At 36.8% G+C, this 121,896-nt stretch overlaps 4 protein-coding genes across 14 annotated transcripts; 2 read left to right on the forward strand and 2 right to left on the reverse strand.

Moving 5' to 3' along the window:
* The first annotated feature begins 12,388 nt into the window (after window positions 1-12,388).
* On the forward strand, window positions 12,389-39,180 carry VPS26C (VPS26 endosomal protein sorting factor C). Of its 3 annotated transcripts, XM_067298785.1 has the most exons (8): window positions 12,390-12,537; window positions 20,588-20,731; window positions 22,428-22,577; window positions 27,227-27,307; window positions 29,914-29,988; window positions 35,199-35,349; window positions 35,698-35,850; window positions 37,553-39,180. In XM_067298785.1, the coding sequence occupies exons 1-8, from the start codon at window positions 12,481-12,483 to the stop codon at window positions 37,633-37,635; spliced, it is 894 nt and encodes a 297-aa protein (XP_067154886.1). In that variant the 5' UTR covers window positions 12,390-12,480; the 3' UTR covers window positions 37,636-39,180. The 3 variants fall into 3 exon arrangements, with proteins under 3 accessions (XP_067154896.1, XP_067154886.1, XP_067154904.1); XM_067298795.1 differs by lacking the exon at window positions 27,227-27,307 and having other exon boundaries at window positions 12,389-12,537; XM_067298803.1 differs by lacking the exon at window positions 22,428-22,577.
* A 1,439-nt stretch (window positions 39,181-40,619) lies between these two features.
* On the reverse strand, window positions 40,620-102,878 carry TTC3 (tetratricopeptide repeat domain 3). 7 transcript variants are annotated; one of them, XM_067298752.1, is made up of 46 exons: window positions 102,861-102,878; window positions 102,083-102,168; window positions 99,508-99,553; window positions 98,152-98,284; window positions 97,655-97,739; window positions 96,326-96,379; window positions 94,942-95,065; window positions 93,925-94,010; window positions 93,108-93,202; window positions 91,036-91,098; window positions 90,659-90,713; window positions 89,781-89,943; window positions 89,621-89,669; window positions 88,379-88,502; window positions 84,325-84,379; window positions 79,818-79,878; window positions 75,751-75,817; window positions 72,763-72,900; window positions 71,665-71,745; window positions 71,123-71,235; window positions 69,779-69,905; window positions 67,998-68,120; window positions 67,730-67,831; window positions 66,938-67,030; window positions 66,139-66,203; window positions 64,934-65,070; window positions 63,740-64,054; window positions 62,645-62,908; window positions 62,145-62,191; window positions 60,434-60,490; window positions 58,839-58,915; window positions 57,945-58,097; window positions 55,925-56,834; window positions 53,964-54,029; window positions 53,206-53,355; window positions 51,810-51,949; window positions 50,269-50,337; window positions 49,504-49,600; window positions 48,565-48,665; window positions 47,791-47,884; window positions 47,100-47,198; window positions 43,804-44,225; window positions 43,246-43,366; window positions 42,874-43,101; window positions 42,590-42,679; window positions 40,620-41,928 (listed from the first exon to the last, which is right to left on the reverse strand). In XM_067298752.1, the coding sequence occupies exons 2-46, from the start codon at window positions 102,155-102,157 to the stop codon at window positions 41,818-41,820; spliced, it is 5,925 nt and encodes a 1,974-aa protein (XP_067154853.1). In that variant the 5' UTR covers window positions 102,158-102,168; window positions 102,861-102,878; the 3' UTR covers window positions 40,620-41,817. The 7 variants fall into 7 exon arrangements, with proteins under 7 accessions (XP_067154853.1, XP_067154844.1, XP_067154822.1 ...); XM_067298743.1 differs by having other exon boundaries at window positions 47,791-47,881; window positions 97,655-97,742; XM_067298721.1 differs by having other exon boundaries at window positions 97,655-97,742.
* A 180-nt stretch (window positions 102,879-103,058) lies between these two features.
* On the forward strand, window positions 103,059-107,815 carry PIGP (phosphatidylinositol glycan anchor biosynthesis class P). Of its 3 annotated transcripts, none has more exons than XM_067298678.1 (5): window positions 103,059-103,177; window positions 103,642-103,742; window positions 104,969-105,041; window positions 105,585-105,703; window positions 106,695-107,159. In XM_067298678.1, exons 2-5 carry the CDS (start codon window positions 103,661-103,663, stop codon window positions 106,748-106,750), a joined length of 330 nt encoding a protein of 109 aa, XP_067154779.1. In that variant the 5' UTR covers window positions 103,059-103,177; window positions 103,642-103,660; the 3' UTR covers window positions 106,751-107,159. The 3 variants fall into 3 exon arrangements, with proteins under 3 accessions (XP_067154779.1, XP_067154768.1, XP_013810708.1); XM_067298667.1 differs by lacking the exon at window positions 106,695-107,159 and adding an exon at window positions 107,166-107,815 and having other exon boundaries at window positions 103,074-103,177; XM_013955254.2 differs by lacking the exons at window positions 103,059-103,177; window positions 106,695-107,159 and adding exons at window positions 103,447-103,521; window positions 107,166-107,815.
* Window positions 107,816-112,859: 5,044 nt separating this feature from the next.
* Window positions 112,860-121,695, reverse strand: RIPPLY3 (ripply transcriptional repressor 3). Its single transcript, XM_013955267.2, has 4 exons — window positions 121,586-121,695; window positions 120,416-120,485; window positions 117,391-117,458; window positions 112,860-116,154 (listed from the first exon to the last, which is right to left on the reverse strand). The coding sequence occupies exons 1-4, from the start codon at window positions 121,693-121,695 to the stop codon at window positions 116,007-116,009; spliced, it is 396 nt and encodes a 131-aa protein (XP_013810721.1). The 3' UTR covers window positions 112,860-116,006.
* Window positions 121,696-121,896: the final 201 nt, after the last annotated feature.

Raw genomic sequence — 121,896 nt, forward strand, 5'->3', positions numbered from 1 at the left:
AAAGAACTTTTCATTGTCTTGTTCATGTTGTTTTTCAGGGAAGTGGGAACAGTGTATAGTAAGTTATGGTAAATATCCCAATTCTGTGTATGTCTTAATTTTTACCCAAACCTCAGATGACTCTAAGTGTCATCTACTTCTCTAGCCAAAGAGACAACAATATTCAACTCTTTTACACCCAAAAGACAAGTGTCTCTGTATGTGTTCCATAGAAGGAAAAAAAAAGCATAAAAGTTACTTCTGAGTTAGGAATAGGGAAGTTTCTCAAGCATTTGTTGTTCTTTTTCCCAACAGAGTATCATAAACTACAGAAAACAGGGCTTTCTGAAACAGCTTCCAGTTGTATTGTGAAATTCTGTCAGTGACTTTACCACAGCTAGTTCTGAGAGGTATTAAATCACTGCTTCTTCAGAGCCAACAGAAGTGCCTTATAGTTTTGATATGACCCACAAAATACAATATTTTCTTTTACTGTTTCATTTGGTGTTTAATAGTGAGAATAAACATATTACTTTAAATACAGTTAAGCTATCATAAATTAATCATATTTCTATTCATGTGTCAAGCCTTGTTGTCTGATGCAGATTTTACATACCTGTGACACAAAGATCATAGTTAAGCCCCAGAGCTTATGTACTACTGATGGAACTATCAGCCCTTCTTAGCAGCCTCAGCTTCTAAATCCTGTCACCTTTCTAGTCTTCCGTTTGGATAGAAGAGATGTGGCAGGGGGCAGACCTATCGCCTCCTAAATGGCTCAGCACTTGCAACAAAATTTTCAATAGCAGTAGACTAGTTTATGAATAGTGAGTACCAAAAGTCCTTTATTTAAGGCCATTGCTAAGAGCGCAAGGAAGCTTTGTGATGAGGGTACTTCAGTACAAAAGCAGCTTGATATTCATATAGCACTATAGACAACTTCAGCTATATGTCACCTAGAAAGAATAGTGTGTTTTACTGCATCAATATAGATATTTCAGTTTTAAATATTTGTACCATCAAAAATATTGATTTGATTTGCTTCAGACTTAGAATGTTTTCTTTTCCTTAATGGCCCCACATGCCACTCTTCATCTTTTGCATTATGATTGTGTGACATTTCAATTGGAGATGAATGGAAAATATATTTTCCTTCATGATATATATGTAAAAAATAACTGATTTTGCTTAAGTTACCAATAATTCCTGAGTTGAAACAAAGCACACAAAGTTCCTGTGCAAAAGGATTTTTTAAATAACAAAAGGGGTTTAAATAACAAAACAGAAAAGATACCCAGCTACAACCTTAGCTAATACAGTTCAGTGCAGCAAGCCTTATAATATGGTGAATGTGCAAACAGCTGAGGTAAAATGAGCATTTTCTTTCTGTACAGTCTGTTTTCAGGTTACCTTTATGCAACTGAATGGAAAGGTTCAATTCAGACTGCATTGTAGTATTATGCTATGTTCTACCATACACCTGAAGAACAGGAGAGAGAGAAGTTCTGAGTATACAAAGGGAGGAAATTACACTTTCTTTTTCTCATCTGACAGTCATGCTCCGTCTGGCATTTCTACTGCCCTTGGTTGCACTCTTGTGTTCTGTTTCTCACAATGGCAGCACACTACAGTACCCACCTAAAACCAAAATGTTTTGAACAATTAATGGAAATTTTCCTTTTCTTTTTGGAGAAGAATTTTGATACTGAAGTCCCTGCAGTAGTCTTTCTTCTACCATGGGGCCTTTCTTTCTTATTCTTGCCTCCTAAGTTAAGTCTCTCCATCTGCTAAGTCATACGCCTGTGCAGATAACAGCTGTCCCAGTGATCACCAGCAGAATCTTCAACTATCAGCATTCCTTCCTTGCAGAGGGCCAGTGTGAGGTATTTACACACGGGTGACCTACTTCACTGCTTAACTGTTTTTGACACTATTTTCCAGCTATATGGATTAAGAACTTTCTTCCTGAAGACATCGGTGTCTCTGCTAGCTTTTCATGACTCTGAATCATTTCATAACCTTAAACATTTTGTAACTTACAAGTATTTATGAACTTTGCTTCCATGGCCTCTGAATCTTCTCTTCTCTATAATACATGTATGAAGAACTGTCATACTGTAAATTTAAAAATCATCTAGTTTGATATCTGGTTTCCAGTAACAGCCAGTAGAGGATGCCCTGTGAAGAGCAGTAGAACAAAGTAAGCATGTTGTCCCCAAGCATTCCCAGTGTCTAGTAATCTGTGGTTTGGAGGCTTCTGCAATGTGGCTGGCAGGTGATGTTTTCCTATTGAACAGCCCTTATATTTAATGGACTTTTCCTCTGTTAATTTGTCCAGTCAGGTTTTAACTCTTAAAGCTTTAGCATCTTGCAGCATCTTAACAGTATCTTGCAGCAAAGAGTTCCACAGCTTAACATTATTCGAAGAACCCTTCTTTTTATTTTCAACATGCCTCCTACTAGCTTCATTCATCACCTTAGTACTTGTATTTGAAAAAGACAGTAAAGTACTGTTAGTGTCAGTAGCACTGCTAGTGCATAAATGCTCTCTGCCATCTGTAGTTTGGTAGACCTCCATCGTATCTCCCCTCAGTCATCTGTTTGCCAGACTATAGAGTCATTAGGTATACCTCATACAGAACCATTCTGTTTCTTCAGTTATCCTCATCAGCCTTCTCTGAATGATTTCCAGTTCTGTTATGCCCTTTTTGAGACGTGGGGAAAAGGACTGCACATAATACCCAATATGAAGTGAACAACGGATTGATACCGGGGCGGAAGCATTACAGTGTTCTCTCTTTTGTTCCCTGTTCCACTCTTAATAATTCCAAATACTTGATTTACTTTTCTGAGTAAAAGGGGACACAGAGCTGACGTTTTCAGAGAACTATTCATCAGAACCCAAAGATCTCATTTGTGAGTGGAAAGCCAGCTTATAGCTCATCACTGTATAATTTTTTTTCCCATGTGCACCACTTTACACTTAACTACATCAAATTTCATCTGCCATTTTATTATCCAGTCACTCAGTCTCGTAAGACTTTCTTCAGTTCTTCACTTCAGTTCTTCATAGTCAGCCCTTTAACTTCTTCACAATTTGTCCTCTAACTTTCCTTTACCTGAATAGCTTAATATCATTAGCAAACTGAGATATCTCCCTGCTCACCTGCTTTCTCCAGATCATTTATATGTTAAGCAGCACAAGTCACAGCACAGGTCCCTGCAGACTCCTCTTATGATCTCCCTCTTCTGTAAGAATGAACCTTTTATTTCTGTTTTGTTTCCTGTCTTTTAATCATTTTTTGATACATCCTCTTGCTTCTTATTGCAAAAAGGCTTATTTTTTTTAATGAAGCTTTGCCTAGGGACTCCATTGCCACTGGAAATCCAGGTGGACCTTACACGAGATATCCTTTGTCCACACATATGTTAATTCAACCAAAGATTATAGATATGCAAAATATGATGCAATGTAATAAATGCTGTGTCGTGTCTTCCTCAATATGTAATATTTATCCATGTGCCATTGATTCTTTTCAGTAGGATAGATTTTACTTATTTGGCTAGTATAGACAACAGGCTTATTAGTGCATAGTTGCCTGGATCTCCACTAGAGTAATTTTTGAAAACTGTTGGCACATGCGCTTTCCTCATCTGGTTAGCAGAGGAAGGGGTTCTAAAACTAAGGTTACACATTGCAGTTAGTACCTCAGCTATTTGACTCCTGAGTTCTCTTAGAACCTCTTGGATGAATGCCTTCTGGTCCCCATAATTTTTTTTTTTTTTGGGGGGGGGGTGTCTGTTCTGTAACCTCTTCTGCCCAACACTTCAGTTTGAGATAGATCTGTTGAATCCCCCATTAATGGAAAGTGCTGTCATGGATTTCTCTGAGTTCCTGCACTATGAACACAGACATGAAAACATGAATGTAGTCTTTTCTTCTATGGTCTTACTTTCTTTGAGTGTTCCTTTTACACCTTTATGTTCTATTGGCCCTACCCACTCTGTGGCAAGCCTCCTGTTTCTGATACTGATGGAAGAGGATTTGGCGGGGGAGTTTCTCATGCACTTGCATATCATTCCTCAAACTCATTTTTGATTTGCCTTACTGTATTTTATATTAATGTACGAGAATTTGTAAACCCATCTGTTTTCTTCATCTCCAACACAGTTTCCAAAGGATACCTTCTCATTTCTAATAACCTTCTTTATCTTGCTCTTTAGCCATGCTGGCTTCCAGTTCTTCTATGTCTTTCTTAATAATCTTCTAGAAGCTCGAGTGACCCATTATCCACTTATTCAATTACCCTGTTCCATGAGGATGAAAACTAGGTTTCTCTTAAATACTAGACAATAGGCGTAAAGGCTGGAATTTACCTTTGAGAAGAGTTACTTTTGCATCTTTCTGGCAATACAAAAGTTTTCTTCTCAACCATTAAAGGATTCTTTCTCCACTGACATTCTCAGTCATGCCAAGTCCTGCTCAGTTAGCAGCTGAGGATCTGTCTACAATGCTGAAAGAGACATAAAACTGAACAACAGCATAACTTTTAATAAGAATCTTATATGTGAATGTGCCTTATTCTCTTTGAAAAAGAGTAGGTGACTTTATTTTGTAGGTGCGTGTATGTATCTGTATGGAAGCTAGGAATAATTTCCATATTATCCCTTACCCCCTTTTAAAATATTGCCATCCCAACATAAAGAAAAGCATGTCAGTAAAAATGGGTAGTGTCACTCAAAATTTTGTGATGATATCTCATTGCCAACTTGCAATGTAACTACAGTACGCCACAGGAAAAAACTATTTTAGGGACCATGTTACAGTTTTATTTTTATGGTACAAGAAGAAAACTAAAAAAGATATATGTGCTATCTCAGCTAGCTCTACAGCCCACCAATCAGAAGAGTATGGCTGTAAATATCCAGTCATTCACATACCTTAAATTGCATGCCCATTTACATACTTCCTACAACTAGCAGAAAGAAACATCAGTGGATAAAAAGTAATCCATAAATTTAATTTTAGACTTAGTGTTTAAAAAACTATTTATATCACATTAAAAATGTAAACAACTGAGTGTATTGATATCAATTACTGAAATTTTTGTTTCTTTATCCAGTCCCAAATCAATATTTTAAAAAATTACATTTTAAAAAGTTCTATTACATATAAGTCTCTTTTGAGGCCACTATAAAACTTAGTTATGCAAAGCTTTTTGTTTATAGGAGCTGATGTAAAATATGAGGTTTATATTGTATTATTAGCAAGTACACATGCTTCCTTGCATCCTGGGAGAACATGCTAATTTCTGCTCCTCTAACCTGGGCTTAATGACCAAAGGAATAAAAAAAAATGATCAAGTCAGATCAAACTAGTGAGCTGACTGATCCAGGATTTTGCTATCTTTAAAAAGCACCAACATGAGACTTGTCAGAGGAGGAGAAAAAAAAAAAAAAGGATCATGGAAAATTATGGAATTGTCAGCTCTCAGGGAAATTTATTCTAAATATATGGAATTTTAGCCTTTCTTTGGGCAACATTTTTATTCTGTTTAACATGATTATGAATGTTTTCAATATCCATATGAATACCAAATAATTTTTCAAGTGCTGTTAGCACTCACACAGTTAAACAGATAGTCAGTTTTACACATTAATTTTGGGTTATGTTAAACAAAACCTTTTTTTAAACATTGTCTATTTCAATTTATTTATGTTTGCAGAATATGAAAGTTTCAATAGGAGTATGCAATTTACCTTCTACTTTTTTATTCCATATACTCATATCATGCCACATGCTATCTGGCAGCTTAACAAAGAGTTCCTCTATACTGATCAGTTCTCACACAGAAGACTGCAAATGTTACTGTTTCATTAAGAATTTATTTTTCCATATCATTTTTAAGGATATTAATTTACATATCATATAGAATTGTACAACATCCAGTATCAACCTTTTGTCACTATGAAAAATTATCATTTATTTCTACAGTTTGTATTCTGATTCTAAAGTGCTTCCTTATTCAGGATAGGACCTTGCCTGTCACTATTTTCTTTTCCTACCAGATTCTTTCAAGAATTTTTGACTGTCTAAATGAGATATATAAACTTGTTTGTTTTAATTGACTGTTAGTTGTCACCCTCTACATATCTCATAATGTTAATTTTAATTTCCATATTTGCTAATTCTTCTGACAGGAAAGTAAAGCTCAATGCAATTCTCAGTCAGTTCTAGTCCTTTTTAAACTACCTAATGAAATTTGTTTTCCTCTGATGTAGGCAATTTGGTTAAAAATTGTGGATTTTTGCTAGAAAATTAGTCACTTCATTCTTAAATGCCTTCAGAATTCCTAGGCAAATATTATCTAATTTATGGGATTAACTGCATTTAGTTTGTGCATTTCTATGACTGCTTCCTTCTTTTTCGGCACCTCAGGTTCTCACATTACTTTGTCTCCTGACAGAAGTTCTCTACAACCTCTGTAACATTTCCTGTGACTGATCAGTTTGCAGTGTTCCTACCCTCTTTAGAGCCCTGATCTTGTTCCCACTGAGTTAACCCAGAAAAACTCTATAGATTTCAATAGCACAGAATCTCGTCCTCATTCTTTTTGCCTCCTGGTAGTTGAATCTGGTCCTCTAACTAATTTATGCAACGTATATACGTGCACATTCTTTTACTTTATTTATGTCTCTTCTTTTCAAGTCCTTGAGCATTTACTTTTCTCTAACTCTATTAATTTTAACTTTACATACTATCTGGCTTTGTTTAGAACCTTCTATATGGACTTTTCTTCAGCTGAGTTTCATCTTGACTAGCTTTCTCAAACCTGACATTTAAAAAAACAAATTGGTATATTGTTGTCTTCTATAGCCTTTTCTTGTTTGTATATACGCATAGCTCTTTTAAGTCTGCTATACTTTAAAGGATAAAGAGAAAGCTTTAATAAGAAATTTCTATGCAAATGGAAACATTTTTTAAAAAAATTGGTAAGCTTTAATATGTTTGTAGTTCCTATATGCAGTATGAAGATTTTAATTTCTTCATCTTTGACTTTTTGATTAACTTCCTCGTTTCTGAGGCATTCAGAAACACTACTGAACACCTAAGTGTTACAATGCTGGGATTTGGTATGATGTCTCCACCAAAGACACTGAATTTAAATATGCGTCCTGTTGTTTAGTGGATCTGTTACAGTTAGTTCTTCAGCTAAATCCTTCACGTTACTTAGGAGTAAAGAAGAGCCTTTCCAATTATGAGCTTTCAAAATACTATTTTAAAAAGCAGTCATTTCAGTTTATCAAGCATATGCTTACATAAACCATGTTTTGTTCTAAAAATTGTCCAATAAATGAACTGTATTTTAAATTACTGTTTTATTAGACTATATCATCTCTCTGATCTCTCTCAATAGTATGCACCCTGTATTCTTCTATCACAAGACAAGTAATGAACTTTCAAGTATATTTCTATTCTCATGACTACAAGTATTACCTGTACAAGTTATCCCACTGAATTTCTTAAGTTACTGCTGTTCTGTAGGCAAATATTTCAAAGCTATTAAAAAAGCAGAAAAAAAAATGTTTCAGCTCCCCTATGGACATTTACTCAATTTGTGCAGACTAGATATTGCAAGTTATGAATGCTATAATTATATACTAATTAATACATACATTTCAGCTTTGTGTTGAGGCAAATATAAAAGTCTGATCATTCTAAACAATAAGCAGATTTGTTAAAACAGTATCTTGAAGGAGATTAGTTAAATCCAGAAAACAAATGCATGTCACATTCTACTGAAGTTAACAGAATTTTTCCATTTGGTTTCAGTTTAAGTTCATCTGTGGTAACAGTTGTTCTAGTTCAGTGCTGGTTCAGCCTTAGCAAAACTTGAAAACAATGATTGAAGTTCACAGTCAAGTTTGGGTTTGGTTCAATTCCACAAATAGCACTACATCCAGGATGAATTGAAGCATCACATTTTCTCACAACATATGTGCACTTTTAGTCTAGATCTTTGTGATGAAGTCAAGAATAAGCAGAATATATCTATTCAATTTTATTCTTGTAGCTGAATGCAGCACTGCATGAACCAACAACAATAATAATTATATAAATTAAATAGGTAACAAAGAGCTGTCATATCAAACAGCAACTATGTTTCTAAATCAATTCATATCTTCAAAATAAAATTATGTTCAAAAAAGAGAAAAAAGGAGAAAGAAGAAAACTCCTTTAATGGGAAGAAATGCCCAGTATGATTTTGTCATTAAAATGCATACGCAGAGAGAGCATCTAAAGATTATAGAGTAACCTTAATATCATAAATTCCTAACCTGTGACTCTCTAACTCTGCAGTCTTAATGACATCTACAAATTCCTAGAAGTTGAAGAAAGCTACCAAAAAAACCCCTCTCAAATTCTACTATATGGAACAGTTGTGATTCCCAAACACTTCATCCATTGGATGAAAATCTCTTTATCCAGAGCACAGACCACTGCTACTTAAACTGACTCATAGCAATTACAGACTATCATTATTTGTCTGGGTCTGCCCTCGGAGGGAGATAAGCCATGCATTTTGCCATGTACGCATGTACACACAGGTATTTGCTGACAGCCAAGGAATGGTGATAGGTAGGCTGCGTTCTGGCCTAGAGTCTGTGGAGAGCAATGTTCCCTTGAATAGCCCATTACTCCTTTTTCCCTTTTGTTGCTTCTACACGTTCAGCTTGGAATATTGTCAGTGCAAACAGAAGAACGTAGCTGCTAGTCTCTGAAGGACTTCCTGTTGGCCCAATGCTGCCTAAAATCTTTACTCTCATCATTTGTCCAAATTTGGGGTGGATTTTTCAAGTGGACAGAAGAAGCATACTCCTGACAATGAGAGGACTCACTGCCAAATTGCAAGCCTTTGCTCCAAAGCTCGAACTGTTGAACTGGTTTTGCTGAAATCTTTCAAAATAATTCCGTATGAGGTGGATATTCAGCCTGGAAAATTTATGAGTTTCATCAATCAGATGAAACCAGGTCCTATGAAGGGTTATAGTTATGCCTGTAACTAGTAACATGTCCAAAACAAATAATGTAAGTGATGATCACCTGTTGATTCATGATCTTGCTCTCAAGTAGTATTTAACTGTGATAAACCCCTTTTAAAATCTTGGGATAAAAGTGGTTAAAAGCAGAAAGGAAAATCACACTAAAATAATCGTCAAAATCACAGTGTCAGATTTTGGAAAGCTGAATCAAAGACATGAGGTTGATGTTTAGCTCTGAATTGGCTAAAGCATCTCTAATGGTTGTAACTTGTATCAGCTCAGTCCAGACATTTAGAAACACTAATGACCACATGTACAAGTCTCATTATTTTAGCCAACAGCCTCATCAGTCCAACAGAACATACACTGGATCAGAGGTCACAGTCATGAAAGAGGTACCTAATGCCGGGAAAAAGAATTGCACGAAGAGGGCTGAGCTATCAATACAGAGACTGTATTTGGACTCAGTGTTCGTTGGGAGTCAGGGTGCTCCATAATGATTTGTTTGTGATGATCTGTGTTGCTAGGCAGATGGGCGGCTGCAGCTTGTACCAGCTGGAGCTTTTTCTGGACATGGGACTTCAGTTCCTAGAAATAAGTAACTGAAGTACCTTTAGAAAAGTTTCCTAAGAGTGATAAACACTTGATTGTGAAAGTGATGGCAGAAGAGCTACATACTCAGAAGACAACTACACAGGCTAGCAAGTATTTGCTTTCCTTTTAAATTCTTCTTTGTTGGGTTAAAATATAAAAAATTATTTCCCCTTTTACCTGCCTCACAAAACTAGTAACAGTAACCAGCTATATGAGGCATAGGACTAGCATTCAGTAGTCCAAGTTAAATGCTCTTTTTTTCTTTGCACTTAGCACTTTCATTCTGTCTTTAAAATAAATATTCTCTATAGAATGTGGAATGACTTAGATCTCTTAACTTCTTTTCCCAAAACAATAGATGCTGCTAATTACAGGAGTGTGTACTGTATTTTGCTAAGCTTTCCATAAGCGATTAAGTTGCAAGGGGGCACAGTGATGAGGTGGTCTTCTTCCTTACAGTATCAGTTTTAGTATTAAAACATGTCTATGGGTGAGGAGAAATAGGACAGAACCATATTCTTGGCTTCACATAGCTGAGAGGACTGGACACAGACTTGGAGCTTTGCACACAGCTTCATGTAACTTGTAAGTGCTTCCCTATCATTTCTGGAGTTCATTCTTGCTTAAGAATGATCTCTCTGCAAGTTGTTACTAGGTCATGTTACCTCCAGCATTGATAGGAGCTGTATTTATTTTTTTTAACTATGTGAAGCTAAAAAATATATATATCTTTAGATTATTATTTCTAAATACCAATCTCTAAAAAAGGACAATTGTTTATACTAGGCAATAAAATTAAAACACACAGACTTCAGAGTTCTTGAAAGGTTTATTCATTCTCTGAAGTCTTCAAGACTCATATGTGTTATCTGTTTTCACTGAGAAGAGTAATAAAAAATGCTAAGACTAGTCTTCAATCTCAAGTCAAGAAAATCAGCTCTAGCATTGAGGCTTTAAAGATCCATAACACTATCAATTAACAGATCCATGAGTGTGTATCTTGGGCCACCTAAAGATTTCTTGGAAGACAGAATTTCAGAGACGAATTTGACTTTACCCCTAAGCTGCCTTTATGCACATTTGTTACAGCAGAGTGAGCTTACAGTAGCTTCACAGTCCACTTCCAGATTTTTTGTTCAGGCTTTGGATGGTTCTGTTATTTTTGGCTGATAGTACTTGAAAGACAGAAACATACCACAACCCACTCCACAAACTACAATTTCTTTAGGAGTGAATGGAAGAACTCTCACCATTTCAAATGAGAGGAATATGCTGTTGCAAGTCTCTTAAGCTGTTAAGACTTGTGCTTTTAACATTCCAGTTAAATGGTTGCCCTTACTTTTTAAGATGGTAAGAATAACGGCTTTATAGTTTAGATACAGCATTCAAATTCAGAACAATGCTGTATAGATTTCCTTTGTGACTTGAGATACCACTGATGGACAAATTCAGTCCCACTGAAATCACAGGAATTGTCTACAGTCCACATCTGTAAGACTGATCTACTTCCCTCAGTGCTAAAACATGACCACACACATTAGCTGTTCACCTGTAACATTTTCCAGACCAGGTATTTCTTTGCTCCAGTTTTTTAAGCGTAAGACAGGTTAACTCACTGCATATTTTATAAGGCATTGCCTTTTTAATTCCTCAAAGTTGCAATTTTGAGACCAGATTCTGGAATGTGTTATGAAACACAATATGCTGAATCATATGTGTAATTATGATGGAAACAAATTCAGTCCTCATATACATACTCTTTTTACGTTCTTATGACTGTAGTTAATCCACTTCAATGTAGCCAGGAGTATACATTTACAGACTGCCGTTGTTGATGCTCAGCCTTTCCTTCTCCTCCACTGTTACGGTAGTAGTTAATACAGAAATGTTTACGACCTCTTGGTTTTACCACAGCACAGAAACGGAGGGGCCGAAGAGGAAGCGCCAACCTGCAGCGTCGCAGCGAGGCCAGGCACGGGCGGGAGGCGAGCTGCCACCTCCAGGGGGTCCCGGCCAAGCCGCGGAACGGGGGGGACCGCCATCCGCCACAAACACCACCACCGTTAAAAACGCGGAAGACACGCCCGGCTAGGTGGTCCCTCCGCTATCAACGCACGGTGACCGTCCGTCCATCCGTCTGTTCCCGAGATTCACCAGGCCCGCCCACACTATCCCAACAGGCGGGCGGCCGCTCTCCACCCGGGGTAACCCCCGCTTCCACCAACGGCCGCCGCGCGCCACCCCGGAGCAACGGCTGCGCACGCGCAAAGCCCTCGCGCGTCCAGCGCGGCCGTTACGGCTGAGCGGGCCTGCGCATGCGCAGCAAAGCAGAGAAACCACCACCTTGCCGCGGCCGCCTCCTACAAATCCCAGCATGCCAGGCGACTTCTCCCTCCCTGGCAGCAAGCCCGGCGGATTCCTGCAGGCCGTGCTCCAGCATGCTGGGACCTGTAGTCCTCAGAGTGTGTTTCGCGTCACCGGCTTCTCGGCTCCACCCCCTCTCGGCCGCGATGCGACGGAAAGGCTCCGACGTGCCTAACGGGAAGAGCGCCACAGTTGTGGCCACAACCCCCTCCTGTTGCTACGACTACCGGGGAGCGGGCGGAGCAGAGCTATAAACGGCGTCACCAGCTGAGAAATGGCGCTGCGGGTGACCCGGATGTTCATGGGACAGAATCCCCCCTCTTCCCTCCATCCCCCCCCCCTTCCCTCCATCCCCCCCCCCTTCCCTGCCTGGGCGCGGGCGGAAGCAGACGACCAGGGCGGAATTCCTCCCGACGGGCGAGAGCATGTGACCGGGAAGAGAGGCGGTGCGGGGGGGGGGAGGGCTTCGCGGCCACGTGACAGCGTGCGGCCGCCGCGATGGGCACTGCGCTGGACATCAAGATCAAGCGGGCCAACAAGGTCTATCACTGCGGGGTGAGTGCGGCCGCGCGCGCGCGCGTGCGGGGCTGCCCCGCCCCAGCGCCCCCTGCCCCTGCCTAACGGTCCCAACCGAAGCCTCTCACCCAACAGTTCTTGCGTTCCTGCTGCGGCGGCCGTTACCAGGCCGGAGCTTCCCCCCGGCCTCCCCGCGGCAGGCGGGGGGGGGGCCTCGGAGCCCCTCTTGGTTCCTCGGCTCCTGACCCGGAGCGGGAAGGGTGCCGCGGAGCCGGGCGCGGCCGCAGAGGTGGCTGCGGGTCCCGGTGGTTGCCGTCGGCTCGGCCGGGGGCGTGGCGGGGCTGGGTCTGTCCGCCGGCGGCTGGAGGCTGTGTCCCGGCTCCTGGCTTTCCGCTGGGGCTTGCCGGCAGGGTGTATTGGTATCATGCTTTTGAACCTCCCGGCTGCTCTGAAGCACGGGGATGCTTCCTTGGCGGGCGAAATTGTTCACCTTTTTCTGTCTCTTTCTTTGTAATGAAAGTTTTCTATTTCGCGTCGGTTCTCTTCCATTGTCAAGTGCGCTGGTTCGTACCTGGAGACTGCACTGTCCTGATTACGTGATGATAGAGCTTTTAGGGGGCTTGTGACTTACCTGGGCTGTTACTTTTTATATCGTATTAGGGGAAAGTTTTATTCCTGCTCCTGTACAAAGCTTTCTCAGATTGATTTGTTGTTCTCCTGTTTCAGTGAGTCATTGTTTCGATAATACATGTGGACCTTCAGTGTAACACTATTAATAGGCAAATGTTATCTGAATATCAAGTACTGTCGTGCTGCTTAGCTGAGATATTTTGCTGGGCTGAGAGAGTCCTGAAGAGCTTTGTGTGGGGGCTCTTTGTGAGAGAAAAGGTGGCTCTGTACCTTTGCTAACTGCTCCCTAGCTGACTTGATATTGCAGAGGACCACGGTTTGTGGGGAACTTTCCTTCTCCCCCCAGCCCTTTTCAGTCCAGTTTTTCTTCCTTCCACTCCTTCTGCATGATTCCCCTGTAGGTTCCTCCTCAGGACAGTTCTCACTGACCTCATGTAGCACAGTTGTGTTCTGCTCTGGCACTTCTTTGAGAGTAAGGCCTGGTTTTGGTCCTTCTCTTTCCCATAGCTAGAGTGGCAATACCATGTAAGTACCACTAACATGCCTTTGGGGAGGACAGCAAAGCTTCAGGAAGGAAGGAGTGAGGCCCTCTGAAATGTGACAGTTTGGAGCTAACCTATGGGCTAATGTAGCATCAACTGTGGGTATTTCTGTACTGCAGCAGTAATGATGCTTGATATAGCATACAGATACTACCAGTTGCTGTTACAAACTCCTGTAATAATGTTGTAACTGTTCTCATGCTCTGTAAGAATTGTGAAAATATCTTGGGCTGTTGTTTGTACCTGATGGGACATCTCCTCTTAGATACAGTATTTAGGCAAGAGCAGACCTAATTTTTTCACTTGGGAGGAGATGGAACTCTTGGGCTTGGGCTGTGGCTTTCTTTCATTGTGGAAAAATTCAACGAGAGCAGTTCTTAAGGAATCACTTGGTTCTGTTTTCAAGATTTATTTTCTATTGCTGTTTTTTTCCAGAAAATGTAATATTGTTCAATCAGAAGTTTTCAGGTCCAATTTTGCAGGTATCTATTCAGCCGTGTACTTCCACCATACCTGGAATCATTTTCACATAGCTTTTTCCATACATTAGTAGTTTGGCTGTTACAGTGTATAAAGCATGTTTCAATCTCTTGAATGTTTTTAATCATTAAAAACTGCTTTAAACAAATTTTAATGGAAGTTATTGAGCATCTGTTTTGCTATTGTCAAATTATCTAGAAAATGATTCTGAAGCTAAATTACCATTTTGTGAATAACATATCCCTTTAGGTGTGGTGTCAAAGTGGTAAAGGCTATTTTCTGCATCTCTTTGGCATTGTTTTATTAATACGTGGTTTTAGATGGTCTTAGTTATTTCAGTATTATAATGCTGTGCCTGTCTTCAGTTTTTCCACTTGACTTACTTTAACTCACTGTGAACTGGGTATGTTTTAATACATGGAAGGGCTATGTCTGCTGTCTTTAAGTCAAAATTAAATAAGACTTTATAGTAAGTATATCTGTCAGTATTGTTTGCTTGCTTCTATTTTAAATCCAAGTGAAAAGGTTTATAATTTTGGTTCATTGACTAGATCTGAAATTTGGAGATAGGAGTGATGTGAAAACACAATGATGAAAGAGCTGTGCATTAGAAATACAACATGAATTATTGATAGAAATTCCCTAGGCACAGACAAGGAGTTACAGATTTCTTTTTAATTAAGCAGGGAATGTATTCAGCTTTTCTTTTTGTAGGAATTTTGTGATTGCTGTACACTTCAGTAACATCAGCTATGCTAATAATAGCTTCAGTACTTTCATTAATGGTACTTGAAAATGAAGGGATTCCTTTAAAAAAAAAAAAATCGTAGTTCACCCCAGTGTGTCTGTCTAGCTATTCATCTGAAGGCAATAAGGCTACTTATTGTGAGTTATTTTTGTTTTCCTAATTTATTTAAAACTACATTTGGATATGAAGGAAGGTGATGTCTAAATTTATGCACTGGTATTGTAGTCCCTTTGTTATGCCTATAACAGCTTAATACAATAGCACAAAAAAACTGCAAAAACATATTGAGCTTTCTGTGTCATAACTTAAACATCGAATGCCTTGATTAATGTTGCTTGAAACCATGATTAATCCAGCATAACTCCATAATGTCACTCTTTCCTAATCGTTCAATTTCTTCTGGATCTCCTTTGCTGACATTATTGACTATACAGTAAGGCAGATCAGGGACCTGGACTGTACATGGCTGGATGGATACTCAAAAAACCAAAAAAGTAACAAAAAACAGCACACCTACACACGCACCACCCCCCTGCAACCCCCCCCCCCCCCCCGAAATCTGTTCAATCAGTTCTGTAGCTGTGTGAGGATTGTGCTAGCACAAAAAAGGTGGTAAGACTGCACTTTTTAGTGGCAGTTTGAATTTTTGCTAGATTAAAGCGACTGCAGTCATAGCCTAAATTCTCGAGACCAGGTATTCCTGTGTATCTGTTGCAACAGGCCTATTCACTATCGCATAGGAATGTGACAGCCAAACTGAGTTTCAAATATAACAAAAGATACCCTTTTCCTCTTGGGAATCTCTTCTCAAGTAGGGTAGACCAAGGAATATTTGATCTGGTCAGTGTCAGAATGGACTTGTGCTGGATGTGGAGGAAAAAGTAACAGTAGAGAGATGGAAATCTTAGTATTGTGTCAAACTAGCAAATGATAATTCAGTGGGACTTTGATTATTTAGCATGAAGCAAGATTAAACAAGAGCTTCAAACTGCAACTTGTACAAATGGCTGAAGTAAACTTGTGGTATGTGTAGCTGGTTTCCATCAAAAGCAGTCTAAACGTGCAGACTCTTGATTGTAGTGTTTCATAACCTATTTAAAAGTTTAATGAATAGTTTAAAGATGTTTCTGCAATGTAACTTGGATCACATTCTGTAATAAATATAAAGAAAAATCATTTTAAGTGAATTGTTACAACTTAAGTATGCAGCTTCTTTCTTATGCTACCAAGAGAAAACTAATTCTCCTAATTTTGAGCTTGAGGCTTGATCATAGACTTCAGTGCATCCCTCTAAATTTGACTTGGAAGATACGAAAAGTCGGGTTTGCTTGATTCTTGCAAAATATTCCATGCAAAAGTTGGGTTATTGACATGAATTAATTCTACTGCACTTATTTTTGTTTTAGACCAGTAATAGTTTTCAGCAGAAGATAAATACAAGCAAAAGCTAGATGATAATTATACAAGTCTTACCACCATCGTACATTTTTGTGGTTGACCAGCATTTAGTAAAAGTACAAGTTACAAGAGCAGAAACAAGATATAGTCAGTTAAGCTTCTTCATGAAAGGGTGGAAAAGAGTGATATGAGTTATACAAATATCTTTAGAGGATGCATCTTATAATTAGCTGCTGTCTGTTCATTTCTACAAAAACAGTTGTTTTCGGTTAACCATCTGCTCTGTTAAATCCAGCTGAATTCAAGTGTCTTCATTGTTTGAAACAATCTCCTGTGCTAAGCTGAAGTCCCTTCGCTTCCTAAAAATTTTTTGCTACTAGGTACTGAGTAACTAACAACTTTATTATTTGTAGTTGCTCTTTGCTTCTATATTAATTGGTCTTTTTTAATTGGGAAAAGTTAAACATAAATTTAATAAAATAGTTATGTATTATGCAAGTCTGTGGTTGTTGCTGCTTTTTAAAAGGAAGTTGATTAAAATAACACTGTAATAAACAGGAATTTCTATATTGTTTATAAGCTTTACAAACTGGAGAAACTAAAGGCCAACTCAGCAAACAGAAGAGCTTTATTTTGTCTAGACTTTATTTGAGAAAACATGGTTTAAACAAATTAAATTGTGGGTCTAAACCAAGTTTGTTAATTCTTGGACCAGAGTAACAAGATTTAGAGATAAAGATAGGGTGCTTTTCCTTCATGATTGGGATTTAAAAATGAAAAAGGCAATAAAGTGGCTTCAAATATAACAGCTCTGTAATATCAAAATAAAACTTACTACAGCAAAACTGTGTTTAAGTTTGTAGGAACAGAAAATCTGCATTCAAGAGTATGTGTTTGTTTGAAGTTGGATGTAGAGTTCTGAGGCTCATTTAATAAACTCTGGAATGCTGGGGAATGAGAGGGGACTGGCACAACCAGTGATGTGCTTTATTTAGAAAACCTAAACAGGATAACTAGAGTAACTGTGGCAGTTAGTCTAAGACTGATAATTAAAAGACATATAGGCTGAAAGGGCTGAAAAATGCAGTGTACAGAGAATGGCGCCATAGTTAATGTCAGTTAAGGCTTTTTATGACAAGTGAGTGTGAAATACACTTAAGTCAGAATTGGCCCAGAAGAAACCCCTTTTCTTTTTTTTAAAAAAAAGGAAAAAAGCAGATTTTCTAGTAAATCTGAGCATTACAGTTTTATAGCATCTAATGACTAGTTAGTTGTGTCTAACAGGCTTTTTTTCTATTGAATGTGATCAGTTTCTTTGTCAATAATCAAGAATATATAGTTAAAATTTGCAGGTGGCTCAAATGGGTAGAGTAGCAGAAGTGGCAGAAAACAATCAGGAATATTTAGTAAACATGACTTACGTGAACTTAATGTGAATCTTAACACTGCCAAATGTATGCACTTACTTCTAAAAGTAAGGGCCTGTGATGTGGAAAATGGAATCTGAGAGGAAACCAAGGCATCTAGTTGGGTAACCAACTGAACATGGACTCACACTCTACCAAAATAGTGAAAAGCTTAAAACTGTGGGTGTTTAGTGGATATTGAACTACAGAAATATTAGAGAACTAGACTAGAGAAATATTAAGCCTTTCTAAATGGCATTAGACTGTTCTGAGCATTACTCTCTGAAAACTGTATAGCACAATTCAAACATTCTGTAGATATCAACTTGCCCAGTTTAATATACCTTTCAATTTTCCTAGCGGCTCAGCACAGTTTCACATTGTTGATTGTTCCAGTCCTCAGCCACCAGACTCTGACAACTCTGCCCAGAAACTAGAGAAACAAGGGATTGTGCTGTTGAATCAGATGATGCACATGGTCATTTTAATTGAGACTTAAGTGTCCATCTTTTTGGTGACTTCATGTGCATGTTTAAATATTAAGGAACTGACAACAGAAGGCTAAACAGCTTATTTGGGGTCATGAAACCAAGGTAATATTCTCACAAGAATGTTACTGGTTGCAGTTTAGCATATGCACCTCACTTCTCTATCCACATTTCACATAATACACTGGCCTTTCACTAAGTGGATATTTTTTTTTAGATGAACAATTCTTAGTAGAACTCTACTAGCTTAGTTCCATCTTGTGATGTTTTATCATCACGCAATGAAGCCATGTGGAGCCCCTAGTAAATGTGGAGGTAAAAGATATGTGAAAGCAATTGATTGTAAATTATTCCATTGTCATAACTGAGATTTAATTCCAGTGGTGACTTTTCCTGCTCCTCTAATTTTGTGGTATTAAAGATAAAAATGAACTCCTTTTGATACGGACTGAAAACTGTACTAGTTAATATTAAGTGATATCATGTAACGTTTGCAAATACAAGACAAAGCTTTGTCATAAGTTTCATGCTGGCTATGATGTTCGTAAGTATTTGAACATCTTAGTAAGCTTATTTTAGTTCTTTGATTTGTAATTCTTGGAAGTACAAGTATGCTGACAGCTTTGTATTTAGAGAGGACCCAGTTTTCACACAAAAAGAGACAAGGGAGCTCCTCTTCAGAAGAGATATAGCAGGCTTCCCCACACACATTAACTCGAAATATAACCTGATCTCATAGTATGTAATATAAACAGTTTAAGTAAAAAATAGAGCATCTTTTATTGAAACTTCCCTCTGTCCAAAGCTAGTGATTTTTAAAGAGTTTGTGTTAGAAAGTGTTTTTGAGTTGTCCTTTAATTCTTAGGAGATGTTGAATGTTGAAAGAAAAATTGATACTTAACTTCAAGCCATTCTTCTCCCATTTGCCCCAAATACACACAACCTTTCTGTGTGAAACTGTGTAGGTGATAGCTTGGGAATAGGTTGTTGCTGTATGGTAGGAGATTGGCCTTACTAAATGAAGGAGTTCATATGTTCAGGGTCGTCCTTGCTGCTTATAGTTCAGCTGTGCTCATTTTTGATGCAATAACCTAATTGCTTGTACTAATTAAAGCCTGTTAGCAAAGCAATACAGTATTTAGGTCAGCTTTTCTTCACTGTCCTTTTGTGCTTGTGCCTCCTGTTCTTGGCATTTCCTAATTGCTGCAGGTCCTCTTTTCAGACTCGCAGTATGTCAGCCTTCTCTGTGATGCTTCATGTTCTACTGCTGTCTTGTTTTGCTTCGAACAGCCAGACCCATTTGCTATATTGTCATGCTGTACCACTTGTAAAATTCAAATAGCATTTGTCAGATGTACATAACTAGATTGGTTTTAACTAGTCAAATGTGGAGAAAATAGTCTGAGTAGATGATTGGAGTGATCTGTAGTTTGGTATCTAGTTTGCAAGTTTTGTGAAGGTGCAAAGAGTATAACTCATCCAGCAGAAGAAAGGGCTAGCCCAAAGAAACTTCAAGTCCTCAAATTACTTGCTGCTGCTTCCAGATGTGTATGAATGTTTGGCATGCAACACCGAATTGGACTAGACTCTATATTGTAGGAGAGGGGAAGGATAAACGTATAGGGTATGTAACTGTAGAAAAGCAACACAGTTCATTTTAATTTTGTGTGTGTGTGCGTGTGTGTTAGCACTTCTAGATTGGTACTTGCAAGATGCAGTGTTCTTGTGCAAATGCAATTTTGTAGGCAAAGCATATTTAATGGGAAGAGTGACATATCTCTTGAGTCATAAGTCTTTGTCTCTTAGATTCAGATAGACTTTTAAATCATTTCCCATGTAGCCTGGAATTGGGTGTATCCTATTTCATTTTTTCTGTAGCAGAATTACTTTTTCTGATCTTTTCTGCTTCGCTCCTGATGCTGGCCTTATGCTCAGCTTGGCCATGTTTTCTACGGCTGTGCCTTCTCTTGCATTTCCCATGTCTGACTGTCCCTCTCTTCATCTAAAATTCTCTTGGAATTTCACCCTAACATGTGAAATGGAACTTGTCTACTACCAACTGAACTGATAGTTGTTTGTGAGGTTATTCTTCCTTTTTTGGAAAGGAAGATCTCAAAGCTTTGAAAAGCATATTGAAGCTCAGACTTGTGAAAGGAAGAGGAGAATAGCTAAGGAGTTAATGTTAAAGAAAACAATTTGGAAATACAGAGGTCTTTTGCTGATATTGCTTTCCTCATCAATATTTGTCCTTTCTGACAAGGTTAAACTGTTTTCTGGGAACAGTTTCCTTGAGTTGTCTGAAAATCAGCACACTGCGTATGCCACTGCAGGCTGAGTAACAGCAATAGAAGAAACTGATTTAAATGCATGTTTTCTTGTTGTCTTTTCTCCTATTAGGAAATTCTTTCTGGAGTTGTGATCATAACAAGTAAAGACACAGTCCAGCACCAAGGTATCTCATTAACAATGGAAGGATTGGTAAATCTGCAGCTTAGTGCCAAAAGTGTGGGTGTGTTTGAAGCTTTCTATAACTCTGTCAAGGTAAGACCTGTGCAGGTTAATATCTTTAGCAGAAAATTTTTGTCTGTGTTCTTAAATCTTTCCTTAATAGTTTTCAGGTAGTTATAACACTTTGCTGTATATGAATGATAGAAAGCGGAGAAAACTCAGCGTTCTGTCACTATACTGTGAGATTTCGGGGGAGGAGCATGCACTAGATGCAGAGTTTTCTTTAGGGCTGAAATGTAGTAACATAAATAGTATGGTTACTGGAGGATACTGGAAGAAGCAGGATTTTAGGGAGGAAAAAAAAAAAAGAGAGAGAGACAAAAGGTACGATTTTTAAAACAACCGAGTTTAGTGGGACTTGTGTGCCAAATCGTCATCCCATTGGTATCTGCAGAGCCCTTGAGAGTGTGTGGTGTTCGGCATAATACAGGACCTGAACTGGTTCTTCCATGCAGCGTGACACTGCACACAAATTGCTTGCCTGCAGAGCTCCTCGAAGGCCTTTGTACTGCTTTTCTGGTTTTGGAAGTGTGATCTAGACTCTTGACTTGACTCTGCACTTGAATTTTGGAATCTATCAGGGCAAATAATCTGGGGCTCTACACAAACGTGGCTATACTGATTAAAGGCAAGGCTGGCTATGTTTAGAGGCAGTATAGCTGTATTTGCAAAGTAGCTTGCCTGAGTTGGCACAGCCTCAGTGCAGAGCCTTTTGAAGCAGTCTTCATTTGTATCCTAGTTAATTTGTTCACAGTCTGAATAATCAGCCCATGAATGACTGAAAAACAGTAGAAGCAAAACTTTTTTTATTCTCATCTAGCAGAGGGAAAAGACTGGGTGCAGGGGGGGGTGTAATCTTAAGGCAAAGCTGCACTGAGCATGCCTCTTTGTAACAGTGTTGCATCCCTTTTCCAAGTGTGAGGTCTGTATTTGTTGATTAGCTTTCTTCTAAGAAAGAAATAAAAACTTTTTTGAGATAAGAAGAACTTCCTTTATGATGTTTCATAAGATGGGCTAAAATCATCTAAGCCACTGTCTTCAGTCAGCACTGCTTCTACTGCTTTGGTTTTGCTCATTCTGGCTGATTCATTTTACTAGACTAGTGGAAAGGGAGGGGGCACTTTCAATTTTTGCTTTGGTATTGGGTTTTGTTTTGTTTTTCTCTTCCTGATAAACCAATTCATTGGTTTACCTTACTGACAGGTCAGATGATTGTCCAGTTTGGCACAAAAGTATAGCGACGTGGAAGAACAAATGAGGATTAGCAGGCTTCCCCAGTAAAAAGCCAAATCATAGTTAACTTGTTACAGTGAGAGACTAGTGCTAACTATAGGTCTTTAGGGCTGGAAAAAGGGAGGAAGCAAACAGCTAACTGCTCAGCTGGCACGTACATACACTTGTCAATTCCTGCTGCTGCTATTAAGAGTCATAACTTGGAAAATGTAACTCTGCTTTCCAAAGTGCTTGAGACTCTGCTCTTTAGCTCTTTAAATATATCCAGCCATTAATTTGACACAACTGTGAAATAGATCACAAATAGTTCTCTTGAGGAGAAACATTCTTAATATTTCTTTCATTGTAAGACTAGAGAACTGCATATCAGAAAGAAATGCTTGAATTTTTGGAAATTCAGGAAGTCTGTTAGTTTAGTGGATGTTTTTGGTTCTTTTTGAAATCATGGAGCTACTGCTGTGCTTCAACTTAAACCTTTTAATATTTATCTTTGCAGCCTATTCAAATTATTAACAGCACTATTGAAATGGTAAAACCAGGAAAACTGCCCAGTGGCAAAACAGAAATTCCTTTTGAGTTTCCCTTGCATATGAAAGGCAACAAAGTTCTGTATGAGACATATCATGGCGTCTTTGTTAATATTCAGGTAAGGCAGTCATATCTGTAAATAAAATCTGAACTTTTATTATCCGCTGAATGTATTCTAAAGCATCTCTTATTCTGTGGAAGTAGAGGAAATTACAGCAGATAAAGTTCTCTTTTTCATAGTGCATGTCTTAAAATATTTTTTGCTTTTGTCAGTTTGGAGAATGAGCAGAAAGTTAGAGATCCTTTAAAGTAAGTAGCTTTTAAGCATTTCTTTATTAATATAGTATTCTTCCGATGTGTACTGTATTTTCTATATATAACTTAACATAAGACTAAAAAACATGATACACATTAACCTACAGGTACCAGTCTATGGGTAGTCTCTTACTACCTTTTTTCAGTTCCTAGGAGTCAACATTTCCTGCAGTTAACACAACACTCCCTAACTGTAGCCATCAGGATCTCAGAGTCCCGTTGATATATTGCTGGGTTTTAAGATTGTTGCAATATCGGTTTCCTTTTCTTTTCCAGGGACCGTAAGCTTTTTCTTTGCAATAGTTGATGTTAATGAAAATGATCAGCTGTAACATGGGAAGTGCAGGAAAGAATTAAGAACACAGTTGGAAAAGGAGGGTTTAGATTGAGAAAGGACAAAATATTTGCCACACTGGTTAAAGCTCATACAGTTCTTATGCAGTATGAAACTGAAATCTTACTTACATGTTTAGCGTGATATTTTCATCTAGTTGTGATTTTATGGTGAAAGAAGTTGCATTTCACATGTTGTAGACACTCTGTAGTGCATAGCCAAAAATAAATGTACTGTTAATCTAGTTTCAGTGAGATCTTGTTAGCATAGTAAATTAACTGGTTACTGCTAATAATACTTTAAAATACTAAAAATGAAGTGGACTGACTTCCAGATCCATCTTAGACATAGGCACAAATCCTACTGGAACATAGCTGCCTTGTGTTTGGAGTCTGTTTTCCTGTGTTCATTTGTCAGAAGCATCCTCTAACTAGAGGAAATCTTTCCATCGCTTTTTGTTTCAGGCCTTCCATATTGAGTAAATCTCCTAGGAAAGATGGCATAAGTAGAACAGTAACAAGATGTCTTGCCTGAAATACCTGAAGTCAGAACTATTGTAACGTATCTGACCACTCCTTATGCAGTAGTCACATTACAGCCATTATTCAGCTAAATCTATTCCTTTCATGAATAAAAGCTGCACCACTGTTTACTTTTATTCAAAACAAATATATGGCTATGTAATTTTATAATGAAGACTCAAATCAAAGTGATGAGAGCTCATAGCATCTTCAAAAACGTAGATTGTTTCCTTCTTGCAGAGATGGGGAGTAAAATTTTCTGCCTGAACCTATGTATACAGCATGGTCGTAACAGAGTCTGTGGAAACAGAGTTTTGAGATTTTACTTTTTTTGGTTAAAGATCATCTTACCAAAGGGTGGTTGGTTTTTTTTTTGTTTCTTGGTTGGGGGGAGTCTTCCCAGCTCTCGAATGTACGCATTATGTTAGCTCATCCTTCTTACTGAGGAGTATTTTTGTGTTTTCAAGAAAAAGTTGAGGCAGCCACTAATGAAAAGCTTTCAGACCAATGCTAATAAAATATCACTAGGTTGTTAAAAATATATAAATATATATATATATACATATATATATATATAGTCTTTCCTTGTAGCTCACTGAGACAATTAGCTTTGACACTATATAAAACTGTTGGTTATTTAGCTGAACTGAAAGTTTTATAGTAAACAGTCTTGGATTTAAAAAAAAAAAAAAAACCAACCTATTAGCTTATCAGAAGTAACTAAAAGAATAAAGAGTGTAAAATGCAGGAGGGCTAGGCCTGTAAAATAAGGCATTCATTTCTTGTTAAACTCCTTAGACCTGACCTTGTTTTCATGGGATACAAAGTGGCACTGGTAGAAAAGTCTCAGATGAAACACTTTTATCCAATTCTTAGATATGCAGTCTGTCTAGACCTTGATTTCCATGTGTTTTTCAAAATAATGTTTTAGTGAGGTGATGTTTTAGGTTTTACCTGCTTACCGGGCATCTTTTTAGTTACTTAGTTTATTATTGTGCTTGAAGATGTTATTGAAATTTTAGATTGTAAGTATACTTTCTGAGTATTAATGTTGTTATAGACTTATACAGTTGGCTTCCAATCCAGCAATATTAGCTGCATCTAGATAGTACACTACTTTGCAACAGTGGGAAGGATTTACATGCCAAAGAAAGAGCTGTGTGTTATATGCCCATATGGGAGCTTTGTATGTTGAACAAATGATCATTATCACTTTAATAAAACTCCTTCTAGTCTTGTCTGAATGTGTCTTGCCTGTTGTGGTGTTTTCGTTGCGACTTTTTTTGTTTTTGTTATTGTTTTCATTGTTACAGAGAAAATCATGATCCTGTTTTTCATGCTTTTCGGCATAGTCAAGTAGATGATATTTTCTCAGCCCTTACAAGAAAACCCTGTCTGAAGATCTGGCACTCAGCTTTCAAAATTCTAATTTACCACTCTATATCTAGTTTTGCCTTCAGGTTACTGGCAAACTCCAAATTACGTTTGACATTCTTCAAGGTCCATTAGAATTTTCCAATTTTTCAGTACAGAGTTTTAGTTAATTCTGAAGCAAGTTGAATGCATGTTGAATGCATTTCTAAATGCAGGCCCTCAAAGCCATTTGTTTATCTTCCCTTCCTGTCGTTTGCTCTCTTCCCTTCCTGTCGTTTGCTCTCTTCCCTTCCCGTTACCTTTCCTCCCACAGGATATTACTTAAACTGTGTATTTTATATATGACTGCCTTTAACTTCATATACTGCTGACAGCACCCAGGATGAAGAAATTCCCTTGTTTTTTGCCTACGTTCAGATGTTTTTTTCAAATACTTCCCATATCTTTTTTTCAGTCTTGGCTTTCTTCCTAATGTAGCATTTGTTGTTTGTGGTAGGTGTGTCAAAAATGGTGCCAAACAGGTTGAGTTGCTTTCCATATTCCAGATAGCTTGCTTGTGATCGATATCAGTTGTTTTAAGTTATGCTTTAATGGTAAATGTTTGTTCTGTTTTTTTCGTCATTCTCTCTCAGCTACACAGCTTCTTTTTACAACCTGAGGATAAACTGTAATTAAAAGGTTAATGATTAGGTTTTAGCCAGCCTTTGTGATTTTTTTTTTTTTCTTCCCTATGTACCCTAAAGATGAAAATATAGTCTCTCCCAAGGCTATTTAAGGTACACTGATAACTGATAAAACAGATACATAGATGAATTTGGGGAACTTTAAAGTCTGGCATTTTTTAGAAGTCAGGCTTCAATTGCTTAAAAATGTTTCTCAGGTTTTAAATAAATCAAAGGAAAGAGTTTGTTTGCTTTCTAACTTGTTTATATTTGTTACCCGTTCAAACCAAGAAATGGAAGAATAGACCACAAGCAGTACACCGCCTATTTATCTTTTGACATTTGAGTAACTAAAGGTGCTGTTTAAGAGCAGCTTCAGAGACATCTAAGTCCTGTGCAGTTGAAAAGCAAGCCTCTTTCTTGATCTAGTGATTAATATACTAGCTGGGGGTTGAATATCAAGATTCAAGTCTCTGTTCTCATGCAGAGACCTTCTAATTAGATCCTGATGGGGAGGCTGTGGGCCAGACTGCAAGGGAGCTGTTTTTCCTGCTGTCCTGGTACCCCCTTATTTCAGACCGGGGAACTCGGTGTAATGCAGTGCAGCTTCAGATGGTTTGCACACCAGGGGATAGTCTGATGGGGAAGGAGGTGTGCTCCTAGGTCTCGTTCTTTCAGACATATTCAGGTTATAAGTGGTGAGAACGCCTGGACTAGAAATTAGGAAGCTTGAGTCCGTTAGTTTGAGCATACCTGTGTTTGTCAATTCCTCATCTATAAAGAGGGAATATAGAAAAAATTCTCTAAGGACATTGAAAGAATATATTATAGATGGTGAGGTGCATGGTTACTGTGCTAACAAAAATCATACTATTTCTCAGCCACTGGTTTATGGCTCCCTTCTGGGAGGGAAGAGGGGGGGAAGAGGGAGGAAATGGGCAGCAAGCTATTGAGTAGTTACCAGCAAAATTAACCTTGTTCCCTGACTTGCTGTACCTTGTTGCTTTTAAGTTCAGCTTCTATAGTTAAAGACAGATTCTTATTAAATATGCTTATAACTGTTACCACCATTACGTTTACTGTAAAATTAAATTTAAAGTTAAAAGGGCTGTGAATATATCTTACCTGCTGATAATCACTTATCCAATGTATGGTGAGCAGTGCCATTATTGATCTCAACTGAAAGTAACTTGGGTGCTCAGGCCCCACAAAAATATTACTCTGTCAGTGAATTAGTCCCTCAGTCTCATAGGCTGTTATTGTGTGTTACTATAATACACAAGAGATGAAAAGCATTTGCAAGTGATGATGGGACTGTAAATGCAAACACTTTTTCATTTGGGAGCATCTAAAATCATTGTATATCTTTTATCTCCTCCCCTTATGCCCCCCTCCCCCTATCACTGGTATATGTTGCCTGTTAACCTGTTGTAAATGAAGTGTTAGATATAAATAACCAGTAACCTTCTGCACATATACAACAAAAAGAAGAAAAACTAATAGAGATAGAGGAAATCTTAATTAAGGCTCCTCTTTTTCTCCCCTATCTCGTTCTTACCAGTATACTCTACGGTGTGATATGCGACGTTCTCTGTTGGCAAAAGACCTGACTAAAACTTGTGAATTCATTGTCCACTCACTGGTAAGAATGGTTCATGTTAACTATATGAAGTGAACTTTTTTTCTCATTTAAAGTGAGCTTCAGCAGTGTTGTTCATAAAAACAAGTAACAGTACTGTAACTTGTAAAACATGTCTGATGTGCATGAGTAAAAGAAGCTAGCCTCAAAACAAAAACATTCACTAGAACAAGGGTGTCCTGTCTACTGAGAGTTTCTTCTAAATAGAATGACACCTCTCTTTTTCTTCATTTAGAGAAGTCTTATTTGGTACAAGTATGATTTAGATAATAAGATGCTTGTATTCATTTTATTTTCTTACTCATTCTTTTCACTTCTGAGACAGTGGTGGCATTAGAAGACGAATATTAGAGTGTTCTTCTAAACAGTTTCCAATTATCTGAACATTTCTTAGCCAAAGGTTCCAGGCATCCTCAATGCCTATTGTAGAAACGGGAGTGCATTGGTAAAGAAAAAACACCTAACTTCTGTTCTTGCAATGATTAACTGTGATTTAGAGCATTAACTCGAAGTGTCAAAGTTAGGAGTGCAACAAGTTGGAAATAAGTTTGTCAGCTTAATATTACTAAGCAAGCCCACAGTTGGCAATACGCTCAGATATCCAGGGTAACTAATGTTCAAATCCTGCAGTTAGCAATACAGAGACAGCCTTCCTCCTGTGGCAATATCATTGTGGGATGAGATTTGTCTGTCTCACAAGAAATGCTTTGCCGCTTGTTATTTGGAGGTTCCTATCTCAGCTTGTTGTTTTTAGTTTATGTTGGCTTATGCACATGCCCAGAGCATCTGATATCAGTACAGACTGTGCAGGCCTAATTAGATACCTCTTTTTTTCCATCCAGAACTTGCTAGAACATACTGTTTGCATCATTCCTTTGAACTCTGTAACAGGACACTACATCATTAGATTATTTTTGTCTTACTTATAAATAATGGTGGAAGTGCATTCTTTTAGTTCTATGGTACTTTTTTCAAAGATTTAGCTAGGTGTTACATAGAGGCCTCCTGTTGGTAAGATTTCATTATTTTCTAAAATATATTATGCTACTTTATATTGGGCCATTATTATATTGTAAGTAAGCCACAGTTGTCAAAATAGTGAATAAATTATATATTATGCAGTTTCCTGGTTTTATTTCTTGTTCCAAGTATAGCACTTGTTAGATCATGAGTCAGTAAATCATGCTGAATCTCTCAGTCAGGGTGAATTAATGAGGTTTTACTGAACATATAATTCTCACTGTCAGTGCTCAACATACCATTTCCTTTAACCTTATTCTTTGCCAGAATTTGTCAGTTACAAGAAAATACAGTCAATCTTTCTGCTAGTATCTTCCATCTTGCAGCTGGGCAGCAGAAGCTATTTTGAATTCTTAAGTAGTGAAAGTAAATTCTAACTAAGGGTTCAAGTTAAGCCCATTGGTATTAGAGCTCTACCAGCTCTCAGTCGTGCACAGCTGGGGATCTTATAATTGAATGGTGCACTGGTCACTTACTTTACATGTGGGGGGAGTGAGGGGAAAACAATGCACCTCACCGAGATAAGGATCCAGTTGGTGAATAAGTGAAATGTGTGACTTGTCTTGCTGATACAACGTATGGGCAGCCATCTCTGCAGAGCTCTGAGCCCATTCAGCCACTTTTGTACAAACTAACTTTTTGTTCTTGTGATAAATGGTGTAAATAGATACTAAAAAATTATCATAATGTGCCCTCAGAATGGCTCATCTAGTGTGGAAAACTAGCCTGGAGTATTTTCCAGGCCTAGTTTTGTTTGCTTTATATAGTTAAAGAAGCTAAAACTATAACACTGTAAAATCAGCACTATAGTAGATTCTGTCAACTGAGGATCTCCTAATAATTTAAAGATGGCCTAAGAGACATGAACTGGGTTTTTTTTGTTTGTTTTTTTTTGAAAGGGCAGCAGGTAAAATGGAAGAGTAAGGGAGTTCAGAGTGCTCACAGATAACAAAAGGAAGAGGGAGAATTTACAGAACATATTCAGAGTAATGGACCAAGCTTATTTACAATTTTCCCCCCTTGAATAAATTTGCTAAATACTAATAGTGAAAGGAAACATTACAAGTGACAAATGAGTTGTAGTTGTTTGTAAATACTGAAATGTAAAATCGAGCTTTGTTCTACAGCATTCCAGGATATGCTTCAGAAGATTAGCAGTGTTTGAGGGGGGGGGGTGTGGGGGTGTGTGGGGGTGTGTGGGGGTGTGCTGGCTGCTTTTTTTTTTTTTTTTTCCTCCAGGTAGTTTGCAGGTGTCAACCATTTGTCTTCCAATGTAGGTAGGGCTTATGCCAGTGATTTATGAATGGAGCTCTTACTGTGGTTTATTGCAATGGCAAACACAAATCACCAAAACTTGATGTGGTCCATTTTCTGCACATTCAGAATTGTGACTTGAATTTAGACAATATCATTAATAATGAAGGCAGGAAATGTCAATTCTTTTATTATGTAGATGCATACTTTCAGCATTAACAGTTCTAAAAATCAGCCTCGCCAACATTGCTTGACTTCATTGACTTTTTTTTAGTAGTCAGCATGTGTTTTGTAAATCATATAGTTTACAGTTTAACTTTTTCATTACTCTGTAGTCACAGAAAGGGAAGCTGATGCCAAGCCCAGTAGACTTTACAATTACCCCTGAAACCTTGCAGAATGTTAAAGAGGTAAGTTTCTTGTTTTATATATAATGCTCAAGTAATTCTGAATGAGAGCAAGAAAATTATGATTAAATGCATTCCTGTAGGTAATCAGTTCTTTTCCTTTCCTTTCTTTTTTCTTCTCTCTTAATTTTGTAAGCAATAAAGTAATCTTGCATGTTGTCTTCTGGTTGTGTGACTAATGTAAAGTGGAACTTTCTTCAGTAATGGTTAAGCAGTTTTTTCATCTTTGAGCGCAAGATGGCAGCAAAACAAGGAAAAACATTCTGTACCATATGCAGCAAGATCCTTTAAAAATGTATTTTTCGACTTCTTGGTTATGCTGTCTTTACAGGGCCTGCATTGGCTTTGGGAAGCCCGTATGAACAGTATTCGCTCATGGCTTTTTGGTCAGTCAATTAGCTTTCTGAACACTGGTTTGTGTGTGCCCCCTGCAACCTGTTTTCTGCTTTTCCAGATATTCCAGTTGAGCACTTTTTTTGTTAATAAGACAGCTTTCCTGCTTTAATTCTCCCTTCTGCATCACCAGTTTAAGTCTTCCAATTCACTTAATTCTAGACTTCTGAAGTTGGACCAGCTCTTCCATGGTTTCTCAAAGCTTCAGTTCAAACATCTTGATCAGCCATTGGATTGTTTCATGCCATTGTTGACCTTATTCTGCATATTCACAAAATCACAGAATCATTGAGGTTGCAAGGGACCTGGAGATTTAGTCCAGCCCCCCTTGCTTAGAAGCAGGACCGTCTAGAGCAGGTGGCTCAGGACCATGTTGAGTCAAGTTTTGATACCTCCAAGGATGGAGACTCCACAACCTCTCTGGGCAACCTGTTCCAGCATTCAATCACCCTCACAGTGGAAAAAAAAGTTGTGGGGGTTTTTTTGTTTTTCTTTTTATGTTCAGTGGAACTTCCTGTATTTCAATTTGTGCCCTTTGCCTCTTGTCCTGTCACTGGGCGCCACTGAAAAGAGTCTTGCTCCATCTTTACTCCCTCCCATACACATTGGTAAGATCCCTCCTGAGCCCTCTCTTCTTGAGGCTGAACAGTCCCACCTCTCTCAGCCTCTCCTCCTATGTCAGATACTCCAAGCCCATAAGCATTTTCATGGCCCTTCACTGGACTTCCTCCAGTATGTCCATATCCTTCTTGTACTGGGGAACCCAGAGTTGGACACACTAACCCAGAGGTGGTCTCACCAGTGCTGAGCAGAGGGGAAGAATCACCTCCCTCAGCCTGCTGGCCACACTCTTCCTAACGCAGCCCAGGATGCTTGTTGGCCACCTTTGCTGCAAGAGCACATTGCTGGCTTATATGCAAATTTTGTCCCCTAGGACTCCTGGAAAAAGCTGCTTTCCAGTTGGTCAGCTTCCAGCCTGAACTGGTGCATGGGGTTATTCCTCCCCAAGTGTAGGACTTCGTATTTCCCTTTGTTGAACTTCACGAGGTTCCTGTTTGTCCATTTATCCAGCCAGTCAGAGGTCCCTCAGAAGGGCAGCACAACCATCTGCTCTACAAACCACTCCTCCCAATTTTGTATTGTCTGCAAACTTGCTGAGAGTTCACTCTATCCCATCATCCAGGTCATTAATTAAGATATTAAGCAATACTGGCCCCAGTTTTGACCCCTGGGGTATACCACTGGTGAGTGGTCTCCAGCTGGACCTCATGCCACTGATCACAATGCTTTGAGCCCAGCAGTTCAGCCTGTTTTCAGTCCTCCTCACTGTCCATTTATGTAGTCTGTACTTCTAGTTTGTACTTCATCAGTTTGGCAGTGAGGATGTTAGGGGAGATGCTGTCAAAAACCTTGCTAAAGTCAAGATAAACGGCATCCACTGCTCTCTTCTCATCCACCAAGCTAGTCATTTTGTCGTAGAAAACTCCCAGGTTGATCAGGGGTGATTTCTCCCTTGTAAACCTGTGCTGACTACTCCCAATCACCTTCTTATCCTTTATGTTTGGAAATGGTTTTCAGGGTTATTTGCTCAATCACCTTCCCAGGTATTGTCGCAAGGCTGACCAGCCTGTAGTTCCCCAGATCCTCCTTTTTAAAGATAGGAGTGTCTTCCTTCCATTCCTCAGGAACCTCCCCTGATAATCATGACCTGTCAAAGATAATCAAGAGTGGCCTTGCAGTGACATTGCCCAGCTCCCTCAGTACTCATGCCTGCATTCTGTCAGGCCCCATGGACTTGTGTGTCCACTCTGTTTAAATGTTCCTTAACCTGATCCTCCTCTACTGAGGGTAAGTCTTCCTTGTTCTAGACTTTTCCACTGGTCTTAAGGGCCTGGGATTCCTGAAGGCAAATCTTACCAGTAAAGACCAAGGGGAAGAAGGCAGTAAGTACCTCAGCCTTTTCCATGTCTCTTGTCACCAGGTCTCCCACTATATTTAGCAGTGAACCCATGTTTTTCATCGTCTTCCTTTTGCAGCTGGTATACTTGTAGAAAGAAGCCTTTCTTGTTGCCCTTCATGTTCCTTGACAGATTCAGCTCCAGGCGGGCTTTGATTTTTCCTAACCCCATCCTTGCGCACTTGGATAGTGTTTCCGTATTCCTCCTGGGTCACCTGTCCCTGCTTCCTACTCTTGCCAATTTTTTGTTTTTGTTTTTGGTCTGTATTTGTCAGGAGCTCCATATTCGTCCATGCAGGCCTCCTGCCACCTTTGCTTGACTTCTTGCATGTCAGGATAGACCACTCTTGAGCTTGGAGGAGGTAATCCTTGAAAATCAACCATTTCTCCTGGCTGAACTAGTGTTCTGCAGCCTTTGATGTCTCTAGAGGCTGATGGACACTGGAAGCATACATTTTCAAGTATAAGGATGTAATAGCTATTGATGGTAAAATAACTTTTGAAATGGCTGCTAAATACTAAGCTGTCAGCAGTCTGCTCTTTCCCAGTGAACCGTATTTCCACCTAAATTATTTTGTCTTCTAATAGTCTACCCTTTTGCTTAGCAAAGACTCAATGATGTGCATCTTGAGAAAGTCCTGTCCATTGCAAGCTCTTTCTTAGGTTTAATAGCAGACCCTGTTCCTTTCTTTATTTCAAGTACATAACCACAAAAACTAGGTTTTAAAACTTCTGCTCAATGGTATTGGACTGTGCATTAGTACAAGCAGTGGCATTGCATTTTTTTGCTCTGCCTATCTCAGAAAAATGCATGGGTGTGAAGTGACTATCTGGTGGACAAAGGTCTATAGGTAAAAATAAAAAAGTAATTGTTTTTGGATATTTTAAAATTTCAGTTCTCTGCTTTTCTGTAATTTGTAGTAGACCACTGGAAAACTAACTGGGAGATTTGCATTAGCAAAGCACAAAGAGATTAGATGGAAAAAAACAAAATAGATTTACTGGTGTGTTCTTGATTCTCATTTTTCAGGATTATGTAATGGAGTGTAAAAGATGGATCCCATGAGAGAAGACCTAGTTAGGATAAAATACCTAGAGCACTGACAAGAGTAGTAAGGTTCTAGGGGAAATATGCCTTTAAAAACAAAAAAAAATCTTGTAGACTAGGTTTGAAGAAAATGGCTTTGAGTTCTGGTTCTGAAAGTTCCTTTTATGTCTGTCCCTTAGGCCCTGAGCACGACAGTTCAGGGGGTAGTGATACAATGTCTCTGTGTAGCAGGGAAGTAAGCCTACATTCACTAATATTGCTGATGAGAAGAACCTGCTAGAGATCATACAATAAAAGAGCATTTTACTAATGTATCATAGGATTCATAGGACAGATTTTGTCAGGGATGTAACTTTTGTTATTTCCATTAGGAGAAAATACCCAAATGAGGTCAAGCCTACTAAGCATGTGAAGATACCTCTTTATTTCCCCCAAAGACTTATTTTGAGTAAAATGCTACATTCTGCAGAGGTGTTGGGGATCTGTGTGAAACAGTCTAAACAATAGCTGAGGAGAACTTTTCTGCCATTGCTTCTGGCAGCCAGGCCTAGAAAGTAGAACAAACGGATTGGGAGAAAAAAGTTTGTAAGAGAGTTGGTTTGGAAGAAGGGAAAATTGGATACATGGGCAAGGAAACTAGAAGCCACAAGCAAGTATGAAAGAGGTGCTTAGAAGGTAGGGGCTAATATCAACATGTCAATAAGGTGTCAGTACCTAAAAACCTGAGGAGAAAGAACAATAAGATTTACAAAAGAGGAGAAAGGTTGGAGCACGAGGCTGGAAGACTTTGAAGAAAGTTGAATGGTGAAGAAATGAGCTGAAGATGTGGTTAGAAAACTTGATTGTTTCAGTATGCTTCCTGCCAGAACTGGAAATGTAACTGGAGCTTCTGGCATAGGAGTTTCTCTGCTGGCAGAAAATATCTGTGATGCCTGTTGGCCTAAAAAAAAAAGGGGGGCTGATGAAGCAAGAACCCCACTGCATTCTCTTACAGAAACTGATTATAGACTTACAGAAACTTTGACTGTCATCCTCATTCAGTTATTCTTACTGCTTGGTTGTCTCCTGCTGCAACTAGTTAGTAAGTCTGTAGCATCCAGCCATGCTGACCTGAGTGTCAGGAGCATTGTGGTTTGCTTTTTTTATTATGTAGGAAATGTGCTTGTTGTTAAGATTGTTAAAGTATGATCCTGCATTCAAATTAGATCTTTATTGATTGTCCAGCGCTTTAACTGGTGTCTTGCACCAGTATGCAGTACAATACATCTTGAATTAAATGAGCATGTTAAATGTCCTTTTCCTCCCTCCCAATAGTGGCCATGAGAGATAAGTTTAAAATGCTGGGAAAATCACTGAAATGATAACCTTTATTGTAATCTGTGACAAAACAAGGCCAAAATGCAGTTCTTCAGAGCACTGGTCAACCTGACCGTCTTTTCCATTCCTGCCAGCCTGTCTCCTTCACCATGCAGTTCCCAACTTCTGGATAAACTGTAGCATCCAAGTCATGTCAGATCATCCCAGGATGGATAGCTCCTGTGTATGGAGTGAGTTGGAGAGATGCATTTCAGAAGCATAGTAAGAGATAATATCCTAATGCATCTGCATAAGGATGCCTATTTAAAAACATGCATTAAGTTACTTGAGACATTTCTGAACCAAGTTCTTGATTTTGTAAGTTTTCTACATATTTTGATAACTTTTCATCTTTTTCTCTGTAAGGTTGCTCTCTTCCCCCCCCCCCTTAGTCAGCATTCTGCTGTTATAGTTATGGTTTGTTTTTGTTCCCCTCCGTTCCCCTTCCCCTCTTTTTAGAGAGCCTCACTTCCGAAATTTCTCATCAGAGGTCATCTCAGTTCTACAAACTGTATCATTACACAGCCACTAACAGGAGAACTGGTAGTGGAGAATGCAGAAGCTGCAGTCAAAAGTATTGAACTGCAGTTAGTACGTGTGGAAACCTGTGGTAAGTTGTTCTGTAAATATAATGTGTATAGACTGCAATAATTAACAGAATGCTTGTACTCTTTGAGCTTACATATGCAAGACTGTCAAAAGTCATACAATTCAAAAGACCTGTTTAGAGAGAGAGAAAAAAAAAGTTTTGCACCTCAGGTAGAACAGTCAAAGCATTAATTTAAATAATCTCTATGATCCTTAACTCAGGAGCTCTAATATGTAAAGTTATGGTCAAAGGGCAAAATTTTTTGGGATTGTTCTCTGGTAAATCTTTGTGTGTTTGAATTTTGGCCATTGCTTTCCCTTTTCCCTTTCCCTTCCTCTCCTCTTCCTCTGAATTTCCTGCTTTCACCAGGCTGCGCAGAGGGTTATGCCAGAGATGCCACAGAGATTCAGAATATTCAGATTGCTGATGGGGATGTCTGCAGGGGCCTACCTGTTCCTATATACATGGTGTTTCCGAGGTTGTTCACTTGCCCTACACTGGAAACAACAAACTTCAAAGTTGGTAAGTATACAGGTTTTTATGCTGTACTGGCATCTTCCACTTGAAATAAGTTTCTAGTTTCACTTTAGCTTCTGGCAGATAATGGGAAAAATCACTGTCAACATTGCAAAAAAAAATGAAGGAAATACTTTTTCCTGTAGAGGTTCCTTGAACAGTATTGTAGTATGCTGTATTTCTTACAGATTGAGAAAACAGAGCCCAACACTCTTAACTAAAACAGTTATGAAATTACTAAGTTAGTTCTGACTAATAGAATTATATGATAGAGGGACTGGAGCAGTAGTGTAGTGGCAGGTAATTATTTTTCCTGCCAAAAAAATTCAGTGTGATTAAACACTTCAAGCATTTAAGTAGTAGCTCTAGAAGAAAATGCCAAGATGATCACTTCCTTCTTTTTTATCACTGAGATCTCCTTTTTCTATTCCTTCTCCTTTTTGTTTCCCATTCTCCTGCTGCACAGACTCAAAAGTACAACTATATGTAACTTTGCTTTCTTGAACTTCACAGGCCACTTCTTCCTGCTTATTTTTGCCAAAATCCAGCATTTTCATTAACAGACACTTAAAATCTAGGTCCCTGTTTTCCTGTCCCAAATACCGACTTCTGTTCTGCTTTACAAGTCAGATTTTCTCATTTGTTCAAATAATTACTGCAGAAATCCTCCGTGATAGCCTGTTATTTTACCCTTCTTTCTTCTGGAATCTGTTGGGTGTTTTTAATTGTATCAGACTCAAGCTACGAGTCTGTATTGTTAGGATCCTCCCCAGCTGAAGCTGCTTCCACTTTTATACTGTATCTCTTTGGACGAATGCATGCAACTAACTTTTCAGCTTTGAGTGCCTGTTTCCTCAAAAGCATGTTTCCACCTGATCTATACAGTGATTTTCACCGCAGTAATCAAGAACATTCCATTCTACATTTAGCACTTCTAGCTATTACATAGTAATTTATAGTGACAAATTGCTACTGTTAGTATATCTACTTTTGTTTATAAGAACAGCCTTCATATCCTGTTATGAAGATGCTGAAAAAAGATAACTATTATTATTATTATATATTATTATATATTTTGCTCTCTAGTTCCCTCCAGTTGTTAACTCTGCTTGATTTCGTATTCTGTCTCCATTTAGAGACATAGATCTGATCCTGGTTCTTTTTAGAACAACACAGAATATAATATTAGAGTAAATTTTCTTTTTAAAATTTCTTCATGGAATGCGGGGGGGGTGGTTTGTGTGTGTGTTTGTGTGTGTAACTCCGCTTTCTGTAAAGGCCAAAATAGCCTTAGAGTATTGTATTAAGTTCTATATATGCTGACAGCATTAATAGGAAAGAGTCTGTTTTCTAACTCTTCCACTTATTTGCTTCTATACAATGAATATTGTTGTGAGGACACCCCAAGCCAAAGTCTGTTTTAATCTTGATGTCAGAACTCCAGTATACAGTCTCCTGGTAGAGCAGAACAAGCCAAGGTTCTGTAAGGATGGTCCAAGATCTCAGATGCTGTGATTAGGTTCCATCTGGAGTACCTTGTTCTTCCCTGCATTATTGTATTACTTAGCTACAGAAAAATCTTGAATATTAGAACCGTGTGGAAGAGTCCTGTGAACTGATGCATCTGAGAGCAGGAACTGTCTGCTTCTGATCCTGCTGATACAATTCAGATTAATATAGAACCTTTTATTTTTTCCTCTTCCCCTAGAGTTTGAAGTTAACATTGTTGTCCTTCTGCATGATGATCATCTCATCACAGAGAATTTCCCTCTGAAGCTCTGCAGAATGTAAATAGCCACAGGAGGACTACCTAAGGATTTACCAAACAAGGAGAAAATTCTTCAGAGACAAGGCTGAATATTGTCCATGGATTAGTTTAACTAAAAACACATCACTTCCTCCTTTCTGCTGGTAGTTCTTATGTGTTCAGTCCTCTGTAAATCTTCCTGAACACTCTGCCTGTCTTCTCATGATATACTAAGCAGATGTATACTGCTGGTCAAGCCTTGTCACGTGTCTTTCTGAATTCAACAGCCATGTTTCCCCACTTTTTCTCAGACAAATCCTGAAGGAATGATTTTGGATATTTCTACAACTTGCACAATGTAGTAAGTTTCTCTGGAACAAGTACTACATTATGAAATACACCAAGTTCTTTAAAGACTTTTTAAACCTAGTAAGTCCTGTTATATACTATGTATATTATGTATGGGGGGGGGGGATATTGGACTTGTGATATAAGGCTTAATAGAATGTCCTAAGATGTAATAAATGGTGCTACAAAAATATAAGATGGAGTTGCATGAATATTGCAAGGTGAATATGAAATATGAAGGAACCAAGTGTGTTTTGGTCAAATAGGGAATATGAATCTGTATTCTTAGAACTGAAGTTCCTAGGGTTTTTTTTTGGGGGGGGGGGGGGTCTTTTTTCTTTTCCCCTTATTCATTGCACCGGCTCTGCAGAGGCTTATAGGCTTAGACAAATTATACTCTTAATTTAGCTTTGCTGTTTGCATGAATTAGCACTAAGGAAAGAGGACCAGTCAAAAGTTCTAGGCTGAGAATGTACTTCAGGTATTCTTTGCATTATAACATCTCCCTCTTAACCTTCTAAAGCCCAGTTTTGATGTGAAAATGTGCTTTGTAAGCTGTTGTCTTAGGAATGACTGTTAAGACAAACAGTGTGACTGCATTGTTACAGACCAACCTATTCTGCTGGCTGACTGTACTAAATGATACAAAAAACTGCATAAAAAGACCTTTTTGCTATGGCACTTTGTGCCTTTAGGACATGATTTGGCATTATATGAATAACATTCCAAGGGAGACTAACCATTCACTCTTTTTGAGTGGGTTAATGTTGTCGCTTGTGCAACTTGTTGGAGTATAATGTGTATGCTAGAAAGGGAATTAGTGAAGGAAATCATACTATTTTACACTTTTAGAAACTCATTAAAATGTTTGTACAGCTTAGACATCCATGTGAACAGGCAAATCAGGAACTAGATGGAAGACCACTTCACCAAGAAATAACCTTCCTGAAAATGAACATGTTGTGGACTTTGTTCTTTAAAGTTAACATAGCCACATTTTTCTAACCGTTAATTTTCAATATGACTTTGTGTAGGAAAGGTGACATGTTAAGTATATAAAGTGCAATATAAAGTATGAGTAAAAAGGTGACAACCTAAAAAGATAGAATTAAGAAAAAGACTACTAAAACTTTCCTGTAGCATTATCTGGTGGAATTGTCCAGCTGGAGACTAATTTTAAGTTTGGCTGTGGTTCTGTATCATCTGTATTTTAGGAATAAACACCTGAAATTTTATTTCAATGATGTGTTACAACATTCTTGTATTAAAACAGTATAGTTCCCCCCCCCCCCCCCCCCCCGGTCACACATTTCTGTAAGATAAGTGCAAGTATTCTGTTACAAGACCATGTGGGGGGAAACAAAGCCACTATTTTTATTTTACAGACTGTTACAAGGTGCCACCTGCTGGTCAAAGCAGCACTGTCAACTTCGAGATACAGAAATCATTTGAGATGTCCTGGCATTCATCCTGCCTCTGTCTACAGGAGCTGCAGCAGCTCCACTCCTTTAGTGCAGAACTACAGCCTGTAGCTTGTCTCTCTGCTGGTACAGCGATGGTCCCAGGGGAGTGATGGTATATAAAATGCTTCAGAGAGCCATGAGTGACTGCTGAAAATCCTGCTCTGGAACAAATCCCTGCTGTTCCCTACAATGCTTTTACTTTCCAGGAGGCAGCTCTGACAGGAACCCAAGGACCACTGTTGTACATGAAATCTCTTTATTAGGGTGCCTAGAACTAGTAATTATGGATTAGAAATTGTGGAAGTTCCATCCCTTGCACACACATTAATACCAGACCTCTACTGCAGTAACAACGCATTTCCTAGACCTTTCACATATAAAGAACTGATCATCCAGCACTGCACTGTAGAAATAATCATACAGCACTTAAGGCTGTACTGACTAAGTCAGGAAACCTTCTGAAAGGACTCCAGGGCAAGGTTCTTGACCCTTTAAAATCTAGTAATAAACTAGCTTTGCCCACATGTACTTATGGTTAAAAGCACCTGAGAAATCTGGTCACCTTAAAACTTAGTCTAAAATGTCTTGGAACAGACAAAAAGCAAGTTCCCTTTATAAGGCTTCCTCTTTAAAAATGTAAAAATCACCTGTAAATATCACTAAAATCCTTCCAGTTTATGGGGTTCAGGGAAGAGAAAGGAGATTAAAAAAAAAAAAAATCCTACTTATTCAGGAACCTGGTCCTATCTGTGCTGTGAGCATAAGATTGGCTGATAACAAACAAGTATATATACATATCAGTTCAATGCTAAGATCTTGCATTAACAGTAAGTGCGGTCTTTACCTGTTCACAGCTAGCTTAGCCTTACTATCTCAAGGCAAGTTATGCTTCATTTATTTGGAGAACACAGTCAAATGTGGCATGTGTGAGACTGCTTTGCCCCTGCTTAGCAGATCAAGGGTGCCCTGCCCTGGAAGAGAATGGTCCCAGGTGCCAAGAACTGCTGCTCTGGTGAAAAGCTAATACAAGGATGGGTGGCAGAGACTCATTATATTTTTCTTTTCCCACTGAGAAAATAAGGGAAGCTTAAAAGGATGCAAGTGCTGCAGTGCTGAGCAGCACAGTACTTTATCTCTCTCTCTAGCATATAGTAGATTACTCATCAATAACTAGTATACTTTTAGCAAAAATAATATACATAAAATAAGAAAGCACATCAGCTGTAGTAGTAACTTTATTTTGATCACAAAGTTCCAGTTAACATACTGATTAATCACAGAAGTACTTTGAATCTTTATCAATAGCATCCATACTCATTTTAGGGAACAAATGATCCTTAGCATTAGCTACCCTAATCTCATATAATATAATCAGTTTAGTCCTGCTTGTACTGAATCCACAGTCATACTCTATTTTCAGAATGTTTTGCTGTACATAATCTCATTCTGGTCTTTTGGCTATCTATCTGAAACAAATTTTACAATGAAGAGGGTACACTGATGGCAAACTCAGACTTCTAAAGTAGTAGGCTAACCAGTCTTTCAGATGTTTATATTCTGTACCTCACACTTTTAGATAAACTAGCATTCATGCACAGAATACAGATGCACTGTATTGCTTCATCAAAAATAAAACCCCTTTAATTTTGACTTAAATCAACTCTTGACATATGAGGGAAATTCAAGCCATATTCTGAATTTAGTAAAATTGAGCCATAGCATTCCAAGTAAGGCTATGCAAGCAAAAAGAACCATAAGAATACTTAAACATTTTGCTTCAAAATATTACTAAAAAAATTGTTTAAACAATTTGAATTATTAGCTGTTGATTTATACAGGGAATGGAGCCACAATTATATGAACTTCATTCATAATGATCATGAAAAGCCTAATTAAATTACCAGGAAAATTACCATGGAAAAAGTAATAGCTTGGCTGTCCGAAATACTGCTAGTCTATCATGCAGATCACCTACTGTATGATATTAAAATTTATTTTTAATAGTGTCAGCTCTGGAAGAAGACGCCCTCTTTACAGGAATTATGGACAGGCATCACCATACTTTGAGGAAAGTAGATATGGTAGTTTAAATACCCCTTAGCCAAAAAACCCTACCAGTTGTTTGTGCTTCTGATGCCTGAACTATATTAGCTGCACACAGGTAGCAACGAGGGAAAGTGCTGGATCTCAGAGTATACTAACTCGAGTCTATTGGTACCATGGCAATACCTACATCTTATGGCTTAACACCAAGTGTAAAATACTGAAGTCACTGTGAGTTCTGTTACTATTTGCAATAAAACCAGGGTTTCATCTCTTCCTAGGCATCATGTCACACCTCCTTTCCTTATCACTGTGATTATTTATTTGCAGCAACTTTGCATTTCATTATCATTTGATCAAATAAAGCAAGGTTTAAGCATATTTGTTTCGTGGAGGAAGCTCAGGAAAGTCTTCAGGTAACAGAGCATGAACACGACAGATAGGGCAGGTACTCGAATGTTCCTTAAGCCATGTTCTAATGCACTGCAAGAATAGAAAAATGTTCAGAAAACAGTTGAAGTCTGGTATAAAGAGTTCACCTTAAGTAGGTTAATAATTGTCACTAATAGGTAAACAATTTTCCAACATGTCCTATAGCCTGTTATTAAAATTTGCAGTTAGAAAACTATTCTCTAATTCTGATGCTGTGCTGATCAATTTACATTGGCACCTATTTTGCAATAGCACATAAGCAGTAAACAAATGTGTTAATGGATAAAGATCACTAACAGAAGTATCAGGTTATTTTAATATATTTCCAATTTTTTTTACTACACAAAGTTGTATATGCAACTACTATCAGGTGGAAAATACAGTTTTTATAGTGCTAGCCCATTCTGTAAATATACTGCAAAGAGAAATCTGTGACATGATTAGCAACCAACCTGTGACTTAGCCCCTAAAGAGTAAGCTTAAATTCATTCTGATAAATTATCATTTTGGTTAAGAGCTAAACACCAAAACTGGAAACTTATCAATACACAGACTATAGCAACTCTTGGTGTACAAACTAGATAAAGGAAAATTGTGCATTGTTTTTATACTTTTTAAGTGCTAAAGAGTAGCAGTTATCTTTTTGCTTTTAGGAAATGGGAACAATTGTACACCTGAACTTGCACAGTGATGAGAACATAAAAATCCTTACTTCTCTGTGAAAACGATGCCCACATTCTAGTTCACACGAGTCTCTGCTTAGCTCCTCATGACATATTATGCAAGGATCATCATCGGAGGTCTATACATAAAGTGTTAAGTTATTTGAAAGCTAGCAACAATTAATCATCAAATTCTAATAAGTTAATGATTAGAATGTTACTAAAGCCTCCCCTCCCTCCCCCGATATACTTTGATTATTCCATGTCTCATAACATTAGCCACAAAAAGTGCATGTTAATAACTTCAAGGTCAGTGAAACAGTGGAGAACTTACTGTATCATCTGATTTTTTCCATTTAGATCTGGATGTTGCTCCAACATTTCCCCATGGCTGGGAATTTGGCCGAGATGGATATGGATTTTTACTTGTGGCATTTTTAGGTCTTGCCTTGGGTGGGCTGGGTACATTTTCTTCTGCAGGTACTTCTCGAGTCTGAGTTCCAGTCTGTCCTAGTGAAGCAGAAGATGCTGACTTCACAGCTCTCCCTGCTGAAGTTGATGCCTAGACAGGTATTGGAAAACAATTTTGAGCAAGTTTATATCTCAGAGCTTGATAGTAAAGAAAATTTTGCACTCTTCTGGACTCTGCTGTGCTGTTCCCATGTCAGAGCTGCACATCAGAAACGTCAGTACTATAACACACTACCTTATTTTGATGGTCCAGAATGAGCTCTGTCACCCTTCTAAGGATTTCTTCTAAGCGCAAACCTGATAATGTGTTTCCATTTTTTATTCGTACTTCTTTTATGAAGTTAATAAAGTCTGAACTGAAAGACATAAATTAAATAATTACTGATTATTAATATTATGGCTATGGGGTTAATCACAGTACTAGAGAACACTGCCTCTTCCATGTTTGATTCATACCAGTAGAGTCTTTAAAAGATGTTAACTTTTCAAATAAACTGTAGCAAACACCTGTTTCCAATATCTCTCTCAATAACTAGGTTCTAGCCACTTTAACTATAAAAAATGATCTAAAATATTAAACTGGTGGTTCTAATAGAAAGAAGGTCAACACTGCAGATCTATTCCCTTAAGGAATATCTCCCTGGAAAGAAAAGAACCCCTTCCTCCTCCCCTCTAAAATTACTCTTCTCATGAAACAGGAGACCTCTACTATGAAATCTGTTCTTTTTTACTTTAGCATTGGAGGTTTAGAACTTTTGTTACCCAATATAATAAGAAATGCATTAAAAAATACCTGCTATAATTTGGAAAAATAGTCTGTAGATGTGCAATAATATTATCAAATGCTTTTGGAAGCATTTTGTTGTTTGGAAGTCCAGAAGGCCTCAGCTGTACAGCCAAGTCATCTTGATGGTTTTGGTTTGGCTGGCTATTCTGGGAATTATTTCTGGAAATCCATGATGGACAAGTTACTGAGACTTTTTCAGAGTATGATCCTTCCAGAGTGTTGGTGGGTATTTTCATTGATCCATCATTCGCAGAACAAGACTTAGAATTTGCATGGGTTGGTGTCATTCCAGCCTGTGCATTAGATGAAGCATGTGTTGGACCTTGATCATCAGAACTTGAAAAAGCAGGAAGTAAATTAGGATGTGCAGATGCAGAGGAATACATGACAATGGCAGGATCGCTGATAGGAGGTCCGCTTTGTTTCCTCTAGGAAATAAACAAATTCCCCCCCAAAATTAGTAATTAAAATAAATTGAGCAGAACTCTTGAGCGTTTACAGCATGAATGGCATTGTACTTGGTCATGCTAAGGAACTGGAAGGGCTTATCAATTTATCTTAACTTGCTTTACCTAAGTAAAAATATATTCCACAAAGATCCTTAATATGCACTACATATAGACAAACTGCTTGAAACCTGATTAAGTACAACAGTAAATATGCATTCAAACTGTTGCCTTAGCTTATTCGCTTGCTAAAGAATCAACTGCTGTTGGACAGCTATAAGTTTTAAAGTATAGTCTGAGGTTGGCAGGAGAAACAGTACTGCTTTAAATAAATGCCATCAATTTGAAAATACAAAATTCACTCCTTTTAATTGATGATGTAATCTATATACCATCCAGTGTAATGTTTTTTAGACAAACTATGTCAGTGTTGGAAAACTTGGAGCTGACTTGATCCAGGAAGACTTTTTTTGCACTAGCAACTGTCTTCCATAAATGGAAAGAACTCCTTAAAATGAGTTTGTTTGACACCATTACTGCTATTTGTTCCAGACCTTGATTGCTTTAAGAAGGTTGTTTTCTAACCCACAGAACTAAAATTCTACTTTTATTCATGTTCAGATTACAACCACAGGTTCTTGTTCTGTGTTCTTTAGTTTAACACCTTTCTGAGGTGATATTTTACCTTCTCTGTAAAGCAGTATGCCCAGAATCTTCCTTTACAACAAAGAATTGTCTCCTTTGGAGAACCCAAAGATATAAATGAAAGTAACTTTTGGAATAAGGTATTAGTCTATGAAAAAAAAAAAAATCAGAAGATCCAGTATTTGCATAAGAATTTGAATTTGTTTTATATCTATAGGTAATCAATCTAGCTTTGCCAATTCGAATACATAAAGGATGAACTGAAACATTACAAAGTAGAGCAGTCTCAAACTGCTAAAACTGAGAGATTAGTTTTTACAAGTTTCCATATTACTTAGTACTTAGCTTTAAGTTTATTTTTGATGACCCTTAAGCTTTTTAAGCTTTATCAGATTCTATTTCTTGTGTATAAAAAAGTGCTAAGCTTTAAAGGTGGAATTGATTAAGCAGTCAAGAAGGAAAGGATTTTTCATCATTATTTTTCATTTGGATTCAGTATATACCTACTAAATTCTTGAAGCTGAAAGAATTATAGAGGTATCTCTTCCAAAAAGTTATCCTTGTATCACTGTAGTAAAAACAGATACTGAATGCAGAACAAGAGAATCAAACTTCCTCTCTGTAGCGAATGACTGCACGGACTCAAGACATGGTGCATCTTGAGACATTTATTGTTTGTTTCTGAGCATATTTAGAGTTAGCTGCTTCAGCGGTTTCACAGACACACTTTGCTAGGCCAATCATCATGCAGATTATGTCACAGGTAGCCAGTCATTACACCGATCACGCACGCAGTGATCACGTCTTTTACCTTGCTACTTGTTTAGAAAAGCTGTCTTGCCCTTAACCTTGGTTCCCACTGGCTTCTGCTAGTTTATCTGTACTTTCTCAGGATGTATCTTTCCCAGCTGCACCGGTGTCCTTGGGTACGTTTGTCTGAGGCTCCTGTTGCTTGCTACTTGCAACTTTCCACCAGTTTAACCCTGTCATGACCCTCCACACCTCTCCTCCCCAACCTGCAAATTGGTGGCAACCTAAGGATGATAACTAAGAGTATTTACATATTCTTATCAGAAGAGTCTTGAGAATTCTGTACCATAAGGAGAAAGAGGATACCTAGAAATAAGTGGAGAAGGAAAGGTATGCAAGAGAGCATAAGTGTAACTATTACTAGTATAACTCCAGAAAAATTGTAGTAACAATCATAAATACACAGTATTAGAACAAAGCTTTGGGTCTAAATTATACCAAAAGAAAAAGGAAAGAAAAAAAAACCACGACTTTCTACAGAAAATGCATTTATGGAAGAATGTTTCCTGTATGGTATTTCTTGATGCCTTTGGGTATTTTGTGTGTATATGTGCTATTAATGCATTTTACTTACAGTATCAATTACATCTCCCCTATTTTGAGAGATGACTGAACAATTTTGTCCTTATTCCAAACTGTCCCTTTTGGGGTACGGCAGTTTCTGAATGTTATCTGTCTTCATGATTGTGCAGGAACTCTGTGCCTTGGTTTCAACTTCACTGTCAGTGAATGGCAGCATTTAGGTTACCAGCATCATTACTGCAGCTATATTGCCTGTAAGTATTTTGCCTTGATGCATACTTAGCAGAGTACGACTTGTACTGACTTTGTCCTTGCACCAAGGAACAGTCACGCACAGTGTGGAAGTAACTGACACAATTTGAGCAAAGCATTTGTGGGACTCCTGGCCCACAAAGAAAATGTTTTTAATAGTATTTATCTGGGATGTAGCCATTATAGATTAATTTCCATAAATGGCTATACTCCATCTAGCTCATGACAGATATGACTAGAAGTTAATTTTGGCATCCACAATCAGTTACACGCGTTGGTGTAATGAGGCCTTGTCTCAAAGGATTTTGGTGCTACAAGAAAGTCATGATATCCAAAAATATTAGTCCTAATTCAGATAGAATATGAAGCATTCTGAAGTTAACCTTAAGCAACTTATGCCTCTAAAAGGACTTGGTGATTTGTTTCTCATTGGGCTCCATCATGCTAATCTGCTGTCACATTTTCCTTTAGGCCACTATCCGGCCATATGGAGAACCAGGTGACTTTTTGTTCACGACTGCAAATTCAAGTTCTAATGTACATTTCATACAAAAGATAGCCATGCTGATGCAAACTTAACTTCTTAATAGCCTTGAAACACATTGCTATCAAATATAAGGTACATACTAAGACACTGGGAGGAGATGAAAGATCTGCAGCTTCCATTTTAGTGAGGCAGTTTAGTGCACCGTTTTTCACCATCTGAATTTTTTCTTCATACTGAGTCTGCAAAGGGAAAACAAATTACCCTCCAAATTAGCATTAACTTAAGCTCTTTTTAAATGGAGAAGTACGGCTACAATTTGATATAGTAACATATCTTTATTAAAGTACTTGCATTAATGCTTGAAAGGGTTTGGGAAACAGAGTGTGTATGCACATTCAATTCCAGTTCTTAAAACTTAACGTGGACATTTTAGACATCTTCACTTTTTATAGCGAGTTTTCTGTTATGCTTAAAGAAGTTGCATGGACTTCTGAAGTCCAAGAAATACAAAAGAACTGACTGATTGGACTTGTTAATCTGGGAATCAGTTTTGAAGCAACATCTATAAAGAACAGATTTTTGCCTTTATAAAAATCTAAGCCATTAATTGCAACTTAACCATACTTTAATAATCAGCATTTATTATTGGAACTTTCTTTAATCATTAAAAAACTGCTGTTCAATACTCTGAGGACAAGCTATTGAAGCTTTAAAAACAATAAATAAAAAAATAAAAAGAGGAATACAAAATTATTTAAAAGATACTTGTTCTTCTCTAATTCCCAAGACAAAGTTCAATTTACTGGTTTGGTAAGAGAAATCAAGACTTACCTCTACTTCTTCCACTTGTTTCTTTATATTTGAAATAAATGTTTCCCAAGAATCAGTCTGTGACTTCAGCTGAGGTAATACTGACGCTGAGCTGCTGAAACATACAGGTTTTCAGTTAAATTCCAACATTCCCATTCTTTTCAAGACCAATGGATTTAGTACAGCAGTTTTTTCCTCTACAAGCTAAATCACAGTTAAAGACTGCAAGGAATTTTAACTTAAAGTTAGTTAAACTACTGGCACTTAGCTCCTATCCAGTCTTATAAGTGGACTCCTCAAACAGAAATTAATATGTTGGGGCAATCAAGACAGAGAGAGGGTACACAATATGTGTTAAGACAAACGTAATTCCGAGGGCTAAGCGAATTCCTCAGCAGGAGGGAAGCAGCCTTGTTGCATGCCCAGCAGATTTGTTCCACCTCTTCCATTTACATTGCAGCCCTTTCCCACCGATACTGGGCGGGCATAACTGGAACATTACCAGTAACCTGATCTTTCTAGGCTAATAAAGAATAAGACAAGAAGCTTGCTGCTTTTTAAGTACCCCACATCTTGGTAAATTAAGACTAAAAAAAATTCAACTTAGTAAGAGGGAGAGAGCATACCAACAAAAGAAGTTATATTTGACTACAGCATTTTCATGTACCTTTCAGGCTAGCATCACTCTGAGCAAAACTGACTTGTCTAGTTAAAAAAAATCATGATTAATCATCCAATAGTTACTTTCATTTAGTAAGTAGTGCTACTGAAATTGCTGGTGTAAATTCTCCATACCTGCCCCCTGACTTCAACACCTTAAGAGTTGCTTCTGCATTGGCAGCTATGCTGTAGAGCTTGCATACTTCAGTTTCCTTCCAGTTTTTGAGTACTGATACCTGCAACAAAATGTTATTATTTTTTTAAAAATGCAATAAAAGCACTACTATAGCACAAGGAATAAAACCTCAAGCTAGATTTCAATAAGCATATCAAACAATAGTTTGATGATACAGAGTGCAACATCCATTTACACACGTAGGTTCCTATGGTGAGGAATTTCAGGTAGAATTAAGCACACCAGCATGCCTTTGTGAGCATAACAAAGGCTACAGTCACTTTAACTGAACGTAAAAAACTTCTTATTGCAGGTATGACAGCCTTCAAACCTTTCATAAAAGGAAACAGTTGTTCATTCAAAACATTTCCAACATAAAATATACTGTTTAGCAGAGATCTTGATATTTATCAGTACTCCCTTCCTTTCAGTGAAATACTCAAGTGAATTGTTGAATTCTGATTCTACCTGATACAGAGGTAACTATATATTCACTAATCATGACTTACTTTTAACAAGGAATTCATATCTTCCTTTGGTTAATTCTTACAAATGGAATCTAATCATATATGTAATGGGGATAAGCATTAAACTGTAAATCACTAGCTGCATTTCATTTGGGGCAATACTAGATGCCCCAAGCATTCATTCTATGCACTTCTAGTACTAACCAATAATAATGTGCCTTGATGATCTGCAAAATTTTGCAGGGTAATTTCACAAACAGCAGTTGTCAATATTTATCACTTTTGATGTATACTTATAAAGAGTCTTAGAAGCTATTTAAAAGCAAAAAGTCTTCATTAAATAAGACTTCACCAGTCATATTCCCCACCTCCTACCAGTGCAAATGACCCAGGCTCTAGCAAAAGTGTTTTAGGATTTTTTTTTGCTTGTACCTCTGCTGTTACAGCTCTTTTCACACACTCCTGGCAGTCATCTTGGCTCTTTTTTATAAGTTCTTCCAGCTTTACTTTCTCATTAGCAAATTTATTACTGTGAAATAAAAAAAAGGTTAAATATTTGGTTAATGTTTACAGCTGAGTAATAATTGAAAATGATGGCAGTTCTATGCATCTGCATTTATATTGTACAGCTTGTAGCTTCAGGCACAGTATCGCGCTCAGGTAGCCATACTGCTGGCTCCGTGGGCAGTACCTTGCCATTTCTTAATCACATTTTACTGTACAATGTAAGAATCTTAGAGGACCTTGAATACTCCAGGTTTTATTGTTCTCAGCATTGTATATAAAGAACGTATTTGTAAATGACACCTTGACTGTATAATACATGCAAATAAAGAACTTTAAAAAGGTGTTTAGATAAATTTATGTACATTTAGAACTACAGATGTGCAAAGATCCTAGCTGCATACATCAGTATGTTTGTACCACACACAACTTCTAATGTGTTCTAAAATACAGTACCATATATCAAAGCAAATACATGGGAGTATTTTGAAAAGCCTTTTTTTTATATTCTAAATATCTATCTAAAAGGAAATAACATTTACTTATGTTAAGTAACCCATATCTCTCACTCCGTTAGTTTACTTTTTAAGTGCTTATTTTTTCTATGCATTCACTCAGAGTAAAACAGACAACTCTAATAACAACAAGTCAGTAGAAAAATGTAAATACTGCTGAAAGGTAAAAGAGTTTTACCTGGTCTCAAGATATGTATTGAAATACAGTTTATACTGCTTTTCTTTCTCATCAATGTTCTTTGAATACCTAGAGTAACCAAACGTTTATTAAACATGTTCTGAAAACATTCACCAGCAAATAAATTTCACGTTCCCCTCTAACCATAGTGACAGTTATGCAGTAAATCTATACATCTAATTTATATGCTGTTCAATATTGTAAGTGTATATAAATGAACTCCTAATTAAGCAGGAAGTAACTAATATAAAATGCAGCCTGATCATTTTTCAGGAATGATTTGGCCCAACTAAAACTAAAGATATTAGAACAGCATTGAAGGACAGAAGTCTTCTCAGGGGTCTGTAAGCAGAAAGAGGGCATTAAAAATACAGGATGAGTTGTCAAATCTGATTAGAAAAAGTACTGCTAAGTAAATCAGTTTCATCAGTTATGAGGAAACTGTTTTAAATGTTTACCTACAACTGCAAAAAAGAGAATACTGAAGCAGACAGGTATCTATTTCAGCCTATTAGGGTGATAAAGCATCTAGTTGGTTATACTGCCAGTGATTAGGTTAAAGGTTTCTGAAGTACTTGGAATATTTTGGGAAAAATCTGCTGATAATCCACCTCAAATGACACATGCCTAATTTCTCAGTGTGCTAGTGACGTGATGCTGTGGATGCTTACTGACTGGCAGGAAGCTGAACGCAGTTCGTTCCTGCTCCTCCATGGCCAGAGAGAGCCAACTGCCAAGGGAACGGCTGGGTTTGCTGCACACAGGGTCGTGATGGGACTCACACACTGATATTAGTGATCAGATTTCCAAGGAGAGCCCTGTAGACTTCTGTTTTATGGTGAAGGAGTAAAAAGGAGTAGATATATGGAGCTATGGGGTTCTTGTGTCTTCACTTCAATCTGAGAAATGAATGACAGGACTAGAAAAGGAGGAAACATGCATCCCTGAATGACTCTCAGGTATGTGGCAAAAGAAACAAAAAGTACGTGGACCAAAATGGTGCAGATCAGAGTTTAGCTGAGTTGACTGCACACCAGGAGAAGGAAGGGAGCAACGAAAATTTAAGGCTGATCATAATGCAGTAAAGGAAGTAGGGTGAGGAGGCAATAGTAAGTCATGAAGGAGAAAAGTGAAAAAGCAGTTAAGATCTGAAGGATTTCTGGAAAACCTCAGGAAGATCTTAAATAGTGATGGAGTTCTGTTTATTATTCGGATTAGTAACTTCTTCTGCATGCAGATCCACTATTAACAGCAGCACTAATCCAAGAACTGTATTTAACTCATTTTCAGAATGACGTAATCAGGGTAACAAAGTTGAATTTTCACTCTGCATACATCACTCAGCTACTCAGTGGTTTTTTTCATGCTTTTATATCAGAAAAATTTAGTAAGTTATTTATTATTTAGCTGTAATCTATGGAATCAGCAAATAATACTGAAACTTATAGTCTTGGATGTAACAACATTATTTACTACTGCTTAAAAAACAAAAGCAAGCAAAGGGAAAGTAATGTAGATCTGTATTCAAAATTAGTACCTACATATCATTAGTATCTGTGTGCTTTTTGGCTGTGTGCCTTATTGCTTTTAAGTTCTCTTGATTTTCTTTTTTCTCCTGTTGCCATTTTTTCTTTTTTTTTTCTAAATCTTGATCAAGCCACTCCAGTTCACTCCTTGATATCTAAAAGCAGAAAGTAAGAAAACATTATTTCTGAAAGACTATTTTACTAAAGTGCAGGTTAGAATAGATTGCTTATACTTACAAGCAAAACCACAGCCAGTGAAATTTACAGTAAGAGTTGAACTAGTGCTTAATTTACTCTTAGGTCAGGTGTTTAGCACAGGCAGCACACTCATTAATGCTTACCTGCAAACCTCAGTTACGTGGCTAGCTTCAGAACATGTAATACCCTATTTTGCAGTTAGCTAAAACAAGAAACCTAGTTTCACGGTGTTATGTACACATGCATACTGAAATCCAGCTCACAAGTCTGTTGGATCAGTACTAACAACTGGGAAGCTGGAACAGAGCAAGACGACAGCAGTGAATCCATATGGCTGCCATAACCGCTTACAAACCACCACATCAATACATCATTTGGAAACATGCATCACCAAGTAAGAACACAAGCACCTACATCACCCATGCACAAGTTCACCCATCCTGGCTTGCTCAAACTTTGAGCTTCCATTTTTAGTAAATACTCATACAGAAACACGGATGTGAGACTCCATTGCCCCCTACATGAAAGTCTGCCAGGCTATTCACATCCAGCTTTAAAGCTAGAGTTGGGGAGCTTCCAAGCTGCAGTGCACGGATTTACTCCAACACACAGATGAAAGGAAGAAACAAACAGAGTGAGATTGAATGTTACTAAAGTATAAAGAGGGGGGGTGTGGGGAATGCTTTTGGCCTCACTTGAATTAATTTTTTTTATGGGAAAACTCCCTAACGCAGACAAACGAATAACCTGTAGCACATACACCATTAACTCTAAAATCAGCTCAGGCAAATAAACTGATACGAGGCCGACAGTGTTGTCTGGGTTGTCTACTCTTGCTCCCAGGCTTTTTCGAGGACATAAAGCCTGTTAGCAGTCCCAGCAAATCAAATATTTTCTACTCGAGAGCCCCTTCTCCTCAAGAAGGGTGGAAGGCTCAGCAGTATAGTAGTGCTTTTCGTTCCTTGGATTCAGACAAAACCAATACCTGTCCACTAGATGGAGGCAACCAATCACCTATGTGTTTGTGTTCTTAAGATGGCAAACGGACAAAAATTTTGAGATTTGCTGAGTTAGACTTCATGGTGGTGAGGACTACCATTTAAGTCTCAAAAATACAGCTGATTGCTCACAAGCAATCTAAAACTCAGCAGGGGGGTTTCTTCACTGCAGTTTGTCTTTGCTAACCAAACTGTTGCATGAATAAAAATGTTACCTCAATTTCTTCAATGCTTTTTTTTAATAGCTCTTCTAAAACACTGATTTCCTCTGAACTTCGGCTTTGTAACTGTTCGTATTTTTCCTGTGCTTCTTTAAGTTGTTCTTTTAATACCTGATGCTCTTTTTCCATACGCAGAATATCTCCCTGAAAATAAATTAAGTTATGAAAGATAATCTAATAGTCATTATCCACAGGGTGGCAAACATTCATGACACGTCTAAAATGAACAGTCTACTGTCAGTTGAGATTCAAAAATCTGGAGAATTTTTCAGAGGAAGTTGTGTAACAGTTTGAATACAGTTCAGGAAATGAACATTCACGTCTGAGATTAATGGAATATGAAGAGTTTGAAGGCCGTATATCCTCACTCATCTCCTCATACAGACAGAAGACTGACATTAACAACAGTCTGAGCTGTCTGTATGCCCAAGTGGAAAATTTAATCAAACTCAGGATTTTGAGAGGAAGTACCAAATTTCCCCTGAAACATACTCTAACATCTAAATAGCTCCAAAAAAAAAAAAAAAAAAAAAAAAAAAAGCTCCAAAGCCACCTTTTTTAATGGACCTACATAAAGTTTATAAGGAGAACATTAAGGAATATGGCCCAACATGAAGGGCTAAATCCCCCTTCCCTCCAATATCTGTCAAAATATCTCATTTGCAGAGAACTTTATCTTTGCACTACTAAATTTTTGGGCACTCCTTTAACTGCCTTCATGAAAAATGTGAACGCATACATAGGTTACTTACTTGTTGCATTTCAAATGGATGAAAAGGCAAGGTATTAGTTTCCCTATCAGCTACTTCACGATTTACCTAGAATACAAAGAATCATTAATTAAGAAGCTCTCCTGTCTACATGTGCAACTAGTAGGTCAGCTGCTCTGTTCTGGAGGGCCTAGGAGACCTAACCTACAGTCTTACAAATCCACCATTTTGAAGTAGGTTTATCTATAATGCAATAAGAAATTAAGCAACTGTTTGCAAAATGGGCTTCAATCTATAATGGAAGCACTTCCCCCTCCCCAGTCTTTCTCTAATTTAATTGACCATGAGGCATTTATAGACAGTTCTCGGTCTTTAAAAAACAGCTGCGCTCTAGATGTCTGAAAGCTTAAGACTTGCAAAAACATTGTTTGACAGCTCACAGAGGATGTTCTGTGGAGCCTCCAAAACTCAAGTGCCTCCACTCAGAAGGGACTAGAATCAATGACCTCCAGAGTCCTGCTTGCTTGCCTCTAATACCACCTAACAAGGACCTCCTGAAAGAGCTAAACTTTAGAAGTCTAATCATGCAACATATTAAAGATGTGATAACATCCACTTTATTCTGCTACCATATCTAATAAGCTATTACAAGTCACAGTCGTATGTTAAATGTCTTGCTCTACACTGTTGCAAGCAGAAAAGCACCTGTTGCTTAGTGACCTTTTGAGCTCCATTAACCAAAATGCATTAAACAGTTAAGAGGCAAGAGTTTTCACTTTGTTGCATGCATTCAAGAAGGCAAAAGAAACCCCATTTTATGAGCCCAGTCAGCCAAGTAATAAAAATCATCTTCCAAGAATAATGGGAAACTAATTATCAGGAACTGCTCATGAAAACTCTGAAGTCAAGAAATATAACACAAAACAAGTTTTGAAAAAACATGTTAGCATTGATATAATTTGGAAAGAAATAAATTTATCTTATAGCTGTAACAGCTATGTCTCCACTAATGACTAGAAATAAATGAAAATGAGGAACTTTTCCTTAATAATCCCCCTAGCGTGTTGGATAAACTCTCATACAAATATATGTGTGCCACATCTATATCTTCAAAAACATTTTGAGTTAACAGGATAGGCTTTGAATAACTAATTTGGATGTGACCATTGTCTTCCTGTGCTACCTGAAGAGCATTTTCATATAACTATGGGGTGCCATCAAAGAGTGAATGCTGCAGCCCCTCTTCCGTTCAGCTGCATGCCCTGCTCTGCCCCTCTGAGCACGTCCAGCAGGGCTTCCTGTGCCTGCAGGATGAGCCTTTTGGTTTTTGCCTGCAGAAGGGAAGGGGGAAAAGGGAAGCGTGCAGAGTCTCACCCTGAACTCATGCTACAGCTGGGCAGTCATTGCGAGACCAGGAGGGAAGCAACAGCCAGCAATTGCTCAAATGTACAGAATGGCTAAATGCTCAAAGACTGTAAAAGTTAAATTGCTGAAACAGTTCCAAAAAGAAAAAATGAAGACACAGGAGGGCTTTCCCTAACCTCTAAATTTAACTGATGTGTACCAGGTCCCTCTTTCATTCTGGTTCAAAGATCTCCGAAAATTTCAGGCATAACAAAATTCAGTGACTGCCTCTTTAAAGAATTACAGATGAAAAACAGGAGTAGTTATAAAAACTGTCAGCAACTCACACTGGAAGCCCTAAAGTTGTTCTCCATCTAGTAAACACCTTAATATTTTCCAAACTGAGTCATGGCCTTGGGGGGGGGGGGGGTGATAAGTAGTAGAGAATGCTAAATACAGTGTTTTGGGTGGCTTGAGGTATTTCTTGAATATTTGCTCTTTAAATTCCATACACCATTCAACCCTTCAGAAAGTCATAAAGAAATAATTCAACAATGAGTTGCATTTTCAACAGCAACAGTAATGTAGTGAAAGACACTGGACATTTTCATTAATCATTTAAAAACACCACAAATATTTTTCCCATCTTATTTTCTTACCTGAACAGCTATCATCTTTGTATGAGGATTGTTTTTCATTAGAGGTAAACCTCTCCTTTCTTCTTCCATCTTAATAGCCAGTATGTCGTATTCAGCTTCATTCGTATTATTTGCAACAGCAAAATTGTCTTCATAAACTGCGTTATCCGAGTTCTCACGTAGGCACTGAGGGTCTTCGTATGTTTGTATTTCAGTTGGTATAAAAATGCCAGAGACATATTTTTCATCTGAAATTGCTGATTCATTATTATCCTGATGAGCTACACGATCAGCATAAATATAAGTAGGTTGCTTGGCAAAATTTGAAGTGAGAGGCATTTGAGAAGTCACTGGCAATACTCTTTCATATTGATAGCCCAGCGAAGTCTGAGGCAAAGATATATCAAGATTTTTAGAATCAAAGCAGTCTAGTAAAACATCTGAAAAGGATGACTCATTTTCTGCGGTATTAGTATTCTGACTATGCAAAAAATGCACTGATCTGTAGGAAATAGGTAAAGAATAGGACAAATATTCTGGAGTCTCATAGCTTGCTACTGTTATGTCAGCAGAGGTTGAAATATGAGGTTGATTAGCGTATGATAGTGGTTTGAATTCCTTAGCAGCTGGATTTAACTGTAGCTTGTTCTGGGAAGAATTTTCTTGCATATCACAGCCTATATAATTTCCCTCTTCATTATCTCTTATCTCATTTCCATTTGTGATTTCTTTAATAAGAACTGCATGCTTCATTAAGCCAATAACATTATCCACCATAACGAAACGAAGGGATTCCAGAAGAAAAGACTTCAAACCACCTGCATCTTCTACAATTTTTTGAGCTTCTTCAGGAAAATGTTCGTATTCTCCAACTAATAACTTATCATTAATTTCCATAGGGCCATGTGCTTCCAAGATTTGAGAGAAATAGCTTTAAAAATATACATAATTATTAATCAAAACCTTTAAATTTAATTGTAAAATTATTTCACATTTTACATTTTCACAGTAATATCTAAAAAAACAAAGAACCTTTAGAACCATTTAAAAATGATCATTTGGTAGTTAGTGTTCTAACTAAACATAAACATTTTCTGTAATACTCCTGCTTTTCTCTAATTCAAAGATGTGCAACTATTTGGAAAAATTAGTACCTACCTTTATGTATATACTTACACGCACCAGACTAACAGGGCTGAAACTCTGGACTTACACAATACGTTATAAAATAGGATCTTGCAAGTAACATTTTTCTCTCCAAAAAAGCAAATGCTACTTGTATATGTGAAGCATTACCACAGAAAAAGTATATACTATAGTTATCTAAGTATTAAACACAGATATGCAAAGGTGTGTGAGGGTGGGGGAGTTGACAGTCTAGGCAAAACCTCTAATATTTTCTGGAGTTTGGTTAACACAAGACTTATTTTAAATAAAATCAAGTAAACATAAAGGAAAGTATACCATATGAAAAGGAAGCATGCAGAAATGTAAAAACCCTGAAGATTTCTCAGAAAGACTGGCTTACAAATTGGTGTTTCTTCTGTGGCATTCAGATTACTTTATTATCCAATTTACAAGCCTTTGGAGAAAAAAAACAAAGCCCCCTTTACCTACACTGAGCACTTCAATAAAGATGTGCAGACTAAAAGACACTGTCATATGACTAAGATAGAAAGAGCTCACAAATCCGGGGGGGGGGGGGGGAAGTATCTCCCATCTACATTTTATGGGGGGGAGGGGGGGGGCAAAACTCCAGTTCTTATCTGACTGTTTTCCTTTGTTACTTGAACTTACATTTGTGAATGTGCATGTAAGGCCTTAGTTTTCCTGCACTGGTCTAAAAACACAGTTTTTGTAGTATTAGTCATTGTCAATTGCTTCTCCAAGAATTGAAGATGTTTTATTCCTGACTACTACTGCCACTTCTTTCTGGAAGTACAGTAACACTAATTCTCTAATGCAAAGGTACAGGATTTACATGCATATAAGCTAGAAAATTAAATCCTTAAAACTGCTGAACACAGAAATGTATACATACTCATATAAACTCTCACAGGTTGGATCCAAGTTATTATCCAAAAGACTTTGATAACCGTTACTATTTGAAACATCACAGAGAGCTTCAAATTCCTCCATTTGACCCCGAAGATAGTCTGGGATTACAAATGGTTCATAAGGATTCATAAAATCTCTGTAAGAGTAAAAAAAGCATATGAACAGTAATTTTTCTCAGAAAGTAATCATATTTTTCACATATACTGAAAACAACTCATGGTAACTACATAGTCCTATAAAAACACCCCAAAACCAAACCGTTTTCTAAGAACCAGAACAAACATTATCCCCAGAATACTTAACTGCTAAAATTCTTAGGACAGATAATAAATGACCTGCTATCAACTAGCAGTAACAAGGCTTAGCTCTGTCCAGCACTTTTCCCATCTAAGCCTGTTTTCGCTCGCTTATTAGAGAACGCAAGAGTTCAACTCCTGATAAATTCAGAGTCACACACATTCTGAGCCAGTGCTATGAGGATCTCAGTTCAGCATCACACCTGCTTGAATTGGTTTGGATGGCAAAGTGCAGCTGTGACCGATGGAATACATACAAATTTGTCAACCAATTTCTTCTTACATTAAAATGGAATAGGAGGAAAGGAAGATCCTACTTGAAAGAACAGTTTTTAGCCTAAGCCAGGTCACCATGCAGTTGCCTCTTAGAGTCTTTAAAAGGTTAATTACCAAATAAAACTCCTTACACCCATCCTGGAGGCACAGAAGTAATGGCTCTATACAAGCTTATACCAAGGCCATATCAAAAAAACACTGAGATGTGAACCCAGACTTGGCGTTTTTAAGTTTCTATCTTCTCTGTTACCTGCAAAGCACTTTGAAGTTTGGGCAATGAAGCAAAATTGCACGATGGTACTTACAAAGTATCTTCTTCTATAAATATCTTTTCTTCTTCTCGTGGCGCTGTACTAACTCCACTGGACAATACTAAAATAGACTAATTAAAACCAGATTATTATTTTTAATCTCACAATAGCATATACAAAATGATCCGCTCTAAAGAGTCTGAGTGACTTATTTACCAAGAATGCTGTTCTGTAACTTTACTGTGTTCAGATACCAGAAAATGAACTGCAAAACTCAACCAGATAAGTATAATTACCCATACTGCACCCTCTCCAGAAAGTTTTTAATATTTAAATTACTAGTTTCTTCTTCAGAACTTATTCTGGATGGAGAAATCGGGATATTCAGCCCAGCCTGTGTCTTTTTTACTGATTTCATTTAAATCCTAAATGTGTCTGATTTTTCACCAAGTTCAGATTACAAAGAAAACAAACAAAGTAAGCAAACAACAACAACAAAAAAACCCTATGGCCTCATTTTTTGCTAACACTTCTGTTTAACTTCTTTCCATTGGGCTGCATATCAACTGTCTTTCCAAGAATCCCTTCCTTTACATTTGAGACCCATCAAGCTTTAGTAATTTTACTACAAGTTCGTTCTCAGTTACCCCTAGTTCCACATGGTTTTAATATTAGTCCTCTTATTCTTATGTTCACCATTATAAGCATTTTATTTAGTTTTTTTTTTAATCTAGTAACTTTAGAAAAACATAGATTTGTATATGTGGATCTAAGACAGGAATAGAAAAACCCAGTTAATGACAATAGTAAAGACCCTAACTTAACTTTTGAAATTCTAATAAAACTTAAAAAAAGAAAGGCTGGGTACATGGAAGAAAATCAGAAAGATTGTATTTGATGCCTTCAGTAAAGCAAGATCCCCAAAAAGCAGGACAAAAGACAGCATACATGCCAACTAGGATATTATTCCTCGTAACATCTATAAAGTACTGAACGTTTACTGAAATCATATTTTTCTGAGCATTAAATGCAACATTCTTTGCTTCTTCAGTCACTGATATGCCCTTAAAAATTATCAGAAAAGACAGTTGAAGATACAACTTCAAATCTATTTTATGAGAGGTGTAAGGACACATTTTGCTTTCTCAAAATGACTCGCAGAGTGTCTTTCTCCAAATATGTTAACTTGCCATTGCAAAATGAAGTGGAGTATAAAATATTAATTACATAGTGCAGTGTACAGGTAGTTACAGTAGTTCTGATTCTTCCTCTCATGCTCTACCGTATTCACAGAAGGTTCATCTTTTTCCCCATATGGGAAATGAAGATCAAAACAGTGGTTTAGTATGAAGGCATTCTTGGTGGAAAGACGGAGGGTATTTGTACATGATCAAGGCTAGCGCTATAAATAACTGATTTTTTTTTTTTTCAAATTTAAAAACCTCTTTTACGATGACAAATTCCAATTGTAACAAAATAATTAAAATTGTATTAATTGGGTCTTTACAGTATTTTCTACTTCAGGGAAAACTACCTCAAGATTGAGTCTCCACAAGTTATTTAGGAAAACAGTCTCTATACATATAAGCTCTTAGCAGTTCCAGTAAATAAATAATCTATTTATAGTAAACAGCTAAAACATTACTGACCCGTGAGTCTTTTGATTTTTTCTTTCTGTTTTTGTTTTTAACTTTGATACCATTAGTCTGAAATAGAAAAAAAATAAAGTTACTAGTTTTTCATCAGAATAAAATTACAATGTTTCCAAAACCAGAATGTCAATTTAAAAATTTCAAATTAAATTCTCACTCTTGTCAAAAAAGCAAAGATTTACGGGGTTAGGCATACATTTCCCCCTACCTGCCCCCAGCTGAAATACACAAACAGGAACAAAGCCTGCAAAACCTTATCCATTCTGTTTTTCATCATTCTCCTCCTTAAATATACAGGACTTTTAAAAGCAAGATATTCGGTCACTGTTATATTTCTGCTGCTTACTCTTTACATGAAGCAAAAATTGCATCTGTCATTCCATAATTAGGCAGCTGTAACATCACATAGCGCAGCTTCATGTGGGAAATGAGAAGCAGACAACTTACTGAAAGTTTTGTTCAAATTTCTACTAAGATAAGCAATGAAGGAACTAAAAATGCATCTTCCCCTTTTAAAGGGGCTGATTATAGGTTAAGTTACCTACCTACCAAAAGCATCATTAATCATGAGTTTATTTGAGAAGTAGTTTGATTGTGATGGCTTTAATTTCCTTCTCGGATTTCTAATAGTCATGAAACTCAAGAGCAGCAAAGGATTGCACAGCCTCTTAAGATACCTATTAACTAATTAACTCTAAACATTTATTCTGTATATCAGAAGTAAATCTTGGTTTTATATGGATCAGTTAATCTGAAGGCTAGAGCAATTTTAAAGGAGAGTGCTTCAAACACATAATTAACTGAAATCACATAATACACTTCTGCCAGCTAAAAAGACCCTATTAAGGCTCAAGATACTAACCAAGAGGTGATTCAGAATGATGTTGTTTTTAAAAGTTATGGCTTTAATCTGAAAAGCATCTGCAAAAATTGTAGTGCAAATGCAAAACACTTGTCATCTCGATCCCTTCAAATTTACTTTGCTTATCAGTAGAGACAATTTCTAATTCCTAGCCCTACAATTTAAAGACATCTGAAAGTAAAGCTGGGTTGCACTTCCTCCTCACGTGTTGCTTTGGACTGTGAAATATACGGTATGATTAGTATTACTACAAATTATGCACATTCAAGAAAGAATCAGGCTTCGATTTCAGTTATTATGGTGAATATGCAGATAGGGCAACTAGCAAAAGCCTGTTTGTTGCAAGTTGGGCACACTTTTTTTTCCCCCCACAGTTCCCCAATGCTACTTTTAGAGAGACCTTTTTTACATTTAACATTAAACTGCTGTTATCAAGCAGTATGTAAATGCTACCCCCATGCACCAGACTGCCTTATTTGCCCCATCTGAAAGAGCAGATAGAACACATCACCGCATCCCCCTCTGCTTTCACTGCAACTCCCTCTTATCTTCCTCCTTCAAATCATTGAGCTAAAATGTACCAACCCAAAATTGTTAGTTTGGGTTTTCACTAAAGAGAATATCCTGAACAAATATTTTACTGACAAAAGTTTAGGAAAAAAGGAATGCAGTCTTCAAATACTTTAAGAAATGGGGAGCGGGCCAAAAAGAATAAATTGTAAATCTCTATCACATCTGAAGATGATGTAAAATAACACGTTTCTCATTCACTTTTGCACATTTTATGAAATGCAAACACTTGTTTGTTTTTGAATTTATATCAAAATAGACATTAAGTTAACTTACTGACATATCTTCATTTTCCTGCTTCTTTAATATAATGGTAGGGTCATCTATTGAAAGAATAACAATTAAAGTCATTTTTTTAAACAGAAACAGTACTTTTTCATGTAATTTATAACACTGAACTATGAAAATATAGTAATAATCATTATAATCCTCCTTCATCAAACATCATCAAAGCATCTCAAAGACTGCAGTTGCAGAATCTTCCTAAGACTTAGGAAGAAGCAGTTATTTTGAGTGGACTTATTTTGGTTGGACTGCGTAAAGGTAAGTTTGGGCACCAGCCTTGGAAAACTGGACACACACAGTAGAATGTAGCCTTTAAAAGGACAGCTTGCCTTTTTAAACTATGCTGCATTTTAAGCACTGAACACAGAAGATTGCATTAATGAGGTGGTTAGTAATCAGCTGAATTTCGTCACTTTATTGAGCACATCAAGTGAAGCATAAAAACAGGCAAAGTACAGTGCTCATACGAATGAAGAGCTTTACATATTTACCCATTTTATCAAAGAATTCGTCTAAAGCTTGATGAAGAAATGTATATTTTTCTCTGTTATCTTCTAAAAGCCATATAAAACAACGGGCTTTCTCCAAAGGTGCTTGTAGGAAATAATCAAGAATTTCGTTGTCTTCAGAACTGGTCATCACATAGTCCAGTTTATTACCATATTTTTCATTCCAGAGTGTGGATAAAATACAAAGGTCAAGCTCTTTTAAAAAATGTCCATACTGAAGGAGAAAGGTCTTTGTAGCTTTCAGGCCTAAAAGAGAAGAAAAAAGCCAACATTTCATTCAGGCCTCAGAGCTCATTTAGTGCTTAAAGTGTGATATTCTTCTTCAAAGAGAAACAGTTTGTTCCAGATACTAAATATAAGGTAGCTAAAACAGAATATGGAAAACCTATTCTTATCTTGCAAAATGCAATGGAAAGTTATCTATGAGTTTATATAAAGTTTACTTTTATTGAACAATCAGTTTAAGAAATAAATATAAATTCTTTAAGGACATGGAAGAAACATAATAGAATTAAAAAAAAAAAAAGTTTTGTCCAAATTTTTGGCATCTTTGATACCTATTTTGTCTGTAACAAAGTTTTCATCTTCATTCACGTACAAATTCAATAGGAAACTGCACAGCAAGCCAACACTACCAAAAACATCAAGTTAAATAACTTCCAAGTTATATAGGCAGCTAAAGTTACATGACAAAAAATAAATTAAAAAAAAATTGTGATTTGTTTTCCAGAAGGAAATGATTTACACCTATTCTTATTTAAAACTATTCTGGACTTTCAAGATTTAGAAACTCTTGATTCTTTTTTTCTACACTGGCAAAGCCCTGCCCACATTAAAATGCTTTACTTTTTCTGCAAGTCTCTGCTGAGACAAATGAGGTTGTTCCTCTGTTACTGATTGCAGGATTTCTAGAAAAGAAAGTAGGACTAAGGATCAAGCAAATAAAAAAATAGCTTTGTTTTAGGATCTAAAGCTAAGGAGGCAAGACTAGAGAGCAGGGAGGTTATCTTTTCATTCGTAAACTGAACGATTATGACATGTTAAGTTCTTCCGCTGTTATTTAAACATATGACCTACCCAAATTGTTAAGATGTTTCATCCACTTGTGTAATTTAGGATCTACTTCTTCCAGCTCACTCAGCACATGAATAAAAACCCTTGTTTTCACTTTGCTTTTTTTCTGAATTAAGTAACTGATGAGCTGCTCCATCACTTCATGTGACATGCTGGTAATTTCAGAATATGACATGTAATTTTCCTCACTGATAGCACACCATGAAAGTAATTCCTTTAATAGTTTGGAAACATCATGAACACCTGTTTTTATTTGCTCGGCATTTTGAATAATACGCTGCAGGACTCGATCACCAGCATACACGCACTGAACATGACCTGTAATAGGACAAAGACAAGATTTCACGTCTTTTTAAAGTTGATATTCTTTAATTGTGGTCAAGTACAGATAATCTGAACTAAGTTGTATTTTTTTTTTAATTGGCTTTACCACAAGACTTAAAATTGGTTCAAAAACATAACCAACCTTCTATAGAAGCTATCCTTATCATTTTAAAACTGTTTTGTCAATTTTATATTTGCTTTATACAGAGAAACAATCCTTAGCTCCTTACCTCAACTTGACATTAGAGAGTTATTACCTGCCAGCAATAGTAGCTTCAAGCAATCGTCTGTACAGATTTATGCATGTGGGCATCCTCCAAGCATCAGCTCCCAGTGCCAAGGCACGCTTGTGAATAACCAAGCACACATGCAGAAGCAAACCTTTGTTCTATCCCATTAAGGAACAACGGGCTTGCATGTGGAAGTATCTTTTTCCCCCTTGCCTTCTCATGCTTTTAAAGTTACTGCAATTTCTCCAGTTCGGAAATTGTTCTTTCTTTATCTGACCTCAGTTTTTATTTTTTTCTGTAGCTGTATCCTAACTTTTAGAATGCAAAGCTTTTTCTAAAAACCACTTTTAAATACATAAGGTAAAATTTGAGCCTCTGCCCTCTCAGTGCCTATTCATGAATCAGTGAAACAAGAATAAAAGTTTTCTTAAAGAAACTTAAACAGCCATACACTAACAACTTAGTTACTTAGAAATCAAGATTACTTTTAGTTCAGTTCTACTTTTAAGTATAAATGCAAGTCTTTTTTAAGGGGGAATTACATTCACTATTAGTATTCTGTTATAATTTGATTTAGGACATTCAGAATGCTATTTATGCTACCTCATAATAACTTTTAACAATAATCCGTATTTCCACATACCACTGTGACCACTGCATGGAGATGGTTCATTTCCCATTCGGTTTTCTTCTGTTTTCTTTTTTGCAGAATTCAGTGCATCTTCTCGTGCACGTTTTCTTCGTAATTTTTTTTCTTGTTTCATTTTTAACTTCCTAAGACTGATAAAAGCAATTAAGCAGTGAGCCTAATGATAGCAGAAATAAACATGCTTAACTCCTCTGGCATATTAAATTATTTGCCATTTCTTACAATATTTATAAGCTTCCATTTGACTATTAAGTATAATATAGTTTTCATTTTAAAGTTATTAAGAGACCACAATTTCATTACAATTTCATAAAAATCAAGTATACTAGTGTAAGAATATCCTCAAGAATCCTGCAATTACTTTTACTCCCACTAATAATTCCTGAATTAGGATCGAGTGCCTGAAACACTATCAAAAGGGTTTTTTTAAATCTATACCTTAACATTTTGCACAAAATATTAATATTGGATTTGACTTTTCTTATGAATTTAGTTTATCCTCTCAGCATGATGCCTCATTACTTATAACCTTACTTGAGCAAAAAGTGCAAGCTCAGTTATGTCAAAGCTATACAGCATCATTAAAAGTGTTTTTTCTTTACACTTTCTAAGCATTCATATAAAGTTTGTTAGATATTAAGCGCTGTGGAATAATGGTGTTGAACATACGCCACGCAGCAATTCCTGTAAGAACTACCCTTGCAATCTCAGACTGAACATAGAGGTGGTATTACTAATCTAGAGGCACTCAACTTTTCACTGCATGTTTACTTAAGACGACCAATCCATTAAGACGAGTAGCAGTCAGCCATTCTTCTAGCGTTCCAGTTAAGCAGCTTAGCACCAAATGAAGGATATTCATCAAGAGCAAAGTGGAGACAGTCCATGAGGTCTACATATAGCCTCCAAATCAGAGTTTCGCCAAACATGTCACTTCACTGCCCACAGATTTCACAATGAAAGTTGCTTTCAGGTATAAGGACTTAAAGATGGCTGCAGCAATTTATATTCAAAGGCTAGCAAAAATTAATTTTATTTCAACTAATTCAAGAACATCATCTCAGAGGCAAAGGGCGACAATAGCTTTCCAAAGTATCTATAGTATTTTAGCAATTCTTAAAAATGCATATAATCCAATCCTAGTGAAAAATTTTGTTTTCCATTTGATTCAACTTAATTTTAAATGGTAGAGATCTTACCTTGAACATTTCTGTTTAATACCGGCTCTTGGAGGTTCTTTAGTTCTTGAGATTTTTTGTTCAAACTGCCAAAATAAGTAACATCATATTGATTAAATTTAAATTAAATTTTAAGTTAAAATTAATTTTAATTTTGCATATAATGAAATATTGACATACTCATTTGATGTTTAGGAAAAAATAAAAGTAACAGTACAAAACAGATAACGCAGCCTTGCAGGCTAATTAAGCCTTACGAAGGTCTACCTAACAGTACCTTCCACTACCACAACTTGGACTATAGCAGCACATCTTTATGCCCAGAAAAGGCAGGTTGAAAGAGAACACAAAAAGTCAGGAAGAATGGGAGGCCATTTTGCTTTACTGGTGGGCAGGAAGCAAACTTCGCAATCATTTTTTGCTTCTCACAGACTAATACTGCTCAAGGAAGAAGAATCCATCTTCCAGTGACTCTGCAGAGGGTAAGAGCATTGTCCTAATAGACTTATTTAGCAAGCGTGATTAGCTCAAAGTTAAATTAACCAAGTTCCTTCTATGTTGTGCATACTAAATATAAAATAAAGCTGCAGTTCCCATCAACGAGAGCTCTCCTATATAACTGTAAAGGAACTACCAATACCATAAGGCGACACCTATTCCACCAGGCTGAAGAACAGTTAAAGTTTCTAAATAATATTCAGATTCTGTAATGAAGATAGCATACTACTTATGAGTTTGTGGTTAAAGTCAAGACTAGAATGCATCTACTCTACTGCAGTAACTATTTTAAAGATGATATTCATATTTCTTATTTACTTACTTCACATTTTATCAGACCAGAAGAACTGAAAATAACTATTTTTGAAATAAGGCCTGTACAATCAGGAGTGAAACATAACTCTTGAAGAAAATCCTGTAACAGAAAATGAGTTACACAAGGAAAACATTTAATTCATACAAATTCTGTGTTCCTATACAGATTACAGTTACTTAATTTGAGGTGACCAAGGTATTTAAAGCTAGCATGGGCCTCAAATCTCACTGGATGAGGAAAGCAAGTCCTAGGAAACTGGGTGAGGACTGCAAATCATAAGGGTCCTGTATCTGTGGCATATACCCCTTATTCTGAAAGCTATAGTAAAGCCCTCTCCCTCCAACTTTAGGTTCAAGAAACAACATTAGGAATATTAGTTTATCAGTTCATAATCTCCCTAGATTTCCCTTAATATTATCCTGGTTGCCAAAATTGTCTTTTGCAAAATTTCTTTAGGTGCACTTAATTTCAGACTGTTGCTTCAACAGCAAGAGTGAGGAAGGAATCAAACTTTCATATGGGAGGAAATAAATGATGCAAGAAAAACAGGCTAAACATCGTAAGCCTTCAGAGAGGCCTTTCATCTGTAGAAAGCTGCAGGCTTTACCCACACTTGCATATTAATACAGCTTTGCAAGACTCTCCACTTCCCTACCTCTCCTCCCCCCAAAAAGAAAAAGTAATCATTTCAGTATGGGAAGAACATCAGGCTGTAGCTCTTAACACAAACAACTGAATGCTAAAATCCTTACTTGTAAAAGAAGGAATAAAATGCTTCTCCTGTGACACAGATCTTACCTTATCATTTTTATCACTGTATTTTGTAGTTTTCAATTTTTTCCAACAGCTGATATGAAACTCCACTTTACACTGCTGACAGCAAGCAATACGTATAAAGCCCTAAAATTAGGAATTTAACATCTTTAAAAGGAACAGAAAACAGTGCACAATTTAAGAGAAGATATGTTAGAACTGTATTTTCCAGATAGCCCTCTAATACGAAAAGGGACAGAAAATATGCAAACAAGGAGTTTTATTTCCCAAACTCTTTTAAACTAAAGTTTACCTTAAAGTCTGGGTCTGTAAAAAATATTTGGATTTTGGAGTGGCCATGGCATTGATGATAACGGCAAACTGCATCTGGTTCTGGAGGGAACTTGCATTCCTCAATACAATTCTTTAACATCAACTAAGAAATACAAAATGATATCAGACAAATTGCACACAAACCAGTAAAAGATCAAACATCTACTTATAAGCTTTTAGGAAATTCTGGAGTGAAAGAGACATCGTTTTTTCATCAAGAGGCAACTAATACGAAGAAAACAACTCTTTTCTAATGAAAGTTACAGAAGCTTGCCTTTTTATGCCAAAACATTCAAAAATTTGTTTGAACTGCTATCAGCTAAGTACACAGAGCTTCCCTGCATGGAGTTTTATCAGACTAAGGTTGTACACACTTCGCAATTCTAAGCGCATGATGATATAGCAAGGTCTCTACTACCAAAAACGATGGGCCAGATCGCTCGGACAATGCCACTAGAACCGTGTTTCTGTTCGTTTGTGACACTTCCCAGAATTTCAGGAGTGCCTCATCTGGGTTACTGTACCAGGCACATACACAGAGACAGCTCAGATCTGGCCCTGCACTAGAGCTTGTAAATTCTCCCAGAATAAAAAGTATGAGGTAAAGACATTAGAGAGGCTTTATATAAAGTCAACCCAAGTCTCACAGGGCTGGCCCTAAGACCAGATGAATAAAATATTATTAGATACAAACAAACCCCCAATTACAGTATTTCAGATAGCTGCATCCCACTCTCCGGCAGCCCCAGACTATCCATATATAGGCCAGATTACTACAGTGTCGGCTTGGGGTCTAACAGAAATTATCAGGTCAGACACACTGTTATGGAACAGCAGCACCATTTCCACAACAAAACAGGTAAAAGACATAGCCATGTTCATACACTGAACAACCTAACAAGCTCTGCTGTGTCAAACTAGCTCCACGGAGAGAGTAGGTTGAATGCCTTGTCTTTCAGGGCATGAGTTTTTCTGGAAACCCTTCACAGATTAACAGTGACTTGAATATAGTATATTTAAAAACAAACAAACAAAAAAAACCACCACACACCACCACAACAAGACTGCTCAGTGTGCAAAAGAGTAATGTGTAGTGTCAGAACCACAAGTTAGAATTTTCAAGTCAAACAAGGAACGTTACCATAAAACTCCCACTGCATTTACCAAGAACTATAAAGTTAAATCCCCCTTTGGTTTTAATTATAGCATCACTGTTGTTATTTTCAACTTCACATTCTCACTTATTCCAATTTTATTCAGATCTCTCTACCATTATATTGTATATAGTGTTCACATCTACTTGAAGTTTGATGACATGCAACTAAGAAGTTAGCCCATAACAAATCACTTGTAAGAGCAGATTGGAACTATGTTATTACATAAAAATATCCAAGCATAGACCCTTAAACAGACCACCTTGTGTTGTAACTGGGTTGCTTTCCAACATACAATTTAGCATCACACATACACACACCAAAAAAAAAAAACAAACAAAAAAAAAAAAACAAAAAAAAAAAGCCCCCCACTCCATCCCTACAAAGACCAGGCCTTGGCACTAAGAACACTCTAGACGGTGAGCAACACCACTTGTAGCGGCTGTTCCACACCCAACACTCCCTTTTGCCCCTCCCTCACCTTCTTGGTAATGGTGGTGGTGGGGGAAACCTGAGGATTCACGCTACAGATCTTGGTGAAATACACTAAAGTTTTAACACACGCATTGGAAGGCTCTGTTTGACAGAACAGCGTTTATTAACGTACCTGTAAATTCTCTATTCGTGTCTCTTCAATGACCTTAGATGTTGTGGGCCATGTTAATACTCCAGGCACAATCTTATGATTAACCATTGTTTGTGATTTCATAAACTGATCCAGCGCATCTGCAAATCTGAAGTTTAAGATAGGTACAAGATGTTCAGAACATATATCAATAACTCTTCTACATGGCACGTAAAACTGTCACTGAAATCGGGAGAAAAACTCCTTAACACCAATGTAGTATTAAGAAGCAGTCTAAGTGCAAGCAGCTGGAGAAAAGGCCACAGGTCTCAGGGCCTGTAGGTCTAGGTGCTAACAACTGGTGTGCAAGAGACATCCAGGTGCCAGCAACTGGGGAAGGGACTGCGAGCCACAGGGCTTACAGATCCTGGCTATATCTATGACCACAGGTCATAGAGCTTCTCCAGGTGCTGGCACCTATAGACTGTGCACATGTACATTTATGTATTGAAAGGTCTACATGCCAGCAACTGGAGGAGAGGTCATGGTTCACAGGCCCTGTAGGTATGTGTCAGCAACTGGAGAGGCCAGGGTGTTATGTGTGACAGGCCTAAATGGCAGCAACTGGAAAAACTTGGGTGTGTTTATTTTTCCCCAGTGAATTTAATCCTGTGTGTGCACATGTGATCCACCAGCAAACTTCAAGGTTTGCTTGACCAGTGAGCTCAAGTGAGCAGGAGGAGACCTGAACCTGGAAAGACTTGAGGTCTGAGCTGGTGGCTGTGTAAGGGGCCCAGGGTCTGGGCATGGATACCAGGCAGACTGAGAGGGTATTCAAGGGATCCATGAATGTGGGTGTGCTTGTGAATCTGGAGAGTGAGGGCATGCGTGTTTTCACTAGTGAACTTCAATCCTGATCAGTCAGAGAGAAGAAACAGGCCTCGGCTATCTGTAGTTACGTTTGACATTAGTTCTGGTAGGGCTATAGGCGAGCGCCACTCTGCCTGTGGTAGTCTGTGTGGCGAGCTGTGTTAAGTGTCCTGTGTGTGCATATGTGCCTCTCTGGGACATGTGCTCAGCCTTGCTACTGGCCAAAGTTGCAAACAGGAACAACAGTCACATCGATCAGACTGGGGCAGAGAGACCTCCTGGGCCTTTGAGTGCACCCGGCTACACTGCAGAGCAGGGAAGGAGGAATCCCCATGTCCTGGAGCCTGCTGGATTCGGTGGCTTCCATAACATCCTTAACAGTAACAAATTTAAAATTGTAGTAAGTCAGTTCGATATATGAATTTAGTGCTTAATAAAGAATAATTAAAAGAACACACCCATGACTTCTTGAATATAATTTCTGCATCAAATATTGAAGCTTAATATTATACTAACCTGTTTTGTCTGAGGTATACTCTTCCAATTCCATAGTATGCCAAACAAGCAAATCTTTCTTCCTGGTACTGTTCTATTATTTTGTTAAACTGGTCTTCAGCCTTTGTCAATTCCTTCAAAATAATTTTAAGGCAAAACATGTGACATTTATCCAAAAGTTTCTCATTTTTCCTCTCCTCTTTTTTCCTCCAGGAAAGCCATAAATTCAGTATGCCCTGTTTCTACGAGCAGTAAAGTCACATGAGCAGTAAAGTCGCACTAAGAAATCTTATGCTCACGTACAAAGGCTTCCTTTTCTTTAAGGAAACTTATTCTGTAAACATGGGCTCCCTAAAATAATGAAATGAACTGACTGAGCTTGTGGCGTTACAGAAGCCCAGATGTTTTTAAACATGTTGTCATACACTGAATATTTTTAAACAATACAGAAAAAAAACCCAAAGTCTGTGTTAGCGTTTTCCACAACCAAAAGCAGTGCTTTTTTTTTTTGAAGAAAAACATAAAATTTTGAATAAAAACAATATAGTTGTTTAATGCCATACCTCAGGCTGTCCTATTCCAAGAAGAGCAGTGGCATGTCCATAGATGATTACAACATAATTAATAACACGAAGATTCAGTTGCTGCAAATAGAGTCATATTATAGCAGTGGCATGCACAGAAGCATTATACCAGTAACTAGAACATTACTATCTACAGTAAATTGAAGATCTTCACTACAGTAGAGATAAGAAAATATTATGTCATCCTACTTATCACAGCCTCTAAACAGATCAATGTTACAATTAGCATAAAAAGTGAAGGTTAACAAATCTGACCTTTTCTGATGGCCTTGCAGTCATTTGGCCACCACATATATTTCAAAGTAACACATCCTGAAATTTCTGCTTTTAGAAATGCTTTAACTGGGTCTTAGTATGTTGACTTCATATAACAGGGTGCATCTCTGCTAGACTACAATACTCCATTTCTCAAGTTTATGTTCAGAAGTTAGCAGATTCTACTTAAAAAATATTATTTTTCTTATTAATAAACCATGTCACAATTCCAGATGGACTGGTGCATTAGTTGCTTAGACAGTTAATACAGACTTGTTCTTGGCACTGCAATAGCCCTTACCAAAATAAGAGCTTGGAGTACAGACATGCACATACACATAGTCACACAAAGCTAAAACTACAATACAGTATTTGTAGAAAATCTAAGATGACAGATTAGTGGCCTAGATATAGGCACAAAAAATTCAGTGTTTTCCATCAAGGAGTTATTTGACCAGAAGAATATACACTCTTTTCACCCTGCACTAATTATGAATAAAGGTTAAGCTTAACTTTCATTAAGTATTTTCATATTGAATATTTTGGCAAATATTTTTAATATTGCATCTAAAAATGCATATGTATATGCTCAACATTACTAAGATACATCCTATAATACTACAGTTTTCTTATCCTGTTCTCCATTTTTCTCATTTGTAAGCTCCTTGGTATACGTGTCAGTGCAACATCTAGTGTGAAGCCAACTTTACAGGCAACCATTCACTAATAAAGATTATTTTGGGGAAGGGAAAGACTGAAACACAGTATTGAAAGCATAAAGCTCAATTACCCCTAATAAACAGATTATTCTCGTCAATTTACCTTTAATTCTGAAGGATTTAGAATGCTCAGCAACTGTGAAAAGGCTTGTTCAGCACTGCGACACCTCTGGTCCATCAAGGCTGTATAACCATCACGAACAAGAGATTTCAACTTTTCCAGCAACATAGTTAAATCCACCTGAAATATTTAAGAAAACGGTAAGTCTAAAAAGAAAGCACTGTCTTCTTTTTTAAATGAAACAAGTTGTTTACTTAAACATTTATCCAATAAACAACTGTCAAAATTCTCTTTTTTTTTACAGTTTTATAATAATTCCACTTTTCTAAGTACAGTTGAGTAGCAACATTCACTGTAAGCTGACCTTTTGATACCCCAATCTTTTCTTAAAGCAGCAAGTCAGATACATTTTTTAAAAATTGTTTCAAATTCACCTTCTAACTATTTACATTTTCCACAGACCTACTGCAGTTAATCTCTTAAAAATCTAGTTTTTGTTCCAAATCTAGATCCCTTTCTCTTCCGAAAGTCTCACAAGTTTAGACTAAACATCATCATATTACCTCTCCTATCTAAAAAAGACTTGTTTTTCATCACTTTCTACAGGCCAACTTGTTGATATACTAAATTTAATGCATATCTAGAATGTTAGAAAATAGCAATAGATGGCCTTTTAGTGTCAATTCATATAAATGTTTTATTTTAATTAAGTTTTTAAAATGGAAAAAACTCTAATGCAAAATATTATGACATTTACTGTAGCAAAGGTCTTTACACAGATAATATATGGATGCCATTGTGTAGAACAGAATCCTTTTGTGCCACAATATATATACAAGATATTACTTATAATGACATACCTGCAACAGTTTGATGACTGACACCTGGCTCTGATCACCCAACTTAACTTACCCTAACACAGTCATTACTATAATCTAGTCAGAATTACTTTACCACACCCTAGCTATTTTTGTATCTTCTGTTTCTTTCTGTACTTTCTTGAGCACCTATGAGTCATATTTTGTTTTCATCCTGCGGTCTGGTCATAAAGGACAAAGCATTACATAAGACGACTCCCATGATTTAATCAAAGTTATGCTTATTAACAGAAGTGGCAAGGACAACAGAAACTACAAGTAGGTACAGAAAAGACCAAACTGCAGAAATAAATTTATGACAAAACAATTAAGACTTACTTTCTGATTTTTCAGAAAACTAGTAACACAAGGTAACACTGTCAGAGCACTGAGTTATAGAACAGGAGAAGTTAAACTAACAATAAGATAATAATGTGCTAATATATTTGAAGCTGATTAAACTGACTAAAAATACTACTTTTGACACTACTGCTCCATTAATCTTATTTTTATAAGGATTTTTAGGATGCAAGGAGTCTGAGTGAAGGCAGAACATGTGTCTTCTCTTGAATCTAATTTTGTCTTATGATGTAATAAAAAAAGAACAGTAAATTCTGGCACGTACCTCTCCAAATCAACAAAGTGCAAAGGACTAATTACGTACATTCCTGTGGATTCATTCAAGAGCTTCAGGACACTCACTAATTGTTGCTGATGAGAATTAAGATGGAGAATTTTCAATTTGCCAATTTTATTGGGTTCTAAGCAGCCATTCAACAAAACGTTCTGTGATTATTTTCAAAAATATGGATCAAACACAGGAAGACACATTTAGAGGGAACTCTGGGAAGGGAACTATACATCCCTGAATGATTCCCAGTGATCTTTTATAGTTTTTTCTTACAAATTGGGATATGGGAGAGCTACATTACTTATTCATGCTTCTAACTTAATATGTTATTCTGTGACTGCATAGGAAATCAGTGTAACAAAATTCAGTAAGAGATCTTACGGAACAGGAAGGTGACTTCATTGTACAAAACTGCTCAGTTGATTTTACTCATCCATATTCACACACTTGCTTACATACCAAAAAATAAATGTTCAAGTGGTCTAGACAGGATGACTTTGGTGTGACATGGGATGCTGGCTATTGAGTCCACAGCATCTCTGGGGTTGATTTTAATTGGCAACAGCAAACAAATTTTGGACTTGCCTTTCACACCACTAGCAGTGGGTGCCGTTTTGGATCTTTTTCCTCTTACTTTGTCTCACCACTCATAAGTCTTTGACTAAATTCCTTAATTTCTCTGTTCTAGTTTTCCTTATCCAAGTAGTTTGTGGCTTCAGTTTTGCTCTCCATGTTCTTGACATCTTTAAGTCAGTTTTTCTCTCCTCTTCATTTGAATGAAATCACACACAGTGCTCTGTGGCAACTGGCACTTACCTTCCTTTTTAACACTGCTGTCATTTTTTCTGGTGTTCATACACACACATTTTCATTCATATTTCATTCAAACTAAACTTAATATTTATATAACAAGTTTCCACAACTAAATCATTTCTGCGTAAGAACCAATTTTTTTCTGTTGGATGGAAAAACAGTTTGATCTGAAATCAACTAAGGGCCTGAGTTAACTGTGCAGTGTAAACACATAGTTTATAGTCATTAAACAAACAGATGCATAAAATCCTCATCACCTCAATAAAAAGCACATAGATTTAATATATAATTAGTGAAGTTACAATTATATATGCATTAAGAAGTAATTCTGAGAAAAGTAATGAAACCACATAGACTTCCTGAAGTCCAATAAAAATGATCTTGTTCTATTTCTCCATGATCACTACAACAGATTCTTTCTCCTAAGCAGATCTTTAATTCACAAAGCATTTCAGCATGCACCATCATTGAAATAGCTATCCTTTCTGTCAAATTAAGGTTACATTTCTTTTTTTTGGAGGAAGGGGCAGAGAGAGTGAGAGAGGGAAAGAGGAGAACAAGAAAGATAAAGAGAACTACAAGCAAAGAGATAATGTAATCATATAAGCTTTGTTTCCTGATTAAAAAACAGGCCAAACATGAAGTGGTAGGTTTTAGTACTATTGTCCAAGAGAAGGACAAGGTTAAGGTCCAAGTTAAGGTCTTACACTAACCAATTCCCACAGTTACCTGTTGCACAGTACAAAAGAGTTTATCTTGGATGGTTTTAGACTCTATCTTCAAATCAAGGTGATCTCTACAAATAAAAGGACAATGGTATCATAAGCTTGTAGATGTACTTTATATGTAACCTAATTTTCAAGAAATAGAGAAATATCTGTGCTTTTATCACCCCGCAATATTCACCTGTATGCTAGCAATTATCAAGGTAGCACTCTTTTCACCCTAGCAATAAAAACCATTGTAAAACTATCAAGAATTATGAAACTATTCAACCTTTTGGCCTGGGAATCACTACGGCTTCAGGGGAATTGGGGCCCTCTCCATCTTTGTCTACTCTGCACCTCATTCCGAGCTGATCTGCTCTTACTAAGGAGTATGATGGCTGACTAGAGAACTTTGGTGTAGACACTTCCCTGCATTGAAGGCAGCAGTGCAAGATGGCAGTTAGGTCCCTTTGCAGGTACTTTGGAAAGGATTTGTTCACATACTGAATTCTAATGATTCTTTCCCGCCAATGAAAGTGAAAGGAGAAACAAAGCAAGGGCAACCCAGTTAAATGACACTAATGACCTCTCTTGTGACAAAGTTTCATTTCCTAGCTATAGTGGCATTCAAAAAGAGTTATGGAAAAACAAAAAGAATTATACTTCAATAAATAAATATTAAAAGAGGGTAGGTTTTGTGGTCAGGTTCAGATTAGGACTGGAGATGATCAGGTTCAGCTTCCAGGTTTCCTATAGGCTTGGACTCTTCTACATCAGAAACCTGCACTTTTAAAAAAATCTCACTTAATAGAAACTTGCATCAGCTTCCCTATTTCCATGTGAACAGCTTATTTTGCTCTGTCCCTTATCTGTTTTTAATTATCCCAAACACAACTGAAAAACACTAACTGAAAAAGCATACAAGCAACAAAGTACAGTCAGAGCTCAATTGGTCTAATTCCACAATTCAGATTAAAACACTGAAAGCTTCCACCTCTGCATGGCCTTAAGTAGCATGTCATTATTTGCCTCAGTTGCCTTACAAAAAAAGCCAGCGGTATATAGTTCTTCCTTCCTTAACTATCTAATAGATTAGAAATTCTTTGGCAAAGGCCATCACATACAAATGCAGTGCCTTCCCCAATCTTGTTTGGATCATGCTGGCCCTAGTATCACATGAAATACTTCTTGTGTTAAACTTTTTTTTTAATTTTATGACAGACGGGAACATGCATTTTTTAGTTAGAATTCACAGTACTCTTTATCTGAACTAATTTAATATTGGCCCCAAAACAGCAAATGTATGCATTTACATTCAGCATGTTCTATTGGGACTATTCATGTACTTAGAACTAGACATCAATATGCTTTAAGCCAAGACTCAAGTCCCAGAAAAGGACCAAAGGACTTTAAGTAAAAGCTCTTTTTCAGTATTAGTTAGAGACTGACTTGCAATGCTTTCCTCATGGTCAAATCTCTTTTTATTTTTAGCAAGTACATGAAGTATCAAAAATTAAAAACAATTTGGTAGACAGAGTAGAACAAGTACAGAGAGGCCTTGAACATAAGATAGAGCTTGAATTATGTTGTGGTCTAACTTTCAATGTAACAATTAGAACAAGATTCACATTATCTTTTGTTGCAAAGTTTTCACATTTATTGTTATGGCTATATAGTGTGGATTGCTTTTGGGTAATTTTTTTTTTTTTAAAGAGGGATTATTAAAATTATGCTTTTGTTTACTAAAATTCAACTGACCTTTGGAAAATATTTAGTTTTCAAATAACAATTCAGTCTCTCCATGAAAATTGAATATTGTGAAATTTAATCAGCTATATTCAATTTAATCAGCTATCTTAACATGAACAATATCCTGAGGAGGATATAAACAATGTAAACGTATACTAGGGCATGCTAGATTTTAAATAAAAAATGTTTATCAATTTCCAGTTATACTTCATTCAGGCCAGTTTCCCCCACTTCCTCTTTCACAATTAAAAAAAGGTTACTTCATCTGCAAGAATAACTCTTGCATACTGCCAACAGTTTTTCAAGTTGCTTTACCAACTTCCATGGAAAGAGAGTCTACAGTGAAAAATATGATATACTTGTCCTATTCTTATACTCTTCATTTGGTATTTGTTATTGGCTACTGTCAGAAATAGCTACTAGGTTGGACAAAAAGAGTGTTCCTGTGTTATAGAGGTGAAAATCATTAAGTTATAACTAATGTAAACTGCTTAACAAAGACTAAATTCTATTATCTACTTTTCCTACAGATCCTCTTCTCTATCAAAGGGAATCTGAATTTCCAACTTTGATTATGCGGCTTGTCATCCTAGCAGAAAAAAAGTATTTTTCAGTATACAGGCACCATACTCTAGGTGGCATTTCCAGAGAGGTCCATCTTTTTACTAATGTTACTGTTCCAAATTAAGATCTGCTGTAAGATAGCCACATTTCAATAATGCATTTGGCTATACCCTGAGAAGCATTCCCCGAAGAACTGGTTATTAGCACATCACATACCAGATATCTGTATTTGTTCATATTCTCTTTCCTCTCTTGAACCCTAAGGTTTTACATAGTCTGGGAGATACCTTGGAAAGATACATGATAACACCACAAATATATAGCAGTACATCTCTGCACGTCTCCTGTAAGTGCACTGTTATAGAACTTTCAGCATCTAGAATGATATACTTGGTGTTTAAAAAATACGATCTCTGCATCAATTGATAGTCACTATTAATACTGCTACTACTTTTCCACTTCTGATAGTTCGCAACATGCAGAATCTAACTTTAAAAAGTATCAAACTCTTATTATTTGCATATAGATTTTAAGAAACAACTTTTTTGTGCATATTTATAGAAGCGCTGGCCATTTTAGAAATGTTAGAGAGACCACTAAAGAAAAAAAATGTTAAAAAGCAAGCACATTGAGCAAATTTAATTTTTGAGTTAGGTGATCTCATTGCTAAGATCCCACCAACAACGGAAGGGGAGAAGATGAAACAACCACCATGGCAGTGAAAATAGTTTCTCACTTTGTGCCTGGTTTTGCCAGGCCTACATGCAAGAGAAAGAAAAGGCTTCCATACCAGGATCTCCTACATTCCTCACCTCTCAAAATTATAAAACATAGAGCATTGATTCTCCCATCCCCCAAAATACCCTCATGCTGCATCACCTACCTATACGCCTACCTTCCCCACACTGGGACCCTACTGCTACAGCCTCACTTTGCTGCTACAGACACCATCCCCCAAAATCGGGACCCAGTGCTGTTTCCACCTGTACTCACTAACTTGCCTTGCTACAATATTTTGAGCCGGAAAGCACAGGCCTCAGATGGGTTAGGATTTTGTTAACAAAGGTCAAGAAGTCAGGAGTGCAGCAGACAGTAGCAATAAGTACCCACCAACTGCTCGGATAAATGTCCACACACAGGCAAATACCATTCATCTTTTCATAAATGCTAATATGGAGGCACTCATCCAGCAACTCAGTGACGTGCCATCATATGCACAGCTAGGGGCTGCTGCTGTGTAACACGAGGCTCCCAAACAGGGAAAAACTACAACTTAAGTGTTAAGCTTAAATCTTAAGATTAAATATTATAGAATAACAAATAACAAATTACTACTAATAATAAGATATAATAAATATTATCTTATTAGAAGTATTAAGATTAAAACATTTCTAATGACAAATAATATGTGATATTTAGATAAATTAATTTGGACTTTTTTCTTCTGTAGCTTACCTTCTTTTCCTTGACTCTTTACTGAAATCATCATCTTTATCTAAAAACAAACATTACCGCTTTGGGAATAGATCCACCTAATTCAATATAATGGACTTCTATACTAGAAGTAAGAGGTGAAATTAGCCCTTAACTGCAAAGAAAAAACCGTCTTAAAAAATGCAAATAACAAAGAGCAAATAGCAAATAGATGAAGCACTTATTTCATTATTTCCATGACAAACATCGTCCATTCAATTGTATAAATACTAGAAGACAAAGCTGCAGTAGCACTTTAAGTGCTACATAAAGTAACTCAAGATAGTAATACAAGTGTCTTACTTCGTCTTTTCAGAATCACTGGTTTTGTTCTTTGACTTTCCTTTATTTTGGTGACTCTGATCTGTGATGGGAAAAAGAATTTCAAAAAAAAAAAAGGACATGAACTCAAAATTCATATTTAACTTTATAAATAATATACCCTAAATATTTACAATTTCCAAAACTAAAACAACTTGAAAAGTTTTTCAAAAAGCCACTTTTTTATCAGTGTTACTTTGTGAATTTGACACTATTTAATAAAATCCTGTCAAGGGAAATATACTACCAAAAAAACCAAACCAAAACAAAACAAAAAAACCTTTAAATTCTATAATGATATGACCTGACTTTACAATATTGTAACAGCCCTTTAAGTGGACAAGCTAAACAAATTAGTATGTTTTACAAAACCACAGTTGATATTTTTAACTATTAGTTGATATCTAGATATTTTTAAGGGAATAACCAATCAATATGAATGTTCAACCTTACATTCAAGTTTGAACAAAGAAACTCTTTCTAAAGAGTTTGCTGCTTCAAAAATACGTTGCTAAAGGAGTCAAGTTCAATCCATATTAACCTTAGAATTGCAAACATATGAGTTAGATCAAGATAAATTTCCCTGATTATAAAACACAACTGTTTGATGAAGTGAAAGTACTGGGCCAAAGACAAGAATCTGTCATGTGATACCAATTCATTCCTAATTCTGAAAGCTAATGTCAAAGACTTAACATAAAATTCTACTAATAAGTTTTAATTTTTCAGGTATCTAATATTGTAGTTGATTAGATACAGGGCTCTGCAAACTGAGTAAACACTTCATTAGCAATGAGGAACAAGAAAACATGCTTTAACAACTATTTTGTTATTGGTCAAAACAAGAAAGCCCCACCATTAAAGGCAAAATAATCTCTCAACTATTTTCTGTGTAATTAAAATGTAAGGCTAGGCATCTGAATGCGCATATGGGCACTCATGATGAAGTCAAGGCTTTTAATTTTCATGAATTTCAAACTAGACCTTTCCAAGATGTTAAAGACTGAACAGCATCAGTGACAAAATCCACTTAGCAGAGAGCTTCCTTCCAGTAGCCATACGATTACACAATCGAGGCAAAAAAAAATCATATTTCTGGATCGGTAAAGAGCCAAACAGCAGCTGACAAAGTTTAGTTGCAAAACTGCTGAGGATTACAGGCTGCAAGAATTCCGTAATATATAGGGGAGGGCAGATTTTTTTGCTAGTTAAACGTACTTGATTTTACAAGTTCATATAGGAATCTCTTCTGCCTCAGCTACCTTTTCTAAGAGGAGATATAATCTCCAGCTATAATCTTTTAGAAACAGTTTAGGAGATAACAGTGACTTCTTGCCTTGGACACCATCACAGAGACCATACACATTCCAGCACTCGGATTTAGGTTATTAACGTACTGGAACCCAATAATAAGGTACAGCAACTTAATAAATTAAGCAGTATTTAATAGTTTACTTAAGCTTAAATTGATCTACCATGAAATTTAATTAAAAAACAGGAGTTACAAATCTACACAAAAAGTTTCAGTAACTATCTATGCTTAAAATGTTCATTCATGATACTTGGGAAAGTATTTTATTTTTACAAGGTTAGATACAAAATCCCGAAAGATTCTAATGCTGTAAAAATATAACTGTATGTCTTTGAGTAGTGCCACTCAAGTCAGTGGGATGTCTCATGTCTCAAGGTAAATCATATGCACTTCAATGTCTTAATCCACAAGAAATTTTTCAATAAAAACTATGTGGTGACATAAAATTTAAATTAATCAAAACAAAATTCAAGTGTCATAAAGACTGAACATACTCAAAATTTTGTGAGCCATTTATTGAAAGTAATACTCAAACACTAGTCTAAACAGGTGTCCGTTGAAACAGTTCATACGTAGTAAAAATTCTGAAGCAACACTAACCATCACCACAAGTTCCTCATAAAAGAAACCTTTAAATGCAAGAAAACAAGAATCTGTTTGAAAGTCAGACCTTTCAACCACATCATTATTTTAACCATATAGAGCTAGAGATTATATTCCTTTATTATTTAGGATTCTTTCCCCTCAGGATCTGGTATATCATTCAAAACAAAATCTTAATGAAGATAAGAGAAAGAATAAAAATGACTTTTTGTATTATATGCTCTAAAGATTCCTAATAGCCTTGAAGTAAAGGGCTTTTCAAACTTTATGATTAAAATCAATACAAGCCTTCCCTCTCCCCACCAAAAGAAAGAATTAATCAGCACTGTTTTTTTTCACTGAATGAATTTCATATTAAAAGCCATTCAACAAGAATTACTTAAATCAAGTTACCTACAGAAACTACTATGAACACATAACACCCAACTCAAGTCTTTTTTTTTAATCTGGAAGTAGTATCTTTTTAAAAATAAAAGTAAGAAACAAATCCTGCTGAACTATAATTAAAATACTTGTAAGAGAATACATTAATTTAATAGCAAATATATTTCACTTACCCCACAAACACTTTAAAATACTAGAAGTAGTATTGCTTTTGCTAGAAATTCCCATTAGGAGCAAAGAAAGATATTTAAAAGAAATACAAACATGCTCAGAAAAATAATACATGCAAACAACAACTGAAATGAAAATGAAGAGTAACTGCAAGATAAGATATGGTGGCATAAAGTCACTTTATATTAAATCTCCTGCAAGTCACAAGCCCTCAAATGAACAAAGGTAAGAAAAAAAACCTATTCTTCTGCTCCCACACCAAACTTCTATCAGCTAGTGATTCAGAGCACAGCTCCTTCTTTCAAATCAAAGACAAGTATTTTCTTCCACCTCAGTACTGACATAATGGGTACGAAGGGGGAGGAAGAGGAAGGAAGAGCAGAAAAAAAAAATGAAAAAAAAAACCAACACAGAATCAGTAAGTACTCATGTTTTTTAATGATTACAAGTTAAAGTTCAAGAAAGCATTGCATGTCTCTTTATCTCTTTAGCCTAGAAGTGTTTTCATTTCTCTCCCAACTCTCTTTTGTTACTCATCTCCCTCCTCAACTGCTCCAAAATCAATTATCCTTCTCACTCTAGAAAATGTCTGGATTCACTTCTTAGGTCTCACTTGCTCCAGCTACTTCAAAATTCCCTATGGCAGCTGTGCATCTCACATTCTGCCCCTCCATACCATCTAAGTATAATTCCTCAAAACACCTTTTTCTTCCTAAGCTTGACTTCCCCTTTCCAAATCCTTTCCCTGATCTACACTTTCTGCATTAAGTTCTTTCAACACTTTTCAGTTTCTTTTTTTTTTAAATAATGCTACCATGTCACATCTTTGCAACAATTTTGTCTCAACTCATTTCTTTGGCAACCTTTCTGTATTTTCCATGTCACAATAAATCTCTCAATTCTTCAAAGCATTCACATATGTCCGAAGTCTCCAAGAGCAAGATCACTTCTTCCACTGCACATTTATGCATAACATTGTGATATAATACCTTCATAGGCTTCTTAAAATTAAATTTTGAGGTGCTCTGCATTTTGACACCAGTGCAGCTAAGTACTTAAGTATGTGAAGTCCAAAGCACAGTAGTGGGGGCTCAAAGACTTCAGATTAACTTTTGCACAGGCAGGACTAGAAGGCCTTGGAGGTCACATCTTTAGAATACAGCACAAGAACACAGCTGGTTCAGATCCAGTAGGGAATATAAACCATAAATGTTCCATAAAAAACATTATAAATATGAACAAGTTCTTAATGTCAAGAAAAATCTCTTATGCTTTTTCAGTTATAGTAGGTTTACCAGGCAAAAAATTCAGGAAAAGATTTCATTTTGAAAATGACAACTGCTAAAGTTTAAAAATGAACACTTTCACCACAGGAAGGTATCTTTGGGACTGTGGGAATTTTGGGGGGTGGGAGGTCTTTCTACAAAAGTTTTTTTCTCCCCCTCATTAAAAAAAAAAAGTGAACAAATCAATCAGATACACCAACTTATACCTCTTAAAGTTTGTAGCTAAAGATCCATTCTGTCAAGACTCAAATATTTAAGGCCTCCTTCCTCTCTAGTTGCAGGATTATTTTTTTTGCGATCTATGTGGAGCTTTGATTTTAGTACTCTTAAATGAATTATGAGTACTGAAACTATCCATACACTTTTCTTAAAGGATCTAAAATTAGATTACCTCATTTAAAATCCTGAATCTGTCTTAGAATGAATAATAATTTAAAAAAAGCTTATATTTAATTTGCATTTCTAGCCTGTGACTCAGCATTCCACTTTCTAGTTCCACTTTCAATTTCAACTTCATCCAGATGAATTAGATGCAAACTACAAAAACACAAAGCAAGTAAGAGCCAGAAATACAGGAGAGAAAGTATCCAAATAACTGCATGTTAACAGGAAAAAGAACTGTAACATGATAGTTTAGTGTTGTAAAAATAGCACTAGGTATACTTCTGCTTAATAATGGCAACAGCAAGGGAGGAACTGACTCAGATTTGATAAACAGTAAAAACAAACTCACCTGGTATAAACTCCAAAGACCAACTTTTGGCTTCTGCTCTTTGGGTATCAGTTACCTAATAACAAATACATTCATTTGGTTTTACAGAGATAAAAAACAAATAGAAATTACTCAAGCTTCATATTCACTACCTTCAAAATCAGAAAGAGTCTTTAAATCTGAAAACTGATTTGCCCATTTCAGTATTATCTGAAAAGACAAGATGAAAATTTAAAAAAAGAAATTACAGTGATAATACCATATATGATGCCCCCAACCAAGAGGTACAAAAAGATCAGTTAATCAAGAGTTTCAACCCAGCTGATAAATTGGAATCCTCTTTAATGTGACAGTCAAGACCAGTGACAAATTAGCATGAATTTTATGGATTAGCCACTGGGACTACAGCTTGATAGCACAGAGCCACTCGTCAATGGCTTAAGTCACATTAACATGTCTTACGTCATGCCAACTAACTGGAGAAAAAGAACATGATTTTCATGATTTGGACAAGCTTATAATATACACTTTCCATAGCACTTCCAGCGGTGCAGCGACAGCACTAGCTCCTACCGTTCTACAGCAGCTAGTGATATGTATTAGCACAAACCCTAAGAGAGAGGCAGAAAATTTCCCAGGTAACAGCATCAGTAATTGAAAAGACTAATAATCAGAAACTGTAACCTTTAACAAAATAAAAGAACTCATTTAATATTAAACTACTAATATTACTAACTAAGTCTCAAGCCCATGAATTCTTCCACATAATTAGACATCTCTAGCTATGCAAAGTGCTATCTATATCAAGAGAGCTTCATCTGCAGCCACAAGGATCCAATCAGGAGACTAAACAGACAAGATTACAGGCGTATTTGTACAGCTTCTGTTTCACTTCCGCTTTACCAGCGACATAAACCGCAAGCCCTATTCATTTTCTCCTACAGCCATGGGACTTCTTCTCATTGCCTCAAATAGAGCATATCTAGTCTACATTGCAGTTTTATTTAGACACCAAGTTTATTATTAACTATTCGTAATAAATTTATAATTTTCATTTAGTTTTCATTTATTAATAACAAATGCATCAGTAATTATATTTATTTCAAGTGCTCTCAGGAAACAGCAATGAACAAATTTATATTGAACAGCATGGGTGCACCAGCACCCTGCTATAACCTGGCCTTTCCCTCCTTATTCTTTGGTGCACGTATTGCTTACAGAGCTTGTAACATGCATTTCAGTTGTAACAAAGGAGCATTTGAGCAAGTAAGTCAAAAAAATCATTTTGCTGGAAATCTCAAACACTAGTAAACCAAAAGTTTTACCTCATTAGTAGTACAATGGAAATAAGTGTCCTTAACAGTTGCATCTAATCAAAGCATATAAAAAGACCTGAACAAAAATCAAATATATATTCGGACGTCATTTGGCAGTTATCACACGACATTTCTTGGTAGTCTTCAGCCTCACCTTTAAAGTTCAGGACTTTCCACATATCATGTCAAAACTGAGTTATTTTCAGTGTCATAGCCATATGCACATAAAATTACAAGATCAGTAATCCAAATATTTAAAGGAGACTTTTTTCACTGACAAAAACATTTACTCTGTGGGATGACAGCATTTCTGTGGATGGTTCATCTCTAGTATATAGTTTGTTGGGTTTGGGGTGGAGGGAAGGGGACACTGCTTATGAGTTTAATAGTTCTATTATAAAGCTATGATCATCCAGGGTTAAGACAAAGATTTGCCATATGCGATTGAAAAAAAAACGACAGCTCTTAAAAGAAACCTGAGTTATGGTCACATTTCACATGAAAAAAAAAATCTATCTTACAAGAAAACAAAACAAGAAATAATAAAGAATAAGGACATATTACAGATATCTTAGGAAGTAATATCTTGCTAAAGACACATATGTAGTCCCAGTCACTGACATTTGTGAATGCCTAAACATGCTCAAAAAATAAAATAAAATAAAATAAGACAATTTTTACAGGATATATTTCTAACCATAGATTTTAGAATGCAAATAACTCCACCACATTATAACCCATGCTATGTTTGGACTTTAAATAAAGTTTGCCTGGAATATAATGATCTAATGTTAGACCATATTTTTCATTTGTACCAAAGACTCCTTTTAAATCCTAATTATTTTCAAAGCTCCATTACCTCCCTTTTGTGCCCTGTGATACACTACTTTACATTTTACACTTAATTTTTTCCCCAATTTCATACCTATTCATATTATCTGGTCTGAAAATACTAGTCTTTTTTGCAGTAATATCAATCCCAAAGGAAAACAAATTTAATACAGATCTACATTGGAAGATTTTCCTACCATAAAGGCAGATGAAAGTTTTCACGAGTTAATCAGCATCTTTAAGCACTTCTTGTACTTTCTGTACCTTGCTACTTTCTTTTCCAAGAAATAGTCCGACTTTCATTTCCTTTCCTTTGCCCTTCTTGCTTGGTTTCATTTTCTCGATTAGTGAGTCATCCTTTTTGCTGCCCCACCCTCCTGTGGATCCTGAAAACACGATTTTCGCGTGTATACGCTAAACTATGTTGATCCTACTATTAGATCTGCATTATTTACCATCTTGTTTCTGTTAATATATGACATGCTTATAACACACACTTGATATGCTAATCTATAACAAGCAATTTATAGATTAGCAAATAATAGTAATGGTACAGAAAAATCAGAAAGAGCTACAAAAGTTTCTCTTGAAATAACAACAGTGTGAAAGAACAATTTTCTGTAAACAGACTGAAGCTAAGTTGAATTTTGAATTCAGTGCTGTTACATGATTGCCATGGTCTGAAAACATCTAGCAGATCAAACTCCTCAGAGAGTTAAGGCACAAGAATGGTTCGTGGGCTCTCCACAACTCAGGGCATGAGATAGGCACTAACACAGCAACAGCAAGGAACTTCCACTGACATCAATTAGTGAAATCCACTTAAAACAAGGTAAGCACCTAAATTTTCACTGACAAAAAACCCAACACATTTCCACAAGGGTTTTTTTTTTTTTTTTTAAGGAATAAAACATGGCAAGTTATTGCACTTGCAGCAGTAAAATAAAGCCTTCCAAAAGGCAGAGTTAGACACTTCTGCTGGGGGATTCCTTTGATTGTTCTTCAATAACACATATCCTTAGTTTAATTACTTTTCAGTAACAACAACAACAAAAAAATCACTCATGAACACAGTACAAAGTTTAGCCCACTAAGTTTCTCTCTCTTTTTCATCTAAAGCCTTTCTTGTATAAAAGGCAGTAAAAGTCACCTAGTGGAACGCCATCTAGTTACTTAAGCTTGTAAACAGTCTTTTAAATTGAAAGAACGAATTTGAAGAATCACAAAGCACTACTAAAATAACACAAGTCCATTTTGCATTTTAGAGGTATACTAAGCTTGTTTTAAACATACAAGCCAAACAGATATTTGAGAACCACAAAATCCTAATTTTAAACACAATTCAATTCAGAGTGCTATTCAACTAATATTTCTTCCATGCAAAAGTAACCTGTTTACAGAGCAGCAAAATAATCATCTATAACCATGCTATTATCTTCACAAATGTCAGGGCATGCATCAGTGCCTAACACTACAATATAGCAAAAGTCCTGTATATGAAGTAACTTTGGCTCAGGCATCTTCCAGTGAACTCCATCAGATCTGTTCACTTTAACTGGGTCGTCTCAAAGCCAAAGGGAAGACGGTGTCTGAAGGCACATCGACAGGCAGGACTGGACAATTCATTAAATCCGATATGACTTCAGAGTCTCAATAACTCTGAAGAGACCTCACTCTTCCTCACAACATATAACCTCCAACCTCGCATTCAAGCAACCACTTCCAACCTTCTTTAAAATCTGAAGTTCTAAACATAGTTTTTAACAGTTAAATATCACAGGAAAAGTGCATTTAGCTGAGAAAGCACATAATTATTAAAACACAGTTGCTACAAAATTCTGGCCACAACATTTAATAACACATTCCATCATGAAGAAAATTAACACACTGTTAGTCTTGAAATTGTACTTGTCAATACTGTAACTTACCCTGGTATCATGTTTTTGGTGACAATGGTGATCTTTAGGATCAGATTGTGTTCTTTTTTTGTCTTTTTCTATTTCTTTTGTTTCTTGAGAAAAGACTAATTGAGATCCTGAAGAACTCCAGTCTCTGACAAATAAAAGGAAAAAATCCTTGTGCTTCACACTTAAGACAACAGGTACTATACACACACTGTGAAAAAAACAGGCAAATACCAAATGTCTACTGCTCAGAGAAGTGTGATGGCATAAGCATATTAAAGCTTTTGATCATACAGCCATATTTGATACCTCCAATTGAACAGTCCATGAGTAATCAAAAATCCCTAAGTTAAAAAACAAACAAACAAAACACTTCACCCCAAAACAACAAAAACAAAACAAAAAAGCCCTCCCACACACACATTTTCTATATAAAGAACAGGAACTGAATTAGGGCACATTTAAAAAACAGATCTTGCCCAAGGCCACATTTTAATCTGTGCAGTACAGAAGGAGAAAGAAGAAGAAAAGTTTCTCCAGAATTTTCAGTTTTACAAAAAGCTCTTTAGAAGTTTATTTATTGCACTGTTTTTGAATGACAGCTAGCACTGGTGCTTCAAAGCGTACCAATAAAATCAAAAAGGTCTTTTGGAAGAACAGTTTCATATAAAAATTAAGATACATACTATAACATAGAACATGTGACTATGGAATATCTCTTGCTCTCTCCACGCAAAGCAAAATATACCTGAGTAAACTAAGTTTTTATTAATTAGTATACATATTCATTTTTATCATTGCCAAAATGCATAGATAAGTTTGTTAGCATTCAATTCTATATATAATTAGGACTCAACTCAGTTTAATCTTCTAGTGAATCTTACATAGACAAGTTAGCACAAAACAGTGGGTGTGATTTGACTGACATTTTCAGGCACCAAATTGCCCAACAGTTTAACTACTTCAAGTAGGGTGGATTGAAAATATGAAAATTTAACTGTTCCCTGTTATTTCCAATATGGGTGAAACTTAAAATGCCGAAGGAAACTACTTGGAAGTAGAAAACATCACAAGAGAGCTTATTTAGTTCCTAACTCCTCTTCACTAATAGGCTACAGTCTGATACCTGTTTTATTCCTTTGTTTTTATTTACTGGTAGATAATGAAATTTAAGCAGTATCTATACTTTGTACTAATTAATCAAATTTTACATTAAGCATTGTTAATTTCAAAAAAAAATAGTAAATATATCTGGCTGTTGCTTACTTTTTCTCAAGAAGTGATTTCTTTGGTTTCTGCTTATACTGTTTAATACCTATAGAAAATTATATAGGAAGGGAAAAAAAATTAGCTAGCTTCGAAGGAAAGTTACCAGTGAAGGAATTTTGTTATGTTCAAGGCAAATCTTGAAATCAGAAAACATTACCATTGATTTCTTCTAATGTCTTCTTTAACTTGTCATTTTGTTGTATAAGATCCTTCAGTCCTTCAAGAATATTCTTGCACAGTTCCTGAGCCCTCTCATTAGCTTCCAAAGCCAATTCATGTTCCCCCAGTAAGGAGAGAGCCTTACAGAAATGGTAATGCCCCTAAATGAATATCAGTTTGAATTTTAAGTGTTCATTCTTTCAAAAAAAAAAAAAAAAAAATCTATATCCAAAACAGCTTTATTACACTGGATAATATAAGGTAAATTTTCACATACTCTGAAGTTACCTACTCCACCTGTTTCAGGTCAAGTGCTGAGTAACCAAAGTTTTCAGCTTTTCAGCACACAGAAACAGAAAGAACATTCATTGGGAGTAGCATCTAGCCTCTGGCTTTGGAAAACAGCAAATTTGCTTTTTCCCTGATCTCAACTACTACTTCTCAACTTTGTAACTATTCCTTATTTACTCTTCTTTAGGCCAAGAAAATTGGGAAATAGATTTTGATCATATTTAGCATTTTTTACTATAAAGAACTTCTTATATTCTTTTTGAAGTACTGCGATAATATAACTACCCAAAACAATATAATAAATGCCTTCTTCTGTCCATACATATTCAGTACACCGTCCAATAACTCTTGTAAGCATTTCAAAATAACATTTTTAAGATAAAAAGTCAAGCAAACTATTTACTTGGCTGACTGCAGCAGAATTCTCAGTTCATCAGATACGGCATTCATTCTTCTCTCATTAGCGCTAAATGCAGATGAGAACATTTAACATCTATCACAGTCAACACTGTAATCCAGACTCTGGGATCTTTGCTGGTTTACAGCACTAACAAAAGACACTTTTCAAATGAATACAAAACTAACCTTTGGCCAATTCGGTTTCAAAATAGTGGCCCTTTTTCCATCAGCAAGGGCTCTCCTTAGAGAAGGGGGGGAAAAAGAATTATTTATTATTTATATTTCAGAAAAACCTACAGACCAGGGCTGCACTGTGCAAGGCACTATAAAAACGTAAAATGAGTAAAAGTTCATTCATCTGTATAAAGGCATGGTCAAACAACACTTTTTAGCTGAAGCTGATCTGGTTTAAAATGGTGCTATCCTAACTATTTCACCCATCAGATATTTATTCCTTCCCTCCCGCCACTAATTCTTTCAGCATATCATTTTACTAAGTATATCATCAATCTGCAATTGCAGGAGAACACAGCATTTCAGATTAAAAACAAGAAGTTACTTACTTGTATTGTCTCGTGAGAATTAAGCAAAGAGCTCGGTTTCCATAAAGAAGATGGTTTGCAGGACTTTAAAAAAAAAAAAAAATTAAAGAGTCAGTGATGTATATTACTTATGAAAATCTTAAGAAAAAAAAAGTAAGTTTTCACAATAACTGTTAGCAGGCATTCTGGCACCAACATTATAGACAAGTTTCCCCAAATATTCCCACTGATTTACAAGTTCAGTCACTAAGACAATTAGTATTACAATTAATCATGCACTTGTTTGTAAGATTTGGGTCCACTAATGCAACTTTCAATCAACTCAGATCACTCAACCTATTTTTTCAATAAATAAATAAATAAATCAGAGAAAGATTTAAACTCCTTCCCCAATTCATTTGACCCTGACAAACATCAGAGCACACCTCAAGTGGTCCACAGGTAGAGCTAGTATATTCCCTCCAACCTCAGCTTTCCTTTAAGGGGTGTGGGGAAGGAAAAAAGGGGAAAAAAAAGCATGGAAAAGATGGAAAAGCTAGCTTGATTCTCACATTCGTCACTTTTTATTTTGTCTTGAAATTAATGACTTCAGATAAAATAATTCCTAACTGTGAAGACCAAATTAAATTAAACATTTCATGAAAACTTCCAGATCACTGGTTCTACAACTCTGTTCCTTATCCCTCTGTCTGGGCAGACTCTAAGCAGCAGTTCTTAAGAACTAAAGCATGCCCCTGAAATACCTAACAGAAAGGAGAGAAACAAGCACATGTAAACCAGCAATCACTTGAAAGGAAGCCAAGAGGAAAGAAGCGTGATGATGAGGCTGATGAAAGCCAGCTCAGATTAGGAACAGGAGAAAGGAAAAACAGAGCAGATGAAGCGGGATTCCCTAGCTGCTAGCCATTGCTGAGCTATCCTTCACTTTCCAGCAGGGTCAAAAGAATGAGACAAAAGAATCTCTGTAACAAATGGCTGCAACACAACAGCTCAGCTCAACGGCCGCTGGCAGCCACTGCATTTCTTTTGCTCCTTCACTGAATCCCGTCCCTGCCAACTACCCTGAGCAAAGGCTTCTTAGTCTGCTCCATCACCTCAGCTACAGCCACTTGATTGAAGCCAGCCTACCTGACTTTTCAGGTAGGTTGAAATCAGGTAGATAAACAGATCAGGTAGGCTGATTTCTGACTACTCAAAAGGTTGACTTTGGAATTGAAACGTGTCTCATTATTTGACACAAAACCTGAAGCAAGACATCAGCAAAATGCTAAACCTTTCAACTGCACGATTAAAGCTAGAGACTTCAAAATGAGAAAACACAGCAATTAGCACAATTTTTATGAAACATGGGACCCTTCTGAAGCTCACCATACTTCCACAGACACACCTCAACTTGCCAAAAACAGCATCCGCTCCAGTACAACACAAGTAGCAATACACCAAGCCAACATTCTGTTGCTAGCTCGCATTACATATGAACTATAGCACAACAGGGCAAATGCTCTATCTGTACCAAAAAAAAACAACTGCTTTAACTTCTGTCTCCCTGCCCCTTTATAAAGCCCAGATAAGTCTTCCAAGCCTTTCAGCAAATGACTTTGGGGGAGAAATGAAACAAGAATTACAAAAGGAAATTAAGCCCATCATATATAAAGATTTGCTGAGCACTTATTTAAAAAGAAATATATATATTTATTGCTGCTTACATTAGTTCTGCATCGTACTTGAGATAAATATTTGCAACAGTTAGTCCTGCTGTTCTGCTGGAAGAATATTTGGGAGGGATGATACCAGAAGTGGCTGTTCATAACAAAGAACTTATTACTTACTTTCAGGTTTACAATACTGATCGTTAGTCATCTTAGATCAGCTTTAAACTCTAAGAGGACATGGTGGGGGCAGGAAGCAAATGACCGCTAGTACCAAGAAATAAAACATAACACAGAAATAAAGAGTTTTTTCTTTTTCTTCTAATTAGATATCATTTGGCCTCTGAAGAGAGTGATTCACATGAAAGTATACAAACCAAGATGAATCTGAAAAAGCTGAATACATACGTGACATAACAAAAACATCACCAGTTCAGTTCTTACCAAAACTCTATGGCTTTCGTATATGACATTATAGCACAATCAAAGTTTCCTTGGGAAAACTCCTCATTTCCTTTCTGTTTCATAGATTCACTGTTCTGTGAAATCAAGGAAAAAACAGTTCTGCAACCACAGTAATTAAATCCAGTTGGAATGAGATGTAAAGATGTCATTTGGCAAGAGTCAGTTCATCTTTTTTTTATGCTTGTATAAACTACATATTATGTATTCACTATTAATTGTGATTTAATATTGTAATGAGCTTAAAAAGCATAAAAATAAAAATGCTATGCAGATAAGAACACAATTAACAACAATTATAAAGTAGGACTAACTCAGAAGCTCTGCTGGGTTCCAAAATATAGTCATTATCAAAAGCAACTGCATGTCAAACTGCAAAGTAATGGAGTACAGCATAGCCCAACCAATTCCATGCCTTTCGGCAGAGCTCCTGAACTACAGTGTTGTAGCAAGACAGACATAGGAATTAGTTGGACTAGTGTAGAAGAATCAATCTACACTAAAGGAACACGTGGCAAATAATTTACGAGTATCTTTTTTCTGTGCTAAAAGGATCAAGTCAAACAATCTTATATCAATACTAACCATATTTCCTTGAATTCTGGGGGGGGGGGAAACACCCTCTCCAATGGACACAGGCAACATAAACAACTAGTGTTTTGTGTATTAGGTCAGGATCTTACAAGGAAACAATTGCTCACTTAAGTTTTTGAATCTATGCATCTCTAATCATTTTGTTCTAAAAAGAAAAAAAAAACAAACAGAAAAAGCACAAATACATTCTAATATCTTCTCTTACCTTCCTACAGTTTTCACAGGTCACAGCTTTAAATTCTTCAACTAAATTACAATCTTCTAATGCAACTTTAGTAATATAACGTTTGCCTGCAAACAAAATTCAGAAAAATATAATGGAAAAAGAAGTAACCAAAGACAAGAAGTTTATCTTCTGTTGCTATGTATCATGGAATATTTTATGACTGGAAGAAAAATTTGACATATGAAATAACAGAAACAAATTAATCAACGGAAATGTTCAAAAGAAAGGGAATTATTTATTATTCAGCAAGATCAGAATAGCTTGTCGTGGACAGTTAAATATTTAAGAATTTGCCTAATTACAAGCAATTGGGTGAAGCTATTAGTATTACACAGAATTTGTACTCTGCTACTTAACTATCAAAAGATTCTTTTCTTTACATGCCAAGTCCAATGCCTACCACTCAGTTATTTACTATAACAGTTAAGTTAGAATATGTATATGCAAAAGGTAAGACCAGAATAAAAGCCATTCAACAGATGCCCAAAATAGCATGCCTGTGAGCTTTTTGTCATTGCAGCAGAAGTTCTGTTGCTAGTGTTAATAACTTACAGTAACTCCCAAGAGCTATGCAAGCTAATTTTTGACATACGACTGTCCAACATCTCCATTAATAATTCAATAAAAATCCTCTACGACAGATTGAACAGAAAGACCCAAATAACATTTGAGACAACTTCAACTTTTACCCCTAAGTTAAAGGTTAAGAGAATGAAGGGCATACATACAGGACATACAGTACTCCAAAGTCAAAAAACATTCTGAAGTCCTTTTCAGAAAGAACATGTGCACTGTGAACATGACCCACACACAGAGATTCAAGGAAGAATTGATTGGTTTAAATTAAAAAAAAGAAAAAAAAAAAGACACACTATTTTTCCATAACAATTCAATCACTTCAAGACTAATGAAATATATGCAACACAAGCACTATTTCATAACTACAACATAGGTGACTTTCCTCACTATTGTTTTTTCAAAAGTGTTCATACTTACATTCAACAAAGAAAATTTCCAGACAAATCCAACCATAATCACCAAGTTTCTCCAGCTTCTGCAGAATACTGACATCTCCTGTATATCTGACCCAATCAAGGGCATCCCCAACATCAAAGAAACCCTATTTCAATTGAAGGGAAGAAAAAAAGAAGAGAAACAACAACTATAAGCCCATGCAAAGCAAAGTCTTAAAAAAAAAAAAAAAAAAACTCATTGGCTACATAATGCAAGTATTTAATGGATATATAACAAACAATACTATTACAGCATTTACACTATGCACTTGCTCCTGATCTGTTACTTTCAAACATTTAAAACAGACAATAAATGGCTCACAAGTATTTTACTAACACATACGTTTTATATTATGAGAAAACACAAGAGGAAAATATGTTTAACAGCATTTATATTTAGAAATATTTTATCAAATATCTGGAGAACTCAAACACAGATTAATACAGCATATTCACAAAATAAAGACAGACATTTCATTTTCTACAGGAGACCAGGGAGCCATTCAAATTATAAATCTTGGTTTAGAACTTTTTTTTTGATGTATATGCATAGAATTGCTTTAGTGTGAAGTGACAAGACTGGCTAAAGAAGTCACACTCTCCAGGATGTTAAATATGCAGGCAGAGCTAAGACTTAATTCTGTAATCCATTACTTCCCTCCTATTCAAAATAAGTTTAAGTGTTTGAGTTACAGAGCTTTATTTGAAAGAATGGGATTGCGTGAAGAATGTTTGTTGCCTGGGATACTCCCACATTATCTGGGTCTACAGATTTTGAAAAGTAATTTAAAAATTTACATGACTAAGACAAATATCACTAAAAATGCAAGTACTGGGTTATCCAGCAGTAACATACAGTTGCACCCATTCTACTTCTCCTGTTGTTACCATCAGCTATGATACGGTCTTCAAAACTTCATTTGTAGCTGTTACAAACCAAGTCACATAAGCCAAATTAAATGAACAAGCTGTGAGAAAGCAACAAGGGAAGCCACCAGCAGATACTGAAAGCTGATACTGAAGTGTGATCTGGGCTCCAGCTACACAACCTAAACCAACCCACCATGCTGCAGTAGCAACCTCTAAGAGAAACCATTTATTTTCAGCCTATGAAGTACTCCCAGAGTTCTCACTGATGTCCTTCTTACACAGATGGTATTTATTTCACAGGTCTTATCACACACAGATTTTGTTTTGTGACTCAGAGTTACAAGAATTGACAACCCTAGCCCTACATACTACATATCCCAGAAATAATATACTCAATATGTATAAATATTTTAACAATTTTGGATATTTGTACAAATATTTTGTTTGTATCTACACATAAAGAAGCATTCTTCTTAAAAACAATGTGAGAAACTTACATTTTCTATTCTGTTACCAATTCTCAGTATACCACTGATAAAAGGTGGAACGTTCTGGGAGAGGGGGAGAAAACAAATGAAATAAGTTATTAAGACCTGTTAATTTCAGTTTCTGTCTGCTCAGGTTCAACTCTATAATGTTCTCTGTTTTGCTTGAATGCAATACCTTTTGGACAGTGGCTCTGGTCCATTTCAAAGTTTCAGGAAATATTCTAGTATTCAGTAGCAAATCCCCTACTGTTTTGTTGAAAAATAAATAAATGCAGAAGTGGAAATAGTAAATATGTGGATGTCATGCCATCTGGTTAGGAAAGCCAGCTGCTTTAACCACTTCTGCAGTTATCTACGTACCGAAGAACCAGTTGATACATCCAATGAAAGACATCCAAAATAACAATCCTTTCTCTCCTCAGATCTTCTGATCCTCCAAATACATTTTACTATTGGACATACAACCTTTTACACAGAGAAAGAGATAAAGGCTGACAAAGTAAGAAAAGGGAAGCAGAGGTAAACATAGGAAAAGGAATGCACCAAGACCCCCTAGTATAAAGACTGAACAGGAGACTACCACGAGAGGAAGAAGCACAAAGCCCCTGTGATATGAGACAAAACGGAAAAATAGCAGGGAAATCCTGAAGTACAAAGAGGTGAAAATAGAGTGCTTGGTGAGCCTAAAGGAGGAAGCAGCAAAAAGAACATAAGGAAGTATGAACCCACAAAAGCAACATTGTACATGATTATCCAATCATGGTAAGTCATGCAACAGTAAGGGGGACTAGAAAAGCAGCTTGAGGTTGAACACAATTTCAACAAATCATAATTCTTTAAAAAAATATATATATATACTTTTCAATTAAAATCCTTCGACCACTAAAAACATTGGTTATATCATTCTCTCCTCTGCACTGTTACGCTGCTGTTTTAAGTCAAAAACGATAGTAAATTTTAAATATCGTTTACTGAACAAGGCAAAAAAATTTGAGGAAAAAAAAAAAAGTATTTAACTTATTAATCAGGGAAAAGCAGCATTTGCCTCACTGATACGGGTCTCTCATGACAGTTTCTTATATAGCAATCTAAAAAAGCCCTGGTCAAATGCATTATGCACTATACAAATACTTAATAAAAATTATCACAACTCTAATAAAGGCCATGACACCACACTTTCTAGAAAAGTGGAACTCAACCAGCTGTCAGGAAATCTATTCCCTCCAACAAAGGGAAATGTCTAATCTAAGATATAATCACAAACTGCATAAGGTAAAGAATTAATTAAATTGCTTATTACACTTGAAAACATATACAAAGTTAAAACATGATACTTACAGCAACTTTTTTAATCAAATCAACAAGGTCTTCCAAAAACTCTAAATCATAGAGTCTCTTCCAATTCTGGTCTAGAATCTGTGAACTGCTTAAAAACAAAACAGGTTATTATTTAGAAAAATAGCACTGTTAACATGATCTTAACTACTAATATTTACACTTCTAAGATCTAAGCAAAACAATGGTTACAAACCAAGGTCTTCATAGAAAAAAAAAATCAAAAATAGCTGAGGAGCATTTGGTACTTTTAAAATATAGGGCATCCATTTAAGCCCTTAAATACACGCTTAGATTCCGAACTTCAGAAACCTGTTCTTATTATTTTCATCCCTATGTTCAGAAACTGTGTCTTCTGACCTTAACTTATTTAGCTCACTGATAAAAACATTAAGACAGTTTAGGATTTCCACAGTTTATCTATTACTGAAAGTGTACATCAAACTTTCACAGGTAACAAAAAAATGCAAAGGAACCACTTTGAGAACACAATTGCTTACCTCCAATCAGCTACCAAAGAATTACTCTCACTTTTGAAGAGAAGCGGCCAAAAGATGCGTATTTTAATAATGTTGCAATATTCTCTTAATATGTCTACCGGCTGACTGCACCATGCTTCACAGGGATCAACATCTTTAATCAAAAAAATATAGTTAGGAACTAGACTATCCAATTCAGGCATTACAAATAATCAAAGTCCAATTAAACATTCAAAAACATCAGTTATTTCTATAGTGTATCCCTGCGTATTATCTAACTAACTAGAACAAGATGACTTGAAAACTCTAAATACGAGCAGTCACTTGCATGTTTTGGTTTTTTTTTAATCCAGGGAGGAGAGGGAATTTATACTAAAGTGAGACAAGAGAACTGCTGGCAAGTTTTATATTCCTCGGCCAATGAGTGGTCTCTCTGTGTTCTGAATTACATTGAGTAAGTTTTGCTTGCTTCTAATGAGGAGCCTAACACAAAGGCTGTGAGCTGTTTAAAGGCTATAAGGGGTGCTACTTTCAAGATAAAATATAAGCTGCTTCTAGCTGTACCTGTTTAATTATTTTCTGTAATAATTCCACTGTAGCGTGGCATACAGCAACAAGGTACATAAACTCAGCAATGTTTTTTTTTCCTCCTCAGCCCATTCTTTGTGATGTGTGGCTCTTTCAAAAATATGATCCATTTCTCTTGGAGACTGTCTTTTATTGGTAAAGATCCTCATTCGACTATTGAGATGGTATCAACTGCCCTCAGAACAGCAGCAGTAGCAACTGAGAGTTTGAGTATATACAAAACCCGATTTTATACAGATGGCTGCATTCATCTGAGTTTCCCACATATTAGATATTATAGGTTTCCATTTTGTATAATGGATAATTTTGAAGAACTCAGCATATTGTGTAGCCATCTACTTTTCTGCAACTATCCAAACCCCCCCCCCCAAAAATAAAAGAGATAGAAAGAATTAGAGAAAGGAGATTATCTACAAATACAACACTCTTCACCTACAAAGATCATTTTGAACATTTCTTCAGACCTATACCTATGATTAGAGCACATGTAATCAACAAAGTTTAAAATCTCTGTTCTCATAACATTAACTGACTACATGTATGGAAGTGTAACTGAGTATTCACACCATTCTCACAAACCTATGGTATTCTTCTGTATATTACGTTACAACAAAAAGATGAGAATTATTCCAACCCAAAATTTAGCAATGCTTCCACTCAGAAGAGACCAAATAATTTTATACATATGGAGACAAAGTAAGAAAAAAGTGAAACAGCAATCCAAAGATCCAAGTACAGCACAGGAAGTGCATAGTAGAAAGTTATGTAAAATTAGTTTAATTTACATACCTGTTCTAGGTTTATGTGAAGAACGCTGTATAAATACTCCATGACCCTAAAGATAAGCATATTCATTATTAACATCGCATATCCCACAAATGCATTACATCAACTACAAACAGCATCTACTTAACTGTTCCTAAATATTAAACCAATATAAACTCTCTACATCTGTGGAAGTGAGGAAGGCATTTGATTTTTAGGTTCTGTCATCAATTCCTTTTCTCAAAAGGGGGTAATTATTACAGATACTTTTGCTTTCAAATCACAGATACAGGGGACCAATATCAAAGATGGTCTATGGGTATGCCTTTATAAGCTAGCATGATGAAACGGGGGGAAAAAAAAATAAAAATCTATAAACCAAAGGAGCTGATGCTGAGGAGACTACTTTCACATTACACACTTTTCAGGGGGTTTTACTTTGCACTAGTTCAAGTCTAGTCCCATAGACTGGGCACCTATTAGAGGCTGATGCACATTAAACTAAAAGTTGCTTTCAGGAGTATATGTAGTTTCAATCCACATGAAGTCTACCAGCATGCTTCAAGACCTCTCCGCAACGTAAGCCAAAAACATGGTAACTGGGGACAACTGGTATATTTGCTTTAAAAGCGTTCTCTTGATTCAAACTAAAATGCTAATGTAGACACATCCAACACGGACCTAGATAGCAAAATGATTTCTACGTACCTACTCACTCTGAATAGAAGCTTTCTATTCAATTACTGATAACACTCCATTCAATGCTCATCCTCACCTCGTATCTTCTGTGTCCCGTGAATTCCCCTTGCTCTTTCCCCTATTCCATTTTCCCAGGAAAAAATATACTACTACTATTCCTCATTCTCCCACATGCTTCTGCAGTTCTGTCAATTGTTTTCCAGGAAAAATAGGCAAACTTAAAGTCTGCAGTACTTTGCACTACCAAATGACAAACCCCTTTGGGTCAAACCTTTTTAATTAACATTTCACATAGTCTAAAAGCACATATCAGATTACAAAGTTTAGCCAAAAAATTGGAACTAGAGTTATAACACAATGGTTTAGTTGCACCCTTACGAGAAAAATGTTTACACACACACACATTAACTGAAAAATATACCCATAAACTAAAAATGTTCACAGCCACACATAATTATTAATAGCTTAAACAATATACTGAATTATACTAGCATAGCATTTTTATAAAAAAATTGCTCAAACCTGGGTACTGGACAGCAACACAATATTCAGGAATACCTCCAGAAAACATTTTTAAGAAGGTAACACAGGTTTTCAAAATATTAAATTAAGTTTTAATGGTATGTGCATATATATGTAAATATATATCAAAATAAGGAGAGTAAATACAAGTGGTTGATTCACTGTTATTTACTTCACAGCAGTGCACTGTACCAACAGTACTTTAATGGGTTTTAAAAGTAGTACTCTATACCAGCCACTCACACTGAAGAGTAATTAAATAACTTTGTTCCATTTTACAGAACCCTACAAAGTCTACTTTTCTATTATCAACATATTTAACAAAACTGGACACACACTAACAAAGGGGGAAAAAAATTATTTCAAAATCAGTTCACCTTGAAGGATCACTGCGAATGTCTCATTCACTCCACAGCATGGATTTTGCTACGTTGTACAAAGAACTATACTTGACACATCAAGTCCAAGTGGTGTTTCTACTAAAGTGGACTTGAAAACCCAAATTAAGCACTTGCAGGAAATCAAGAACTTTACTCTCCCACCACACATACATAACCTTAAACACTAAGATGTCTAGCATCTTATGCTATCATAAATGTTTAAGTACTTCACTCTGTCCATAGCACACAAAAATCTTTATTGATATAAACAATTTCCCATGAGACTCACTACTCTGTCTGTATCAGTCCCTAGTATGGATAAATTTTTATGAATAATAAGGTCATTTTACCTATGCTATATATTTCTGCATGGGAAGAGGAATTGTAGGCCAGTGAGTTTGTATTTGGCAACACCACCACTTAGGATAAATAACCTATAACTCCAAGTAGCAAAAAGATGCAACTACCACAATGTGTTTTAAGACTCCTTAAGCATAACAAAAAGGGGGAAATAAAAGCTGAGGAAAGTATCCTTGGAAATATTAAAACAAAAGAATGCTACATTTTATGCAATAAAATCAACAGCTAAGGTGAACGGGCGTGTTACTGGACTCAAAAAAACCTAGAAAAAATATAAAAGGTGACAAGAGCAAAGAATATATGGGGACTATACAGTTAATTTGAAGTCTTGAACTTACATGAACTAACTTCTGAATACTTTGTGATTAAGGAACTGAATATACATGAAAGCCTGAGGTATACCATCCCAAACACAGCCCGGACACACAGCCAACAGATTAGTAAAACTGTGTTAACAGGATCTATACATCACTGTCTAGTTTTACTTATCTATTGCAAGAGAATAATTTACAATGGTATCCTGTATCTTTGCATCAGTTGAAGTTCATCAAGACTAGTAATCAGTCTATAGATCAGACCTAAGTATAAACCCCACTGACCATCTTGCAAGTCCTTCATCTAGTTCCAAACCTACTTACCAGTTCACAACAAGATTTATCACCAGCATAAAAAGCCAAGGCTGCAGATTCAGAATCAGATATAGCCTCAGCCATCGTGCATAACGCTGAAAAAAAAAATGATGGTAAGAACCACGTGGAGATGGGGGGAGAGAAAAGTAATGAATTTACTTTACAGGACGTAAAATGATCACAACATTAAACTACGATTTGCGATAGTTTCACAGAAGATATGTATGCGTATTTTTATGTGACATAATTAATCTTAAGAAAAGTAAGCTAAAGCGTTAGATAATTGCTCAAGTTAAAAACTAGTTAAATTAACTAACAACTCTAACAGTCTGGTAGGTCCACGGTTCCTGACAGCACTCCCGCACCCTCACGCCTCGCAGGCAGGAAAGCGACGGGCAGTTTCCACCAGCCGGGGCGGGGGGCAGCAACTAAGCCGCATCTGCCACGACCCAAACGCCCCGCAGGCCAGACCGGCGGGTGCCTCCCCTCGCCCAGGGCCCCCCGCCGCAGCCCGCGGCCCGCTGCGCGGAGCCCGGCCGCCCCGCCGCTACCCCACGGCCCCGGAAGCAGCGGGGCTCTCACCAGCGACGTGTCGCAGCCGCACGGAGCCGCGGCCACCGCCCTGCCCGCCGCCCCGCCCCGCCCCGCTCCGGTCCCTCCGCCCGCCGCGGAGGGGCTCTGTAGGGACTGCCGTGGCCGCAGCGCCGCACCCCGCCCCAGGCGGACCGGCCGTTACCCCACGCGGGGGGTAACGAGCCTGGCGCCGCGCGACAAGCCCGCCACTCACCGCCCCCGACACGGCCAGCGCGAGCCCAACCCCCGCCCCTCCCCCGCCGCCGCCGCAGGGCCCCACGCCTGGCCCCTCCCCCCGCACGTGCCAGCCCACGCACCAGCCCCGGCAGCGCTACTGGCCGGCTGCCCTCTGACGTCAAGGGAGAGCGCCAACGCTGGGTAAGGGGCCCCGTGGTCCTCGCCCGCCGCGAGCTCGTAGCTCTGCGCATGCGTCTGTTTCCCGCGGGCGCTCGGAGCGGGCTACGCGCGCTTTCTCCGACTGCGCAGGCGCCAGATGCAACGCGCCGCCACCGGGATGCCCAGCGGCCGGGGGTAGGGCGAGCGGATCGGCGTCTCTCTTCCTCCTGCCCTTAAGGGTGCCCTGGGTGTGGTTCCCTTCCTGGGGGACTCGAAAGGAAGGGGGCGGAATGGCCTAGCCGGCCGAGGCAGGCGGCAGGGGAAGGAAGGACGGGCGGCGGGCTGCGGCAAAAAGGGGGGCCGGCAGCGCCGCGGCTCCTGCCCATCCGTTGATGGGCGCGCGGGGCCTGGCGGGCTGGGCGCATGCGCATCGGCCCCGGCCCCGCCCCCTGCCAGGCCGCCGGCGCGCGCGGGGCGGGGGGAGGGGCGAGACGAGGAGGTAGCGACCGTTAGTGTGGTGCGTCATGTCTGCATAGGGGGTAAATAAGTGATTTGTGCTGTCTTGCTCCCCGGAATAGCGTGTAATTCGTAGCGAAACATAGCAAGAAACCTGTCAGCGATACTTTGAGTATTACTTCTCTTTTTCTTTTTTCCTGAAGTTAAAGGGAAGAGACCAGCATGGTTGAAAACTCTCCAGCCCCGTTGCCAGAAAGAGCAATATATGGGTTTGCTCTTTTTTTAGGATCTTGGTTTGGCTTTAGTAAGTATACTGTGTACTGAATAATTCACTGAAAAGTGTTGCTGTGCTTAGAATAAAAATGTAATTCCAGTAGGGCCATCTAAAAGGGTTACAATTACTTGCCAGATCTGTGAGATGTTACAAAAATCTAGCATTACCTTTTGTGATCCTCTCATGTTTTGTCTGCTTTTAATACTACTGTGGGATCAAATGCTTATTTAAAAAATTCTCTGCATTCTAATTTTAGTATTTTTTTTACTTGTATTGAATATACTGCTGTTATTCTGTAACCGCTGTAGGTAGTAGCTGTACAGTGTCCCCACCCCACCAAGTGCTAAAACCCCGCGTATTTAAGGTTAAGGGATATCTGGTTAACAGCAATGGAAAATGACCAGAGTCATACCAGCTTTTCTCTGCTGATGCAACAGATGCTTTAGCATTTCACTGGGGATATTTTATGTGCCCACACAGGACTAAGATAGCCTAGATAGGGTGAATTAAATGAGAACACCTTTTCAACAAACGAAAAGATGCTGCAAATAGATTGTAGTCGAACAGTAAAGTAAGACCCTTATGTAAGTCTTTCACGTATTTCCAAGGTAAGTGGCAGTGCAACTAAGTCTGCTTCCATTTTTCCCAGTGTTAGATCTACAGAGCAAGCCACTGCAGTTCCAAATTTTGTGTCACTGTTTGGCTACTAAACTGTTCATCTTGGTTTTTGTTAGGGAGAAAAATTTTCAATATTGGTTATGTTAACATGAAAACCATTATTAAACTTACCAAGAGACAGAAAATATTTTCAGTAATTTTTTTTTCTGAATTCAGTTCTTCCATCCAAGCACTGCAGTTCTACCAACTCTTCTTTTAGTCATACGACCCACTGTGTGATCACTTTGTAGTTTAATATTCTTGGTATGCAGAGTTATTTGGCATGCTTTTGCTGAGTCTTTTTGTTTTGTAGTTCCAAGGCAGTGCATGAAATTCTTGTCTGCTTACATAGGCAATCAAAAACTAAATGTTAAAGTAAATACAAAATGGTAGCATATAATCAGCTACAAAACATTGTCCCCATCCTGGGCAGGTTTTGTGAGTGATATGTTCTGCCATGTCATGGTAGAGCTACATGGGTTTAAATTGTGTAAAAGTGAAATACTATCACAGTATGGAAATACTGCTCTAAAAATTAAGAAAGAAGTCTAAAACAGTATCAGTTGCACTGTTACGATTTTTTAAATTCTTTTGTGCAGTTCTGTATCTTATCTGGGCATATGTTCCTGAGACTTGGCTATTCTCATTGGGACTAACATACTGGCCTCAAAAGTAAGTTCAAACAATTAAACTCCTAAACCTGAATATATATGCATATATAACACCCTGAATTAATTTCAAATAGCAAATAGAGAAACTATATCTTTTAAACAGTGGCCTTGCATTTAATCCATTTTTCCCTAATGATATAGAGCTGTTGTTTTTGTGAAGCATTATTTTATACCGATAAATAATTACTATAAGAAAAAACATTGTGTAATGAAAGAAATAGTATTCATTTCAGTATTTTATGATAAGTTTGAAATTTTGTCTTAACCAAGTTTGCCAATGGAAATACAGTAAATTTTAAATTGTATATAAAAAACTAAAAACCCTCTAAAAAGAATTTGTTTGACTGTTTATAACAGACAGGTTACAGTGACTCTGTAGTTAGTAGTCTTCTTGGGAGGAACCAGGGTCCATACTTAGTGGTGGTGTTTCTTTTCATCCTAGCTGAGTTTGTGCTGGATACAATAACAGCCAGTACATTAAAACTGTTATGTCATTAGACACTTTGTTATTATGATATGTAAATCTTAAAATCTTATTTCTCAGGTACTGGGCAGTTGCTTTGCCTGCATATGTACTAGTTACTATAGGAATTGGCTATATATTACTTTTTGGTATCAACATGATGAGTACAGCTCCGCTCAACTCCACACATACTATTACAGGTAATTTTATTGTTATTTTTGGAGGATTTTGATACTTAACTGACTATATATATACATACACATATATGTGTGTGTGTGTGTGTGTAAGTTTAAATATTACGACTCAAATTTTAAGCCCTTAATTTTTCAGCTGAGTTAAATGGGAGAGGAGTTCCTGGAAATACTTATGTACTGGAGTGAAAAGATAGCCATGAGCTCAACTCTTTCATCTTTACTGTGTTACAGCAGTAGTTTCCAACTAGTAAAGTGTAGCTTGTTAATAAAAGAGGCACCATGAGAGAAAAGGAACGTAGGCACATGAAGTTCTCCTAGTCTTGTACCATACATTACAAACGAGTGAGGAGTGGAATAGGAAGAAGGGCATGAGTACAAGGCAATGGCGGATGAAGTGAAGGGTGCAGGAGTCAGATTGGTGGGCTGAGGATGCTGCAGTACTGAGGCCTCATTAGATATAGGTCAGTAATGCACTATTTCCAAAAAAATTGTTTTTCAGGTTTATTTTGACTTTCTCATAGCTCGTCTCTCTCCCAAGCAGCACAGTTCTAGGCATTCAAAATATTTTCCAGATAGCTGCATCTTTTTGCACATGGTGTTCTATTTGCAGGTAGCCATTTTTGTTTAAAAAAAAAACAAACAAAAAACACAGACAGCAAAGCTTGCCAAGGAAGTTAGCTATTGCGAAGGGGGTAGACTACTGAAATTGCATTGTTTTAACAAACCACGAGTATAGTATTAGATTATAGTGAACTGCAAAGGAAAAAAGAAATCAGTCAAGGCTGTAGTTCAAATGCTTTACTCCAACGCTTCTGCCAAAAGCTGTAGTTTAGTCCTCTGTGTGCTCTTAGCTGCTCACTTTCACTCTCACGTCATCTTCTCACTTTGTGCTAGGCCAAGAGTTTGTGTGGCTGTATGACAGATGGGATGGGGGAACTACTCTGGTTGAAAAACAACTGTTTTTGTCAGCTTTTTTTTTTTTTTTTTTTTTTCCCAGAGGGATCAAGTTCCCTAATTGTGTTCAACATGCAATTGGAAAAATGTTTATGCTGATACAGGGAAGGGAGCTGTGTGGTGATGGCACAAGCAACCAACATAAAGGGAGGATGGGCTCCATCTTGCAGTGGAAATCCTAGTATAGATTGTTCAAACAACAGCCTGAGCCATTGGGGAGGGAAGGGGGGTTTGCTGTTTGGTTGTTTTTTTTTTTTTCCTATGCATAGTTATTGTCATACAGAATATCAAACCAAGTGAAGTATCAGATAGTGATTCCAGCAGCAGGGTAGGGTTGATTTCTTCAGTGACTTTGTTGTCGTGTTTCTGAACTACCATCTAATACTTCAGCAAGATGGAGAGCTTTTAGCAATGCTTACAGTAGCTAAATGTGTAGAATGTTGCATTATGTAGCATTTCTTTAAAGAAAAAAGTATCTTTAATATGCAGAATGTATTTATTGTGTTTCCTGTAGATAACTATGCAAAAAAGCAACAACAGAAGAAATTTCAAGAAGAAGCAATTCCTGCATTGAGGGATGTTTCCATCAGTGAAGTAAACAGAATGTTTTTCCTTCCTGAAAAAGGCATCTGCAATAGCAGTTAATTGTATTTAAGGTCTGTCTGAATAAAGTATTAGTAGCAACATTACAGAAATCAAACAGAAAATCAAAACCTATCCGTGCCAAGAAAAGAAATTTTCTGCTAGTATAACAAAATGTTTTTTCTAAATTTCTATCTTGAATTTATGTAAACATATTTGATTGTTGAGATGTCTTGGTTTTGTTATGCGTGGGCCTTAATCTGCTTTGGCCTGAGAATAATGTCACATGAATTTAATTTAACCATTCTTATGATTTAAAAGAAATGATCTGTTACTTATAGGTTGCTGCTATATTTTCCCTCTAAGTGTAAAAGAAAAAGAATTTGAGCCTAATTCAATTCTGGTTTTCACTGAATTCAGGGAAAGCAAATGTGCTCTGTTAGACTAATGCTTGAGGCTCTTGAAATCTCTCCCCTGTTGTTTTTGTTTTGGTTTGGTTTACAAGTCTCATTAAACTGACATATTTCCATTTTAAATACACAGTTTACATTTGTAAATATTAATAAAATACAGTTATTTTTACTTGTTTGAAGTTAGCAATTTTTCTGTGGTTCTGTAATATTTGTCTTGGGTCAAGGTATATAGAGGTAGATTTTCTTTATGCTCAGCAATCTATGTTGATTTTCTGCAAATTGGTTAGACTTATTAAAATACCAAGATTACTGGAAACAAGAAATATGAGTTGTGAAGATTTTATGCAACAAGTCTTAAAATGACTTTAATGTTCATCCTTAAAAATACAGAAAACTATTACTAGAATCAAAGAAATCTAGTAATTCAAAGAAATGTCTGTGAATACGGGAACCCACAGGTCCATCTTATTGTAGTCTAGATTATAGCACAAAGCATATGTGCTTATTTCAGCAATAGTTCAGATATTTCTTAAACAGTGAGGTTTTTTTCATATATGCATTAATGAGACAGACAATACATATTTACTTTCTCTGAGAGTCAAAAATCTAATTATTATTGTTTTTAATTTATTTATCTTCAGTAGTCAAGATTATTCATTTTGGTTGGAAAGACCAGTAAATAAAGCCTTAGTATGGTTTGTTAGGTCTACAAGCCGACTTCTGACCCTCAGAGAATTTAATTATAGAAATCACTATTAAAAGAATATAGAGTTTTCTGAAAATTTACGTATGAACACTCTTATGCCTTTAGAAATCAGTCAAAAGAGCCATGAGTTTGTGTGGGAAATTTTATGACCTGGCCACAATCAATCAGTCTGGTACAACTATGAACGTTTCTGTTTCTTGGTCCTCTAATCTTTAATAGTTTGCTACTCTTCCCACCTTTATCTAAAGGAAAAAAAAAAAAGCATGCTAGGTCTTATGGGTATGAAGAGAAAAATACCTTCTTAATTAAGCAAAAAAAGCTGTTTGGGATATTGTAGCGAATGAAGGCACAGACTCAAGAGGTGAAGCATCTTGAGACGTTTATTATTTGTTTCTGAGCATATTTATACTAAGAAGTTTGCTGTTTTCAGCGGTTTTTTTTCATCAGATATATACTGTTCACATCACAGATACACTTTGCTAAGCCAATCACCGTGCTGATCACGCTCCTGTTCATGCACAAGCTAGCCAGTCATCACGCTGATCACGCAGCGATCATGCCTTGTACCTTGCTACTTGCTTCTCCTTTCCCATATGCTTTGCTGCTTGTAACTTTCCACCAGTTTAACCCTGTCATGACGCTCCACAGGATATCACTCTGAAATAGTAAATTTCAGGTGTGTAGTTGTTTGGGGGCTTTTCCTGAGAGTGAATATTGGTACGTATGCGTAATGACTGTAAATTAGTACCATGCTTGTTTGCTTGATAGTTTTAGGCTGATTTGTGCACACACGCGCGTGTATGTATGCTTTGTTTTTCAGTTTGTCCCCAGTTGCTGTCCTTGTCCCCCCTCCTCCTGTTTTTGCCCTTCTGTTTACGGTACTTCAACTTCCGCGCTCACACACCCCTGTATAGGGTCAGTTCAAGATTTTATAATAGGCAGACATGAAGATGTATTTACTCTTTTGTCAGTTATCTAATCACTTTGTAAACACTGAAGTATTGACTGCAGAGTCATCTTTTCTTGTATAATTTCTGGCTGTGTTCTATGTTCCTTTTGATTTCTGAGAAAGCAATTTCTTTTTTAATTCTAAATTGGCAACTAGTGAAGGCTACGTTTCTGGTATCATTTAATGCAAGGATTAATTTAGTCCCCGGCTATGGATACCCAGATCTCTTTGGGATAAAGAAAAGCTACTGGAAAATGTCCTCAAATCCTGAAAGCACACAGATTAATGGACTGTAAACCTTGGACAAAGATTCTGTTGGAGATGAATCTGCTATTTCATTTGACTGCTAACCTCACAATTATGGGAAAACTAGCAGAGGCACTTCTGTGAGTAGACAAACTGGGGCCATTTGTTTAAGTAAAATGTGCAGGCGTGAAACTCAATCTTTGCTTTTCTATCACTGCCATGTGACAGTCTTTCAAAGACACTGTAGTGACCTTTTCTTCATCTTGAGTAATGTTTGACACTTCAGAAGTTGCCTCTGTCATCAAAACAAAGCTAGGTAATATTTACAGTGTATGTCCTTTAAGAAATACGTTTTTGTAGGGGATTGCAGGTGTTTGGGATCCATCATTTCATAGTCTTGCATATAGCTGTGATTAAGCAAAAGATACACAACTCTACCAGTCTAGCAAAGAGAAAAGGAGAGATTCTTCCATTTGTAAAGATGCAGCATCCTTTTAGCTATAGATACTTAGGGGGGTTTATATAGATTTTTGCCTTAGAGATTATTCCAAAACAATCTGAAATGACTGCAATGTGTTGCTAGTACCTCCTTTTTTTACAAAACATACCCATTTAATGACTTGAGGTATCAGATATCCATTTTTCTCAGAGTTTGACCTGAATAAAGCTAAAAAATTTGCCCCTATTTTCATCCTTCAAGCTTATTGATTGCATATTGTTATAGTGCAACCAGTAGTAATCAGTAGAGTTAGACCAACTGCTTTATTCCCGTTGAAGTAAGCTAAATGATTAAACATCAGTTGCTTTTTTATGCAACTTCTTGCATTTTTATGCAGTTTTTATTGTAGTGGACATTGATGGTGCTTTACACATCTTGGCATAAAGAAACTTCATTTTGTAAGATAAGTTCCCCAAATATGGTAATTGAATGAATGTGTCAACATGTCATAAAAAAAAAGGTGCACTGTTAAAAGTTTGTATGCCAATGAAAGTAATAGGGTGGCAGTTACAAAATCTGGCTGTGTAGTGATGATAGAGATCAAGTCTCTCTTCTGTCTTAGCTGTAAAGAGAAGAGTAGCAGTGATGCAGATAATGTGTTTATGATGTTGAAGTTGAGTTGATGTATGAAGTTGAATTGAGAAAAAGAAACTTTGGGAGTAGAGAGTCATGCAAATAATTAAAAATAGAAGCTCTCTTTGGTCTTTTGTTGCATTGCACTGTATTGAATGGCATGAGCTCGGAGGCTTCAGGGCAAGTGCATAGCGTATGCATATGAAGTAGCAGAAGAGCAAGATTCTCCTTGTATCCAGATGAGTTCATTTTTATTGTAAGTATTTCATTAATGCAAGTATTTGGCCACCATCATTGAGATAATAGGAACCTATAGCAGAAGAGGAAAATGATCTGTTTTGAAATTCAAAGGTGTAAAACATATGGAGTAAAATATGCAAGCGAGTATTACAAAGAGCGAGCACAATTCTGTATTTGCATTTACTGTTCCTACAGATAGGATGATCAGCACAGAAATAGGAAAGAAGAAGAAACATGGAATCTCAAATTTTATTTCAGTGAACAACCACGGAAGTGATGTCCTTGCAGAAAACTGTACTGAGTGAAGAAACGTGTTCTGCCAGTAGTAAAATGGAGTAGTCCTCCTCCTTGTAGGTAAACGTTTGTTGTTACAAGCAGGGCACACCTTAATTGCGCCACACCTAAAGCATTCTGACATGTACAGACCATCTTAAAATTATTTTGAGCGTAGCAGGGTCTTTAAACTTGATGGTCTTTAAAACAACCATTGTGATGTGGGAAGGGGAGAATTGGCTAAAAAGCGAGTAACAAATTATATTATTCTAGACTTTGTTTGGAAAAAGTTCAGATACCAACAGCTACAATCAAAGACACTCATATAAATCAGAAAGCTCTAATATTATATGTTTATCCTGTTCCTGCAGCCAGCGTTTCTGTAAGGTTAGAAATTTGCCTGAATCAAGAAGGCTCATACTGCTCACAATGCGTGTGCCTGAAACTTTTCTGAGAGTAGGAGAAGGAAGGAAAATAAATGTATTCATTCCATAGTATAGATCTCTTTCTGGTGCTATGGTTGTTGATTTTGACTCCTTTGTGCTAGTTGGTCAACAAACATTAAAAATGCTGCTCTGCCCCAAAGGGCAAATAAAGGATATACAGGGAAAGACAGAGGTGATAAAGTAATACTAATAGGTTTTGTAGTTCTTTTGAGTGGGCCTTAAGATGCTCCGAGTTAAATTAGACAAAGTTAGGCCTAAAAGAAGGGAAAAAGAATGGAGAGAAGTGATCATAGCTGTAGAAACAGTGAACTTTCCATCTCCGACAAAACTTAAGTGTGAGGTCTGTAGAGTAGTCTAAATAGTGTTTGAGTCTTCTTCCCCTTTCCCCCTGTTCCCCCTACCTGGCCCAAGAGAGGATAGCAAATCAACATGTGTTGGATATATTCATTTGCTGTATTTGTAGCAATTCAGTATTGCAAGTGTGATTAGAAACTATGAGAAAATCTCTGGCCTGACACAGTGTTTCTCTAATACTTAATTCACGTTCATGCTGAACCTCTCACCTACAGGTACAATGACAGGCTCAATATTAAAGTTATTTTAAGAAAGACTTTTTGAATACTTGGTTTCTTTACAAGGCGGTTCCTGTGGACTTCCATTTCATTTGTGGGTATAAATGATAAAGAATTTCTGCCTAACAATCAGAATAGTTGATACATGATTTATGTGTGAATATCTTTGGTTGCATAATGTACCTTTTCCGTTGGCACTTTAGTCTTAGTGTTTAAAATGCTTGATGCAAAGTCCTGCTTGCTTGTATACTGTTATGTTATGGTTTTGGTCAGCTCTAGAACAACTGAGATTAATAGTTTTTTTTAATCTCTCTCTTTGTTCATGAATTGAGCTGTATTATGAGGAGGAGGTTTTGCAAACTTTTAGTCTTGTTCTGCCAGTGTCCTTAAAGAAAGATTGCCAAAGTAAATTTAGTTGGCATGCTGTGCAATATATATGATCAACTTAAATTTCAGCCTGTTGCTAAAAGGAGCTGACAGATTAATCCAATTTGGAAATCATGGTTATGTGGAGTGTAATTTACCTCATAAATGTTTCCGTGAATTTGATGGATTTTGTCTCTAGAGCTCATAAAATTGCTGCCGTGAAGACTGCCTTTTTTTTAGATGTGGCAGTTAATTCTTTTTTCCCTGCCACTGTTGTTATTCTCTCAGTATAAATGTAGTTTAGAAAAAAAAATCATTCCTATGTTAATTATTTTTCATTTAATTCAAATAATTAGTGGATAATGTTTAGAAAGGACACTTAAAAAAATCATGCAAAAGGTGTGCTTCCGTTGGATATATTTATCCTTTAAGAGCTTGCCATTGCAACAGAGCTTGGAAGTAGAACTCAAGACCATTTTATGAACACATTTTGACTTTTAACGGGAATAAATACAGTAGAAGCATAAACACTGTTGACATTATGTAGGTACCTCTCCAGCATTCTGCCAGCTCCAGTGGAACATTAACTTGTCTTTCAGTGTCATAATTTTAGATAAAAATGAAAAAGAAATGCTAAGGTAGCATTTGCTGAAAACATTACCATTGTTGAACAGTAACGGAAGCTCTGTGGAACAGAGATCCTGAACTAACATTTAATTTAACCTGGTCTTGTCTTTGAAGTATTAAGCTCATGATAAACTCATTAAGTGGAGGTGCTTTGTTGTCTTTTTCCTGCAAATGATGGATGATTCTAAGGTTACTCAAGACTTCCCAAGGTCAAACCACAGATAAAGTAACAAAGCAGAACTGAAAACTGAAAGTTAACTGCAGTTAAATAACAGAGATGCTATAATTAGTTCACTTGTAGCCGCCTTCTTAATTATTAATGAACTGGTAAGGGGTCACAATGCATATTTTATTTAAGTGTGCTTATTTGCACGTGATAACTTCTGGTCATCCAAGGTGCTTAGGATGAAATAGTCCCATCTGTTGATACTAATCCCTCCAGCTCAAAAGATCTTCTTAACAGGAGGATCAGTCTGGACTGCAACTGAGGCTGGCCTCCACATGTTCTTGTGAACCTATGGAGAGCTGTTCCTCATTGTTATCCTGCAACAACAGTAACATCAGTTCCTGCTGAACATCTGTGTCCACAAGCATCCACTGGTCTCATCTGATACTTTTCTAAAGGATAAACATAGAACACTGCTGGGCTTCTGCAGGGCAGATGGAGAAGCTATAAAGGAGGAAGTAACAGACAGCAGAGTCTTCACAGAAAGGTAAGGATCAGCAAGGAGGAACCTGCAGAGTGTTTCTGTTACTTAGTGATTCCTCATGTGGTGACGTCATCTATGTGAAGCAAATGGCTCAAGTGTGACGAGTTTGCTGGGGAGCACCATACTGTGTGGAGATTGTCAGATAAATGCCAAGTTACAGAGCCGTTTTCACAGAGGAGGCAGATGGTTCCCTCCAGACATCCCTCCAGATTCCAGTAAACCTCAATGGAGACCTGAGCAATTCAGCAATAACCAGATTGACCTAGTGGTTTCTATCACATCACAGGGAAAAATTACAGCACAGGTGCACGAAGAGATTTCTTAAAAGGTGAGAAGCCCTGCTAGAGCTTCTTGCCAGGAAGAAGTTGAGGCTTAATGTACAATAATTTGACCATTGTATGAAATATATCATTATCAGTGACCTGTTAAGTGTTCTTGGATGCTCTTCTGTTTAAATGTGCTACAGATTGAGTATGATGAAGCTAGAGTATATGTATATATATTTTAAGATATCTGGTGAGAAAAGTGAGGGACCTGTTATATGTCTGCATGTTAGGAGATGATGAATGAGTGAAATATGAAACAGCTGAATTTTGATGTGTCACGCCAGGGCTTACAGGTTCAACTAATTCTTTTAATTTCATATGTTATAGGATGTTGTCTCATTGTGTAAATTTAATTACCAGATCAGTTTTTGAGTTTGTAAATAGAGTTTCAAAAAAATCCTGCATTCTAATATGTTGGTTCATCTGAAATCCTAATTTGCCAGATTTACAATTTAGAACACTATCACTTTTTCCAACTGCATTGTACTAAGAGGAAGATCTGACACACACATTAAGTGGCTCTTACAGCCATCTCACCTTATTTACACTACCAAAAGTTGTGTAGATAAGGTTAAGAATCTTGGGTTCTGCCTTTGCCTTGTCTCCAGAGAAAGTATGTCAGTTTTGGTTAGAAATAAGGTAACTGAAGCATAATAATTCTGAAACATAGTATGGCCAAAAAGCTAATCCTTGAGCTAATTTAAAAATGCTGGCATAGCAACACAAATCCTGGCAAACTCTCTGAGCATATACAATTTATGCAAACAGAAGCTTGCTTTAAGCAGAACAGATTTTACTAATTCTCTGAATGAAATAAATTACACTGAAAAAAGCAGGTTTTGGCTAGTTGACTGTGTTGGAATATGTGTATGTCTAAACTGTGCATAACAGTAAAGTTGCTTATGAAAATTAGTAACTTAAGTCACCCTGAACATCAGTTTAAAAAGAATTTCAAGGTAATAAGATACACATCCAAACAACACCAGCTAGGAATCAACAGTACGTCAATCATACTAAAATCATAGATTCAAGCACACTAAACTGTAGAAATAAGATCTGAATATTGTGGTTAGGACAAAAACAAAGGTAGAATTTAATGCATGTTTTAATGTGTCATTAAATCAAAGTTTTTAGTCAAGATTTACATTTTTTTCTGACTGAGAAAAAGGCACTTTTCTGATTAGAGGAGGAAAATCTGGTAATAATGGAATGACAGGACCCCAGATAACATCACAAGACACTTAGAACTTGTCTTGACAAGGGGTTATACTGGAGTCTCTGTTGAAAGGGATCTGGTTAATTTGGGATATAGCATTCATATTGGAGTAAGTGTGCCCCATAGAGCTAATAAGCAATAGGCTTTACATTTTAAATCATTCTTTACTTTAATTTTTAGAAATTTTGTGTTTCAAAACCTTCAGTTTATTCTAGGATTGTACATTATAGCATGTACATGTACATAATCAATCAGTCATAATCATTTTCGTTTTAACAGGACTGCAATGTAAAAGAATAGTGAGTCACTAAATACAGTGCTCTTAATGTTCTTAATCCAAGTGTCACTTAAAGCAACTCAATTTAAAATACTATAATTTTTTGTTAAGCTTCAGGGTTTAAAGGTTTCTCAAAAAGGCAAAAGGATTTCCTCTTTGTTTCCAGTTACACTGACTCATTCTTCTTGGCAAGGTGGTTCTAAACAGGTTTCATACGCACTTTGATGTGTTTCTTCATTCAGTTAGATATTTGTCCATATGTGTGTTACAGTTCCTTTTTTGTCTCTTGCTTTTTTTGTTCCTGTATTTGTCCAAGGCTGACTGCTGTTTGTTATTAGGCTGAACTGATCTCTTCTTCATCCTCCTCAGAGTCAATGTCATCATTGTAGAAGTGAATTGTAGCTTGCACTGGAAAACCAGCCAGAACCTTCTCTCCGATGTTACTAAGAAACTTTTGGGATTTGGACCTGGGCAAATAAAGTCTAATAAGAAAACATGTTTTAAAAGAAAAAGTAAAACTATGTGAATCTTTCGCAACCAACCTAGCTTGAGTATTATGATCTATTTTCTCCTTTCTTTGTAGAGAAAAAAATCCTGGGGTTCCTTGATGTTGTCTCTTACAATAAAATTTGCTAACTAAAAGGTACTGTTGATTTTCAGTTACCTTAGTTGCTTTGGGCATATCACATACTAGATTTAGCTAAGGTTTCTCCCTGATAATGTGTTGCCAGGGCAATGACATGTAGTTGAATTTTTTTTTAGCACCGTGCAGAATGCAGGTGTCCGTTCCAATTGTGGGAAGCTTGAGGAATGCCCTGGGATTCTGGCAGCCTTCCTGACACTGAACTGAGACTGCGGTGGGTTGCCTGTAGCATGGAAGTTGATATTAGTGATTTCTGTGTCTCCAGGTGGAGGAGGAGGTGTACGCTGAGAGTGGCTTATTTCAAAATTTGTATTGTTTTGCATTGAAATTTTAAACCTACTGTCTCAGTTTACATTTCAGGTTTTCACCTGCTTTCCTACTAAAGCAAAACTTATGAGGTCATGCTGTTTGTACACATATGTATGTGTTTTTGTGTGCATGTGTCTTGCTCTTGTTTCCACTTTGGCTGGTCTTCAGTTAAATTTGACAGAGGAACAAAGGTCACACAAAGTTTAAGCTTCTAAAACTTATGTAAAAGCAGATGCTTGTAAAGAGGAGGGATATTCCATTAGTTTTCCCCTTAAATAGAAAGTCTGCATCAGGAGTTTGTACATCATTAGGCCCTAAAGAATCCAACTGGGGGTGAAAATTCTTATAAATTCCCCAACCACAGAAAAGTTGAACTAAAGTTCAATCTTTATTCAAGAGCAAATTTAAGCAACCGTAAGGCACAGATGTGTAACAAGTCGTATTCCATTAGCAGCTACTCATGTTAATTATTTGGGTATTGTAAGCTTGGTATCATATTAATAAATGTAAGTATAAATTGGATCAGGTAGGATAACACTGAGTTTCTTTTAAGATGACTTTTTTCATATTTTCAGTATTTCTTCAGCTTCTGTTTAGCCTGGGCATCTTTCTTTGTGGAAGGATAAAAATCTATGAAGTTTGGTGAGTAGCTGAACTGCATCACTGAAAAGACTCCAGAGATGAACTTATATTTTTCCATAGAAGGAATATGACTTTTGGGGGAAAGTTTCACTTTTCCTGTATCAAATGATAAGATTTATCTCACCTCACTGGATGTTGAAAACCCAGGGCTCCTTTTGATTGAAAATTTCTTAGTTGACCATCCTGTTCTGACTGCAAAGAGACATATTTATTATTTAAAATAGGATATAAATGAAGATTACACTCTTTTCTTGTACAGATAACTGTAAAATTCTGTAGTAGCATTGCTTTGTTTGATGTGCTGCACACAAAACCGAGACAGTTGTCATCTGATATTTCTATGCAGTAGCTTAGAACAACAAGATTTCTTTTTCCCTGTTGTTACAAACTTGACTTTACATAAAATAGGGAAATATCATTTTGCTGTACTAAAATTTTTGTTGACCAGAATCTAGAAACAGTCCACTCTCCTACAAACAGACAAAGATGACTTTTGCCACTGTCAGAGCAATTTGTCTAGGCCGAAGGCTGTTCACAGTGTTTTTTTTCTGCGAAAGCAGGCTTCAGCATGGATGTTCTTGTGGGCAACAAAAAGCCCTTTGGCTACAGATTGAGCAAGAAGTCTTAAAGAATTGTCTCTCTCTCTTTTATGTTGTCCCTTTTCTCCCATACCTGCATGTTTGTATTTCAGTCAAAATGTTTTGTTTTCAAGCTGTTACTTTTTTTTCTTTTAAATCGGGAGACTCATTTACTTTGTTTCCACAGTACCTAGCAAAATGAACTCCTCATTTTGCAGAACATTGTAGATGTGATTATAGCATGTATGTTAAATAATAAACATTATATGTTATTTTCCTCCTTTCACATTTGCAATAAAATTAAAATAGTCATCTTTATTTTGTTGACCTATATTTTTTATCATCTTCCCTTTGGAATACATATTATTTTTTAAAAATGATAATATGAATTAATTAAATACATATTATACATGTATGCCATACAGCATACATTTTCTTTGCAGGCTATAATACAGCATTTCTGAAGAAATTCTGATAAAGCCAACTAATTGCAAATCTGATTCAGTTGTTTGTGTGTGGCAGAAAATGTTCAGGGTTAATCTGAATTATACTGAATTATACTGATAATAATAACTTCAATATAAATTATTTTTCATGGCTTTTTTCTCCTAGTATAAATAATGGCACATTTGCAAGTAGGAAAAACATTACTTTTTTTAATGAGAAGTATATCATTAGGTAACTATAGACTATATTAGAACACATATTGTTTGTTTAAATTTGTTACCACTACTTTTATTTTTTAGTGCTTTTTTCTGCATCTTTCACTCTCTCATGAGCAGATTTTTATATGCAGATTACTAAACCTTATTTTAATTACACAAATAGAGAATATTGTCTTTTTTGTTTGCTTCACTTTCCAGTGCTTAGAATGTCTGCTGATCTGCAAAGCATTGGCATTTGCACACGTCTTGCAGAAAATAAAAGTATTTGACATGCAACTAGCAAAAACATTGTGCCCACCCCATCTTTGAAGCCCTTCTCCTGGAAATTTCAGTAGCTCTGCTGAAGAAGACACTTCTTGCTTTCCGCAGCTGTGGAATGCTGCTACGCATTAGCAAGTGTCTTTTCCCACTTATGCACTATACAAAGTATCCAAGCATCTTTCCTCAAATGTTATGCCCCTGTTGAAAAGGGCAAGAAAGGGGTTCCCCTCCTTTAACCCTCATTAGGTCCCAAGCTACAGAGGTATCTAGGAGGCTGCAGGGGTGAGGACAGGCCGTAAAACATGGATGAGGAGGGTCTGGGAAGCTTCTGGCAGGAAGGAAAAATGCTAAAATTGAAATTAGCTTTTTCAGTTATACTTAGTTTGAAACAATGCCAGGCTCTTAGCATGAAAGTGAAAAACTTCATATGTGGTTTGTTTTTCCCACACAAATTGGGAGAAGCTCAAGCGTGAATTAAACTTTTGAGCTGGTTAAATAAAGTTTTCTAACTTTTATTTTAAGTTTTCTAAAAATGCAATTTCAGTATAAAATCACAGCTTCCTGATTTCAGAAACCTTATTTCATTGAACTTGTTACTGTAAGCATAAAATTCTTCCCATGAGACTGAGATTATTCTTAGCCAGTTTACAGGTGCCTCGGGCAAAGCTTAGACACTACCAGGAAGGAAGCTCTCCCACAAGCTTTCCCCAAGTTGCCTGCCAGGGATGCAGCACTCCCACTGATCTGTACAGCTACAACCTCCATTTTCAGGAGGCAACAAGTACAAGACAAAAGGTGTTGCACACATTAGAATGTAGTAAAAATTTGAGTTTTTACAGACTTGCACTAAGGAGAGCTGTCTTAGCCTGCTGAGCCTTTGGTTAAAAAATTGAAGACATAACTATGGGTCTGATGTTGCAAAAACTTACGCAGATGCTTAAAACTGAGCATGTGAATAGTACCATTTAAATATATTTTTTAAAGTTTGAAAGGTTGGGACCTACATTGACTGTGCTTAAATCTCTCTTTATTTGTTTCTTTTGAACCTCACAAACCTTCCTACATGAGTAAGTAAAACTCATAATCACTGTGTCTTTCAAAGGCACTTGTCAGAAATACCCATTTTTATATTGAGTTTTCTGTTGATTTCATAGCTGTTTTAGCTATAGCAATATCCCTTCCAAAATCAATCAGTACAATTGTAATAAAAAGGTATGTTTTTTTAAATTCCATCTTAAAGTCATTTTCACTCAAAATCCCCTCCCACAATACACAGTATCACAGATGGACCAGGCCTGAAAATTTCAAACTTTGGATATTCTTACTATTTTTGTAATTAAGTAAATAAAAACTGATGTTAAAATGAGGGTGTACTGGAGAGTTGTCTTAGTCAGCAGTGCTTTCTGCAGCTCTTTAACAACTGATAATAATTCTATATCTGATACAAAATTAGAAGTACTCATTTAAACATTATCATGTATAGAACAAAATGTAATTTGAAACACTTTTTAACACCAAAGAAATACTTTAAACTTAAAGAACAAATGAACAGAAAGAAAACCAATCCTCACTTCCTCTGTTCAAATAGTGAGAATTTCTGCACCTGTTTTCTGTCAGGATTATTTTATCCAGAATTTATTCTCACCATTCTTTGATCCTCTGTCATTTCATCAGCTCTTGCTGTGAGTATCCAGGGCCTCCATAAAGCAGGGCTGCTGAAAGATTGAGATAGAATAACACTCCCATAGTTAATTCTCTGTAGTGATTTTCATACAATGTGCTTCCTTTTGTTAGATGCTTTTGAAACAGCATGGGGTTTTTTTTCAAAACATTCTGATTTGGTAAATCTGATTTCTATGGCAAAATTATTCTGTCCTCTGTTTAGGCAAAGTAGACAATCACTTGCACATTTTTCACTATGGTAATATTTCCCTTTAGGATTTCTCGATTCAAGGAACTGTAACTGCAAATGATTAATTAATATTGAAATCTTTTTTGCTTATACAGCGCTGCTAAAAAATAAAAAATAATCTTCCCTGTCTGACAGTATTTCTAATTGAAGACGATTACATATGGTCATTGCATGGCTGATTATTTATTGATTAAGCGACTCCAGTGTTAAACTAACATGGGTAATCTGACCTAATCAGTTTAAGGGAGCATATATAGTGGTGGATGCTGCATCTGCCTTTTGTTAAGACAATTTCAGAGTGGGGGTTACAATTGTACTTGCCATTTTTAATAGTAGTTTTCTTCTCTGCTGCTGGGTAAAAGATCCATACAGTAGGGGAAGCAGAATAATGCTTTCAGATGGACAAGGTAAAGGAATTAAAAAAAAAAAAAAAACAGTTACTGCAATCTTACTTATAACTGGAGCTGAATGCAAATTAAGTTCTGAAATATTTGACTGAAAAGGATAAAATATTGGCAAAACAAAATATCAGTTCAAAATGAAATATTTTCAGAAATGTATTTTGCCTTTTTTTTCTGAAGCAGAAATTTGTTTTTTATTGTCTATTCACTGTCAAAATCATTACATTCAAAGTGAACTTAAAATCTGGCTTCTTAGTAGTTTTTCAAGGTACTATATGCTTACTGCACAAACTGATTTATTGCTTATGTTATGATTCAGCAGGCAGTATTATTATTTTAAAAGGGATATTCACTGATGAGGTCTATAGATAGATACATTCTCTCTCCTTGGACTGGATCCCTGTTTTTAAGGGAGTCCTCTTGTTTCCAGTTCATAGTACTTCTGCTGGAGTTTTCAAAGGATGGCTGGTGAAAAAAGTCCTCTCCCTATAATCTCTCTTACCTCTGTAGCTGCTCTCTTGGATGGGGCGAATGCAGCTGGGTGTCTCTGGAGCAATGACAGATGTTGTCCACTGTAGCCTGGAGCAAGGAATCTGCAGCTGCACCCTCCATAGTATTTGATGGTCTAAAGTCTGCTGTTCCTATGGCAGCCTGGGTGCTCGCCTTGGCCTTTCAGCTCCTCCTTTATCTCAGCTCCCAAAGAATACTTACCTAAAGCAAACAAGGCCTCAGGTAAAAGGAGAGAAGCGTCCTTAATGAGTTTGCTTTTGACTCCTCCAAGTATTTCAGAGGTTCTCACGTGGTCAGGCTGTC

Source organism: Apteryx mantelli, chromosome 1, assembly GCF_036417845.1.
Source record: "Apteryx mantelli isolate bAptMan1 chromosome 1, bAptMan1.hap1, whole genome shotgun sequence".
Classification (NCBI taxonomy): domain Eukaryota; kingdom Metazoa; phylum Chordata; class Aves; order Apterygiformes; family Apterygidae; genus Apteryx; species Apteryx mantelli.

Excerpts from the sequence above, each read along its gene's own strand:
- VPS26C (XM_067298785.1), top strand. The coding sequence starts at position 12,481 with ATGGGCACTGCGCTGGACATCAAGATCAAGCGGGCCAACAAGGTCTAT. Across the intron at positions 27,308-29,913 it reads AATTCATTGTCCACTCACTG|TCACAGAAAGGGAAGCTGAT; the intron begins GTAAGAATGGTT and ends ATTACTCTGTAG. Across the intron at positions 29,989-35,198 it reads CCTTGCAGAATGTTAAAGAG|AGAGCCTCACTTCCGAAATT; the intron begins GTAAGTTTCTTG and ends CCCTCTTTTTAG.
- TTC3 (XM_067298721.1), bottom strand. The coding sequence starts at position 102,157 with ATGGCTGAGGCTATATCTGATTCTGAATCTGCAGCCTTGGCTTTTTAT. Across the intron at positions 67,832-67,997 it reads TTACAGACCCAGACTTTAAG|GGCTTTATACGTATTGCTTG; the intron begins GTAAACTTTAGT and ends TCCTAATTTTAG. Across the intron at positions 60,491-62,144 it reads AGGAAAATGAAGATATGTCA|ACTAATGGTATCAAAGTTAA; the intron begins GTAAGTTAACTT and ends TTTCTATTTCAG.
- PIGP (XM_067298667.1), top strand. The coding sequence starts at position 103,661 with ATGGTTGAAAACTCTCCAGCCCCGTTGCCAGAAAGAGCAATATATGGG. Across the intron at positions 103,743-104,968 it reads AGGATCTTGGTTTGGCTTTA|TTCTGTATCTTATCTGGGCA; the intron begins GTAAGTATACTG and ends TCTTTTGTGCAG. Across the intron at positions 105,704-107,165 it reads CTCCACACATACTATTACAG|ATAACTATGCAAAAAAGCAA; the intron begins GTAATTTTATTG and ends TGTTTCCTGTAG.
- RIPPLY3 (XM_013955267.2), bottom strand. The coding sequence starts at position 121,695 with ATGGAGGGTGCAGCTGCAGATTCCTTGCTCCAGGCTACAGTGGACAAC. Across the intron at positions 120,486-121,585 it reads CCAAGAGAGCAGCTACAGAG|CAGCCCTGCTTTATGGAGGC; the intron begins GTAAGAGAGATT and ends TCAATCTTTCAG. Across the intron at positions 116,155-117,390 it reads GGTTTTCAACATCCAGTGAG|ACTTTATTTGCCCAGGTCCA; the intron begins GTGAGATAAATC and ends TTTTCTTATTAG.